Consider the following 126,739-nt stretch of genomic DNA (forward strand, 5'->3'; position numbering starts at 1 on the left):
GCAGCGTTCCAGCAATTAAAATCCTACCTTGGATCTCCACCTCTCTTATTGAAACCCGAGCCGGGAGAAGCCCTACTGTTGTATCTTGCGGTGTCCGAGGCAACAGTTAGCTCGGCACTGATACGGGAGCTCAAAGGGAAACAACTGCCGGTTTACTATGTCAGCAAAGCACTACTACTAGCAGAGATGAGATACCCACTCCTGAAAAAAGTGGCCCTAGTGTTGATTATCTCCTTACGATGACTTCGGCTATATTTTTAAGCTCACACAATTATCGTCATGACTGATCTCCCACTACGTCAGGTCCTACAGAAACCAGAAGCTTCAGCCTGACTCATGAAGTGGGTGATTGAACTCAGTGAATTCGACATCCAATTCAAGCCGAGAGTAGCAGTTAAGGGACAAGCCGTGGCCGACTTCATTGCTGAAGTGACACCACGAACAGATTCGATAACTTGGAATACCGAGTCCACTGAATAATTGACGACCGCTTCTCCCGAGTCAACCCCCGACCCAATCCCCTAGAAGCTGTATGTCGATGACTCCTCTAACTCAAAGGCAAGTGGGGAAGGAGTAGTGCTAGAAACCCCTGATTAAACTTATATGCAGTATACCTTAAGACTTAGATTTCAAGCCTTGAACAATACAACAGAATATAAAGCTTTATTGCTTGGCCTCCGATTCGCGGCCAGTTTGGGCGTTACGCATCTCAATGTTTTCAGGGATTTACAATTGGTTGTTAATCAAGTCACTGGTGTGTATCAAACACGTAAAGAGTAATTGCAAGAATACGTGGAGAAAGCCAAAGAGTTAATCGATGGGTTTTAACAGTATGTGGTTACTCGGATTCCTCGGACAGAAAATGCTGAAGTCGATCTGTTAGTAAGACTTGCCTCAGTCAACGAGGACGACATACCTAGGACCATTCCAATCGAGTATGTCGCCAAGCCGAGTATCGGTGAACCAGTTAATTCGACCATGCATACAATTGATTCGGAATCCACTTGGCTCGACCCGATTATCCGATATTTCAATAATGGAGAGTTGCCCGAAGATCACGTCGAGGCTTGACGATTAAAGATCTGAGCTTCTCGCTATACTATACTCAACGAGGTACTGTACAAGAAAGGTTATTATGCTCCATTACTACGATGCCTAAACCTCAGTGAAGCTGACTACGTACTGCGAGAAATACATGAAGAAATATGTGGAAATCATTCAGGAGGATGATCACTCGCGCATAAGGTTCTACGTCAGGGGTACTACTGGCCAACCATCTAGCACGACACTCGTAAGCTCGTCCACAGATGCGACAAATGCCAATGGTTCGCAGCCATTCCGAGGCAACCCCCGGAGGAGCTGACTCCAATGACCGGTCTTTGGCCTTTCGCGTAATGGGGAATCGATATTATCGGACCACTACCCATGGAAAAAGGACAGACCAAATTTACTGTCGTAGCAGTAGACTACTTCACAAAGTGGGCCGAGGCTGAGCCACTGGCAAAAATAATTGAGCAGAAGATCACATACTTCGTATGGAAGAACATTGTCTGCCAGTTCGGGATACCCTGGACCATTATTACCGACAATGAGAAGCGGTTTGACAATAGGAGCTTTCGTGAGATGTGCGATAATTTTGAAATCAGAAATGTATACGCATCATCCCATCATCCTCAGACGAACGGACAAGTTGAGGCGGTCAACAAGATCATCAAATAACGTCTCTGAACTAAGCTTGACCGAGCTAAAGAAGCATGGGCCGAAGAACTCCCAAAGATACTGTGGGCATACCGAACCACGGTTGGAAACGCTAAAGGAGAAACCCCTTTCTCCCTCGCTTATGGCTCTGAAGCCATTAACCCGGTCGAGATCGGGCTGCCCTCAGCCCGAATCAGTTCGTTTAACGAAGAGGATAATGAAGAACTCTTGGCCCTCGGACTTGACCTTATGGACGAACAAAGAGAAAGAGCTCAGTTACAAACTATGGCTCGACAGCAACAAGTAGCTCGGTTTTATAATGCCCGAGTCAAGGTTAGGCGATTTCGAGTCGGGGACATGGTTCTTTGAAAAATGTTCCTCAACACTAAGGAAGTTGGTGCGGGCACACTGGGACCAACTGGGAAGGACCTTATGTCATCTCAAGCACTATCTGACCGGGAACGTATCGATTGGAAGACTTAACTGGACAGTTGCTACCCTATCCATGGAATGCCGAGCATATAAAAATCTACTATGCCTAGGTCAACCCAGCGAAGCGTTCAGAAAGATTCAAAACTAACAAGCATGTAAACTGAATCAAGATGAATAAGAGAAAACTGAGTATATTCATTTATCAGTATGTTTGCTACATTGAGTTACATCTTGTTGTGGCATTACATTGATAAAGTAAAAGGCTTAAAAGCAAAAGGAAAGGTCGGCCGTAACACGCAAGCATCTTCCTTGGCCGTGGATACTCTCGAGCCTGCCCTGGAGCTTAGTCTGTTTGGAGAGTTGGTGTGAGTGCAAAAAATGGAGCTGATAATAGTACTAAAAGAAGTAGTTCAGACTCAACTACCACCACTGGAAGCAACCTCAAGAGTTGCCTCGGCCTCGACCTCGACACCAGCCGTAACATCATCAAACTCGGCGACCTCGGCCTCCATGCCTTCAGGACCGGAGACATCATCATCGAATCCTGACAGATCAAGGTTGGGAAAAGATTGCTTCATCAGTTGGATGCCAGCTGTATATCTACTTTGATACAAGCGATGCCTTTCTTCCTCAAACTCTTCGGATTGAAGGCCCAATTCTTGGCCTCCTTGGCCTTCGTAGTCTCGTCGATGGCCTTCCGAATGGCTACCTCAGCCTCACCTTTGGTTCGAGCCAACTTATCCGTGCAAGAGGCATGAGCTTGACGGATTCCCCGACTCTCTTCTTGAGCCTCCGTCAGTAGCGAAGTCACGCGAGCACACTCGGCTTTGGCGTCAGCAGTGGCCTTCCTAGCTAGTCCCAACTCGCCTGACAGAATTTCAGCTCGAGCCAAGGAAGCTTCGACTTTTGCTCCTGCCTCAGCTGCCTGCTTTTGAGCGGCAATCAGATCCGAGCAGGCCTTAACCAAACAAGGGGCCAGCTGCAGAAGGAAAATGTGAGGCTGGACTAAGTCACCAATAGAAGAAATCACAAACACAAAAAAAAAGAAGAGAGAAAAATTACCGACGTTACCTCAAGAAGTATCTTCGCCGCATGACCAAGAGTTTGCAGCGAAAAGGCGTTGTAAAGACTAGCGAAGTCTCTCTCGCTCCTATGAGCAATGGCCCAAGGGATCATCCCCAAAACCATCTGCTGGAAAGGCGAAGGCTCCCATTGAGTCATCCCCCCTCCTGAAGTCTCCCCTCTCTGCTCCTCTCTTAGTTCCGAGACTCGCTCTGTAACGGGTCCTAGCTCAGAAGCCGCTTGAGACTCGGGAGGAGCCGCTCCTGCCTCTTCCGTACTCTCTTCGGGGTCAGAAAGCACGACGACGGTCGGGACGACTGGAATAGAGGCGACTGGGGTGGATGGCTCCTTAGCCTTCAGAGCCATCTTCGCCTTCTTTGAAGGCCGAGGCTCTGACAGAAGCACTGACCTCGGAGGAGCATTCACTTTTTACGCCGGTTTAAGAAAGGGTCAAGCTTCAGCCATATCTGTATCAGATAAGGAAAAGAGTTAAGGAAAATTCAATAGAAATGCGTCAGAATAAATAGAGGATACCTGTCATGGCAGAGTCTAGGCTCGAGAGAAGGGCTACTTGAATCAATTCTCTTAAATCTCAAAAGAAGAGTATAGTTTACTCTATTTAGAATCAAACTAGAAATATCTGATATTAAAGGAATTGAACAAAAGATATATAAATTAAATTATAAATACCGTTCAATAGCTTGCTAATAACTTAAGCTTCTCTCTCTCTTACAAAAGGATTTTGATAATTAACTTGTGTAATTCGGAATAAGAGAGGAACTCAATTTATAGGCAAAGAAATTAAATCTTCGGCTAGCCCGAGCGGACCGGATTCAGTTTAACGGACTTCGGATCGTGCGGGATAATATTTATCCAAAATTCGGCTGGCCCGAGGTCACCTTCAGTTGGCCGAACACCCCAGTTTGGTTAGCCGAATTTGACATTTGGCTGGTCAAATTCGTCCGAATTCCAAAGAATGAGGTTATTGAAATTTGACTCGAAGATTCTCAGGCTAGCCGAATTTCAAGCTCCAGCTAGCCGAACCAAAACTCGGGCTCGCCGAATTTGCAACAAAAATTATTTTTACTTTGGGTTTAAACTCGGGTTGGCCGAGAAATCTTGGGCTAGCCGAACAAAAAGTTAGGTTGGCCGAATTCCGAGCAAAATAAGTGTAAAAACCCAATTTTAAACATTTTTGAAAGCACCCAGTCCTAAGGTCTTTCTAGGGTTTTATACTACCTGAGATATATCAAAAATCTATACTTCTTTGATTAGAACGAACTCTCGGATTTCATCTTGACTTTGAGCTTGATTTTTTCTTAAACTTGCGGTTGATCTTCTCTTGATCTTGAGCTTGATCTTTTCTTGATTCTTATGATCTTGAACTTGATCTTCTCTTGATTGAGCTATTGTTAAGTTGTTTTGGCTATATGAAATTTGATAAGTAAAGTGTGCTTAAACAATTTAACACTTACAATTTATATATTCCATCCTTCCACAATTTCAACACTTTAACTTGCCTTTGCCTTTCGATTTAGATGTAGATCGTAACTTCCCATTCTCTCGCTCAGATAGTTTTTCTCGAGCAAATAATGCATCTGTAGAAGTACCTTCGCCTTCGCTCTTACTTCTCAACTGCTTTGACTGAAGGGCTGAGATAACAATATCGGCATTTAAGGTATCCCCACCATAACATAGAGTATCAGCCGGATACTTGTAAGGATATGAGAGAGACGCCAACAAAATTAGGGATTTGTCTTCTTCATCGATATTCACCTTCACGCTTGTTAGTTTAGAAATCAGTTTGTTGAAAATATTAATGTGCTCGGAGAGATCCTACCCTTCCGCCACCTCAAAGTACAGAACCATCTTTTCAGATACAGATGATTGGAGAGTAATTTCATCATATAAATGCTCTCCAACTTCGCCTATAATCTTCCGGTAGTTATCTCATTAATGACATTATACATGACTTTATTGGCCAAGCACAATTGAATTGTGCTAATCACCATCTGATCAAGTTCATCCCAATCATCTTCCCTCATAAAGTTCGGACATTTCACTTTCCCAAGGAGTGCGTGTTGCAGCTCTTGCTGAACTAGGAGGGCATTCATCTTCAACTTCTATAGTTTAAAATTGTTTTTACGTATGAACTTATTTGTCCCAAACTTCAATTTCGATCCCATCGATGTCATGTTTCCAGATTCAATTTATAACCCAACGGATGATCTAATACCACTTGTTAGATGTTGAAACCCTTTAATAGGCGCGAAAGTAACCTCATAACAAATCAAATAAGCAATAGAGAATGAAAAGGAAAAAGTAAACATAGAGAACACAATGATTATTACGTGAAAAATCCTTATGTAAAAAAAACCATGGCACAAAGCGACGATCAATCCACTATATCAGAAGAATTATAAAAGATAGAATAACTTACAGATGAAAACCCTAGTTTCCTTCCTTTAAAACTCACATTGTGTGCTAAGCTCATATGAATTATAAATTAGGAGTCATATTTATACACTTCATATAGAATTATAAAAAAAACCTACACTTATACAAACTTGCGTGCACTATTAATTTGACGGTCAATCGAATCGACAGTACTCAACAAACCATCAATCAAATCGACACATCTATCGATCGAATCGATAACATCGAAAACCGTCCATCGAGCAAATATGTATTTTTGGGAATATTTCAATTGAATCAACAACCTATCGATTGATTAAAAAATCCTTTCTTTTGGCATAAGATTAAAGGCACTCGATCAACAATTCATAGGTAGCAATAGCTACTCCCGCAATACGTCAGTCATGATATAATTAACACTCATGCCGATGCACACTTAACTGTATTTGCATATTTGCATTTATCCACTCATTTTCACAAAAGTCGCTGGTAATGGTTCACCAGTATCTTCCTCAAGTCAGATAAGTTCGAGTCAATTAAATCAAGAGGCTAGCCAAAAACTTTTGTTTCTTCCTCAAGTCAGATAGTTCACCAGTATCCTCTAAAACTTTTGTAGAGAAGCTTATTCTACAATGACTGTTTGGATCCCCACTGTGACATGTGCATGACATCCAATTCATTTATCATTTGCATCTCATGTTCTCATTTGAGCTTAAAAGCAGGTCCATCCAAAAACTAGTGGTCCTCTCTCTCTCTCTCTCTCTCTCTCTCTCTCTCTCTCAAACCAGAAACCGGTTTGGACGCAGGCTAGCCAAAAACTCTTTTCAATCACTGGGTCCACTAATGACACACTGATGCATTTCCATGGGGTCCCCGGTTTGAAAATCTGGATTTCTATACTGGTCTAGTGGATCAGGGGCTAGCTAAGTGTGAAACACTCTGCCGGGAGAATACCGTTATAAGACTGAAACCAAAAGAATTGATGGAGACCTGCACAAGTTGTGGAATAAGATCTCTTTTTTAATGCATCTATTTAATTTATAGAGAGCTATTAGAATAGAAAAAGCATTGATACTCTCACAGAAAGTGATGAATGATACACGGCCACTTAAAAAATTGCATATAACATACAATTAGTTCATATTAAACTTTACAAATTGTGGCTTCTATTTAGATGCATCATGAATAAAAAATTACACTTATTTAATTATTTAATTGGATTGGTGAATATTTGTTAGACAGTTAAAAATGAAAAAAAAGCAGAACTCTGATTTCAAAAAAAGAAAAAGAAAAGAAAGAGTCCACAAGTTGCAGGTTAGGATGGTGGGTTTCAAAATTTAGCTAGACTAATCTGGCATATTGCATGACAGGTATATAATTTCTAGGGCTGAAAGTTGGACGGGTTCAACCCAACCGGCCCAACATTGGGTTGGCCATGGGTAGGATGAATCGGGTCCGGTCTTGGGCTTGGGCTATACAAACACCAACCCAATTAAACTTGGGTCGGGCTTGGGTTAAGGTCTCGAGTTGGCTGACCCAACCTGAACCAGATCGATATATAAGTTACTTATAAATTATAATTGTGGATTATCTGTGTTGAAGACACATGAAATTCTAGTGCCGTGGGGTCTCATTGGTCCACGTCATTTCCAACGACTCAAGCTAACAAGATATGCTAGATTTCTCTCTTCCAAATAGATTCCCTGCTACACATCATGACTTTTAAATTAGTTGTTCTATATTTTAACTTGTTTGTTTAGAAAAAAATGAAGTTCTTTACTATAAATAACTATAATATAATTAATAAAATTATAGATAAAAAATTAAGATGTGAATTGAAATATAATAAATTAATGTAATAACGAAAATGTTAGCATGTCTCCACCCGACCAAATCCCGCTTGGGTTGGGCTTGGGTTGGCTTGTGTTATGGCTTGCATTAGAGTTGAGGTATACGAACCTTGGGTTGGACTAAGGTTGAGCATCAACCCGACCCTCCCAACTTTCAGCCCTAATAATTTCTAAGTGCTTTTGTATATTATTTGCTATCTTTAGGGGTCGTTTGGCACCTTGGATTGGAGGGGATTGGAGAGGATTAGAGGGGGTTTCAAATCCCCATGGTTGTTTGGCAGCATAAAGCAACTGGGGATTGCCAATCCAGGGGGTTTCCAATCCCCTCTTTGAGGGGGTTTGTAATCCAAGGTGAGAGCTTGGATTACACCTAAAATCATTTGAATAGTTGCATGTATAAATGTATGTCACTGTACACTATCATTCTACTGGGCACATGGCCCACTAACGATGATCAGCACCGTCCAAACATTGTTCATGTAGATCAACACCGTCCAAATATTGTCCAGCACCGTCCAAACATTGTCCATATCAATCAACGATTAAAAATCGTTGGTTAGTCACTCAGACATGATCTTGTGCTTGCGGTCCATCTAAGACTTGGAATTTCATCACTTTTAGACAAAACATATATTTTAGCGGGCTTATCACAACCATAGTGTCAAAAATTATATATCTCACTAATTGGGGATATTAAAGTTGATTTAGTAATTAAATTCAAACCCCTGTGAATATACCATGTATAGGTATTTTTGAATTAAAGTTGATTCACACTCAAGGGTACCAAACACACCGAGAGGATTGCCAATCCAGGGGGTTTCCAATCCTGGGGGTTGCAAATCCAGGGGGTTCCAAATCCACGCTCCCAAACAGGCCCTTAGTATCCTTTGTCACCGATAAAATAGTGGTTGGGCAAGATTTTATCATGGAAAGCTAAAATCCCTATCATTACACGCTATCGTTTGTGGTGGAAATTAGCAATTTGGTGAGTTTTGGTATTGACGCGTGCATTTAATTCGACTAAGACAGGTTAAGCTGTTCAACTCCATGCAATCGATGGAGACTCGCATCGACTCTGACCCAGGATTTTCTTTTCCCATTGGACGAGCCATTGTGTTGGGGAAGCCGATTGGCTGGTGTACCACACACCACCGACCTGGCTGATGCATTGACATCACCAAGTTCTGTGGGTCCCACCACAAGGTATGTGTTATATCCAAACCGTCCGAACATTGTGTTGTACCTTTTTACCAACCAATCCAATCTTTAAGCCATTCAGCAGGTTCGATATACTTTTTGGATAGTCTAGATCAACTGCTCCACCTGCCACGTGAAACTCATGATGCGATGAACAAGATGAATACTCGTACTGGTTCGTACTGCCACCTATTTGCATATTCGGGAGTGGATTAGGCGAGACACTGGATCCAACGAAGTGGGTGACACCCCTGACTGCGGGGGCTCAAAGTGATGTATGCATCTTAAATCCGCACGGTCCAACCGTTTCGAAATCTCATTTGAGGGCACGTTTCCAAAAATGAAGCTGAACTCAAATCTTAGATGGACCACACTACAGGAAATAGTCATGATTGAATCTCCACCATTAAAAACTTCATGGACTCCACCAACCTGTTGATAAAGTCACAAACACCTAGATGAAAAGACCACACAAATATCATCTTGATCCAAAGCTTTTGTCGCCCACAAGAAGTTTGTAATGGTCAATCACCACTATTTCCTGTACTATGGTCCTTCTGAGATTTGGAACTGCAATTTTTTAGATAATGCCCTAAAATGAGCTTTTAATAAGGATGGACGGCGTGGATGTAGTCACATACATCACAGTGGGCCCCACAGACCACAGTCAGGGATCCCACTGACTGAATCGACCGCCTGCCCTTTTCACGGAAATTGCTTTTGTGCTAGTTCACCATCATCGTTTTTTAGACGTGAGGAAGAATTCAAAGTCAATCAAATAAGATATAGTATCTTCTACGACGTTTGCTACAACGCCGTGTTAGGACCGTCGTAATGTGCCCCTGACATCCAAAATTTCTATCATTTGCACCTCCTTATGTTCTCACTTGAGCCCGAAAATCCAACTGATACAAGACTCAAGGGTTCCACATTGCATGATTTTATAGGTTTCGGTGGAGAATACTATCAGAATTATATAAAATCAGGTGCTATGACCTGAGTTTTGGAATGCAATTATTGTTTTGTTTTGGGTGCCTATTAGTCATGGTGGACCGCATTTTATGATTAGATTGGATGGCACATATAAGACGTAGTCGCCCCAAACACTATCACGTGCTATGACCCACATGTTTCTTGCATGCGGCCGATATTTGGGCTGTAATTTTTGAACGAATTGAAATCTGATGGCTAGTAAGTCAACATGTGGCAGCACTATTGTACAAAAGATCAAGATAAGATCCTCATAGCCAATGAGATTGATAACAAGAAATTGTGAAATGCAAAGAACATTTTTGTCACAAGATTGTCACAAGATTCATGGTAATACAAGAAAAGCCATATACTTCATAGAGGCTTAAAAAAGAAGTCACTCCACTAGCCTTCCAGCTATGAAGTATTGTGGCTAAGTGTTGAACGATTGATTGTCTAAAGAATGATTGACTTGCCTTGACCATGTGGAGTAATGAACTGACCGTCATTCCTAACGAATATCTCACCATGAAACCTCATTGTACAACAAACAAACCGTCGAAGATATGCCTCCCATCAACCATCTGGCTAAGGAACGTGAATCGGCACGATAAACAGACAATTGCCACAACGACTATCCATCCACGAACCCTACTAAGGGATGAGCTGACGTCAATCCCTCCCGCGGACAACGATTGTCTCATATAATGAAACCCGGCCCATGATGAATTGATTGTCGTTCTTTACAACCGCCCAATTATGAAGCCAGCTGTGCAGGCGATCTAGCAACTGTTATCCAATGGCCTTCTTGTAATGAACAGGCAGTTGCTCCCAACGACCGGCTGCCTTTAGTTGTTTTATTCTTATATTATTGAATGGTTTAAAGCCATTGTGCACTTAATTTTAAGTAAAGTCCTTATTTTAAATTAAAAAAACTCATTAGAAGGATGAACCATCCCCTTTACAAATTAATTGATTTTGCACAATTGATGACTCGGTAGTTAAACCGATCTCCTCAGATCTAATCCTAATCTGACTATTTCAGTGCTTGAGGTCACAAGGCGACATTTTAGTACTTCTCTACTTTTTTGCATCACCTTTTTTTTTTTTTTGGTCTCATTGGACTAAAATATCTCTGAAATTCTATTGTCGGATTATCACTAATGTTACCAAGCTTTTTGCCCGCTGTGTTTTTAGGTGCTCAATATGTTGTATGTGTGCCATCCAACAGATGTCTCAGTGAGTCCAACCATCACCATGGAATACAACAAAAATCAAGACTATCAGATGATTATATCAGCCACACCATATAAAACAATTGACAACTACCCAAAAATCTGCAAATTCACCATGGTGGCCCACAAGATGGTTGGATCCGATTGATTTTGGGGCTGTTGTTACAGTGGAGCAAATCGCCGGACAGGTTGGATACCTTACAAAAACCCTGCTGAAAATGAATATATAAAAATATTTCATGTAAATCATTAATTAAATTTAAATTACATAGACAGAGAGAGTTCTTAATGTTATTACTATTTTTCAAGTTAATAGCATGGTAAGAACGATATATATATACAATAATATTGTTTAGTGTGTTTATCCCAATAATATTATGAGATTTTCAAACTCACACTGACATTTATTACAATATGAACATTGGGATATCCCTCATGAGGCCTTTTTCAGGTTTTGCTCGTGTGCTCTACCCTTATGGTTTGACTCTTAGAAAATGAAATGTTAGATTTGAATCACGACTAGCCAGTTATCTCATAATCTCATAGTAGGCTGGATTCTCTGAAATCTTTTAGAAATTCAAGAATTCCCTGCTTCAAAATAATTTCTCTGGGACCTGAGATTCTAAGTGACTTCAATGACAGAGAAGAAAGATGTTTGACAAAACGGATTAGGTTTTACCCTTACCATGTGGGGCCCACCTTGATGAATGTATTGTATATCCACACCGTCCATCAGTTGAAAACAGTGGTGAGTGACCATTAAAATCCGTGGGTTTGGATCAAACAATTCTTTGTATTTTCCCTTAATCCAGGTTTGCTTGACTTCGTCAACATGTTCAATGGCAAATAAACATTACGGTTGACCCTTTAAAGTTTTAATGGTGGGCATTCAATCACAACTGTTTCCTTCGGCGTGGTCCATCCAACGTTTAAATTTGCTTAATTTTTGGGACCACCTCCTAAAATTGTTTAGGAAAACAGATGGGCAGCATGGATATACAGAAAATCATCAAGGTGGGCCCCACCGTAATGGTAACATCCACAGCGTGTTTGTAAAGTGACCCAAAAATCAGATTGATCCGGTCATCATGTGAGCCACACGGCTAAAAGAAATCATTACATTCCGGACATAAAACATGAGAACTGTTGCCGAGACCCACCTAAATTTTGGACCACAAGAAAGCTGGGGCCCAGCTTAGGCTGTATTCTTGCATACCGATGGCATCTGAGATTTGTATCTGCTTCAATTTTGAGACCAGGCCCTAAACTGAGCTGGCAAAACGGATGGTCGGTGTCAATATAAAACACATACATTATGGTGGGCCCTAAGACGCCAAAACATCACACAAACCACTGGGGGCCACCTAATCCACGTCCTGTACCATATGGTCATATGTTTTCAATTGGACAGGTGGGGCCCATCACCCAGACCATCGGTCCGCCCTGCCCCCACCATGGATGAGAAGCGGATTGCCTGATGACCTTCTGCCACCAGGGATATGGCTGGTGGCGGCAAGCACTGTGGAGTCCGCCATTATGTATGTGTTTTATCCATGCCGTCTGTCCATTTTGCCAGCTTAATTTAGGGCATGAGCCCGAAAATGAAACAGATCCAATGCTCAAGAGGACCATGCCACAGGGAACAGTGATGATTAACTGCCCACCATTAAAAACTTTTTGAGGGCCGCAAAAGTTTTGGATCAAGCTGATATTTGTGTTTTCATTTCATCCAGGTCTATGTGACCTCATCAACAGGTTAAACATCATGGCGGGCCCTAACAGGGTTTCAATAGTGGGTGTCATTATTCTACTTTCCAGTGGTGTTGTCCACTTGAGCTTTCAAATCTGCTTCATTTTTAGGATCATGCCCTAAAATGAGCTGGTAAAATGGATGGACAGCATGGATATAAAACATATACATCACAGTGGGTCCCACTATGCCTGCCACCAGGAATGTCTGGAATCTGCTTCCCCGTGGATGGATCATATGTCCCAACAGACAGAACAGCTCCCTTCCTTTCCCTGCAAATGGGCAGGTCAGGTTGTGAACAGAGATACAGTCCAAATTCAATAAGGCAGGAGAATAATGGAATAGGATCTTCCAATCTGCGAGATTTTCACGGCATGGTCCATCAAAGGTAGGGTCCGTCAGGTGACTGACCGGGGGGGCACTGATGCATGAGCCTCTCTCAACTCAATTGGAAATGGAAATGGTCCCCAACCATGCACAGCGGCAGGCAGGTGATCCTATTCCTAGAGCTGAAAATGGGTGAAGGAACTGAAAATAACCAACCTCTCTATTCCTAGAGGTAGTAGGATATTGTTCAACATGATATACACATTGCTCGATTTCTACTTCTTAAGAAATTGCAAATAACTCAAAACTGCAGGAAATTGGCCAAACCACATTCAAAGAATCCAGTAACAACTCCCAAAAGCTTCGGTTTACCAAATCCATGAAACAAGAGACATGTTTCCCGATCTAAATACGGTCGGAACTCGAAATACGGGATCCAAAACTTCAGATCTTTCAGTTACAAAACAAACCCAAATCCCCAATTGGCAGATCTCATCAATGATCAAGGTAATACGACCTCCGCCCGCGCCAGCAGAAAACAGGTAAAGTTCATCCACTGTTTTATTTCCACAGAACGGATGACGTGAAGGGTCTTTGACAATTGGATCAGCTCAAAATGTATAGAGGCACAGGCTTATGCTTTGTGATTCCTTGCCATCTCATTCACATCCAACTCCACTGCCAACACTGGGGAATCTTGATGCATCCCAGAACGACTGATGGATGGAAATAGCATGGAAGCAAATACAAATTTAGAAGATTCTAAACACTTTGAAATCCTTTATAGAACAAATTAGTATATAAAGAAGAGTTTGTGATTGACCTGTTTTGCACGGGACCATGATCCACAGCTGTTTGCAGGCAATATATAACTCTACCGATAATGTCGGTCATAGGAACTGGGCCAAATGTCCGACTGTCCCTTGCTTCCTGCCAGAGAAATATGAAAAGAAACATCAGTAATTGTGGAAAAATAGGTACTTCAGCATTTCCTATGAGGTTTAGGATTACTGGCAAGCAATAAATGGTAGATATGCTCACTTGCCTACCTCTAATAATCTCCACTTTACCTGTGGCAATCAATCAGGGCAATCAGAACAAAACCAGTGATTGGAGAATACTAGCTCTCTCTCTAAGCTTATGGGAAACCATCCATTTGGAATGCAAGCAACTAATGAAATGGTGAAGATAATATGATAGATGGTGACTTTTGGCGTATAGTAGAGCATGTAGTGGCTCACCGGACATGGCTAGAGATCGGCGAGCACCACCTCTAACATTGCTGTCAAGAAAGGCTAGCATACCTTACACCCTAGATGCTTGCAAAACTTGACAAATTGGAGAAAAGCTGTTATTGATTTGTCACTCAACAGGAAGCACATATGTTATGGAACAAACTTTTGATTGGAGTTCACAAATTTAAAGAGGAATCAACCCAGCAAGAAGCGCCATTCTCCAGATCTTCTTTCCAGCTTTTCCAATCCCTCCACCATTCCATACTCGGAAGAAGTCAATAATGGATTTTGGCATAACCCATGGAGTAGAAAACAGTGAGAAGAGGTCCCAGACCCCCTTCGAGAGAGGACAATGCATCAATAAATGCTCTACCAATTCATCATCCTTCCAACAAAGCACGCAAACATTAACAATGCTTAGACCTCTTTTACGAAGGTTGTTGTAAGAATTTTGTTCCATCCCACCAGACAAGTGAAGACTGCCATCTTCTTAAGGGCCCCATAGGACCAAATGACAGACGTGTGAACTGGTAGATCTTCCGAGGGAGGGTCAGCCAGCATCAAGTAGAAAGATTTCACTGTGAAGTAACCTGATTTATCTAAGGTCCAGGACATGGCATCCCCATCCGAGCTGAGCTCTAAACCCGAAAGGTGGTTCATAAGCACTATAAATTCAGCGGCCTCTTCTTCTTCAAGTGCTCTTCTACAAGACAGAATCCATACACCCGATGAGCCCTGATGAGAGAGGCAACAGGCCACAGAAATGCTCAAGTCTGAAGACATGGAAGCTAGCCTCGGGAATGTGTCCTTAAGAGATCGGAAGCTAGCATCGAGTAGAAAGATTTCACTGTGAAGTAACCTGATTTATCTAAGGTCCAGGACGTGGTTCTGAATATCTGTATCCTATCGGCTGATACCGGCGTATTGTATCTGTATTGGTTCGATACAATACGCAATACGGGGCTGTATTGGCCATATCGGAAACGGTTGTGCCATATCAGGGTGTATCGGCCAATACGCCCGAGCCCACAACCGACCCTTTTTTCAATCTCTCTTTTCTTCCTCTTCATTTTCACTTGAAATAATTGCAACTTACGATCTCTAAGTGATTTTCGGCAACATTTCCATCAAAATGGAGGATTAAAACAGCTTGGTTCGAGTGGATTTGAAGAACCAAAGATTTTGGGGCTGATTTTGAAAAAATTGAGAAAAAGGTTTTAAAAAAAAAAAAAAAATCAAAATTTTTATTATTCTTGTTCAATTCCTTTTAGATCATCATTTTATACCTAAAACTACCGAAAAAGAATTGATTTGCAGATCGATTTCACTTGATTTTATGTATTTTTCAGAAATTCCTTTTTTTTTTTCCTTTTGGAATCTGATCACAGATCTTGCATGGGGGCCCATTTCCGATCATATCTACACCAGATCTAATCGGAACAATTTTTATTTTTATTTATTTTTATTTTTTTATTATTTTTTTTTACGCTCGATTTTCTGTATATTTCAGATTTTTTTTTTTTTTTTTTTGAAATCTGATCACAGATCTTGCATGGGGGCCATTTCTGATCAGATCTACACTAGATCTGATTGGAACTTTTTAATTTTTAATTTTTAATTTTTTGGTATTTACGCTCGATTTTCTATAATTTCAGAAATTCCTTTTTTTTTTTTTTTTTTTTTTTGTGGAACCTGATCACAAATCTTGCATGGGGGGCCATTTCCGATAAGATCTACACCAGATCTGACGAAAATTCTGGAATTTCTATATATATATATATATATATATATATATCATGAAATGTGGTGCCCTATTGGTATTTCCGATCAGATCTACATTAGATTTGATTGGGGTTTTTCAGTTTTTTTTTTTTTTTTGGGTCAAAATTTGTGTTGATTTTTTTAGAATTTCAATAAGTATATTTTTTAGAATTTTATTTTTCAAATCAATTGAAATGTAATGCATTCGGGGGTTATTTCCATCAGATTCTACACTAGATCTGATTATAAATTTGGGGTATTGTTGGGAAAATCGAAGTTGGGGAACCGATTTGGGGAAAATCGAAAATTTTGTTGATTTTTAAGTTTTTTAAAATTTTTATTTTATTTTATAATCTTCTTTCAATTGCAACTTGTAATTAGCTAATAATGCATGATTAATTGTTTAAAGCTATAGATCTACAAATTTTGGGCATGAATTGATTAAAAGTTGATACTTTTCATCTTTTTTTTTTGGGGGGGGTCAATTTCTGACATATATCAATACTTTATAAAAATAAATAAACAAATAAATAAATTAAAAATCAATACCAGAACTTACAATAGGTCAACCCGCCAGGACAAAATTCTGACCAAAGAATGGTCTGATAAATACATGGTAAAAAAAAATGATAGATTCAATATTATCTCATTTCTTCCTATTATTATTATTATTATTATTTCATAGTTTACAGGCTGATATGGCCTCGATACCGATACGTGATGCTATATCGTATAATTTTTCTGCCGGCCGTCATTCAAAACCATGGTCCAGGACATGGCATCCCCATCCAAGCTGAGCTCTAAACCCGAAAGTCGGTTCATAAGCTCTACAAATTCAGCCTCCTCTTCTTAAAGTGCTCTTCTACAAGGCAGAATCCATACACCCGATTAGCCCAGATGAGAGAAGCAACAGGACATGGAATTCCTTAGGTCCGAAGAGATGGAAGCTAGCCTTGGGAATGTGCCCTTAAGAGATTGGCTGCCTATCCATACATCATCCTAGAATCTAATGGGCTGTCCGTCACCCACTGAGAAACCTGCCTCGACCTTGAACTTTTCGACCAGTTCCACAATAGCCTTCCACAAACCTGTAGCTTTATACAAAGTTGATTTCTTTAGCCACCAACCCATGTCGTCAGCCGATCTCTCCAAAGACTATCAGTTTCCCCACCAAACCTCCACAACCATTTGCCTAATAGAGTTTTGTTCATGATTTGCTTTTGGGCAGAGAACATCTTTCCAATTCATCAAATGGATTTATTTATTTTTCCGTCAACACCCTTCCAAAGAAAATCCCTTCGGAGTTTTTCTAGCTTTTTTAACACCCCCTTAGGACATTTAAATAGAGAGAAGTAATAAAGCGGCAAATTTGAAGGGCAGCATTGATGAGAAGAAGTCTACCTCCCAAAGATAGATAACATCGTTTCCAAGTGGATAGTTAGCTTTCGAATCGCTCAATCACCCTATCCCATAGGTGTTTTGGAGGCTCCCCCATACATAATGATCACACTTTGCAACAAAAAATTGCAGCTAATTCTTTCACTTCCTTCGAAATACCAATGCCTAGCATCTCACATTTAATTTTATTCACTTTTTAAGCCCGAGACCGCTTCAAAGCAACAAATTATCTTGCTCAAATTTTCTACTTGAATCTTGCAAGCATCGCAGAACAAAAGAGTGCCGTCAACAAACTGGAGGTGCAGGATTTGGAAGTCGTCCCTATCCATTATGAAGCCCAAAATGACGCCCAAAGATGCCCCTTTCTCCAGCATCATACTAAGTGATTCTGCGACCACCACAAAAAGAAGAGGCGATAGGGGGTCACCCTAACTTAAACCTCTAGAGGATTTGAAAAAAACCTTTCGGATAGACATTAACGAGGATCAAGAACTTGACTGAATTTATGCACATGGAGATCCGACGTTTCCATTTCTCCCCAAATCCAAGATGCCCAAGCATATAATCTAGGGAACCCTAGTCTACATGATCATACACTTCTTCCAAGTCTAGTTTGCACGCGATATCGTTGTTGTCTTCCTTGAATCTTGAGTCCAAACACTCTTGAGCAATCAAAGCGCTATCTAGAATGTCTTCCCTCCACAAAGGCCCCTTGGAATTTAGAGATGACCTTCTTGAGAACAAGCTAGCCTCGAAGAAAGTATTTTGGCTAATATTTTATAAGGAGTCCCAATTAGGCTTATTGGCCTAAAAACTTTTAAATTGTCTGCTCCCTCTTTCTTTGGGATCAAATCTATAAAAGTATTTCCGAATTATGCCGCCAACCTCCCACCATCAAAGAATTCCCTTAAGGGCATGTTCGGTTTTCCGAAATACTGGCTTTGGGATGTAAAGAAGTCATCATGACTTCTGACGAGCGTTTGGTTTTTGCCGTAAATACATGCGTCTGAAAATGGTGGTATTTGGAAGGAAAGTAGCCGCCCGATCTGTTAAGTAGTTGTAGGTAATCGAGATGATTTCTATCTGCAGCAGACCTGTCAGCCGGTTGAAGCCATGGTCCGCAGAAGCATTGTATCACGTCCATGCGCAACAGAGACCCTTTAAAAATCGCATGGATTCCCAGTCGTCCTCAACACGGAGGAACCGAACTGAGTTTTCTAGAATTTGCACTCCAACAAGGTAAGACGACGACGATCGGTATCTTCCATTGCTCTCTTACACTTCTTCTCATAGATGACTGCTTATCAGAAATCCCTTCCTTCACGCCGTGTTTCTTCTCTATTTCCATGGTTCACAGTCTACACCTTCGGAGAAGGTTTGGCCGGTGGTCATCGGACATTTCCGCAGCACATCCAATCGAAAATAGGTAGCTTGCAAGGGATGTTTCGCTCCTTCGAGGATTCAAGCCATCTTCTTCACTGATGCTTTTCAAGTTTTCAGAGTTATTGCAATATTTCCGTGGTGCATGTTATTGCAATTTTCAGGCCTTGCATGTTACTGCATTTTTTAGGCCTTGCATGTCTCCAAATATTCAGGCCTTCGATTATTGCAAAACCCTGTATTGCATGCATTGGCAATCTATTACCTGATTTTGTATCCATTTCTTCCTTCCTGCAGCGGATTGGTCAGTCGGGAAATCGTGACATCTTCCACATCTCCTACGCATTCTCCTCCACAGGTATGGATTCATCTTCCTTTGTATGTCTAAACACCGTGAATATGGCTTCATCTGGAGCGCTTATTGAAAAAAGGACAGCTATTCTTAAGCTTATTGTGATGTGGTCGGACATTTGAAACCCAACTGATGACACTGATGTTCAGTGAGACATGTGTGGCCCATCTCATTGATGTTCAATCTAAAATACTTGCATTTTGTTGCCGTGCCAAAAACCCCATGGGACACCCTGTGTGTGTTCGAAATCCAATCCTACTCTCCCCATTCGTACCGCATGTGGGTGCTAGATCTACTTCATTCAACAGGTGGGCGCCACCAGCTGTATACTGGCCAACGAGTATATACACGTTAATAGGTGCTCGGTGTTGGTGAAATCCTTCTATTTGTAGTCTTCTATTTAAGACCATGCAGTACACAGAGCGGGGCCTATCTACTGAACAGGGGTAGAGAAGGAATCGATTCTGCTGAGAGGCCAGTGCCACTTTCGTCCTCCAGTTGGCTTGAATCTCTGATTGGAAATTCCGCAGGGGTTCAACTCCAACTAGGTCCTACCTGTTGTATGGTTGTGTGAATGAATCAAATCATAATGTGGTGAATCAGTTCAGGAGATGGGTGTTTTTGGGCTCTTCATAAAACTGACAGTACAATTGGAAGGACCATCAACATACATCTTATTTCTTACTTGGTGTTTGTTGTGGTGGTGAATATGATAGATGGTTTCACCATTCTCTCAGTTTCTTTATTAACATTTGTTGTTGCTTTTGGTACTATGGCCGTTTTTAGATAAGATATTTATCAATATTTAATAACATGTTTATGATTAAAATGGACCCATTTAACATTTAATTGTAATCACAATTATATGTTTCAGCCCCATATGCAAGTCTCCAGATTCAATTTCTGGAGGCATTTGATTTTACGAATAACATAGCAGGTGTGACTAGCAAATGGGTGACTTAGTCATTATGAAAATTACAATTGAGTGGTATAATTAGCAAAAAGCACAACTCCCTATCTCCTGAATTGATTGACTCTATGGTACTTCCCGTTTCAAAATGAAATATTTGACAACGAAATAGTGTTACAAAGGGGATTTGTAAATTGAACCAAAATTTGACCAAGTAGATATATTTCGAAGAACAATTGAAATGTTACATCCATATTTATGGAACTGGTGCATGATATTGGTATGGTGGACGCCAACTCAGTTTCATTCCCTGTGTTGTACAAGAAAAAATCAGTACATGGAGGGACGGAAGAGGAAATGGCTGCTTTTGCAGCTACACTTGCTGCAGCAACTACAACTATTTCAGCAATCATTTATTTAAATCACCCTCAAGATTTGGGGACATCGAAAGATGGAAGATAATAAATGGGATAATTAGAGCAGGTAACAATGAGTGCATACACAACTCAGAATGAACAAGGCCACCTTCTTCAACCTATGCTCGTATTTCAGGGATAGAAATCTCATTCCAGATGGGAAACATGTATATATGGAGGAACAACTTGTCATGTTCCTTCATACAATGGGGCATAATGTTAGAAACCGTGTCATTGGGCAACGGTTTATAAGGTCTGGAGAAACCGTAAGCCAGTATTTTAGTAAAGACGTGGATGCTACTGTCCGACTATATCCGGAGTTTGTGAAACTCCCAAGTGCAGAAACACCAATCGAGATCCTAGCCAATCCCAATTGAAGCTCGTACTTTCAGGTATGCTCAATTGTAAGCACATCATGCAACATCCAGTCTTGTCATAAGATTATTACATATATTTTTCCTGATAAATCATGTTGAAATTAGGATTGCATTGATGCAATTGATGGGACCCACGTACCCGCCTATGTGCCTGCATTGGAAAGTGCAACCTACCGTAACAGGAAAGGGGTCCTCTCTCAGAACGTTATGGGCGCATGTACATTTGATATGAAGTTCGTATATGTGCTTGCCGGATGGGAGGGATCTACCTCTGACACACGTGTCTTACAGAGTGCATTGACACATTCCACTGATCGCTTTACTATCCTCGAGGGTACTTCGTGTAAATCTATATGATTGAACATCTTGATAATATGATTTCTCATGAAATAAGATTGATAATTACTCGTAATTAATTGTAGGTAAGTACTATATAGTTGACGCTGGTTACGCTCATTCTCCTGGATTTATGGCTCCTTATCGCGGTGTACAGTACCACCTCAATGGATACTGCACGGGCCGCAATCCTTCCAACAAGAAAGAACTTTTCAACCACCGGCATGCTCAATTACAAAACGTTATAGAGCGGATTTTTGGAGTTTGAAAGCTCGCTTTTCAATCCTCAAATCAGCTTCACCATACAACCTTCTAACACAAGTGAAGATAGTGATTGCATGTTGTGTGTTACACAACTTTATCCGTTTATTTGGAGGAGATGGTTTCGTTGAAGATGAAGTTGCATCAACGGATGTAACGGAGAGCATAGATTTATCACCATGTGAGATTAATGTCACACAACCTGAGAAGGACAAATGGGCGACATATCGAGACAATATTGCTTCAAGAATGTGGAATGAATCTCATCCTGTGAGTCGTAATGTTTGAACATTCACAATATAAACTATCATTTTGAAGTAGGTAAATAGCCTTCGGGGATTGTACTCCATATCCTCGCAAGGCATGTGTTTTTACATTACCATTATTTTGAATGTTTGGAAAAAGATAATTCATGTTCCTTCAACTTTAATATCATGTTTGGGGTGTATGTATCTTTGATCAAGTTTAATATCATATATGACTTGCATGCAAGGTTGTATTGTTTATTAAATATGTTCATTTCACTATTTGTAGATAATTAAAGTTAGTGACGGGGAAATGTCACCGAACAAGCGAAACAGCCAATCAACCCTAACGAAACAAACCGGTCAAGACCTTTGTGTTACACCACGAAGGACACCTAGGAAATATAAAGTAAAATCTCCCACTGAAAATGGATCCTTTAGTGGTGTAACGCGTTGGACCGATGAAATGGATGACTGCCTTATTGATACGCTAATGGATGTTGTCGCAAATGGCCGTAAGAGTGCTAATGGATTTAAGGAGACACAAAACGGTCGTGGAGACTGTAAGGTCTGCATTAGGGATATTAGTTCAAGAAAAACATGTTGGGAATTGCCTCCGCACGTTGAAGAGGTTGTACTTCGAGGTTCGAGACACCCTCAACGCCAGTGGGTTTGGTTGGGATGATGACAAGAAGCTAGTGGTCGCTCTGGATGGTGTCTGGGAGGATTACATAAAGGTGAGATTAATATTGACTTAACTCTTTTGTAACTTCAACAAAATATTTCCTTTAATAATTGTACATATCATATTATGTTTTTTTACTAATACCGATTTTACTTTGTTTATATGTCAATAGTTACATCCTTACGCACAACATGTTCGGGGGAAAGCGGTGTGAAGGTACGAAGACCTAACGTACATATTTGGAAATGACCGAGCTACCAGATTGCGTGCTTCAATAGGAAATATGCAGGATACTGTGCGTTCGAGAAGGTCTAGAGATCCTGATATTTCACTAACAACGTCAGTTGATCTGAATGACAATACACTTGTGTTATCGAGAAACGATGTAGGGGACAGTGCACCTAACATCCAGTGGTCGTTTTAGAGTCACGACGGTACTCATATTGCAAACCGTAGTCTGAATGTAAACGGGAACAACTCGGTGAACACAGGCAGCACATCCAATTCAAGGAAGAGAGCAAGAATGAATCGCCCTTGCGACATCATAGGCAGATGAATAAGTGACGTTGCTGAAGCTGTCAAGTCACTAGCTATAACCATACACCAAGGAAAGGACTATGTACGTATGTCACAGATTGTACTGGCCTTGGAGTAGACTGACGGCCTGACAGGTCATAAGATCCTGCGTGCAACAAAGATATTATAAAAAGATGAACAACAATCTGCCTCATTCCTTTCTCTATCAGAGCATAGGAGGTTTGACTTTGTGTTGATGCTGCTTGCACTAGATCAGTCGTCTAACTGATCGTAGTACCCTCCACCTGGTCGATGGGGTTATGTTAGCTTTGGCTAGACAGCCTATGATTTTTTGGACATGACTGTTTATGGTTTGCTATACTGCTAGTTGTGTTAACTAGTAGTTGGAAGATATCTGTTGGTATTTTTGGATGATATCTGTGGGTATTTTTTGGATGATAATTGTATTTTTGGATTCCTATGTTAGCCTGTATGTAATGCTTAATCATTCGTTGCCTTTTAACCCGCATTACCTGTTTTTAATTTAGACGTAAATTTGAGTTAATTTATGACTATGCTACTTATATCTGCATAAGGTATATGATCACTACGCAGGTTTAACACTTATACGGTCACAACATCTGGTATGATGTTGTCTTCATCGTTATATCACCAGTTATCTGCTGTAGTTGGATACGGGTAGTGATTTTTATTTTGGTATGTTCCATTATTCATACAATATTCATGACGTTGTACATAATATTTCCTTATGTGCAGATGGCTAAAAAGATATATGTTATATTCAATGGACGTCGTCCCGGGATCTACTATACTTAGGAGGAATGTCGAGAACAAGTTGAGGGATATTTCATGGCCCGCTTCCACAGAGACAAATCTGCATCAGAGAAATTTTTCCAATGGACAGCTTATTGCGAGAGTAGAGAGCTTACAAATGCACCTGTATGGGAAAAGGAGGATGATTATGACAATCGAGGGTCGACGCATGAACGGCATTGCGTTGCCAATTGCATGAACCCTCTAGCAACTTCCCTTACACCATCCTATTACTGTCCATCCAGTAGTGGCAACTGCAATCAGGAGAAAGGAGATGAAGAAACGCCGCATTCACTTTCGGCCCTGATTACGATAATCTTCGCTTGCCTGGTTTTAATCCTCACCATTCAGATCATGTATTGGCGCTAAGGATTGTTGGATACAATGGTCATTTAAGTAGGTTTTTGATTGTATATGTTTAAAGGACTGTTTTGGACATGATTTTGGACATTGATTTGCGTCGGTAGGTTAGTATGGAAGACTATGGAAACTGCCTGGTTATCCTTGATATTGGTTCTCCATGTTTATCTATGTAGATGGTAGACATATATCATAACTGACATTTAATCATTTTAGATTAAATTCTGTATCTTCCTTCAGGTACACGATACATTTTCTCAATTTTAGGCTTACCTATATTACAACATATACAGGGGGTTGTTGATCCCACATGTGACCTACATCATAGGGTAATATCTCTTTGCAAGGCCCTAAACAACACATTGGACTCTTCTGGTCCAATGCATTATTAGGGAGAACAGGTAAGCTCCTATGTTACCACAAATTATTCGAATGTAGGTGGCCAGATACCTTTCGTTGTCAATTTATCCAGACTACACGTCCGTTTTTCTACGGTCCACCACATAGTGTTGAATCCATAATTGAATCATTTCCAAATATGTTGTGGACCAGACAACATGCCTGAAAGATCATGATGATATTTTCTCGCGTTGATACCAATCCAAGACCCCCACTAATAAGTACATCGTATCAAATGATTAGTACTAATGGATTAATGGCGTCGATGAAATATGTGGAGTAAGAATGGGTCCCACAGTACACCGATGTACTGAGAGGCAGACATTATATAATCAAGTCCGCTGTAAAAATCAAACAGTGCTTTGCAGTTGTTATAGAGCTGATATGGTGGACAACATAATTGCAAAACCGGATTGACATTACTACATCGTCTACCCAAACACACGACTAGTGAATTACCGTCTATTACACCGGAAAATTCCATAAATCAAACATGGGAAAGCAGTTAACCGGTTTTGCTCCAATCATTGCTAATACATGTAAAAAGTAATTGTGACATCTTTACAGCCAACTACCGTGGTAATTGGAAAACCAAACAGGCCCTTATGAATGCCACCACATCAAATTTCACAAGACCCCAAAAAACATGGAAGAATGCAATCAGAAAACCATCAAGTCCCTAGGCTTTGTCTCTACCCAAATCATCCACCGTCACTTTGCTCTTCATCCTAAGCCTGAATTTTAAGAGTTGCCACATCCTCTTCCAATATGGTTTGGAAAGATAGGTTATCCAATCTCAGCCTTAGAACACAATTGTTCGCCAATAGTTACTTGAAAAACTGGACAGCCTCTACCACCTTATCTTTCTCTTCCACCCTAGTGCTATTTACCATCACACTATGAAATCTATTTGTTCGTGTCCTTGCGCTAGCAATGCCGTGGACGAACTTCATATTGTGTCTCCCTCTTTTAACCCTGTAGCCCCCGAACTTTGTCTCCACTTTATTTCATTATCCCTAATGTGGCTTTTGTATTCAATCGAGAGAGTTTCCCTCCTAGCTTGCTCCTCTTCCGTTAGCATTTGGGCTTCCTCCTTTACGTCTAACATTTGTATTTCAAACAAAAATGGTCACTGTTTCCTCTTCCCTCCCACCATGAATTTCCTTCTTCCACACTCAAGTTTTCTTTCCAGTAGCCACAATTTCTGAAAAAAGATAAATCCTAGGTGTCCATCTACCACAAAAGAATTCCACCATTGATTTACCAAGTCCGAGAATCCTTCTACTTCAAGTCAGGCCAGCTCAAATCTAAACGGTCTTGGACCCCAATCTTCCTCCACCATCTCAAGAAAAACCGGATAATGATCGAAAATAGCCTTAGGCAAGCCACTTTGTGACGATAGTGGAAACACCTCTATCCAATTTGCCGAAACAAAGAAGGAATTGGCTTTGTTTGGCCATTATACCAAGTAAATCCGACATTGCCCATTAGAAGATCAACCAGTTCGTTTTTCTGCACCCAGGCCTAAAAATCTGACATGCTACGTGTAATCTTGCCTCTTGTCAATTTTTCATAAGGAAATCAAACTGTATTGAAGTCCCCTCCCATGCATTATGGCACTTGCCACTTGCAGACTGTATTCAGCCCATAGGTCCCTTCACAAATTTGGAATGTTTGGACTGTATACCGGTGAGAAAGCCCATCTGAATCTAGAAGATAAGTCCTTCAGCGAAATGGAAACTGAGTATTCCCCACACCACCAGTCTTTTTTGATCCAGATAGGAATGATGAGAATCCCTCCTGCTGAACCCATCCATCTTTCGATTTACTCGATCATATTTCAGAGACAATTTCTTTGGTCTCGGGTGCTTAATTTTGTCTCTTGTTGTGCTACAATCTGGGCCTTGTATTGTTTACAACAGGCTCGAGTCTGGGCTCTCTTCCATGGGCAGCCCAGCCCCCTGACATTCAAACATAGAACCTTCATTAGGATACTCTGCATCTCCTCCTTTTTCCCCACCAGTAGCAACCTGTGCTGGTTCATAGTTAACTGAACAATTTAATGCTTTCAACTCCCTAATTCCGTTGTTTGATTTAGACAACAAGCTCTGTGGCAGCACCTTCTCTTTTTTGAGGCTCCTACTTTCCATCAGATGAAATAAAGCAATGTAATTTTCTTCGCAATCTTCGAATGAAACCCCAATCATCCGACCCATTCCCCCCAAAGAGTCCCTGATCCATCTCATACCTTTTGCCATTGTCACTTTGAATCTTGTCAGAAGCCATAGTGATGATTTCTGGAATCTTGTGCAAAGACTGGAGAGGGGGGACTACTTCAATAATTGCTTTGCCATTACCTTCGTCGACCGTCATTGCCCACGAGGTTCCTGCGGAATTCACTTCATCGTCAAGTTTCTGCACCGTCTGTTCTTGGTATGCTCTATCTCGAGTCTGATCTTCTTCAATCCCTGTTAGGTCTCAAGAGTGATATCTCCCACTTGAGCTATCTCCATAAGTTGTCACCAAGGCCTAGAGCTCCCAAAGGATGTCCACCCCCTTCATTGTAAAAGAGACGTGCTTTGAAATCATCAGGCGAATGCTTATAAGGATTGCGCACGTGTGATCGCTTATTAAAATCGTCACATGTATCGCGAGCGAGGGGGTTTTCCATTGTCTCAATCTTGCCTCGAGCGAGATCAGGGCCATTCGTATGCATCTCTTCCTCGAAAATCGACGCCACACCCCACAACTACGTGTCAACAAGTGATGATGTTTCGCAACCTGGATTTGTCTTATCTAGCATAAATGCAATGCCGTCCAAAGAACTAGCAACCCTTCTCAAGTTGCAATCTGTCTCATAGAGTAGAGAGACACCACCTCTTGCGTCCTTTTCCTGCATTTCTGTGCAACAGCGATCGACACTTGTCCCTTGCATTAATACCTTTTCCTTTTTCTTTTCTTTTTTTTTTTTCTTTTTTACTGCCATTCCCTACATGTGTCAACACCCGATACCTCCATTCCATCTTCCGTGATCTTGTGGAGAATGCTCACCCTTTATTCCTCTTCTGTAGGCTCATTAGGGTCACCTACCTCCTATGTTTGCTGGCCCTTCCACATGTCGTCACAAAGATCCGATGCTCCATCGGATTTCATCACATGTGCACCTTCATCCACCACGACTGCTACCCTGGCCGCCATCACCATCTTCTTTGAATTCAACGACTCCATGAATTTGGAATTTTCCGGGATTGAGAGATTTTTCTTCTCCCGAAGACTCTTTCTTTATCCCAATTGACAAACGAATATCACCTACAATGAGGTTTATCTTCTTCGGCACTGGGGATAATTGACATCTAATAACTAATATTCATGTCATTCGGAGGTCGACAAGGTCTAGCGTATGCAGGTCTATTGCCACCACCTCCCCCATAAATCCCCCCACCTTCGTCAGAACCTTCCAGTTCCATAGCTCAAGTGAGAGGTCCCACCTGGAATACCACTTCCTCCAGACCAAGCACTGACCACCTTTCCCATCTGCAAAAGCCCCACACCAGCTTATTCTTGAATAAGCCCCCTGAAATCCAAACATTATCAATATCCTTCGGTGCAGGTAGAGATAGAAGCATCTCAGATAGGTTAAGCATCTTCAACATGCCAGGTTCCTTGGTGATGTCACGGTTTTCGTGCAGTCATTCCTCTACTCGAGGGATTGATACGCCTGGCCATGTGAGGACGACAACCGACCTTAAAAAAAGATCTCATACCTCCTGAATTTTCTTTGGGAGGATGCAAACAATTAGCCTTTTGCCTCTTAATCTACCCATTCCTCCTCTTCTGCTTCGTCCTGAATAGACAAGATGCCCTTGCCAGCTTCCTCTCTTCCACCATTCTCGGCCGACCTCTTGGTAGCTTCTTCTCTCTACGTTCCCATATCCTCCCTCCTCTCCTCACCTCTCTCCCCTTTCATTGGCTCCCTTGCAACCACGTCTCTAAAAGAAACCAATTTCCACGACTACGATTCTTTTGGATTTTCGCTCAATCTGTTCCCCACCTTCCCGAGTCTCCTCGATCTTTCTTCCCGTGTTACCCTTCGCCACCCCTATACGTTCTTCGCCTAAAAGTCTCCCTTTTTCCCCCACCTCTTGCAACACTTCCCTCCCTTCACCCTCTTCCGTACCCCTCATAAACCTTGCTTTCTTGTTTGCTACCTTTGGGCCAAACTTTGCAGCTATCATGATCAGTTTCCTTCTTACATACACCTTCCCATTGTATGCATCTATTCCTCAATTGGCTTTGATGAGATTCAACATGCGTATGAATGCAAATCCCCTAATTTGTTTGGATACCTTCTTCCATTTGATAATCATGTCCGACACCATGCCACAATTCTGAAAGGCCCTCTCCAAATGGCATTCCATCTAGTTGTTCGGAAGATTCCCAATATATAATGTCAGCAACTCCATGAGGTTCTTCCAGCCTCTGCTCGTTCCATTAGAATGTCTGATGTGCCTTCTTTTCTCGAACTCAATCCACTCCTCCTCAAGAGCCTTTTTAGATCCAACCCGTTCAACATCTGGAGGGAGGAAGATTTTCTCTCTTATCCTCACACGTCGTGATGCAAGGGCATTTTCACACAGGGCTTGAGTGGGGTTGCTTGTGGGATGTAGGGGCACACTCGGGGTGGGCAGCCCGTGTGAGGTAGTACCCATGTGATTTGGGGCCCACAAGGGGGGTTCGGCCGAGGTCCTAACCCATGAGATGTGGGGCGTGGGCTATGAGATACAGGGATTGATTCGCCATGCTCTAACAGTTCAAGCTTTTAGAGCAAGTGGTTAATTGTTCTGCATCACGTTGTCTGGTGGATCTGCCCCTAGTCTCGATTGTTATCTTCCTTCCTGCTGGCTGATGCCTCGATTGCGACCTCCATCCTTTTCTACTCTAGCAACTTCGAGATTAGAATCCGTTTGTCCAGTAATCTTTTGCTCATGTATAGTCACGTCCAACTTCCATTACCCTTCCCCCTAAAAATTATGACCAAGCGGAATTATGACTTCAGCTTAAAATGTCCATATATTGACGTCGATATGAGGTTGGCCAATTCCCTCAACTTATTACCTATTAGTGTTACTTTTGAATTGCCTTGAATGCATTAATTTCTAATTCTATCCTTGTCTTGCCACTCAATCAATCTTACCATCCTCATTTCACCACGCTTATCCTATGAATATGTTGTTCCTTAAATCGTCTAACATTCTATCTCATAAAGCATGGTTGTTCTTATAGCCATCCTATAAAATTTCCCTTTTAGTTTGAGTGGTACACGACGATCACATAAAACTCCTGATGGACGTCGCTATTTATTCCATTTTTATTTTCCCAAATAAAAAATTTGGGAAAATAATTCATGGCAGATCAATCACACTAGCATTAAATATCAACATTAAGTGAATTGTAGCATCTCATAACACTTCTATGATAGCATCCATATTTGAGATGGATAAGACATGGAAAAGAAACTAGTCAAAATAAGTTTAACTCCGTAAGATAAAACTAAACCTATGATGTTTTGATGTTTCCTTGTATGACCGACATACATCATTCATGCATCTTTTCTGTCAAATACAATGACAGTTGAATCATGCATCTTTTTTCTTTTCTTTCAATTTTTTAAGGGCCTGTTTGAAATCATGGATTCTAGGAGAATAGAAAAGAAAATGCAATGATCATTTCTACCTTCTGAGGAAAATAGTGGATTCCAAAAAGTTGGCCATGTTTGATTTGGAAGAAAAACTCATGTGAAATCCCATTTTGTTAGACAATTGTTACCTCATTTCTTGTTTCAAGAAAAAGGAAATGTGGAAAAACCTAATGATGACTGCAGAATCTATTTTTGTTTGCAAATCAAATAGCAAAAAAAAGTCCAATCAAGGGAAACTATTTTCTTTTCCCATGGAATCCATGGTTTCGAACAGGCCCTAAAGGGATTTGAAAAGACAGCAAATTGAATTGCAAATTTAACTTTTATCAGTTATGAGGGACATTCCATTGTAAAATAAGAAAAAGAAATACAAAATGTCCTTGTGGAAGTCTAATTGTCACATCCTTAAGAAGACTACCTAATGTTGTATAAGAAATACAGCAGCTTTGTAATCCATATGGATTTCTGAACCACATTACATTGAAATTCCATCTCATCACCATTGGATCCATACAACAAAACAAACTTTGAAATTATGAAACTTCATGACATCTAATTTTCTAAGTGAACACTGATTCATATATGTCATTGTCAATACACTTCAAAACCGAATCATGAATCAATATGCGTGGTATTTATTGTTCAATATGTATGTGTGCGTGCGCGCGCGCGCGTGTGTGTATACACACACACACACACACGTGGTATTCAAATGTGTTCAACTTTCAACAAACTGATTCAAGCTACTGATTTTTTTCTTTCATAAACTGAAAAATATCATTGCAAAACTTTAATAGCTGCATTTTCCGAAAGAAGACTTCATCTTGTGTAAGAGAAGGCATGCATCTTTGGCAGGGCTGTCAAAACTACCACACAATTCTCTGTTTGGTAACATAAGTACACTACTGCATTCTATGATGATTGCTTTCCTGGGATATCATCTATATAGAAACAAGGCGATACAGCCAAAAGAAAGGATGTTCTCCTACAAACCATTGCATGGTAACTTGCCATTTTCCATGCATAGCAACTCTGGACATTGGATTTCAATATCTCAAGGGATTTCAAAGTTTCTTTCTCGACTTGTATATCATAGCAAATTATCGTGCAATGTGTTATAACCTTGTCAGCAAACATCCTAGCATACAGACACTGGTTAGAAAAAGGCATCTCAATCCATTTGGGCTAGAATTATAGTATTATACATGCAAAATAAAAAGTCATAATCTGAATAGAATTTTTCTGAAGATAATTCAATGATGGCTACCTTTGGCTTTATAGACTCATTATCTGACAGCACCCAACACTGATCCTTCTCTAGAACAAAAGGCATGTCTTTCACGTCTATAGATACCATCTCATACCCTTCTACGGCAGCCAACCTTCTAACAAGATACTTATTTGAGTTCTCAGGGTCTTTCAACACAACAACATCTCCCACAAAAACATGGCTGAAATGGATACAAATACATCAAAAGACTGCAAAAATTACCAAAAAAGTGACATATATTCTATGATAGTCACAAAGGAAAATAATACATAAAAGCCCTCAAAAAGAACAATCAGACATTTCCAATACCGATGAACTAGATACAATATGATTTATCCAATTGATATTTCAATCGAGAGTCTCCTGTTCGTTAAATGAGCTGGTGGAGACAGTGTAGCATGAGTGATCCAGGTTCAATCCCTGGTAGTGTTACTTTTAAAAAAATTTATTTCAATCAAGAGGCCATCATTTCCAACAAATTTAATTGGATGACGATAAAGGGCCACTGATATACACATTTACTCAAGTTCCAATGTCAGGTTTTGGTTGCACAAACCAAAAAGGGGTGCGAGGAAATTGCAGTTCTAAAAACTATCAGAACCAGGAAATCCTAGCAAGCATCTATATAAAATAGTATTTAAGAAAGTTAAGATGTATTTATATTTGCTGAAAATAGATATTAAATTATCTAAGCCATGTTCCAAAGAAACTCCGATATCCAAAGTAAAAACTCACAAAACTACAGCGCAGAAGTGGCTTTGACGGAATAAAGGAAGTGGTTGGAGGAAGGAGCAAGAGGTGGTTCACCTTTGGCTTTGAAGAAAGCTATTGTAACCATTTTGAGAGCATGCATGTGAAAGGGCACTGAAAACCAACATCGGAATTCCTTTAGGAGAGTTGAAACTTGAAGGATCTATCCCTAAGATAAACTGTTCTTATGGAAGCTGATGCCCAGTAGGACTGAAAGACTAATCTACATATTCTCCCTTTATTTTGGATGGGAAAAAATAATAATCTCAAAACGCAAGTTTGCAATGATTAAATTCCCAAGCTAAAAGTATCAACCAAATCTTTCAGACACAAAATACCCTAAGGCCTGTTTGGTTTTCCAATTACAACAGTAATTGGCTGGAAATGCGCAATGATCACTTACCCTATAACCGTGTGGTGACATTACTAACATTTGACTACAATGATTATGTTATACCATTGTTTGTTTTACAGGGCCATTACTGTAAAAATGGGCCTATAGGTATGTAAAAATGTAATGATTATAATTTCCTTTACCTGTTTACTTTACGTGTATTTGATTCTTGTTTTTTGGGCCATAATTCTCTCTTAAACAAACACCTTGAAAAGATAATTATGGCTCATTTACTTAGTTTTTTTTTTTTTTGAAAGATGATACGCTTTGGGGCCAGCTAGAGGCCCAAAAAAAAAAAAAACAATGAAAGAAAATCACAAAACCAACAAAGCCAAAACAAAAGAAAAGAAAGAAAAAAGTAAAGAAAAGGAAGCGAGGAAAACCTATACAATAGGAGAGTAGAAAAACTACAAAATACAAAGGCTTTGGAAAGCACAGCCCCAAGCCCAAACCCAACACTCAAGAAGCTCACTCATGCAATGACTAGCACCCTATTGATGACATCTCCCAGAGCGCAGCATAGATTTCGGAAGTCGCAGTTGTTCCTTTCCAACCAAAGAGACCAAAGTGAAGCCAACAACTCTAACCTCCACTTTCGAGGAGAGAAACCACCACCTAGGTCCCCATCAAGGTGTTCCGTATCGGTATCGGTTGGCATAACGGTGACCTCCAAAACTGATATGGATACGGGGTCGTAACGGCAATATGGGGGCGTAACGGCCCGTAACGGCGTAAAAAATTTTTTTTGTCAAAAAAATATAAAAAAAAATATATTAAATCCGGAATATTCTAAGCATTCCAAATATGCATTCATTTATAAATTGGAACATGTTTATGGTGGTGTAACGGTCCACTCTTTGGTGAGAAGCTGTATCGGACTGTCTGATTAATTTTTGAACCAGGTAACCTGAATTTGACCACAAAATGTATATATTTAATTTTCTAAATATCTAATTTATATACTTAACAATTTAATATCTTTCTCCCAGTAGTTCTTTAAAAAAATGAAATTAAATTCAGGTAGATGGCATTGCCAATTTCGGGCTGACTTGGAGGACCAATCTATGCCCCAAATTAGCCTCAAATTCATGCAATTTATTGTCATTATCCTACTTATGTATTAGTGGACATTTATTGGATAATGAATCATGAAAAAAATCAAAAGGCCCTATTTTAAAAAATAAGAGTACACCAAATAACAATTAAAACTATTCAAATAATTTGATTTTGGCATTGTGAGTTAGCAATTGCAGTTTATAATTTAATTGGTAAATTTTAAGTTAATATGTCTTTGGTACAATTTTTTAAGGCCCCAAATTAGGCGGGACTCGGATTGTGAAGTGTAGCACACGTGTCAAAGTTTTTTGGGCCCCATGCATGATGAATGTGTTATATCTAAACCGTCCATTCATTTGACGAGATCGTCTTAAGGCTTGACATGAAAAATAATACAGATCTAATTATCAAGTGGACCACACTGCAAAAAGCAGTGGGGGGATTGAACGTCTACCATTGAAAACTTTTTTGGGATCACATAACTTTTAGATCAATATGAAATTTGTTTTTCCTCTTCATTCAGGTCTTTTTGACCTTATGAACAGATTGGATGGAAAATAAATGTTACGGTGGGCCTACGAATTGTTTAACGGTGAAAATCATCATCTCCGCTGCTATTTTTGGTGTGGTCCAGACTATCTTTGGATACGATTCATTTTTAAGGTAATGCTCTAAAATAATATTTAAAAATAGATGAACGGTGTGGATATAATAAATACATCACTGTGGAGCCTATAAAACTTTGATCTCCTTTGAACCGTTCGTACAACTCGGAGCTTGAGGAGTGTCAGCGCTCGTCTCAGCGTGACACGTACTACCGCAGCTTACGCCTGCCCCAAAAAAAAAAAAAAAAAAAAAAGGAGAGGGAAACCGAAAAGAAAAAAGAGGGAAAGAAAAGAAAAAAGAGGGAAAGAGGGAAAGAACAGAGAGAGAGAGAGGGAGAGAGAGAGAGAAGGAGGAGGAGGAGGAGGAGGAGGCCGTAGCCGCAGCCGCAGCCGCAGCAGGGCCGTAGCAGGCCGAGAAGAGGAAGAAGAAGAAGAAGAAGAGGAAAAGAAAGGAAAAAGGTAAGGGTTTTATTTATTTATTTTTTCAAGGCCCGTAACAGCCGTTATGGGTCAGTAACGGCCGTTACGCCCGTAACGGCCGTTACGTGTACAAAAAAGGGACTCGGCCGATATGGCCCCGTATCGCGTAACGGGTACCATCGTTACCGTTACGTATCGGCCGATACGTAACTGTTTTGGGACACCCTGGTCCCCATACTAAGCCTAAAAGAGGGAGTCAATCAAAACCGGCATGACCCAGGAGACTCCCACTGCTTGTCAAATGCCCAACCTAGCAATCCTAGAGGAGCGGTTAATAAAGAGAGGACCCACATACTCCTTTGCATCGAGGCACATGCTACCGGCATTAGGGATCACTATGCCCCTCTTCCGAAGATTATCCATCGTGAGTATCTTCTTTCTCCCTACTAACTAGGTGAACGCAGCCACCTTTGACAGGGCACTCAGGGACTAGACGAGGGAAGAGCAACAGGAATTGCTGCTGGAGTCAAGAGGGGATGGGGCTAGATAAAGAGAATGGACCGGAAATCTTTTAGACTTCTCAAACTTCTAGGCCATCGAATCCTTAACATCTAGCTGAGTCGAAAGACCCTGCAATTGAGACAAGAGGATAAACAAGCTATCAATTTTGGAATTGAGAAGGTTTCTCCAACAAGGAGCCCACACGCCATCGCCATTGACAAAAGAAAAATAATCGACAATGGATATATTGGCCGAGGGGGAAAGGGCTACCAGTTCTGGGAAAATCAACCAGAGCGAAGAAATCTCACACCATATATCCAACCAAAACCTGACCTTAGAACCATCCCCTATAGAAAATTTGATACCATTTCCAACCTTAGGGGTAGTCCGATAAATAGCTTTCCAGATAAACGAGGCATGATAAAATGAGGAGTCTTTCTCCCACCATCCCATTGGGGATGGTCCATATTTGGCCGCAATAATGGAACACCAAAGACTAGACTCCTCGGTGCCAAATTTCCAGACCTATTTACCTAGCAGGGCAAAATTAACCAAGTCAAGCCTTTTAATCCCAACACCCCCTTCCTTAAAAGGACGACAAACATCTTTCTAGTTGAGGAGGTGAAACTTGCCATTGGAGGCTCCTCCTTGCCACATAAAATCTCTTTTGAGTCCATCTATGTGCTCGAGCACAACCTTGGGACATCTAAAAAGGGACATGAAATAAAGCAACATAGAGAATAGGCATGATTTGGTAAGAGTAAGCTTACCCCCCTAACAAGAAAAGCTTACTCTTCCAGGGGCTAAGCTTACACTCCATTCTCTCAACCACTTTATCCCATAGATGTCCTACAAGTTTACCTAGATAAGAAGAAGGAAAGGCCCCAGGTGAGCAACCAAAGATATCAATAAGAGAGAAGAGATCTTCTAGAGAGTGTGGATTCCCAGGACCTCAAACTCGGGTTAATTTCAGCCTAGAGACCAACTCAAACTAGCAGACTGAGACTTAGGTTAGCCACCATAGCGGCATCAACCACGCAGAACGAAATTGTATTGTTTGCAAATTGTAAATGAGAGATGATATGGAAGGTTGGCTTTAGTGAAACCTCTAAACAGGCCTATTGATTGACCACGAGATAGTAACCTACAAAGAGCTTCAGATGTAATAACAAAAAGAAATGGGGAGAAGGGGTCTCCTTGAAGCATTCCAAGGGAAGATTAAAAAAAAAAAACACGAAACAAAAGGAGAACTGTTAATGAGAACCATGTAGGCTGAGGAAATGCAACATCAGATCTAACTTTTCCATTTGGTTCCAAAGCCTATTCTGCTTAATTTATAGTCAAGAAAATCCCAATTGACATGGTCGTAAGCCTTTTCCATGTCCAATTTGTAGACCTCGCCTTTGGTTGGCAAGAGTGAAGCCACTCGTGAGCTATTAAGGCGTTGTCTAAGATCTGTCGACTTGAAATAAAGGCACTCTGAAAGGCCGAAATCACCTTGGGTAAAACTAGCCTTATCCTTTGACTTAAGGTTTTAGACAAAATTTTGTGGGCCCCCTGATCAAAGCTAATAGGCCTAAAATTCTTTAAGGAATCAGCACCCGAACATTTAAGAATTAAGGCCAAAGAGGTGCACACTAATTCAGATGATAAACATGCCAATTCAAGGAATTCAACGACGAAGTTAAATAGATCATTATAAACTAAGTCCCATAAAGATTGGAAGAAACCCAACAAAACATTGTCTAGGTCGGCCTAGGGCTTTGTCCCACCCAAACTCCCACAAAGCCTCTTTGATTTCCTCTAACCAGACAAGAATTTCAAGGCAAAAGACCTCCTCAGGGGAAAGGGAATAAATTCAAGGTTATGGACAAACAACCTAACCTTACCCTCATCAATTAGCAGGTTAGAGAATTAATCGACAATAGCGTTAGAAATAGTCTTCATTGGAAACTCTCTTATCATTGATAAGAGAGAAGAGAAGCAATTGGACCTAGCTTGAGCACTCGCTATGCCATGAAAACAATTGGTATTCCTATCACCTTCCTTGACCTAGAGAGCTCTTGAGTGTTAGAGCCATTTAATATCTAATTCCTTAACTCTAGAAGAGTACTCGATAGATAACTTAGCTCTAGTTAGGCGATCATCCTCCGAAAGGATGCCAGCTTCTTCCTTTATGTTTAAAGCTTGAATCTCCCCAAGAATTGCATCCATCTCTTGCTCTTGAGAGTCGAAAACTTCATGCTTCCAAGAGGATAATTTTGCCTTCAGCAACTCCATTTTCTAAAACAGGACAAAGCTTGCATGACCTACAATATGGAAAGACGTTCACCAGTCGGAGGCTTAAGGACAAAAACCCTTCTACTTAGAGCCAGGCTAACACAAAGCGAAAGGGTTTAGGAACCCCCATTAATCTCATCAACCTCTTTTGGATCCACTAAGGGAAGACAATGAATCTGTCCAAAAGGGACATGGTTGGAGGAGATTGCCCATTTGAATAGGAGAATTGAATACCACCCATTAGAAGATCCAAAAGGCCATGTTGGAGGATCCGATCGTTAAAACCACGCATGCTTTGAGAGATCTTACCACCGCTCGACTTCTCATGAGAGAAGCAGATAACATTGATGTTCCCCCCTATGCACTAGGGAAGCTGCCACCTATCCCACACAAAGGATACATCATCCCAGAAAGAAGGCGCAAAGAAGGTTTGTTGGGGTCATAAACTCCAGAGAAAATCCATCTAAAGCTAGAAGATGGATCACAAAAGACCACATTAACCAAAAAACAACCCACCCAACTATCTTCTTTACTCCAGAGGAAAGGATTCCACATTAAGAGGATACTTCTCGAGGCCCCTAAGGCAACACACTTAACCCCCCGACGACCCCAAACAGACTTGACAACACCCCGATCAGTCGATTAGAGCTTAGACTCTTGGAGCTTAAACTCTTGGAGTGCAATAATACTAGCTTTAAATTTAACGCACAAATTCTTAACAAGGACTCTTTTTGGGGCAACCTAGACTCCTCACATTCCAACATAAAAGCTCCACTGGGACATAAGTCTAACCACTCTCCCTTTTTTGTTGTTTCTTGGAACCAAAACAACATCCCCACCTAGACTGACCCCCAGGTTTACGAGCTCCCTACAACCTTTGTAGGATTTGCGGGAGTGGCTCTGACCAACCTAATACCTCTCTCCTCCATCATTTGCAAAAGAGTTATATAATCAACGTTCCTGTTAGCAAAGACCACACCTAAAATCCTGTCAACATGGCAAAGAGCTTCCCTTACCCATCTCTAACCTTTAACCATGTCCACTAGGATTTGCATTCTCTCTGGAGAGGAGGGAAAGGGATTAGGAGACCCTAAGAGGGGCTGAGCATCCTCGTAACAAAGGGCCGCCCGAAGGGGTGGAATATCCAGAGCTCCCACGTAAGCAAAAGCAGAAGGGGAATCCAGGAAACCTACATCCCCACCCTGGAGAGGGCTAGGGATGGAATCATCCCTGCCCCGAGAACAATGAATAAGGAACGGAAGGGAGGACGCAAGGCAGTGAAGAGAATGGGGATTGAGATGGGATAGGGACAAAAGGGGGATAGAGCGAGAGACCACACGTGGAGGAGGGCTTGTGAGAAGAAAAACATTCACACAGGGTGAAGAGTTGACATGTGATGAACATTCCCACAACTGATCAAATTCACCTGGCACATTATCTGATTAAGGGCCACTGGGGCTAGAGAGGGTGGAAGAGATGGTAGACAGTGATGAACTGATGGTAAAGATAAGGGCTAGAGTCTCTCCCAGGTCACCATTAGGAAATAAAGTAGGCCCGACGCCATTGAAAACATCGCAACAAATATCGGGGGCAAGGAAGCCACGTGGAAGGGGTTCATTGGCATTCGGAGTGATGAGAAGAGCAAAGGCAGCAGGCGCAATAAATTAGGAGAAAGGACGGGCATGCTTCGACGTCGCACCCACCATGTGTCCTCTTCCGACAGACTTCTTCAGAAAAGGGAAATGCAAGCAACCTTTCTATCGAACACGTGTCCACAGCTGGAAACAAAGGAATAATACTTGAGAAGAGTTGTTAAATAGAGGCGACACGTGTGGGTTAGTCCGATGGATCCTCTAAAGATGGGGGTTGGCCTCTGGCGTCCAATTGGTGATATGATCGAATTCGAGATGCTGGCCGGATCAACCATCTATCCCTCCTGGGATGAGTGAAATGTCGATATGATGACATGTAGCTTAACATCTGTCGACATCCAACAATGGAGAATCAACCACCTTGTTCGCCATCTCAACCATAGGATGAGAAGGAGACCCCTCGATCTGACGCTCTAGAAGAGCGGGCCAAGCGTCTGGTACAACTAGAGAGGGAGATGAGGATGGAGTTTCTGGATTATGATGTTCATCTGAGTCTGCAGAGCATCGAAACCAAACAGATGGACATCATTGCCTACACGACGTGGATCCCGCTCTACACAACTAGGGTTGAGATAACACAATACTGCGAGTCCATCATCAACTCTAGGAACTTAGACCGACAACACCACCTGAAGACCGATCGATCCATTGCGGGTTTTGGTCGTCCCACCTTGAAAGCCAGTATGAGACATCCAAGAGCTCTGGGCCCCCGAACTTTGCTCTGGCAACTCGAATGGAAAACTTCACATCACCAACCAATATTGGGAGGGATTCCGAAAGTTATCAAATTACTCCGTCGGACCAAAATTCTAGCCCTTCTCAGATCAGACTACAGGTCAGTGGCCTCATCGGCAATGATCATCTCACCAAGCAAGATCCTATGGCATCCAACACTTCATTGCACTAGAGCTTGAAGGGGGAATCTAGAAGATCGGCCCAAACCTTAGATTTCCCAAACAACGGCCAATCCACACATCTAACCAATGACACAACTGGGCCATTCCGGTAGATCTGACCAGCAAACATGATTTCATCAAAATCCTCCGACGGACGAAGAGATACCTTAAAGATGGACTCCAATAAGGGACAGAGGAAATCATCCACCAACACGTCACATGACTTGATGAGCCAAGAACACAACTTCGGTTCCAAAAAACCACATCTAAGCGTAGCTACTAGGCTCCACTGAATTACACCGGAAATTGGAAAACGAAAAATGCCCTAAGCTACAATTGTAACAAAAGAGACGATAAATCAAATGGTCCTTTTTTTTTTCCCTCTTGTGGAAGTCAAAAAAGTTTATTCCAACAGAAACTAGACAGTTACAGGCCTTATCAGGTGGGGACTGTAATTAATGGAGAGATTGGGTCCCCCATAAACATTACTTGGAATCCGCATAGTTCATTAGACAGTTTGCTTGCTGAAACGTGTCTGCAAATCAATAACAACTACAAATCATTCATCACAGAGATGATTCTTAAGCCAAAATAATACAATAATGCTATTACTAGCAAGCCTTATTAGTTCAAGATGAGACTGATAAAAATAAGTAAATAAATTAGTATGATGAGACAAGGAATGTAAATATGGTGACATGATCCAATAAGAACATGAATTAATTCCATTGATAAATGATTAATACATGAAATTTGAGCACCAACAGTTTTAAATTGAAACCATGTATCAGGATTGCAAAATAATCTTACTGCAGCACACAGTTTCGTCATCTGAGTCTATGACCAATTGAAATTTCATCCCAAAAGGAAATAAAAAAGAATTTTAGATAAATTTAAATGGCTGATAAGTGAAAGTACGTTGGGTCCACAGATGGAAATTTCCGAACAAGAAGAGTCCCGCCCTGCTGCCCTATTGTTGGTGCCATCTCTCCTCCTTTATTCCAATGCAAGATTGTCGTCAACTTGCCTTGAAACACATGTTTCCAGATACTATCACCAACTTCTCTGTCAGTGATTTGACCTATTTGATATCTCTGCATCATGCCAAAAGTTCTGTCAAGGCACTTCTAAAGGAAGGGAAATTGTAGTTTTTCATCCTACATAGCAGTATAAAAAGCAGAATGCATAAGTCTGCGACAAGCTAGAATATTAGTATCCCATCTGTTTGGGTGGATCAATTACTTGCAGACCGTTTGGAGCCTGCAGTGAAATATACCATGGTAAAAACAGCCTCTGACATTGTGCTAGCATTACAGTAGCTGACTTTTTGGGATAATTAATTGGAAACTATTTTGCTCGAAGCTTAACATTTTTACCCTGGTGCACCCATCGCTGTAGTGGTAAGACAGTGATACCAGGGGTGTTTTCTCACAGCATATTTTCCCAGAAGGTTCCTAACGAGTAAATTTACCCCATAATGAGAACAGAACCGCACCAATGACCATTTACAGAGGCAGAGATGTATGGCGTATCCTGCAAAATATGGATGGCACTTGTTGTAATCATATTCTCGTTCCAAGTGGTGGACATGTGGTTCTGCTTGCATTCTTAGGTACACGGAAGTTGGCTTGACTGGACAAGTGTAAAGTAATAGAAACAGGCAAATTTACAGAAATACTATCCTAAATGTGCAAGTTCTAGCAGTCAACACTAAGACAGATGGAGATACTACATGTTAATGACCAAAAACATGCCTAGTTTGTGGCATCTAATGAAGTACCTACAGTTTGAAATTTGACAAATGGTTGAATGTTAGAGGAAAAATAAACAAGTCACCTAGGTAAAATCATAAGATAATAAATATTCAAATAAATAAGGCTTTGACAACTTGTTGTTAACATCCCCACAACAATTTATTTTTTTTGGTATTTCCAATAACCCAAAGAGGGATTACCATCCCCATGCAGGTAACAACCATTGACAAACAGATGAAACCAAAACCAGTGTTTTCAACCAAGGAACCTCAGTTGCAATTCTTACCTAAATGAATAGAAATTGAATAGAAATTGAAGAAGAGATGATGTGAAACAAGAAACCAGAAAGAAAGGAAAAAAAAAAGAAAAGGAAAGAAAATAAAAGAAAAGAAAAAACACACATTCCTATGATTAACAAAGATAAAACATGCATATTCACCCCTATCTCTATTATTAACAAAGAGATCAAGAGCTGATCATCTAATAGTTAATAAACCGGTCATGCCATTAAAGACAACACCACCACCACCACCACCAAAGCAGTATCCTAACTTATTGGGGTTAGCTACATGAATACTGTTACATCATCAACTCTATCCCAGACAAAATCGTCATTTAAACCATAGGTCCTCAGGTTTTTTCTTACTACCTTCACCCACATCCTTTTGGGCCTTTTGGACCTTGTCCTTTTAGAGCCTTTGAACGAATCACTCCTAACCAGTGCAGTTCTTGGTCTCCATAGAACATGGCCAAACCATTGAAGTCTACTTTCATTCATCTTATTACCCTATAGGTACAACTCCTAAGTTTTCCTCGAATGCATTTATTCCTAATTCTAATCCTAGTCTGGCAACTAATCCATTTCAACATCCTCATTTTCATTATGCTCATCCTATGAGCATATTGTTTCTTGACTGCCCAACAATATGTCCCATAAAAAATGGCTGGTCTTATAGTTATCCTATAAAATTTCCCCTTCAGTTCATTGGTATGTGGTGATATTACAGACAAGATCTTCACTGAAATTAAATAGTTAAATGCAATATCTTCTATTGTAACTTGTGCAACCTGTGATGACAATGAAGAAACTTCCCCACATCATTTTATTCAACAACTTTATTAATGTCAACATTCCAAGTTACTTTCTTCTTTTTGGCATTTATGGTGACACCAATTTGGAAAAGGAAAATGAAACTTCCTCGAAGCAAGATTTTTGCCATCCACTCTCTAGGACATTTCTCACGAGTAAATGATGTTATTAATAATCGCTTGTGTCCTACGTTGAGGAAATGTTATCGTAGGCATTGCTCCCAAAATTTAGGGATGGATATGCTACATATGGGGCAATTTTCTCAAGCTTGGATAGGCTTGTTCAGAAATTATTCCCTGAGGTGCATACCCTGACGTAGTTGTGGCACACTTTGGAGTCAAGATGGAATAGTGTCACATTGGACATGGTGAAGTTGTTTTAATGACAGATACAATTGTGCTTGCTTGCATCATGGTTTATTCAAGATGCAATCAAAGCAGCGCCATCAGACACATGTACACAAACTTTCTCAAGGTGATTCCTCTCTTGATGTTGGTGACTCACCGACGTGATCCATTGGTTGTAGAAGCCTCCCATGGCATCCCTGTTTTATTTATTTGTTTACTTATTTGAAATATAACCACCAGACAACAAAGAGCTGATAATGAGTGGCCCTCTTGTCACTCCATCTTTGGCAAGAGAAACGGAAACCTAGTTTTCACCCCTCCAAATAAAGAAAATAAAGTGCAACTATGTCTGCAATGATCCTAGATGTTTGAGATAGAAGCAGCGAGTTGCCAAGGGCCCAACTCCATAGAAGAGGCCCTACAACTTGACCTTTTTAAGGCTCATTTTAGGTCACAAGTCCAAAAAACGAGACCTTTTTAAGGCTCAAGTGGACCACACCACAGGAAGCAGTGGAGATTGAACGCCTACCATTGATAACTTTTCAGTAGGGACAAGTTTTGGATCAAGCCGATATTTATTTTTTTACCTTCATTCAAGTCTATGTGACCTCATGAACATGTTGGATAGCCAAATAAACATCATGAAGGGCCTTACAACGTTTTGAACAAATTGGATGGCAAATAACTCAATCACCACTATTTAATGTGGTGTGGTCCACTTGAGCCGTCAATCTGCCTCTTTTTTAAGATCATGCCCTAAAAGGACCTATTAAAATGTATGGATGGCGTGGATAAAACATATATAATATAGTGAGCCCCATAGAACCCCTGATAGGTTCGTCCATCTCTTGCTAGGTACGGGCGAAGCCCAAGTTAGGTGAGACCCTGGAACCAACGATGTGGGTGGGACCCACGGTAGGGCCCACCTCGATGTATGAATTGTATATCCACACCGTTCATATGCTTTTTCAACTTATTTTAGGCCATGGTCCTATAAATGAATAAGATAAAAGTGTCAGGTGGACCACACTACATGAAACAGTGGTTAATGACCATTGAAAACCTTTTGTGGGCCACAAAAGTTTTACATCAAGGTGATATTTGTTTGTCTTTCATCCAAATCTGTATGACCTTATCAATAGGTTGGATGGTTAATAAACATTACAGTGGACGCCAAGAAGCTTTTAATGGTGGAAGTTCAATGACCACTATGTCCTGTGGTGTGGTCCGCCTGATATATTTGTTGGCTTCATTTTTGGGACCATGTCCTAAAATAATTGAAAAAGTAGATGGACGGTTTTCATATTGTTTATTTGCAATCCAACCTGTTGATAATGTCAATAAGATCTAGATTAAGGGAAATACAAAGATCATCTTAATCCAAAATTTTTGTGGCCCATAAAAAGTTTTTAATGGTCATTCATCACTGTTTCTAGTGGTATGGTCCACCTGACATTTGGATATTCTTAAGGTTTGGGATCATGCCCTAAAATGAGATGGGAAAACAAATATATGGTGTGGATATACAAAAAGTACATTGAGGTGGGCCCCACACGCTAGAGTAAAACTCACTAAGGTGTTATCTGAGGGGTGTGATTGAACGGCCACCATTAAAAACTTTTGTGGGCCCACTTGAAGCAGATTGATAATGTATATTTTCCATCCAACCCGTGATAAGGTCAAACATACCTGAATGCAGGTAATGTACAAAGATCAGCTTGATCTAAAAATTGTGGGGCCCACCATGATGTATGAGACTATCAAATAACTCCCAAGAAAATGGCTACTTGCATAAGACTATCAAATTTTGGTGTCTTATTATATATTGTATGTGTTTTTATCTTGAATTGCTTACCACCTATTGGATGGTGCTCTATGGCCCCACCATGATGTATATGTTTTATCCATGCTATCCATCTATTTCCCGTTAATTTTACGCCATCCATCAATTTTCCACGCCATCCAAAACTGTTGTGGGCCTCAGGAAGTTTCTAATGGTGGAAATCCCTACTGTGTGGTCTACCTGAGATTTAGATAACAAGTTTTAACATGATGTTCTTTTACAGATAAAATATTTCAGGAGGAAGAGGAGGGCGACAACTAGATATAGCGTGGTGATACGGCTGGCCCAGTCCCGATAATCGATTCAAGAGTATATGTAATTTATGGGGCCATGTCTCGAGGAGTGGGGGGTAACTCACTTGAAGGAGCATTTAGCAGGAGAGTATCGCAATGTTGTGGACTGTCCCAAGTGCCCACAAGATGTGCGAGAAGAGATAAGAGCTGTATTGAAAAAATGTGAAGATAAGAGATGAACGACGTACACGAAAGATGGAGATTAGGGAGGAGTTGGGGAGACCTTCATATGTAGGGGAGGAGGATTTAATGGATATCGATGATGATGATGATCCTGATTTTAAATGTGCAGTTCAGGAATCTATACGGGATGATTGTCATAGGGAGTAGGAGAGGAGGTGGCAGGAGAGTAGGCTTAGATTTGAGGGGTCTGCTCATGAGTGGGGAGAGTGGGACAAGGGAGATATAGGGGCATGGGGAGGAGCAGTAGCATGCAGGTGTCAATTTACTGTCGGATCCGAGGTTGTACAAGAAAGCCGGAGGGACTAAAAAAATTAAAGGACATGTTTAGTGGAGAGGATGTAAGGAAAAAGGTTGGGAAGTTTATTGCGAACGATCAAATACTGGTGAATGCAGTAACGAGCCCGCAATTTAAGAATATGATAAGTGAGGTGTAGTGTGAGGGTGAAGGTTTAAAGCCGCCCACATCCTTTGAGATAATGGGCAAGTATTTATGTGAAGAACATGAGGAAATGAAGAAATATGTGGATTCACATAATCATTCATGCGAGATGTACGGTTGCACTGTCATGTGTGACGGTTGGACCGGATCGACGAGGACGTCGGTCATAAATTTTATGGTCTATTGTAGAGGACGAGCCGTGTTCTTTAAGCCTGTAGATGCAAGCGATAAGATTAAAGATGTGAACTATATTTACAAATTAATGTATCGTGTCACCAATGATGTTGGGAGGAAGAATGTTATGTAATTTGTTACAGACAATGGGAGCGCATTTGTCAAGGTAGGGAAGGATATACAAAATAGGTATAATATGTCTTGGACCCCTTGCGCAATGCATTGTATTGATCCCATGCTAGAGGCAATCAGGAATAGGTCATCAGTGAAGACTACTATTACTGACACATGACCCATCATGACCTTCATATACAACCACACGTAGTTATTAGCCACGATGCGTGAGAAGTGTAGTGGGGATATGGTGTGCCCTGGGGCAACGCAGTTTGTCACAAATTATATCGCCCTACATAGCCTCCTTAAACACGAGAAGGGGCTACGAGAGCTTATCACTTCTCACGACTACACGGTTTGGGCTAAGGGAAATAGAGTAACCTTGCGAATAGAAGAACTCGTGTTGCGCCACTCGTTTTGGGATCGTGTACACGGTGTAGTCAGTATTCTGGAGCCCATTTATGTAATGTTGAGGATGGTTAACAATGAAACAAATCCATTGATGGGGTCATTATATCCCTTCATACAATTGATGAAAGAAGCTATCCAGGCTAAAGCCCCCAACGCATATAAGTGGGTGCATGTAATAACAGACAACCAATGGGAGATGACACTTTCTCACCCACTATGTGAGGCTGGTAAGTACTCATATACTTTTTTTTGTTTCTTTGTCTATATGCTCCAGTGCTTTGATATTAATGTTTAAATATTTGGATCATGTTGGTTTTTAGCTTATTTCCTATATCTAAAATACCACTACAGCAAGAATCTCTATGCTGACAATGAACTGAAGAGGGCTATTGATGCAGGACATGAAATTAAATATTACAAGCAAGATTTCAAGCTTTAGATCTTACCAATTTTAAACAATCACAAAATTCAACATCCTACATACGATCAAACATTCAAAAAGGAAAATTTATGGGGGTCCAAGCCTACACAAGTTTAGGGCTGGATCAAATAAAATTATAAACCAAACAAGCCCAAAGGAGTGTAAGATTCATCCATTCTTGCAAAGGATTGTTCTCCAATCCAAGAGATTCACCATGTTTCAATTCGGGGGAAAATCTAGAGTTTGCAAATTTGGGAATAATTGGGATTTGGGATTCTCTAGGGTTAAGGACCTAGATTTAAGGCTAACGAGGAGGGAAATAAAAGAAAGATGGAACTTGAGATGAGCCATGTGCGTGGACAGCAACTGGCCTTTGGCGTATGTGCGTGACCACTCGTCTGCGCGTGTGGGGCCCACAAAGTCGGAAAGTGATTCCTAGGCTAGGATCCGCTAGGTTAGGACCGCTTTCATATCAATTTTTGTGTCGATCCGATTAACGGTTTGTGCATGGTGCTCCGCCAAAGTCTCAGCCTCTTTTTTTTTTTCTTTTCTTTTTTTTTAAGAAGTAACGCAAAAAGTCTCAGGCCCTCTGAAGGGCCAGAATATGAAAATCTGTTGTAGAAGAGAGCTTGGGTACGAGAAAGGGTGAATCTGAAGATAGGCGGGAAGTAGAAGATGATGGATGTGGAATGTATAGAAGTGGGGATGATATGGGATTGTTATGGCTTCGCGTCACAGTAGTTAGCCCTTCGAGGAAGGGAGGGTTTCGCACCCAATTCGATTATTCAACCTAAAGAGATAGAGAAGAAGAAAAATGCAGAATTTTTATTCATAAACTTCATTAAAAAATACCTACATGAGGTTGCTTATTTATAAGAAAACCCTAAACCCCAAAAGCCAATTTTACCCTTGCGCCATGTGCACACACTAATACTTAAAGCTGAAGTAAATAAAATAATAACTGATCTACGCAATCAAAGCCATTCATAATGTTTCTAATAACGAGAATAGTCAAAACTCAAAATCCTAAATCATCTAGGGTAGTGGGCCACAATCATGAGATCCGATGGTAGAATCCATATAATGATCGGGTCCACTCCAATGCTCCAAAGCACAGCCCCTAACTGTGAGGCCCTCCATAGATGTCGTCGTCGATCTAGATCGATAGTGGGGCCCTCCTCCTTGAATATGTGCGTAGGGTGGGGGGCGTGCGCATGATGTCCCCATCAGCTGTACATGAAGTGTACGAGAACTTATTTCCTTACTGCTCGGGGAAAGGCACATTCAGTAATGAGGTAAATATATTCCGCGCCTACATTCTCCATATCTGCAACTTAATGATTCGATACTTACCCTTGACAGCTATATGCCATGAACATATTGTTAAAATTTACAATGCGACTAGAATATTCGGGTGTCAGGTCGCAAAGATGTCGAGGACCACCATGATGACATGTGAGTGGCTACATTTAAAGTTAAATTTCATATTATTTTACACAATTTAAAAGTAATGAAATAACTTTAAAATTCGCAGGCGAATGGTGGGCCATGTACGGAACTGATTGCGAGGTTTTATAGCGGCTGGTTGTCCATGTACTCACGCAGACAGTCTCCTCCTCACCCTATGAAAGAAATTGGAGCACATTCTCCTTCATCCACACAAATAAGCACAACAAATTGGGGTATGACTAACTTCTAGGGTTGAAAGTCAAGCGGGTTCAACCCGACCGACCCGACATTGGGTTGGGCTTGGGCAAGATGTATCGGGTTCAATTTCGGGCTTGGGCTATACACACACCAACCCAATAAAACCTGGGTCGGGCTTGGGTTGAGGTCTTGGGTTGCTTGACCCAACCTGAACCCGATCGATATATAAGTTACTTATAAATTATAATCGAGTGCGGATCATCTGTGTTGAAGGCATAGGAAATTCTAGTGCCGTCGGGTTTCATTGGTCCACGCCATTTCCGATGACTTGAGCTAACAGGATACGCCAGATTTCTCTCTCCCAAATAGATTGTGCGCCACACAACACGACTTTTAAAGTAGCTGTCCTATATTATAGCTTGTTTGTTTAGAAAAAAAATGAAGTTCTTTACGATAAATAATTACATATATAATTAATAAAATCATAGGTAGAAAAAATAAGACGCGTATTGAAAATATAATAAACTAATGTAATAATAAAAATATTAGTATGTATCCACGCGACCAACCTAACCAAGCCCACTTGGATTGGGCTTGGGTTGAGAATCCCCAACCCAAGGTTGGGTTGGGTTGGATTAGGGTTGAGGTATAGGAACATTGGGTTGGGCTAGGGTTGAGCACCAATCCGACCCAACCCGCCCAACTTTCAACCCTACTAGCTTCAGAAGCTAGTATATCGCCGTTACAATATAAAGCTACGAGAGAGGTTGCTTCGATCCGAAAGAAGAAGAAAAGCACATGACCCATTGGATCTGATGGTGGTCGAACAATATTCATTTATTGAGGACGAGGACGAGGACGAGAATCCAATTTACTACAGAAGGGCGACCGGAGCCACATGTTGCGGAGGAGGCAGCAGGACAAGGGATCAAAGCTAATGCACATGTGGAGCGGCAAAGATCTCCTGATGAGGCATTCAACCCATTAACAAGAAGTCCGGTGGGTAGTCTGCGTCAGTCACTATTACGCGGGACAGGTGGCAGGGAGACATTGTCTAACATCGAGATAGAGAGTGATACGGCGGGTGGATCCGGTGATGGTGATAAGTCTGATGACAACGATGGAGGTGATGATGACTTTGCCGACAATAGCGATGCCGGCGATGGGGATTGTGGCGACGAGGGTGTGAGTTAGTCTTAGAGGCCTCTTAGCCCTTTCACTGGGGAGGAGGGTGTCAATCATGCTACAAAGGACCCTGACCATGGTTCTCGTCCAAGAGGACCATGGTCCCATCTTATCTACAATAAGACATACAAGCGACAGAGGTTACAATAGAAAAAATAGACACAAAATTTTCTGATTTTGAGTAGCTACTAGCAAAATGCATGATGGACACAAACGTTTGTGGGAAGTGAGGTGGCTCTAGTTCCGATTCACGAACGAGGTAAGGGAGCTTGAGTTATAGGCCACAACATGGATATAGATCATAGACACAAGAGAGTAGCTCGAGCTCTATGCCACAGTATGGGTATGGATATGGAGCTAGTGGATATGTAGGAAGCGACTTCAGCAGTTATGGATCATCATTTTTTTACTACGGTTAGGACTTCACTTCCACATACATGCAGGTATATGGGCAGCAATATGGATATGGAGGGTAGTATGGATACCCAGTAGCTCCATCTATGCCCATTCCAGATCTGTATCAGCCACAAACTATGACTATTACAAAGTACCCATAAATGGGAGTATTAGTTTAGTTCGGGGATGATGAGTACCAATGTTATGTCAGGGAGTATCTTAATTAGTACAATTCTACTATGACTTGGGCACAATACTATCGATTTGTGGAGGGTCAGTATTCTTTCTAGCCTCATCGAGATGGAGACGATGATTACGAGCCACCATGTAACTCTATGTGGGCCTAGGTCATAGCCAGTCATATCATTGGTAGGTATGTTTTATAATTTCTACTATATCTTTTGCTTTTGAATGCATTTGTTGTGTTTTCATACATATCTTGATACATTTATAAATGTTATACATCATATTTGAATATAGTTGTTTTAGTTCAATTAGACAACACATACCTTAGGACCCTATACAAAGGTGATCCGGGACGATCTCTATGCATCCCTTTATTGTAGGAAAATGCGTTCATTAGTTCCCGAAAGAAAGCATAGCACCAGCCCACTTCCCATGGAAGGAGAAGAAAATATTATCATGCCCACAACTAAGAGATTGCCCACGATTGTGGAGAGAGCAGTTAGTTGTTTCCTTAGAATGGGGAAATACCTACTTGTAGCCCAAGCTTTGGGAATCTATATAGGGAACCCGAGGCTAGAAAGGGAAGTAGAGAGAATTGTATGGCTTCTGTTATTTTCAATTGCTAATGAAAAGAAGGTGCATTAATTTTCTCAAAACTATTGTATTCTCTGGCACAAAAGATTTTTCGTTGATCTTCTAAGCTCAGCATATTCAGGTTGAGATTTTAGGTGGATCAAAAGGAAACCTATTACGTGCACTTCTTTTTTGAGATTTTATGATTTAAAAGTGTGTATTAAGGTCTTTTTAAATAATCCCTGAAGTTTCATTGAAAGATTCAACCATTTTCCCAATGTTTCCCCATGTTTTCCAAAAAGTTTGATAAATTACGCGATACAAACGATATATCTCATGCAATAACTGATACGTATATGTATCCCAAGGGTGCGATACATTGCGCAATACCAATATTGCGCAATACCGATATTTCGAACATTGGGCACTACATTAGTGCACAAGATCCCATCACACGTCAAAGAAAACCAAACAATAAAAAAGCATCAAGACCAATCAAAATCCAATCTGTATTTGCCAAAACAGATTCTAGGCATGTAAACCAGACAAATCACACCATAATTCGTCAAAACAGAAAGACCATACTAGAAAATGGACCAAAAAAATTTCATGCATTCCAACAATACCCAGAAAACAAAACCCATAACAAATTTAAAAAAAGAACATGACATGAAAACAAATTGGGAAAACCCCATTTGTAATTCATCAAAGCAGGAAAGAACAACGAACCCCATATGAGAAAAAAACATAAAAAATTCATCAAATCATACATGAACTAAGAAGTAATATGAAGAAATACGCAGACCCCAACATCAACAGAACAAGGAAGATGAGAAAGAGATTAAAAAAAAAAAAAAAATCAAATCAGAAAACTCAATGAGAAACAAAAACGAAGTCAAGAAAAACCCATCTTTTACTCATCAGATCAGACAAATCAACCATACCCAGACGAAAAAAGAAAGAAAGAAAAATCCTTGCATCATCAGAAAACACAACAGAACTGGCAAGCAAGAAAGGAAAAAGGAAAGACCATTTCGAATCAGCGAAAACCCAGTGGGAAACAAGCACTGAGATGAAGATAAGTCCCATCTTTAACCCATCTGACAAGTAGAGAGAGAGAGAGAGAGAGAGAGAGAGAGAGAGAGAGAGAGAGAACCTTCCAGCTGACAGAGATGGAGTACTCGAGCTTGTGTGCTATGTATCGAAACCACGTCGATAGAGAAACCATCGCAAGCTGTCTTAATGCCGATGCAGTTGTAGCATTCCTCTCGCGTTTAAACCCTCTCTCTCCCCCTCTCTTCCTCTCCCAGCATCAGTTGCGTTGATATACCAGACGTCATTTCATCCGCGCTTGACTTAAAAAATCTTCTTCCCTAAACATGATTTTAGACGATATGCTCCGATCCTAGCCGTCTGATCATAGGCCTTCAACCCGCGAAAATGGTCAAAGAGGAAAACTGATGGAAGTGATCATTCCATCTGTACGGTTTTCAATCCTGGGCTATTCATGGTGGGACCCACTGGTCGGACGGTCTGAAGTTTGCGATCTTCTTGTCCCTAGTTGGATCTGTAACCGCTTTGTGGTAGCTACGGATCCGCTGTAGACGTGGCACATCTGGACATCAATCAAGGTGGTTGGTGGAGCATAGCAAGAAAATGACACTGAACAGATAATCTCAACCATCGATTTGCCTGTTAGTTTACTGATCATTTTTCCTTTCATCCGTGTGATGCCCACCAGTTGGCTCTTGCTATGCCTCGTCTGGGATTCCGTCCATGATTTGGACGGACTGGATTAACATACAGGTGGGCCATGAGATGTGCAGCAGCCCTCATAGCGCTCATGAATAGACAGGTGTCAAATGCACACAAGTCTGCCCGTACAAACCCAAGAATGCCGAAGTGTGGTAATCGGTTTGGATATTGTGGGCCACCATGTGGATGGGCTATAAACCAAAAGGCATAGCAGTTGGATAAGTCCAATCATCCAATGGCCGTGAGTTTCGATTACTGAATCTAGACCGTTCCACTGTTTCTGAGGTGGCCGACACTTACAGCCGTCAATTCCCTTGATCTTGGATATGGACTGATCATTGTCACAGCGATGGGACTACAAATTTATTGGTGACCTTAAAAGTCACCAATGTGGCATATGCGTGCAAGATCTGGACCATTCATTTACTAGTCCGCATCATAAGTGGGTCACAGCCTAATATCCTACTTATCAGATTGCTGAGATTGCTGCTTGCTCTTGGCTTTAAGACATTGATAGGACAGTGAAGATCGTCCAATCGGCTTATCGGCCACCCTTGGAGGGGTACAAATCTTATACCCGTGGTGTTGCATTGAAGGCTACCAAACAGGCTGACTCATTGCAAACACCAGCCATTCCTGTACTCGGTCGAGTCAGCCGAGATGTTCAATTGCTCCATTGAGATTATTTTTTTTTGGGTTCGAGAACACAAAAATCCCCTGCTGAACTCGATTCACTCATTGAGTTGACTCAACGAGTTACTCAAGTGGGATTATATGAAAGTAGTAATTCTTTATTGTTTGCAATTCTCAATAAGGCAGAAGTGGCTTCTTCCTCGAGCTGATCTTTCATTGATTAGGAATTCCAAGTGCTTGGAATAAATAATAAAAAAGAGCATCCTAATTACCACTGAATACTGATTGATCCACTTAGGCAATGGCGCTCCTGATGTCAATCGAATATGGTGGTGGCCTTAGGTGGGTCTCTTGCTTCCTTAGTTGGACCAATCAACATATGGGGTCGGAATGCTTTTCTCAAACACCAAAACAGACAGAAACATGGGCCACATGTATCCTTTAAAAAAGGCATTCTTCTGTGTTCCTCTGCACCATCACCTACCAAATCTCAAAACGGTAAAGGGATTCAATGCCCTTTCCAATTACAATGTCAAAAGAATTGCTTTACAGTGCATGAGTATTTTGTTTTGAAAAGAAATATATCTACTGTACAGTACAATGGATGCAAGAAAGACTATTACAGGGGGAAAAAAATGGAGGAATATTTAGAAGGAATAAATAAATGAAAATGAACAAAAAGATTACAAGCCTGTTTGCGTCAAAACAGCATGATCTTCATCTACTCCGCATACTTTCTCAATCCAAGATTTGGGTTTTCTTTATGGATAAGAAAGGCCACTTTCCGTGTCATCTCTCCAAAAATAGTTCTCTCAACCAAACACTACTTTAGGCATTTGTGCAAACAGCGAAAAGCCAAAATCCATAATCCCATACAAGGCTGGTCATCTTTTGCAGGTTGCTGTCTTCATCAGTGATATTATAATTATAAGTCAGGAAACTATTGTTGGGAAGAGGCAGCTGCATCATCTTCCTCAGCCTGTGCAGCCACACTCATGGGTGATCCGGTTGCAGCAGTGTCTGTCACCGGACAAATGTACTTCTGAAACACCCGTTCTTTGTTTCCCTTCCACCACACTTCCGCCTGCTGATTGACGAACCTCTTCTTACTGCAGATGCATTAGAAACGGATCAACTACATAAGAAAATTATGGGATCTTGGGTGCAGAAAAGTAGAGAAAATAATAGTCCAGTTATTTTGTATTTGGTTTTCCCCCTGCTAAACACCTGGCTAGGTGGCTACTTCAAAACAGAGTCTTCCCACCGAAATATTCAAACAGAAGTTGATTTGGGGAGAACTTCTACACGCTACCTTAACGAGTCAGTGTTTAATGGCTGTGTGATCACTGCTCTATGTACTTGAATGGAACTGATGTAAATACATTACAACAGCAGGTTGTGACATTGTCATATCTGATGCCAATCAGGGGAAGCTTCTACTTCAATGCTCAAAAGCAATTGCTAATATGCAGTCCGCATTTTTATGCTTCTTATTCAACTGTCATTGCATGATATCATTTGCTTGATTCCAGTCTTCTATAAACAAGATTTTCACCTGAATAAACAAGATTTGCGCTAGAACATGCATTTGTGAAAAAATATTGAATTCCTTTTCACCAACATATGGTGGTTCTGCTTAAATGTTAAACAAACCAATCCATTTAGCTTGTAATCTTATGTATTTTAAGCAATTAAGTACTAACATTGTTTCCTATTTCCAGAAAAAAGGGGTTTCTTATCACTTTATTTGGTTTTGGGATCATGAATTTCTGTTACCCAGCTTTGTCAAGCGTCAGGTCTGGGACTCCATAGCTGCAATACATGCAGAGAGGTTTCCATAATAACCAATGGAGTCCCCTGGGTTGAATGGCTTGTGAGAGATACCAGGTTTGGGTAGAGATCCTGGTCAAGAAAGGTGGCTGACAACTGTTGAAGAAACTAGAGGGTATTTACCCTAAGAACACTATCAACTGCATCTGGCCTTGTGTTACATCACATTTTTCAATGTCATTAGAATTTTTTATTTCCAAATTTTCTCTTCAAATATTTAATAAGGAAAAGTGCCTGTAAAAATGAATTCTTAGTTAAATTAACATACAGCCAGTTGTAGGTTATCGGTCCTCTACGGCATAGTACCCAGTAAAGAGTCTGATCTATGATGCATCTGCAAGTTTCCATTAGGATGAATGAGAGAGTTAAGATTAGATATAAATACAATGTTTAAGCTTGATTGAAGAGATGATCAAAAGAATAAAAAAGAAAAGAAAGAAAGAAAAAAAGAAGTCCAAAATATAAGAACATCAGCTGCATTTTGTGTAACATGATTACATGCATCAGAGATGTTTCATGTTGTATCCTTCAGAAACACTAGCAGTTAAATATTTATTCAAATTCTTGTTCATTATGGCAGATAATTGAAAAACCATGCATTTCCTCATGAAAAATGAATAGAAAGCCTTTCAATAAAAAAAATTAAAAATTAAAAATTTAAAAAAAGGAACAGAAATTGCATTCCAATTGAGTGATGCAATCTAACTATTGCAGAAAAACCAATTAGGTGAGAGAATACCTGAATCTGACTCGTTTGAAGACCTTTGTCCCATTGCGAAGTTGGATGAAAGTTACATATACACCTTGTTCGAATTGCTCAGTTTCCTCTTCTTCATTACTATACCTTACTGTTGAAAATCTAACTGATCTCGAGCCACCATCAGCATTCCTTGAAAGGTCTGCAAATCCAGCACCATCCCCAGAATCATCTATCCTTTGGTCAGCCCCTTCATTTATCAAGGTAGCCTTATCAAGTGAATTTCTTTGGTCAGCCTCTGACGAATCAGTTGGCAAGGAAGAAGGAATTTCTGATGTATGGTTCTCATTATCCTTGAGTAAAGCTTCAGCTTGAATATGCATGGCCTTTAAGTTGTCAGCATCATAATCCTCAGGGGATAATTTACCTGCCATATCATTCAGCTGAATGACAAATAAAAACAGTAAAAAGGTCCAATTAGTGAGATTCATCATTTTCTGCAAACACATGAAGCATAAAAGAAACAAATCGGTTTGCAGATATTATCTCTGCAAAGTGCAATATCCATCACATGGCTTATTAAAAATATAACTATGGGCAATCAACTGACGAATGTGTATCAGGTGGCTGCAAGTTAGAGTTTGAGTGTTACATCCATCAAGATGAAGCAAACCAACCCCGTCACAGTCATTATAATTAGGGGAATTTATACATTGTAATTTTTTGAAGAATCTATGGCACTCAAAGCTTTGTTATATCATTAAAGACAGGTGTGCTCTAACAATTTATTATTTTTTTCCCTTCGGATCCAAGCCAAGTTGTTAAGACATTATGGAGTAGGTAACCTTCGTTACAATGTATGCAACAAAAGTGAAAGATGAGAAAAAACTCAGTATACTTAAAATGCCTAGTGAGAATTTAAATCACTAATCCCTATGTTTCAACATGATGTAAGAAACTGCACTGTGCAGACAGGCAAGCCTAATGCATCAACAGATCTGGAAATGAAAGGTAGTGATGCTATCGTGCTGCCTGAACAACGAGAGGACAAAAAAGATAATTATTCATAGGAAAGCCAAACAACACACCTGGTTTCATTTGATCTCTTATTATCCTATACTCGTGTCATTCTATTGAGAGCTTCGCTGAGCCTACACATGCCTCCCCATAACACCCTTGCAAGTGCCACATGCCTACGTGGCAAGTGCAACATCTGAGCCATGCATCAGGAGGGCCCTGTGATCTAGAGGACTTGGCCCAAAAATCAGGCAGGTCAATTCATCAGGGACCACTCATGTACAGAAGCAATCATCATCTTAGCCTTCCAGCAATTTGGATTTTTTTTATCAAATGTTGGATTGCAGAAGTAATATCATTGACGTCACCGGACATCAACCTTCCACTTTAACCCAGGCTCTTGGAAGTTGGAACTGGCCATGGCAGATGTTCACATTGACACCACTCCCATACTGGGGGTCCCACCCAAAATCGATCCCACAGGCCAACTATTATATGCATGCCCCCTCTAGGATGAGCAAGCAAAGTAAGGTACGGAGGGGTAATTGGTAGGCAAACCAAGTGCATGCACCCATATGCATGAAGAGTCATGCTTGAGCATTAGGTTGCACAAAAAAGCAGGGAACCTACTTATACATGATTAACAACACAATTCACAAGCAAACAAGGTCAGGCGCCACACCGTACTTTAGTACAGCTATTGTGTGAACTGCCCATATCTATAGCAAGAGCTGAAAACAGGCTTGCTGAGCATGAAATCACGTGTGAAACTGTTATAGGATATGAGCTATGCTATGGCCCATCTATGTTTAGGACACAATGGGTATTCTTGCTTCTCTCTCTTGTATCAATCTCACAGCATGGTGTTAGAGAGCGAAATTGACTCGGGCATTGATCTCTTCCATCAACTTCCTCGTTCCCTCTCTTTTCCTGCTTCCATTTACTTGAGGTGATTTTTTGAAGTTGTTGGGGGTTGATCTACATGAATTCTCTTTCAACCACCGTTTGGTGGGTCGTGTAATCGTGTATCATAAATGCATGCAGTGTTTAAATTATCGGCGATATTATCGAATTATCACCGATAATTTCGGTATCGCTAGAGTTGCGACACCGAAACTCCCTTTTTTCGTTTCTCTTCCTAAAATCGCCGATTTTTCGGCGATTTTATCGATTTTTTGCAAAAAGTCCAGTTATCACTCAGTGTTCACAATATCGGCCGATATATTGGCCGATAATGTTAGTATCGCAGTCCAACAATACGAAACACGTCGGAAGAAATATTCCGAAAAAATTGGAAAGAGAGAGAGAGAGAGAGAGAGAGAGAGAGAGAGAAACTTTCAATAGGGTGGATTTCCGCACCTGTAGAATAGATTACCCTGATTGGAAGCTGTATTTGGTGGGCCATTTGAATCGAAGCTCGCCATTCGTAGGTTACCGTAAAGAAAATCTCGATTCCCTTTTCTTCTTTCTTCTATTAGATTGTTAACGGAATTGATTTAGGAAGAAAATGAGAAAAGAAATAAAAAAATCCAGAGAAATCCGGAGATTTGGGGAAGAATCCAGGGTCTCTCGGATGGAAAATGGGTTCGGAGCCCTTTTCTATCGGGCGCGGATGTGCTACTGACGGGTTGAGTAGCGAACTCGCTACTGAAGTGACGTCACCAAGTTCTGTGGGTCCCACCATGATTTATGTTTTGTATCCACACCGTCCATCCATTTTGAGGGACCATTTTAGGTCATGAGCCAAAGAATGATTCAGATCCAAATCTCTAGTGGACCCCACCACAGAAAAAGTGGAGAGAGTGACGCTCACCATTAAAAATTTCTAATGGTCATAAAAGTTTTAAATGAAGTTGATATTTGTGTTTTACCTTATTTAATGTTTGTGTTAACTTATGAACAGATTAGATCTCAAATAAACATTACAGTGGACCTTAGGAAGGTTTCAATGGTGGGTGTAACTCACGCCACTGTTTTCCGTGGTGGGGTCCATTATAGTTTTGGATCGGCCTAATTCTTTTGATCATGCCGTAAAATGTTCTCTCCAAATGGATGGACGGTGTGGATACAACACATACATCATGATAGGATCCACATAACTTGGTGACGTCACTTACTTTAGTAGCGAGTCTCGCTACTCAACCTGTCATATAGCTACTCCGCATCCTTTTTCATCGGGCGTGGCTACAGGAGGCACGTCACACGTGTAGTGGGCCTGTAATCTGAACTGTTCATGTGATGTGGCATCCCATGAAACTCCCAGGAACCAAATTTTACCCTGATCTAAAACTCTGGTGGGCCATAACAAAGAATGATGCAAATCAAGGGAGAAATTGTTTTCTTTTATAATGGCCCACTGAAGTCTTAGATGAAAGCAAAAGTTGAACCATAGAAGTTTCATGGAGTGCTGCATCACTTAGACCGTTTAGATTTTGGACTCACATCACATTTGATGAGTTCTAAGTTCTCAGGTAACTCTGCTGCTGGGAAAATCTGCATTGGCGCGGATTAGGAGCCTAGAGATGGATGGTCTGTCAGGGCTTTGGAAGGCCCACAATGATATATTTGTTTTATCTAAACCGTCCATCCATTTTGATATGTTATTCTAGGGAATGAGCCCAAAATGTAGCCAGATATGAGGCTCAAGTGATCCACACCACAGGAAGTTGTGGTGAGAATGATATCCACCGTTGAAGCTTTCTTGGTACCCATCATGATGTTTATTTTCCATCCAATTTGTTATAAGGTCTAATAGACCTGGATGAAGGGAAAACATAAATATTTGCTTGCTCCAAAACTTATGTAGCCCCTGTAATTTTTTAAATGGTTGTCATTCAATGATCACTTTTTCATGTGGTGTGGTCCACTTAAGATTTGGATTCATTTCATTTTTTGGCCCATACCATAAAATGATTTGTCAAAATGAGTTAACAGTGTAGATACCAAATCATTTTAGCTTATTATCCAAAAAATAAGTACATCCAATTATCAAGTGGACCATACCAAAGGAAAAAGTGGTGATTGACAATTAATGGGCCGCGAAAGTTCTGGATCAATCATATATTTGTTTTTTTTCTTTGAGTTCATTTACTTTTACGTGTCTTAATTAATGTATGCCAGCTGCATTTGTAATATATAAACTCATTTTTGTTGCTATTAAAGTGATTTTTTATGGCATCGCATGCTTTTTGGGTACCATTAAATGAAAACTTATTATGTAATGTATTCTTTTCGCAATTTTTTATTCCTAAATATGTAAATATGTGTATTTAGCCATGTCTTGAAGTTTCACTAAAAAATTCCATCATTTTCCCCAAGTTTCCCCTCTTTTCCCTGCATTTCCGGTTATCAGAGATATTATCGGCGATAACGATATTATATCTTTATCTCTAGCCAGCGAAACTTGTAGCGATACCGACAACTCGAACACTGAATGCATGTGAGGTCTACTTTCTTATAACAGAATTGTGATGGATAAAAGTGGGCCATTGTGTGTGTGTGGTCAGATTTGTGCATGTGGCCGGATCTGAGATCTAAAGTTTGTGGGAAAGTTGCATATGGCAAGGATTAGAAAACAAATGTACCTGTGAAGCTTTTGGATCAAGCAGTGCTATCAAGTGATCACGTATGTTGATATGCATGGTTTTCTGGAATTCACGTTGGGTAAGTAAAAATAAAATGTTCTTCCTTTGTGTGTTTGATTTCGCTTACATCAATGGACGTCAAGAATGAAGCCAAGTCTAGTCTTTTGTCTCCAAGTCGAAGAACTTTCAGATTACATCAACTAAACTCGATGGAGCAAACTACTTGCAATGGGCCACATCGATAGAGGTTTTCCTCATGAGAAAAAGGGAAATTAAAGTATTTGAATTGTCCAAAACCTGAAGAAAGTTCAATAGAATAAGAAGAATGGGTGGCAGAGGATGCTCAAATTAAAGCATTGTTATGGAACAATATGGAGCCTCAGATTAATGCGAATGTTATCTTTTTCAAGACAACAAAGCAAGTCTGGGATAACCCGAAAGAGATGTATTTGGGGGAAAAGAATTTAACTCAATCTACAAAATATCTTCGCTCATCGAGGGATAAGAGCATTGGAGAGTACTATTCAGCCTTGTCAGGCATGTAGGAAGAACCAAACATGTACCCGCCCCATCTACCAATTCTGAGACTATAAAAGGATAGAGAGAGGAATTTTGTGTTACCAAATTCTTCTTTAGTCTTCATTCTAAGTTCGAGCCTGCTCAAATTCAAATCCTTAGAGGTAGTCAGATCCCAACCATCACCGAGGTATTCACTTGTGTTCAGCGTGCGGTTAGTATACAAAGTTTGCATCCGTCAGATTGTTCTATATATACATTTGTTTCTACATAAAGGAGATGGGGGAAGTCATGGTAGCAGTTGTGGTCATGGTGGCCGTTTTGGTGGTAGAGATTCAAGAGAAAGTCACTTTGGAGGTAGAAATAAATGGATAGGCCATAGTACAGATTTTAGTGGTAATCGCGGTTGTAGTCGTGGTAATCGGCAGTGCACTCATTGTCGTCTTAGCAACCACACAGTTGATAAGTGTTGGGACCTTATAGGCAACCCAGCTTAGGCAAGCCAGCTTAGGCATATCAGATTCGTTCTTCCGATAATGGCATTGGGGGTTATGTCTCCAAGCCCATCTCCTCTGTTTCTGAGCCCAATACTACAGGTGTTACAGTACTACAAGGATTGTTTCACTCACGCATCATCATCTATAGCTACTCTCGCACAATCAAGTATCATTTGTCTTGCATCGTCTGATATTATTCCTTGGATCATTGATTTGGGAACGTCCAATCATATGACCAATAAGCATAGTGTATTGTCTCAATTAGAACAGTTGTAGTCCATTTCTTCAGTCACATAAGTGGATGTACTTCATCCTGTGTATTTGGGTTGGGTATTGCTTGTCCTACCCCATTGCTTTTATTATCATTAGTACTTTCATCTCTAAATTTCTTTTGAGTTTATTATCTGTGATTAAACTAACCAAATACTTAAAATTGTTCTGTCACATTTCATCATTCTTATTGTGAATTCGAGGAGGATGATTGGTGAAAGGCATTAAGAAAATGGACCTTATTACCTCGATAGTCATATAAATGGAGCTACGTTGCAGATAGATATATCTCCACATCAGCAGTATTCTAGGCTTGGTCATCCCTCCCTAAATAGTTTGAAGAGTCTAGTTTCATTGTTATCGTATGTGTCTATATTAGAGTGTGAGGCTTGTGAGTTGAGTAAGCGCCATAGCGTTTTTTCTTTCTCGTGAGGACGAGAGAATATTTTTATAGATAAATTACTCTTGTATGACATGGCTATATTTGATGAAATATAAGTCGGAAGTAATTTTTTGTTTTAAAGAATTTCATATGGAAGCACAAACTCAATTCAATTCTAAAACTTCGTGTTCTATGTTCAGATAATGCAAGGGAATATTTATCTCATGGCTTTAACTCATATATTTCATCTCCTGACAATTAGTCACCAAATTTCATGTGCACACACATCACAACAAAATGATGTAGCTGAATTAAGAACTGTCATTTAGTTGAGGATACTAGAGCATTGTTGTTGAATATGAGGGTTCCGAAAATAGTCCGGAGTGATCTAATCTTAACCGCATGCCACCTAATAAATCAGATGCCTTCATCAGTCCTAGATGGAAAGTTACCATTCTCTATCTTGTCTCCTCAAATTCCTTTATATTATATTCCTCCAAAGGTGCTCAATTGTGTGTTTTGTGCGTCAACTTTGGAGCGTTGAGTCCCTTGATATACATTGATACACCATCTTCTAATGGCTCGAGCTTTTAGAGAAAGTGGTTGTTAGACATGGTACTAGAGTAAACGGTCAAGTGTTCGAATCCTCAGAGTGGCAAATATGCCTCCCTTGAGTTGTGAGTGTCCCTCCACCCTTGTCCAGTATGTTCTTGTGGGGAGTTCCACCCCGCACATGTGGGGGAGTGTTAAAGTCCCTTGATATACATTGATACGCCATCCTCTAATAGCTCGAGCTTTTAAATAAAGTGGTTGTTTGACATTGTTAAAGTCCCTTGATATACATTAATACACCATCCTCTAACAGCTCGAGCTTTTAGAGAAATTGGTTGTTTAACATGGTATCAGAGTGGAAGTTCAAGTGTACAAATCTCGGAAGTAGCAAATGTGAGACCCTAGTCCTTTGAAATATGGCTCGAGCACACACGTGCCCTAATTTGCATCATCGATTGATTGAACGTAGCACCCTTATGTACCTAGCAACCTCACCCAAGTTATTTATGTCGGATGCCTTCGAAACTCCTGTCATGTCGACCACATCGTCCCTACGATCACAACGGTGAAAACTATGCGTCAATTTGACGCTCCATTAGTGAGATACGACCTATTGAATCCACGACCCAAATTGTGTATCTTGTAACACAAGCAACCTTTATCGTGCTAAGCCTATTGGACTTGGGACCATTTGGGCCTAAAGCCTACTTTTTAGAATATAAGAATTATCACAAGATAGGACAAGCACTACATGACAAATGAAGAGCTAGCACATATGAGATAAAAATAAGTTCTACACCAAAATCCATCATTAGCCCTCTCCCCGTGCCTTAAAAACTAATCATGACCCATGGCCACCTCATCTTACACATGCATCCAATGCCATGTCTTGTTTTGTGCCAAATCACTTCAAACAACCAATTGAAATACTCCACTAGATCATCCACCATGCATTACCTACAGGCCACAATCCTTATCCATCCACCTTGGCAAACGAATGCTTAGCACCATCCACTTCATCCATCCACTACCCACAACATATACCACCGTCTACCTCACTTTTAGAACTAATAAGATCCTCCAAATTTGCCACATCATCTTGCCACCTCAGCCCCCATTCTCTATTTTATAAGGGCTCTCTTACACTTTATACCTTTGCTACATTTAGAAAATTTCTGAAATTTTGAGAGAGGGAGAGAGAGTGGGGCCAAGGTGTTGCCCACCATCAAACCTAGGGGGAGTGGACCACTCATCATCATCCGACCGTCCATCCATTTGAGGTGAGTCTATGCCCCCTCCTTCCCTCCTCTTCCTTCTCTTTCTTTCTTCGTTTTGTGTTTTGTTGATATGTGTGGGGCCCCCTGTGTGCATGTATGGCTAGCCATGGAAGTCATCTAGTTGGACCATGTCGGTATGGTCCACCAGGATGTACGTTATTATTCACACCTTTCACATATAATCCCGTTTTCTTATTTGGACAACAACTTGTAAAAATTGTATAAAATCAGTCGCGTTAAGATCTAAAGTGAAACTTTGTGGTAGTATATACCACACTATGCGCTAACTCTGGACCAAATTTCGTGTCTATCTGGCGGTCCAATCTCCCGTAGCGTCAATTTTACTGGGCTATTGTCCAGCAGCGCACAAATGGTCCCGATTTGCCAAAAACGGACCTATTTTTTGTCCCTTTGATGGACCCAATAGAAACATATGATTCGTTGGGCTCATAGAAAATCGGAGTAGCTTTCCAACAATGTATAATACGCCTCGATCATAGTTCAGAAGACTGCAATCTTGGCCTCATACGAAAATGTATCTAGGGACTTGTTATAGCTACACATTGTGTGGTCCATATCCATGATTCCAACAGTCAGATCTATTTGAGATTTTTCCTTAGTTTACTTAAGTTAGCTAGTTATCATATATACGGTCCGTGTGGTTAGATTCTTTGTTGATAGAATTTAGGAAATTTTGGACCATAAGGATAACTCTTGAATTGTTATGTGTGGTCCAGATGGATCTAACACCATAAATGTCTGGAAACCTATATGTAACTGAAATAATGGATTCCAAAACCATCCGTTCGTTTAGATTTTTCAACAGAGAATCTGATCATAGAGATTTGATCAACACAGTTCATGTGCTACTTGATGTGTATGTGGTATGTATGTTGCACATGCATTCATCCTCTTATTGTGGACCCACCTTGGAGTCGGACCCACTTATGATATATGCGATTATTTAGGCCGTCTAATCTAGACATCCTTGTGGCATGATGTACATGTCTTATCAATGCCTTTCCAAATAATGGGCCCCACATGCCTTTGGAACCATTCTCTTCTTTTGTATTTTTCTGTTTGGTGGAACTTTTCTAAGTACCTAACTGTGTTGCAAGTAGGCCTCTTTGAGACCTCATGGCAGGCCCTATGCTCTGTATCCAAAGGTCCGACCATGGGGGATGTTTATCTCACATGTTAGAGTATTGGTATGTCCCACCACTTCATCAGGAATGGCCCCCAAGTGTTTGAGAAGTGGGCACAAAGTTGGGACAGATCCATTCTTGAAACTGCATATATGATTTTTTAAGTTTTGGACGAACTATGGGCCTCTATGGTGGACCCCATGTACAAGATATGTGTGGGCCACCACTTGGAACTTTTAACCTATACCAATTACTAAAGAAATAATATTTTTCTTGGGCCAAAGTGGACCCCACATGATTGGGGAGAGGATCCCAAAATAGGGCCAGGCACAGTTGTACAGAAAATTCTGTGTAGAAAATTGAAATGCTCGTGTTTGGCCTTGCACAAAAAATTATGTGTGCGCAACCACTGGCTCCCAGCTTGTGGGTTTTGAAGTCCATATATAGGACTAACAAGGGCACCAAGTGGCAGGCCGAAAGGTGGCCCCATCTGATCGTGAGATGCACCCAAAAATGGCCAAAAACCATTTCTGAACATCTCTCCCAAGCACCATTGTTTAGGCCATCACCAAAAATTGTATACATGCAACCAATGAGGTCCGCCTTGTGGGTTTTGAAGTTCCTATATGGATCTACCAAAATCTCATTTTCTTTCTTCAGAAGTAGGCCCCACATGGTCTTAAATCGGACTCAAAGATGGCCAAAAACCAACCTTGCACCAAAACTCTGTTTGATAGGAAATTCATGTGGGGCCACATTAGTGGGGTCCACCACCTTCCCAAGGCATTTAACGCAACATCTAAACCCTGGAAATGAACTCTCAGGTGGTGGTGGACCCAAAACCTTAGGTGGGCCATTTAGTGTGAGCTGTCTTGTATGGGCCTTACCTTGCATAGTGTGGCCCGCCTTGCACGCTATGTAAGCCTATCATCTTCTAATGGTGTTGGAGATGTGATGGACAGTCTTGCTGCCCGTTTGTTTTTCCTAAGCCATATGTGGCCCCGGGCCCATCCAAAGAAGTAAGACTAAGGCCCAAGCGGGCCCAATACTGAGAGAAAAACATGGGAGTAGGAAGCCCACCTTAGGAACCCTTCTTAGGCCCATTAGGCAGGCCAATTGCCTAGTGGGCAGTGTGCCTTGCACACTACAAATAGTCAATTGGGCCACACTTAGTGGGGCCCATTTGTATTGTACAAGCCATAATAGTTGAGATTTCTTGTTTTACTTGTGCATGAGGCTTGTGGCCCAACATGATGTGGAATTTGTACAATGTTGGCATGTGGATCTTATGTTTGAGATTGTGATTTATTTTCTACTTAATGGTGGAATGTGTGGGGCCTACTTGTGTTGCGGGATCCACTTTAGATGCATGAAGTACATGTATGCATTCCGTGGTGTGGGACCATTATTTACTACCAAACCAAACGTAACATTTAGTGGGCCTCACCACAAGAACTTCAACAATTGGAAAACCCATTGAACCATGTTTGTTGTATTGTATGGACACAACTTGAATCATACAGGTTATCTTAAGCAAGTGGGGCTCACTTAGTTGTGGAATTGGATCCACACCATTGAAAGCCTTGGAGTTGGCCCAGTGGTTTGCCAAGTGGGACTCATGCTTGACCTATAGGACTGTATTGCCAATGCATCAATATCGCCAATGTATCACCAATATTTTCATCTATGTAAGTTCTAGGTAATGCTTGTATCATAAGTGTATCATAAGTGTATCAATGATATTTCAATAAATATTGTCAACACATTTTCATGGGCACATGGTTGTATGTAGTGTTCAATTTGTCATTGATAATATTGATAATATCTTGACATTATCGATATCGCAACATGTGTGATATTGAGACCACAATCTTTCATTTCCTTTCCAATTGTTGATGATTTCTTGGTGAAATATTATGTGTTGTTGATATTTTGCAATATCGATGGATGTTTGGATTGAAGGTTGGATGGTTAAATAGGCCAGATGGGATGGTTGGACTGATATCTTACAACAACACATGCTTTTAAGGCCCCATTAAATAGAAACTTGTTATGTATACATTCTTTTTGCAATTTATTTCTTATGTTTATTTTTAATTTCTAAATATGCGAATATATACATTTTAACATCTCCTAAGGTTTCGCTAAAAATTCCATAGTTTTCCCATGTTTCCCCGCATTTCCAGTTATCAGCGATATTGATATTGTTTCTATATCCTTGGCTAGTGAAACTTGTAGCAATACTGATCCTTCGAACACTGGGTGGGACACACCTATTAATGGTTGAGATGATATATGTGTGGTAACATGATGATGATGGTGAGTTGTTGGTTGAAATGATGGATATGATCTAATTAATGGTGATGATGGTATTGTTAATATTGATTACGGTAATGATTTAATGAATGGTGAATTGATGGCATATGCATTGATGATGGATGAGTAATTGTTTATGGTAATTATGACATTGTTTATGTTAATCATGAAGTGGAACTGATCCTCATGCTAATGATGATGATAGTGTGTGTCTATATATATGTGTGTGTGTGGGAAATGGTATTATGAGGTCGACCTCATGTGTGTGTGTGGGAAATGGTATTATGAGGTCGACCTCATGGGAACTTCCCATGAGGTCGAGTTGTGTGGGCCCCACCGTGATGTGTGTCGAACATCTACCCCATAAGTTAGATGCACCATTCCATGGTGGGCCACGGGCTTAAAAATGAAGTCAATTTGTAACTTGGGTGGGCCACACCACATACAACAATTGAGAGGGGTTGTCCTCCCATTAAAACCTTCATAATCATTTCTGGGCCCACTGAGATGTGGTTCACAAATCCAGCCCATCCATTATGTGTGTCCTACTTGGATGAGGGGTCAGACCAAGTTCAGCCACATCCAAAACTCAGGTGGGCCCCACCAAGTGTTTTTATGTGTTTTAGGCTTGTCTTCACATGGTTTTAGATGGTTATGGCCCACATGAGTACCTTATACGGCTGATTTTGGGGATATCCCAGTGTTGATGATCGACACACATCACGGTGAGATCCACACAACTCAACCTTATGGGAACTTCCCATGAGGTTGAGTTGTGTGGGCCTCACCGTGCATTTGATGGGTCCCCTTTAAATTATGGGAGATCCCAAAAATCAGCCGTATAAGGAACTCAGGTGGGCCATACCGTCTAAAATCATGTCAAGGCATGCCTAATACATATAAAAGTACTTGGTGGGCCCCACCTAAAATTTGGATGCATCTGAAACTTGGTGTGACCCCTCATCCAAGTGGATTTGTGAACCACATCTCAGTGGGCCCAACAAATGATTATTAATGTTTTAATGGGAGGATAACCCCTCTCAACTTTTGTATGTGGTGTGGCCCACACAAGTCATGGATTGACTTGATTTTTAAGCCTGAGGCCCACCATGGAATGGTGCATCTGACTAATGGGGTAGATGTTCGAGATGTAGCACGGTGGGCCCACACAGCTCAACCTCATGGGAAGTTCCCATGAGCTCGACCTCATAGAACCATTTCTACATATATATATATATATATATATATATATATATATATATATATATATATATGACAAAATGTGCTAGTTGATCACCATGCTTTACTTAATGATGGTTACATGGATGATGATGTCAATATCCTAGTTGATAATCATGCATGTGTTGATGCTGATGATGATGATGTGTATAATCCCCATGCTTTCCTCTATATTGGTTACATACGAGATAATATTGATATCCAAGTGACAATAATGCACAGGTTGACGGTCACAATGATGACATGTATGTGATAACCATATTTTACTTGATGTATAGACAAAAATAACATAGATGAGGATGAAACACGTAAGGATAATCATATGCATGATGATGAATAGACACCTGATACCTAAGGCATGTGTGATGATGGTGTTGGATGATGGCTATGATAATGATGAGGGATGTGAATTCCAGCATGCCATGCATTCCGTGCACATGCATGTTGAAAAACACATAAGCCTGTGATGATATAATTAATGGTGATGAATTAGATACGAATGAGGGTCATAAAATGATGATGCATGTGAATACTTAAAATTGTGTACCTTGACATTATGTTGGTATTTCTTATGTTGGGCTTAGTGCCTTGGGCTTGTGAAAGCCCACTTGCCCATGGAACTTAGGATGCAAAGTGGTTACAAACAACTGTTGGATGAGAGGCCAAGTGAGCCCACTTCCATGGTCAAGGGTAGGGTGTTTTGATTATTGTTAGTTTGATGGTCTACTTGGCCAATTGGCACTATTGCTAAGTAAAGCCCATGAAGGTATGAGATGTATGATAGATGTGTGATGATATGAGATGTATGGAAAATGGTGAAAGCATGGTAGCATATAATGCATGATAGAAGTATGGTGTGATGTGATGTGTGGTGAAGAATGGTGTGTGATGTGTAACTAACACACAGTGTTAATGATACACGTTGTGTAGCCGATATATGATGGAGATGGTAAGAAATGTGTAGCTTATACACAACGTGGGTCTCATAAAACCAGATTATAAATTGATGATTGAATCTTAGTTGGACCTGAGTTAAGGCCAAATGCTTATGGGTATCGAGGCCATGATCCGACCCGTATCAAGACAAGATTAAGGGTTCAGATGGACATTCCCATGGACAATGGGCTATGACTTGAGGGTCTACTATTAAGTATCCATATGCCATAGCTTGGCAATTTGATCTATCTTGCCTTTGTTTATGTTAGCACTAGCTTGATAGTTTGATATACATAGTTGATTCATGAGCATCCATGATATGCATGCATGAGCACATCAAGAAATTGGGGCCCTCATGTTGGTCTATACACCTAGACGAGATCCAAATGAGTTAGGGGATTATGGATATTGTTTTGATTTGGGCTCTTATGTTGGTCGATAAGATTGGATGAGATCCAGAGATGTACTATGTTTGTGCCATCGTGTTTGTCGTTATAGTGATATGGTTATGACATTATCATTTTGTGATGCATTATATGGTTGGATGTTTGGATGACAGTATTTGGGCCCTTGTGTTGGTCCGTATGCCTAGATGAAATTCAAATGAGTAGGGGTCTGTGAATACGATTATATGGGTATTCATAGTGATGTATTACATGGGTGGATGTTTTATATGACAGCCACGTGATGGCTGGTTGGGCGAGATGGTTTGTGTTAAGGGCATAGAAAAACCAAGTGGTTGATATTTTGAGAAGGGTGCATTATTATCGCCCCGGGCTTAGATCCCAAAATTGGATATGCCTATTCTCCAATGAACCTATTAAGATTGATTAATTGGGGTCCTCTTCCATCGTGTGTCGAGTAGGGGTGAGCACAGTAGGATAGGTTGTTGAAGTGATAAAGTCCATTGATATATATTGATACACCACACTCGAACAGCTTAAACTTTTGGAGTAAATGGTTGTTTGACATGGTATCAGCATGGAAGGTCCTATGTTCGAATCTTGAGAGCAGCAAATATGCCTTGCTAATATATTATTATCCCACAGGGGGTCAGGAAAATCAGGTCCGGCCCAGGGACCGGAAAATCAAGCCCGGCCTATTTATGGTGAGAGTGTCCCTCCACCCTTGTCAGTATGTTCCCGTGTGGAGTTCCCATCCCACACGTGCAGGGGGGTGTTGAAGTGATAAAGTCCCTTGATATACATTGATACACCACACTCTTACAGCTTAAGCTATTGGAGTAAATGGTTGTTTGACATAGGTGATGTAGGACAATTAACCACTTGCTCTAAAAGCTCAAAGCCTCAAACTGTTAGAGCATGGCGAATCAATCCCTTTATCTCATAGCCAAGGCCCCACATCTCATGGGTTAGGACATCAGCCGAACCCCCCTCGTGGGCCCCAAATCACATGGGTACCGCCTCACACGAGCCACCCGCCTCACACAGGTGGGGCCCGTCTCACACGAGCCACCCGCCTCACACGGACCGCCTACCCCGAGTGTGCCCCTGCATCCCACAGGCAACCCCACTTGAGCCCCATGTGAAAATGCCCCTGCATTAATCACCCACGGTGAGGAATCTCGAATACGAAACCTCCCGCTCTGATACCGATTTGATGTAGGACAATTAACCACTTGCTCTAAAAGCTCAAACTGTTAGAGCATGGCGAATCAATCCCTTTATCTCATAGCCCTGGCCCCACATCCCATGGGTTAGGACATCGGCCGAACCTTCCTCGTGGGCACCAAATCACATGGGTACTGCCTCACACGAGCCACCCGCCTCACACGGACCGCTCACCCCGAGTGTGCCCTTGCATCCCATAGGCAATCCCACTCGAGCCCCGTGTGAAAATGCCCCTGCATTAATAGTTGCAAGAGTCCTTCCCACTGTTGGGACCAGGAAGGGAAGAGGTGTAACGAGCCTACCAACCATCGTGTGTCGGGTCGAGGTGGGTGATATTCCGACTGTTGAGGCCAGGTAGGGTGAAATAAATCAGGGTCCTCCATTGTTAAGCCAATGGCTAGATGGGTAGGGGTTGACATGCCCAAGACTTTGCTTTTTGGAAATGTGTCCCACACTTGTATGAAGATGTTGGATTACACTTGTGTGCTATGTTTGTGATTCTTGAGGAGATGTATCATGTGGTGTGGAGGTGTACTAATAGCAAGGAAGGGTGTTCAACATTTTACTCATGTATTCATTCATCCACTATCCACTCGGGTTGGTGGTGCACAACTAAACCATCACGTACCTTCGCAATGGCTATAATTTCGGTTAGGTATGGGACTAACCTGAGATTAAGAGTTTACCACATTGAGTCTAGCTATAAACACCCTTCCTCGCTATTAGTACACCTCCACACCACATGATACATCTCCACTATCCACTCGAGCTGGTGGTGCGCAACGAAACCATCACGTACCTTCGCAATGGCTATGATTTCGGTTAGGTATGGGACTAACCTGAGATTAAGAGTTTACCACATTGAGTCTAGCTATCCAAATTAGGTATGGGATTGATTTGGATAGAAGTCCTTTGTGATGGATCCCACGACTTGCAAAATTGCATACTACCATCCCAACTACACCACATGCCTGCTTTGTCATTCCTTTTCCACAGCATGCCTTATGGTAGAATATAAAATTTAATTATCTTGTACATGATGATTTGCTACTCTAATGATTCATGGTTACTCATTTGAGTAGTATGCTTAACATTGATAACATATTCATCTGATAGGCTATGGTAGTACATTTATTCGTGGAAATAGGTTCATATGTAAACCGACTATCCGTTGAAATATGTTCATCCACAATGAAATTTTCATGATAACCTATCTACCTATGACAACACACGTGATTGATAACATACTTATGAAAACCTGTTGGATTATTGATGGGGACATCATGCGCACGCCCCCCCACCCTACGCACATATTCAAGGAGGGGCCCACTTTCGATCTAGATCGACAACGACATTTTTGGAGGGCCTTACAGTTAGGGGTTGTGCTACGGAGCATTGGAGTGGACCTGATCATTATATAGATTCTACCATCGGATCTCATGATCATGGCCCACTACCTTAGATGATCTAAGATTTTAAGTTTTGACTATTCTCGTTATTAGAAACATCATGAACGGCTTTGATTACGTAGATTAGTTATTATTTTATTTACTTCAGCTTTAAGTATTAGTGTGAGCACATGGCACAAGGGTAAAATTGTCTTTTGGGGTTTAGGGTTTTCTTATAAATAAGCAACCCCATGTAGGTATTTTCAATGAAGTTTATGAATAAAAATTCTGTGTTTTTCTTCTTCTCTATCTCTTTGGGTTGAAGAATCGAATTGGGTGCAAAACCCTCCCTTCCTCGAAGGGAAGCCACAACCATCCCAAATCATCCCCGCTTCGTACACCCACATCCATCATCTTCTACATCCCTCCTATCTCCAGATTCATCCTTTCTTGTACCCAAGTTCTCTTCTACAACAGATTTTCAGATTCTGGCCCATGAGAGGGGCTGAAACTTTGGCGAAGTACTACGCACAAACCGTGCATCGGATCGACACGAAATTTGGCATGGAGGCAGTCTTACCCTGGCTGATCCTAGCTTAAGAGTCACTTTCCGACTTTGTGGGCACCACACATGTGCGGACGAGTGGTCACGCACGTGCGCCCAAGGTCAACTGGTGTCCACGCACGTGGCTCATCTCAGGTTCTATCTTTCGTCTATTTTTCTCCTCTTTAGCCATAAATTCAGGTCCTTAACCCTAAAGAATCCCAAATCCCAATTATCTTCAATTTTGTAAACCCTAGACTTTCCCCTGAATTGAAACATGGTGAATCTCTTGAATTGGAGAATAATCCTTTGCAAGAATGGATGAATCTTACACTCCTTTGAGCTTGTTTGGTTTATAAATTTATTTGATCCAGCCCTAAACTTGTGTAGGCTTGGACCCCATAGATTCCCCTTTTTGAATATTTAATCGTATGTAGGATGTGGAATTTTGTAATTGTTTAAAATTGGTATAATCTAAAGCTTGAACTCTTGCATGTCATATTTAATTTCATGTCCTGCATCAAATTTGGTATCAGAGCTTAGGTTTTTACAGGGGAATGCATTGCATATTTCGGGTTCAGTTTATTGATGTCCATTATGCATCAAGTCTCATCATATAGGGCTGTTTAGGACCCATAATTCACAACATGGGCTGCTAAATTTTCTGTTGTCAAAAAATCCACAAATTTCATGGCTGAATTTTCTGTTAACAAATTATTTGGGCAGTTATATTGCTGGAATTTTAGTAGCATTGTGTATTTTCCTTCATATAGTCCTATGATCATTTAGTCCCATTTAGATGCATATAGTTGCATTAAAGGGTCTTTAAGTTGAGTGAGTGGTTGTATGCCCCACACGTACTGGTCGTGGTTTTGGTTCACACCCTACACTAAACATAGAGCAATTGTAAGAGTCCATGAACAACATAACTCGGCAGTTTGAGTCTTCGGGTAGGTGCTTTGAACAACGTATTGACCAATGCTTGGATTAGCTTAATATGCGTGTTACCTAACTAGAGACCTCCACCCGGGCAAACCCCGCCATTAGGGAAGATGCTCAATCTAAGGCAGGTAGTCAAAAGGATAGACAAGGGAATGGGGGTGGCCAAAGAAACGGTCATGGGCGCGCACCTGTGCACCCATCCTGCCAGGGGCATCATGATCATTATGACCCAGATACGCAACTCCTCGAGGGAGTTAGAGTAGAGGCCCCTACGTTTAATGGCCACTTGGACCCTAAAGCTTTTCTCAATTGGTTAGCAGACATGGACCACTATTTTAAGTGGTACAACATGTCGGATGCTCATCGAGTCCGATTTGCTAAAATGAAGCTTGTGGGTCAAGCACAGAGGTTTCGAGCTACTGTGGAGTGAAAGAAAGAAAGGTTGAGGGAACCCCCAATAGTCCATTGGGGAGAAATGAACGAAATTCTAAAGGAGAAGTACCTCCCTTTCTCTTATCACTTCAGGTTGGTTGGAGATTGGCAATCTCTTCGATAAGGTTCCATGAGTGTGGCTGAATACATTGAGAAGTTTGAAGAGTACTTAACCCAGTGTGAAGTTGAAGAGGATCCCGTACTCACTCTTGCTCGATTTAAGACGGGCCTCCGTTCTGACGTTAGGAGAGTGTTGCTCGCTAAGGACATAGACACTCTTGAATAGATGTATCAAGTAGTGTTGGAGGTCGAGCAATACCTTAAAGCATCTGTAGTAAAGAGGTTTGAGTCTCGTGATTCTGGCGTTAAGGCCAACCCTTGGATATCAATACAAGCCTTCTAGTGGTGCTCAATCTAGGCCCAAGGATGATAATGGTAAAGGAGTTGTCGGGTCTAGCTCGCGCAAAAGCGATGCAACTAGGTGTTTTAGATGTCAGGGGTTTGCTCACTTTACCCACGATGTGGCACGAAAGAGGGCACCAAGGTGTTCCTTATTGATGGGCAAGTAGAAGTAATGCCCTCAGAAAGTTACGGTGAGGAAGAAGAATATGAGCTAGCAGAGATCCCTAGTGAAGAGAAAGAGGGAGCGCAAGAGTCTGCAACCCTTGCAGTTGTGGGTTGCGCCTTTGCCCAAACAAAAAATACCAACGATTGGCGCCGCAACACGATCTTCTATTCCTACGCAAAATGTGGTGATAAGAGTTATAAGATGATCGTGGATAGTGGTAGTTGTGCCAATGTGGCATCAACTAGCACTGTGAGCCGTTTGGGCTTGAAGCTTGAAGCCCATCCTCAACCCTATAGAGTGTCTTGGGTTAATGAGACTTCCATTTCAGTCTCGCACCGTTGTCATGTTCCTATTCAGTTTGGATCATATAAAGACACTCTGGTGTGATGTTGTTCCCATGGATGTTGGCCACATCATTTTAGATAGGCCCTGGCTCTATGACAGGGATGTCATCATATTTTGTCATTCGAATGTGTGTGCATTCTAGTTTGAGGGTAAGAAAGTCAAGCTAAATCCTCTCCCACCCAAGAACACGACTGGAAAGGAGTCCACCACAAAGAGTAGTGTGAGCGGCTCAAAGGAATTAAAGGAATCGAAGTCCAAGTTCAAGCCTCTCCATATTCAAAATGCCAAAGACTTTGAGCGAGAAACTGAGTAGGACTCGATGGTGTACGCCCTTGTGGCTAGGAAGAGTGCACCAGATGCTAGTGCAGAGTTACCCATTGCGGCCATTTCGGTAATGGATGAGTTTCATGATGTCTTTTTTAATGATTTATCGGATGAGCTTTCCCCTATGAGGGATATACAACGCGCTAATGATTTAGTCCCTGGGGTAACTCTACCAAACCTCCCTCATTACAGAATGAACCCAAAGGAGCATGCAGACTTGAAAAGGCAAGTTGATGAGCTCCTAGAAAAGGGTTTCATTCAAGAGAGCATGAGCCCATGTTCTTACACCTAAGAAGGATGACACATGGAGGATGTGTGTTGATAGTAGGGTCATTAACAAAATCACAATCAAGTATCAGTTTCTCATACCGTGTCTTGATGACATGTTGGATATGATGGCCAATGCTACTATCTTCTAGAAAATTGACCTCAAAAGTAGTTATCACCAAATCCGTGTACGCCCTGGCGACGAGTGGAAGACGGTCTTCAAGACGAAAGATGGGCTATACAAGTGGCTAGTCATGCCTTTTGGGCTAACTAATGCCCCAAGTACCTTCATGCGTGTGATGACCCAAGTGTTGAGGCCCTTCATGGGGAAGTTCCTAGTCGTCTACTTTGATGATATCCTGATTTATACCATGACCAAGGAACAACACCTCAACCATTCGAGGCAGGTTTGTGGGATCCTTAGAGCCGAAAATTTGTATGCCAACCTAAAGAAGTGTGCGTTTATGTCTAGTAGTGTTATCTTCTTAGGTTTTGTTGTATCAGTTAAGGGTGTGTCAGCGGATCCCAAGAAGGTCAAAGCCATTATCAATTAGCCTGAACCCCGCAATATTCACGAGGTGCGCAGCTTTCACGGCTTGGACACATTCTACAGGCGGTTCATTCGAGGCTTCAGTTCCATTATGGCTCCCGTCACGGATTGCATTTAAAAAAAAAAAAAAAAAAAAGAGTTTCAATGGACGAAGGCAGCCTCGAAGGCCTTCAACGAGATAAATGCTAAGATGACCGAGGCTCCAATCACACGACTTCCGGATTTTTTGAAAGTTTTTGAGGTCGCATACGACGCATCAGGAGTTGATATAGGAGTACTTAGTCAGGAAGGGCACCCTGTCGCCTTCTTTAGTGAAAAACTGAATGAAGTGAAACAAAAATACTCCATCTATGACAAATAATTCTATGTGGTAGTGTAATCGTTATGCCACTGGCGTCATTATCTATTGCCGCAAGAATTCGTCTTATTCTCGGATCACGATGCCTTGAGATACCTGAACTCTCAAAGAAATTAAACCTTAGGCATACCAAGTGGGTCCAGTTCCTTCAAGAGTATACTTTTGTGCTTAAGCACAAGGCCGGTATAAAGAATAAGCCTGTCGACACGTTGAGTCGTCAAGTCGCGTTACTCAATTCCATGAGTGTTTAAGTCACAGGGCTCAAGCATGTCAAAGAGGATTATTCTAAGTGCCCAGATTTTGGAGTTGTGTATGCATCGTTGTTAGAGAGTCCATCAGGAACTAGCAATGAGTATTTGATATGGGACGGATATTTATTTTGAGACTGACTGGTTGTGCATACCTTAGACCTCCCTCTGCGATTTTCTTGTCTGAGAGTTACATTCAGGAAGGCTCGTGGGTCATTTTGGCCAAGACAAGACCATTGTCCTAGTGGAGGATAGATTCTATTGGCCAATCCTCAAGCGAGACATGGCCAAAATTATAAGGCAATGTCGTACTTGTCAACTGGCAAAGCAGAAAAAGCAGAATACGGGTCTATACACGCCTTTGCCAGTTCCATTCACTCCTTGCAGGACATCAGTATGGACTTCGTGCTTGGACTCCCCAAGACTATTCGGAAACACGATTCCATATTTGTTGTCGTGGACCATTTTTCTAAAATGGCCCACTTCATCCCTTGTTTGAAGACCTCTAACGCATCTCACATTGCCAAGTTGTTCTTAAGTGAGGTTGTCAAACTTCATAGGTTACCCGAAACCAATGTCTGACCGTAACGTGCGATTCATAAGTTATTTTTGGAAGACACTATGGCATATGATGAGTACTAGGCTCCAATTTTCTTCTGCCTACCATCCTCAGACCGATGGTCAGACTGAGGTGGTCAATAAGAGCCTAGGAAATTTGCTCAGGTGTTTAGTGGGGGAGCATACCAGGACACAGGACACTGCACTACCTATCGCCGAGTTTGCATACAATAGTTCTGTCAATAAATCCACAGGTTTCAAGTCCTTTTGAAGTCGTTACTGGTTATAAACCGAGAAAGCCTATTGATCTTGTCCTATGTCCTTGTCCCATAGGCCATCAAAGTCTGCAGAGTCCTTTGCACATCAATTCATTCATTGCATCAAGAAATAAAGTGAAAGATCAATACTACTAATGAACATTACAAAATTTCTGCAAACCAACATAAACGATTCAAGGAATTCAATGTAGGGGACTCTGTGATGGTTCGCATCAGGCTAGAGCGGTACTCTCGGGGAGCCATTCGGAAATTACACGCACGTAGCGCTAGACCATTCAAAATTATAAAACAAAACGGTCCCAATGCGTACGTGGTAGATCTTCCACCTTCCATGGAAATTAGTTCCAAATTCAATGTAGAGGATCTAGTTGCATTTCAAGGGACCACTGATACATTGTCTCCAGACCTTTCCCTTGATCCATGGCCCCTTCCCGACCCATCTTCCCAGCCTCTACCTCCCATACCTACCCTTCCCACACCCAAAGAGGAGATAGAGAATATTCTAGACCATCAGATAGTATCGACGTTGGACGACGGCTTTCAAAAGTTCCTTGTCAAGTGGAAGTCACGCCCAGCTTCAGACAATACGTGACTCACTAAAGAAGAGCTTCAGAGACTGCTTCAGAGACTTGATGCAGACATCTTGGAGCGGTTTAGGAGTTTTGTTTCGCTAATGGCGAAACCTTCGCAACCGAGGAGAGTTGATGGGGACATCATGCGCGTGCCCCCCACCCTACGCACATATTCAAGGAGGAGGAGGGCTCCGCTTTCGATCTGGATCAACGACAACATTTTTTGAGGGCATCACAGTTAGGGGCTGTGCTATGGAGCATTGGAGTGGACCCGATCATCATATAGATTCTACCATCGGATCTCATAATTGTGGCCCACTACCTTAGATGATCTAAGATTTTGAGTTTTGATTATTCTCATTATTAGAAACATCATGAACGGCTTTGATTACGTAGATTAGTTATTATTTTATTTACTTCAACTTTAAGTATTAGTGCACACACATGGCACATGGGTAAAATTGTCTTTTGGGGTTTAGGGTTTTCTTATAAATAAGCAATCCCATGTAGGTATTTTCAATGAAGTTTATGAATAAAAAATCTGCGTTTTTCTTATCTATCTCTTTGGGTTGAAGAATTGAATTGGGTGCGAAACCCTCCCTTCCTCAAAGGGCTAACTACCGTGGTGCGAAGCCACAACCATCCCAAATCATCCCCACTTCTTAACCCACATCCATCATCTTCTATATCCCTCCGACCTTCGAATTGACCCGTTTTGTACCCAAGTTCTCTTCTACAACAGATTTTCAGATTCTGGCCCATGAGAGGGGCTGAAACTTCGGCGGAGCACCACGCACAAACCGTGCATCGGATCGACACGAAATTTGGCATGGAGGCAGTCCTACCCTGGACGATCTTAGCCTAGAGTCGTTTTCCGACTTTGTGGGCCCCACACACGTGCGAACAAGTGGTCACGCACATGCGCCCAGGGCCAGCTGCTGTCCACGCACATGGCTCATCTCGGGTTCTATTTTTCCTCTATTTTCCTCCTCTTTAGCCTTAAATCTAGGTCCTTAATCCTAAAGAATCATAAATCCCAATTATCCCCAATTTTGCAAACCCTAGACTTTATCCCGAATTGAAACATGGTGAATCTCTTGAATTGGGGAATAATCCTTTGCAAGAATGGATGAATCTTACACTCCTTTGGGCTTGTTTGGTTCATAAATTTATTTGATCTAGCTCTAAACTTGTGTAGGCTTGGACTCCCATAGATTCCCCTTTTTTAAATATTTGATCATATGTAGAATGTGGAATTTTGTGATTGTTTAAAATTGATATAATCTAAAACTTGAACTCTTGCATGTCATATTTAATTTCATATCCTGCATCAATTATAATAATGTATTTGTTTATGGTAACCTTCTTATCCATTCAACCCGTGCATCCATGATTGTATGTCTAGCTATAAGAACATGCTTGGTTAATAACATGCCTATAATTGCTTTGGATGTCTTTATGAGAGCACCTTGGTAAGCCATGTTTTACTTCTAGCACGTCATAGACTCATTGAGTTGTAGTTTGCTCGTACAGATAATTTACACCCTTTTCAGGATGTGTTTAGTAGCAGGGTGCATGCAGGAGCTGCTGGAGCTTGCTCTTGTTTCCTTCATTGTTGTTGAGTTGATTGTACTTCTTTATATATGATGGATGATGTATATGGCTATATTGGGTGATTGTCCTTGGAAGGATACATCCTCTCTTGGATGTATGCGTTGATACCATGTATATGATGTGTCACCGCCTAATCAAATCAACCGTTCAAAAAACAAATCCCCTCCACCATGAGCCAGGTTTGGTGTTCGGGAAGTTCACTAACCGTTCACAAAGTCTGGTAAGTGGCGAGGAAGTTGTTGCGACCTGAGTTTGGGACTTGGGAAGTAACAGTGCCCAGATTTTGAAAATGGGGCGTGACAACAAAATATGCCACCGGAATATATTCTCCCATGGGGGGTCATTTATGGTGTGAGTTGAGTGTTCCTCCACCCTTGCCCAATATGTTCACTTTGATACTCCCATACCCAATGGGGACACAAATCTTATAATCATTTGTCCTAGAGATGTTATGTGTCAGTTGATGTCATATTCTTTGAACAAACTCCATATTTCTTTAAGGAAGAAAAATCTTTATGGCTTAAAGAGAGCTTCATATCTACTCTTCCATTATACCTGATATTACAGTTGGAGTTGATCGGATGTTTGTGCAATGCGCAGATCAGCATTTGTAGGTTTACTCCAGACACTTCAAATGTGGAGATGGAGCATATATGAGTGTGGCTTTTACCGATCCTCCTAATCCGTCAAAAGATCATCATTCTTCTGAATCCTTGCCTACACCATTAGATGAAGGTAATTTAGCTATTGCTCTTCGTAAGGGTATCCGTTCATGTACTTAGCATCCTATTTTCAACTTTGTTTTGTTTAGCAGTTTATTTTCTTCATTTGACAATTTGTTGTCTCTATCATCTATCTATTTCTCATTCTTTTCAAGAGGCTCCGAGTTGTGATGGATGGAAACAAGCTATGGAAGAAGAGATTACTGCACCCCATCAAAATCAACCATGGATATTAGTTGAATTACCTACTAGAAAAGATGCACTTGGGTGCAGATGAATCTATATGGCAAAATATAATATTTTTGGTTCAGTGGATTGTTTAAAAGCCTGACTAGTTTCCAGAGGGTGTTCTCAGGCTCTTGAAGTCGACTATTTGAAGACCTTCTTACCAATGGTAAAGCTCCACTCAGTATGTGTGGTTGTTTCCATTGTTGCAAATTTAGATTGGCTATTGAATCAGTTTAATGTGAAGAATGCTTTTCTTCATGGAGATCTGGTTGAAGAAGTTTACATGGAGCAATCACCTGATGTTGTTGCTCAAGAGGAGTCAGATAAGGTATGTCATCTCAAGAAATTAATTTATGGGTTGAAACGGCCTCCAAAAGCTTGGTTCGACAAGTTCATTTGGTGGTATTCAAATTTGCAATCAAGCGTAGCCAAGACGACCACTTTGTTTTCGTAAGGCGAAGTAAGACAGGCACTATTATGTTGGTTGTATATATAGACATCTTATGACAGTGACAGTATAGATATTGACAAGTTAAAAAATTCCTATAACAATATTTCTATACGAAGGACTTGGGTCGTCTTTGGTACTTCTTGGGCATTGAGGTGGCCAAGTCTAAGGTGGGCATCAACTTATCAAATCGAAAATATGTGATGGATTTACTAGATGAGACAAGCCTTCTAGGAACCAAGCCTGTTGAAACTCCCATGAGACAAATTAAAAATCAGGGTAAGTGATTCGATGATCCAGGGAGATTTCATTGACTTGTTGGAAAATTGATTTATCTAACAATTATCTGACCTGATATTATATATCCTATCACATGGTTAGTCAATTTATGTAGGCTCCCTAGGTCTGTCATATGGAGGTTGTGCTTCGCATCCTCAGGTATTTAAAGGGAGCTCTTGGCCGTGGTATCCTTTACAAGCAAAATGGCCATCTTTGAGTGGAAGGATGTTCTGATGCAAATTAGATCAGTTCTCCATCTAACAGGCAATCTGGATCTGGCTATTGTATTTTTGTAGGTGGTAACCTTGTTACTTGGAAGATAACGAAGTAAAGTGTTGTGGCCTATTGAAGTGTTGAGGCAAAATATAGGATAATGAGTAATGACCCATGCAACATGGGAACTCATTTGGCTGAAGACTTTGATGCGTAAACTGGGTTTATAGTTGAGGTTCCCGTGAGATTGTATTGTGATAATCAAGCAATCTCTCATATTGCCAATAACCCAGTCTATCACGAGAGGATGAAGCACATCCAAGTCAACTGCCACTTCATCCAGGAGAGTTGCTAGTGAGGAAATTTGCAATATGTTCATCACGTGCGAAGATCAATTGACAGATATTGTCATGAAAGATCTGGGTCGTACTCAATTAGATCGTCTTTTTGTTAAGCTGGGCATTAATGAAATGTATGCTCCAGCGTGAGGGGGAGTTTTATTGGATACGGGCCGTATATTGCTTAGCTATGTTTAGGACATGATGTGTATTCTTCATTTGCTACTAATGACACTCATGTCATTACGAAAAACCATGTTAATAAACAAGAGGGGGGAGTGCGAACCCTAATCTCTCTTTTTCTCTTACTCCTTTCATTCTTTCTCCTCATTTCTTCTCTCTCTTTTATCAATCTTGCCCAAAAACAATGGACTGTTTCAAAAAAAAGTCGCCCACTGTCCACATTGATTGTACATCTGTTACTCAAATGATGAGCGGACCTGCCTGATATTCATATTTGGGCTAGCTCGTCTACGTGGCAGGGCAAATCAGATGCATGGCTTAGATGCCCCATACACATGTAGAGGTGTGTGACCTTAGAAAAACCATACTAGTCGGTAACAGGTAACTTAGTCAATGCATGTGAAAGATCAAAGGCTGAAATTTGGCAATAAGATAGTAACCGATAATAGCCCAATAAATCTGAGTAAGAATACCTGGCCCGTGAGAGACTTAATGAGCTCCTTTGCAACAGAACACTTAGAAGATTCCTCAGCAGCCGATGAAGCAGCTTGTTGGGCCTTCTTTTCTGATTTCTGCAGCTCCAAATCTTGAACTTCACACTTCTGTCTCAAACTTTTAACCTAGAGGATGCTCCATACAACAAGAATCAAATAATCTATTACCAATGGTACTGAAAGAATTATCCCATGATTCCCATCCTTAAACTATGATTTAATAGTAAGTGTTGACATACATTTAAGAGTAGCAAAAGGAAATGAGTTTTGTGACATACCTGGCTTTGCAACTTCTGGACTTCTTGGTTCAAAACTTCATTTGTTGTCTTGAGGCTGTCAATGACACTTCTAGAGAATACAGGAGTTGCAGAACGTGGAGGGCTTGGCCTCCTTGAGTATGGCGAAGTAGATCGTGAATGGACCGCTTGCTGTGGAGCAGGAGTTGGCACTGACGTAATGATTGGTTTTAGAGTGTGTTGAAGCATATTCAGGGAACTTGGAAAAGAAATATCTTTCAGTTGTAACAATGATGGAACTTGGGTGGCTCGAATTAGGGCAAGAGAGTCAGATTTTGTCCCTTGCTTAACCGACTTGACGTCAAGATACTTGACTGGTTGTATATTGGGAGACAATAGAATCCTCGAAGAGCTTATTTCTCCTCTGTCAAACCTCTCCCTGGTGTCGATTGAGCGACGAGGGGCCACTACATTCTTCCTATTAACAATAAGCGCAGCACTAACTTCTGATGCTTTAAGTTTTGCAAAGCAAGAATCGCATACACGATGTGGTTTGCCTGGAGTTGGAGCCAACGCGGCTCTCAGAACCTTTTTGGAACTGCAAGCATGACAGTGTACCAGTCCACAGTTGTAACAATTGTGCCGTTTTCGAGTAAAACCAAATGCCTGTCGACATCCCGAGCAGAGTGACTGGTCTGCACCAGAAACCCACTTATGAATGCATATGCTTGCTGTGAAATTTGAGCCACATGATATGCTTTTGACATGTCTATCTTTTAAAGATTCAACAAGAGTCGGTATTTTCCGGTCTTCAATGTCACCATGTCCCAATCTTCCATTGGCACCTTTACCCCAAGTAAATACTTCACTTCTTGATGTCAGGACAGCAACATGGTATGCTCCACAAGAAATCTCTTCAACTAATTCACCTACCAGTTTATCTTGTACTAAGCAAGGTATCCTACCATCAGCTAGTGGATTGCCCAGCTGGCCATAGACAGTACTTCCCATTGTAAAAACATGCCCTGACATTGTGAGAGCAACAGTAATAGTATGCCCACAGGCCAGCTGGTGGAAGTTGTAGTCGATAAGTGATGAGACACAAGTGGGCACCAACTGTGCTTTCTTGTTCCCATGACCCAAACGGTTTTTGTCTCCATCACCCCACGTGAACAATTTTCTAGATGAAATGTTCCCACCTTGCTGTCCCATAACCTCTACAATTGCGGCTGTATGCCATACTCCACATGCAACCTTAATAGTCTTTAATCCACTCAAAGACTCGACTTCCCTAGGGTAACCAACGCTTTCTCGATTGCCATGGCCCAAAACACCAAATGTTCCATCACCAAATGTAAACAATTTCCCACAAGAAGTTGCCAATGCTGAGTGCCATGTGCCGCATGCAACAGACAAAACCTGAAGACCCTCCAAAGGACCACAAACTCTTTTAGGCATCCAGTGGCTGACATCAGTGCCATGACCAAGAAGTCCGGCATTGTAAGTACCATCTCCCCAAGAAAATAGATCCCCAGACATAGATACAGCACACATATGATACTCACCACATGAAACAGAGTCCATGTTACAGACTGCCAAAGATTCAACAAGTCGAGGCTGACTAAAATCTGCATCAATTCCATGGCCAAGCCGCCCTCCAGATTCCTCACCCCAAGTAAACACCTCACCTTGCCTGGTAACAAGAGCAGCATGCCTAACCCCACAAGCAATTTGATGAACATCTAAAACCACATGCGACTCTAAGGGCTTAGGAAGTAGCACATCAGTTTTCGAAGTGAAAGAGTTTCCAGATCCATCTGCTAAACTCCCATCACACCAAACCTCTCCCCAGACATAAACATCACCTAAAGATTCACAGTCATCAGGTCCAGATCCGTAACTTGAACAACTAGGGGCACTTGAAACACTGATTCGAAAACCATCTCCAGTGCTTGTTCTTGGTGGTTGCATATTTGCACGGTCTGACGCCACATCTGACCTTACAAAATTCAAAGGAAGTTCACGAGGAAAAGAATCAGTAATTGACTTCGAGCTAAGACTACTTCTAGAACTAGTTGTAGCAAGCTCTAGCGTTGCACTAAAAGAATGACTGTCTTGAATGAAGTCTCCACAATCCTACAAAAAGCAGAAAAATTATGAGAACAAAACCTAGGAGTTTAATGAAATTCTGAAATGATTATCCACAAACATAAGAGATTAGATATAGTATCACACTTTATTATCATTACCAGGGAGAAATACAAAATTGTGCTTAAAAGTGACATGTCGCTTATAAATTGTTGGAAGAGAACATCACTTGGGAGTGATTTACCTTTCCCATGCCATTTAAAAAAATATATAAAAAAAAAAAAATCTTTTCTGTTTTACCTTTGATATAAGATGGCTATACAAGTTCATTTATAAGACTCGCATACATGTGCACAGGGTCCTATTTACACGCCACTACATGTGCCCGTGTGGCATACCAGAGTAACACCCAAGCCATCCATCAAATAGTTAATGACCATCTAGATGAATTGGCCCAATAATCAGGCTGTTCCATTCCTTCAGGTCGCAGTATTAGAAATAGGCTCATTGCCAAGAAAAATTTTGCCAAATTTTTTTCAGCCAGCCATTTGTTACATAAGTTGTGGCCAACCGCCAACCTGACTCACTTGATTTTTTAGCCAAGGCATATTCACAGCAGGACGCAGCTGATTGATGGGACGGATAGGATATTGTACGTGGGTGCAATGATGGTACAAATGGTGGGGTGTGGATGGCTACTTTGTAGACATATGGGCTTAGCAACTGCTTTGGTCGACCGAGCCTCTTCAAATTGAGAAATTATAGATAAGTTGCTAGTATGCATATGTTTTCAATACTGAAAATGGGGCCCACTTCTCATTGATCTGGATGATTCATTTATTGTTTCCCACCATGGATGGAATGAATATGCCAGAAATAATTCATTGATGGGAAAATCTTAACATTTCAATTTCTGGCCTACAGATAGGCGGTCAAGAAGTGAAATATCAAGTGAAATCCTTTGTTGGTTGCTAGGTCCCAAATCTGAGATAGTTTGAGGACATATTCCATCAATGATGGGATTATATAGAACAACGGTCAAGATTATGGAACCATAGCCCGATTGTGAGAATGAGAAATCCATGTGTAATTGTGTATACCATACAAACTAGGAAACCTCTCAATTTTTCTCCCTTGCTAATTGCACTCACTTGAGTGCACTCTGAAAGTGCATGCAAGGAAAACATGTACCATCATTGCGCAATATTGGGGATTGCTCTTCAGATTGAATCTATTCTATGACTGAAAACTCAAAAAATCTTACTGAACTTGACATAGTCAAGTGAACTCGATCAAACTTCATCAAGACTTGAAAAACATGATTTGGTCAGGACTCAGTCAACACTCAATTGACCTAGTCAACTTGTCTCAACAAAACTTGCAGAAAAAAATAGACTCAACTCAACAAGCAATGTTTATAATGTTAAATTACCTAGTCTCGGTGTTCAGGACTCGAAAAAACTCAATCGAGTGGCTCAACTTGATGGATTTTTTAGTCGATTTTTGAGGTTTCAAATGATGAATATAGTAATTAGCTCCAAAGTGCTAAAGACTAACTCTTTGAACAATGAACACATGTAATTTTGATCATTATGAATCCACAGGTGAGTGCACCCATGCTTTGTATTTAATAGTTCTCTTATATGCATAATGTATTCATAGACACATATGCCCAAAATATATGTGCATATGCAGAAACTACCTACTACAATTCAAATTAAAAAAGATAGAAGGAACCATCCAATTTAATGAAAATTATCTCAGAATGAAAAGCATTGTACTACTTGGAAAAATTACATGAGACCCCATAAAGCATGAAGAGTAATAAACTAAGAAAAGAATAAGACACTCTAAAAGGCATGTATGGACTTAAACTCACAAATGAACCATCGATCCTAGAATATCTGCGTTGGCCTGTAGAGATCAATGCCTTAAGGCCTGCTAACCACACCTCCACCTCAGCTTTGTCCTTGCAAATCTACAGAGTACACCAAAGGTAATCATACTTATAAAATTTTCACTTCCAATATTAAAACATGAAGAAGAATAGAAATGCATAAAACTTCACTAACCAGATCAAGAGTGCGTTCCCCATTGTTATAGAGAAGAGAAAATGACAAATAGTCCTTTTCAGGGCGTAAGTATCTCCTGAAAACAGCCTGCAGAGAACCAGCAACCAAGTAACAGAGAACATTTCCCATTATTGTCAAAGAAATTTCAAGTGAACAGGAAACAAAAAGACATTGTCGAGTAAGGAACCGGATGAAATCATATGCAATCAATGAGGTTAAACTCACAGTTCTCTGTCCAGGGATAATCTTTGAGACAGAAGCTAACTTCAGATTCCTTTCTTCTCCGCGTGAATACCAAATCAGTGTTGTGTGATCCTGTGGATAGAATAATAAATTAACAACGGATCTGACGCAAGCTAAGTAGAGACATAGAAACATCCTCTTCTTCTTCTTCTTTTTTTTCCATTTTTGCACAAGTTTTGCTGAATCTTAGGAAGTACAAATATTGTTGGGCACAATTGGTATATTAACCATCAATTTACAAGACCCCTTGAAGCCTGAAGGAGAACTGACATTACCTTCAACTGAATGATGGAAGCATTCCCACATCATTATTTATAGAATAAATAGATTTTTTTTATGGCATAAAACCGAACCATGAAATGCCTGTCAAGAGAACTATATCAAATTGGAACCTGATCATTGAGATTGGTTAACAAATCACACAAGTTGAATACCTAAACGAGGGAGATCCATAGAGCCACTAATAGAGGGAGGGAGGAAGAGATCATTGGGATTGGTTAACAAATCATGCTAATTGAATACCTTGACGAGGGAGATCCACTAATGTAGAGAGAGAGAGAGGGAGGGAGGGAGGGAGGGAGGGAGAGAGAGAGAGAGAGAGAGAGAGAGAGAGAGAGAGAGAGAGAGCATCTCTTACTCAAGGACTCAAGGATAATGATGAGGACATCACATCACGTACACCTTTGCGTACATATCAGAGGAGGAGGCGGCCCGCCCCGATTTCTCTGTGGCTACTGGCTACGCGAGTATCCTTGTTAAAGACCCCATGTGCATATGTGAGCATCTAGAAGACCCCACACTGGGAAGATACACATGGGCTACTTTGGGGAGCAATTTGGACCGTTGGAGTTGAGGGATGTGATGATCGGGCCATTGGATCACATGAATTATATGATCGGGCCATTGATCATGGACCATTCTTGTCATCATAGGACATATTTATGTTTTAGGATTAAGTTTATGATTGATTTATGCTTTGAACACTTTATGAGTGGTTTTATTTGATTTTTCATTAGATAAGGATTATTTTGGTCAAAAGTCATTAAATATGATCTATTTTGTAATTTTGAAAGTTCTTGAGACTATATAAAGAGGGGGGGGGACCTCTCGAGGGTGGATTTTCCCTCTAAAAAAAACAAAGTCTCTCTGTTTCTTTTTCTTCATGCGATGTGAAGACTTATTCCATGCAATTTGGAATGAAGATCTTTATCCTTAATTTCATCTTTTTCTCAAAACTTTCCTAACGCTAGCTTCACCCACACCCAAATTTAGTAAACCTTAGGTAGTATTAGACATTCCTCTTTACATTAGGCCTAACCCTATGCTATTTGGATGTTCCTACATCCATTAGGTCCTAGTTTCTCATGTTTAATGGTGTTGTAGGATGATGATTGGCATCTTAGGCTTAAACTATGCATGATTTCTTCTTAGAATCTTGAAATTTGTGATGATCGTAGCAAGATTTATAGTTTTCTTTAATTAATTTAAATTTGCTGATTGATCTCTCACATTATTTGAGTTCATGCATTGGTCCTACATCAAATAAACGGTAAAAACATTACCCATCTCTTATTCAAGGATTCAAGGATAAACTGTAAAAACATTGATAACACCCACTGCCACATGAATAAAGTCTAACAATAATGCACAAAAATACTAACTACATCACTAGGACTAACATACTCAACGAGAATTTCTCAGGTGACGGATATGAGCGTCCATCTCAAAAAACCAAGAGAGAGAGAGAGAGAGAGAGAGAGAGATGGGAAAAGGAAAATAGAAAGAGATTGAATTAGGCCTAGATGCCCCTCCCTTTTAAGTTAAAAAGCAAATATCTCTCACTAATTTATAATATGACATGTGCATCTTAAGTGTATCTAATAGACTTAAGTAAAGGACATGTGGATTATAAATTGGAAAAATATGGATTAAATCTGGAATATTCTAAACATTCCAAATATGCATTCATTTATAAATTAGAATATGTTTATGGTGGTATAACAGTCCACTCTTTGGTGAGAAGTTGTATCGGACCGTCTAATGATTTTATGAACCAAACAACTTGGAATTAATTGCAAACCTTTTATATTTAGTTTTCTAACTATATAATATCTATATAAATTTATTATAATGAATGTAATACCAAAACATCTTATATTTTCAAGTTTTCCGTTTACTTATAGTACTAGTGCATTGCATACTTCGTGACTCACATGCATTTTATTTCAATATATAGAGTATGGGGACTTTTGTATCTTATTATGTAATTCATATACCTAACAATTTGATATCATTTTTCCCATAAATCTTTTTTAAAAAAATTAAATTAAATTAAGGTAAATAGTGTTGTCGATTTGGGGCTAGTTCGGGGACCATTTGATGCCCCAAACTAACCTCAAATTAATGTAATCTATTGGCACTTATCCCACTAATAGATTGGTGGACATTTATTCGACAATGAAAAATGAAAAAAATTAAATGGTCTTATTTCAAAAAACAATTGGAAAAAAAAAAGGTAAATCCAGATCTCAGGTGGACCACTAGTGGACCAGGCGAGCCACCTCGATGTATTTGTATATCAATGCCATCAATCTGTTTTGCCAACTCATTTTAAGGCACGGTCCAAAAATTCAGGTAGATCTAAATCTTCGATGGACCACCAGTGAGTATTCCTTTAAAAGTGGGGCCCACCTCAATGCATTTGTTGTATATCCATGTGGGCCATCCTTTCTGCCAACTTATTTTAGGGCCTGGTCCAAAAAATGAGGCTGATCCAAATCTTAGGTGAACCACAAAATAAAGATTTAATTCCCCCCGTTAAAAATTTCTTAAGACATTTTTTTTTTTTTTAATCAAGCTACTATTTGTGTTATCCCTTCATCAAGGTCAAAGTTTATGTGACCTTATCAATAGGTTCGATGGAAAATAAACATTATAGTGGACGGCATGGATATACTACAGAAATTAAGGTGGGCCCATGTAATAAAATAGTGCAAGTGCACTGTTCAGCGTGCACCGCAGAACGCATTTAAAAAAAAAAACTAAGTGCGTGGCTATGAAATAGCCACGTAATCCATTCCGTTTTCGATACCGAAATGAAAAAGAAGAGAGAGAGAGAGAGAGAGAGAGAGAGAGAGAGAGAGGGAAACCGAAAAGAAAAGAGGGAAAGGAGAGAGAGACAGAGAGAGAGAGAGAGAGAGAGAGAGAGAGAGAAGAAGAAGAAGAAGAAGAAGAAGAAGAATCGGAGGAGGAGGAGAAGGAGAAGAAGGAGGAGAAGAAAAAAAGAAAAAAAAGGTATGTTTTTTTTTTCCTATTTTCTTTAGGCCCGTAATAGCCGTTACGGGCCTGTAACAACCGTTACGGTCACAGAATCGGGGTTGTGCCCATTTCGACCCCGTATCGCATAACGGTGTCGGCCGTTACCGTTACGTATCAACCGATATGGCCGTATCATAACGGATACGAGACGCCCTGCTCAGGTATCATTGCCAACCACGTCTCATTCTCTCATGTCCTCGATTATTGATTCGGGCGTTGCAAATCACATGACTAGTCAGATTGGCAATTTCCTCTCTTACTACCCTTCATCTCAGCGCATACGCTTTGCCGATGGGTCATTCTCCAATGTCTTTGGGCATGGATCCTATTGCTTATCCTCTATGTTTACATTATCTTTTGTCCTTCACATTCTGACATTTCCAACTAATTTACTTTCGGTTAGTGTGTTAACCAAACAACTATATTGCTCTTCTTTCCTACGCATTGTATTGTACAGGATTTGCGGACACGGTGAAAGATTGGTGATGGACGTGATTGTGATAGATCGTACATGCTTGATGTGAGGCAACAATTTTCTCTTCTAGTTGATGCATCATCAATAAACGAGAGTGAACGTCATCGCCTTTGGCATTCTCATTTAAGTCATATTTTAGTCCATTCTCTTCATTTATTATTTCCTAATAAAATAAGAAGCTTTACGCCTATTTAGTGTAAGGCATGTGCTTTCTCAAAGCGCACTTATACATCTTATCTTTCAAGTGACCATAGGTCATCTTTTCCCTTTCAGTTAATTCATTCAAATGTTTGGGGTTTGGCGATGATCATTTCTTTTTTCTTTCTCTTTTTTTTCGTAGCTAATTTTTCTCGGATCACATGGATATATTTGATAAAAAGTTTACCTGAAGCACTTGCAACAATTCAAATGTTTTATCAATATGTTCAAAATTAGTTCCACACTTAAATAAAAACCTCTCATTCTAACAATGTAAAAGAATATGTGGGTAGTGATGTCCAAACCTTCTTTTCTAAGTTTGGTTCTAAATTTCAAACCTCTTGGCCTTATACACCTCAGCCATGGTATCCCAAATCGGTTACGTATCGGCCGTAACGGCCGATACGTAACGGTAACGGTGGGACCCGTTACGCGATACGGGGTCGAAACGGCCGTTATGGAATTCTGTGACCGTAACGGCCGTTACGGGGCCGTTACGGGCCATAACGGCCGTTACAGACCCGTAACGGCTGTTACGGGCCCTGAAAAAAAAAAAAAAACAAAAAACAAAAAAAAAAACCTTACCTTTTTTTTTCCTTTCTTTTCTTCTTCTTCTTCTCTTTCTTCTTCTTCTTCTTCTTCTTCTTCTCGAGCAGCTGCGGCTGCGGCTGCTTCCTGTTCTTCTTCTTCTTCTTCTTCCTCTCTCTCTCACTCTCTCTCTGTCTCTCTCTCAATCTCTTCTTTCCCGTTTCCCTCTTTTTTTCTTTTCTTTCTTTCCCTCTTTTTTTCTTTTCGTTTCCCTCTCTCTCCGTTTTTTTTTTTTTTTTTTGCCGCAGCTGACTGCGGTACGTGTCACGCAAAGACGAGCGCTGACACTCCTCGAGCTCCGAGTTGTACGAACGGTTCAAAGGAGATCAAAGTTATATGGGCTCCACGGTGATGTATTTATTACATCTACACCGTTCACCTATTTTCAGAGATCATTTTAGAGCACCAGCCAAAAAATGAATTATATCCAGAGATCATCTGGACCACACCAAAAATAGCAGCAGGGATAATGATTTTCACGGTTAAATAATTTGTGCACGTAACGTTTATTTTCCATCCAATCATATCAGACCCGAGTGGGCCTCACCATAATGTATATATTTTATCCATATCATCCATCCATTTTGCAACGACATTTTAAGTCAGGATTCAAAAAATTAATAATATCCAAATCTCAGGTGGACCACACCATAGAAAATAGTGGTTATAGAATGCTCACCATTAAAAATTTCCTAAAGTCCACTGTAATGTTTATTTTCAATCTAACCTGTTAATTGGGTCACATTGACGTGGATGAAGGGAAAACACCCATGTCAGCTTGGTCTAAAACTTTTCTAGCCCTCAATAAATTTTTAATGGTGAACGTTTAATTATTATTCTTTCTTACGGTGTAATCCACCCAAGCTTTGGATGTGCCTCATTTTTGGGCTCATGCCCCAAAATTATTTGGCAAAATGGATGAATGGTGTAGATATAACACATTCATCACGGATGAGGCCCAAAAAACTTTGACACGTGTGCTGCACTTTACATCCGAGTCCCTCCTAATTCAAACCTTAAAAAATTGTACACGAGACATATTAACTTGAAATTTGACAATTAAATTATGGACTGCAATTGCTAACTCACAATGCCAAAATCAAATTATTTGAATAGTTTTAATTGTTAATTTGTGAACTTTTATTTTTTAAAATAGGGCCTTTTGATTTTTTTTTTTTTTTTTTTATGACTCACTATCCAATAAATGTCCACCAATTTATAAGTGGGATAATGACAATAAATGGCATGAATTTGAGGCTGATTTGGAGAATAAATTGGTCCTCCAAGTCAGCCCCAAATTAGCAACGCCATCTACCTGAATTTAATTTTATTTTTTTAAAGAACTATTGGGAGAAATGATATCAAGATGTTAAGTATATAAATTACATATTTAAAAAATTAAATATATGAATTTTGTAGTCAAATTCAAGTTACCTGGTTAAAAAATTAATCAGACAGTCCGATACAACTTCTCACCAAAGAGTGGACCGTTACACCACCATAAACATGTTCCAATTTATAAATGAATGCATATTTGGAATGCTTAGAATATTCTGGATTTAATCCATATTTTTTCATATTTTTTTGGCAAAAAAAAAAAATTGCGCCGTTACGGGCCGTTACGCCCCCGTATCGCTGTTACGCCCCCGTATCCGTATCGGTTTCGGAGGGCACCGTTACGCCAACCGATACCGATACGGGACACCTTGACCTCAGCAAAATGAGGTTGTTGAACGCAAAAACCATCATCTCCTTGACATTACCCTCTGCATTTTGAGTGAAATGATGGTTCCTAAAGCCTATTGGTATGAGGTTGTCATCACTGTAACATACTTGATAAACAGGATGCCATCCATGTCCTCGGCAAAACGTTCTCCATTGCAGTTGTTATGGCCCACTAAGCCAGTATTTCACCTTCCACCAAAAGTCTTTGGATGCCTTTGTTTTGTTCACAATATGGATCCTTCTCGTGATAAGTTAGACCATTGATCGGTTCAGTGTGTTTTTTAGGATATTCCTCCACGTAGAAAGGATGCAAGTATTACTGTCCAACCACTCAATGAAAATATATCTTGAAGGATGTAACCTTCTTTGAGGATACCTCATACTTCTTGTCTCACGGACCCCCTTGAGATGCTCCACCTCTCCCCGTTATTGATGTTGATCCTCCTATGGAGCATATGCAATCTAACACTCACCACCATCTGACTGCTCAAATCTAGATCTATAGGTCCTACTCATGACCTTCCCATTGCCCTCCAAAAGGCCAAACGTGTGGTCGTTCCACCTGCTCAGTATCACTCCACTGTGCATCCCATTGGTAATGTTGTCGCTTATTTTAACGTTTCTCCTACTTTTACATCTTTTCTTTTTTGCATTATCTCCTGTTTCTATTCCTACAAAAGTGGATGAAGCTTTGAAGGATCCTCAATGGAAGGCGGCTATGATTGATGAGATGGACGCCCTTGAGCGTCAAGGAACCTGGGAATTAGTTGATTTGCCTGTAGGTCGTCACATTGTTGGTTGCAAGTAGGTATACACTCTAAAGTACAATCCGAATGGTTCCATTGCTCGCTACAAAGCGTGCCTCATTGCCAAAGGCTTTACTTAGAGATTTGGCATCGATTATATGGATGCCTTCTCACCAGTGGCTAAACTAAACTCTACACGAGTTTTCTTTCAATTGCCACTCATCATCATTGGCCTCTTCATCAGTTAGACATCAAAATTGCATTTCTCCATGGTGCCTTGCAAGAAGAAATATATATGAGCCTTCCTCCTGGGTTTCACCATTTAATGTCTCCAAGCAAAGTGTGTCACTTGAAAAATGCCTTATATGGCTTGAAGCAATCTCCTCAAGCATGGTTTAAGCGCTTTAGTACTACCATTTAGCACGCAGGCTTTACGTAGTGTTCGTCTGATCATTTTGTCTTAGTCAAGTGATCTGACTCCTTGATTACTATATTAGTTGTCTACGTAGATGATATTGTTATTACAGGCAATGATGTCATTGCCCAGCTTAAAGAATTCTTAGTGCGCCATTTTGAATCCAAAGACCTTGGCCTTCTTAGATACTTCCTTAGTATTAAGGTGGCCCGTTCAAAAAGAGGAATCTTCATCTCCCAACAAAGTATGTCCTTGATCTTCTTCAGTCCACAAGGTTGCTTGGATCACAACCTATCGATACACCTATTGAGGAAAATCATCATCTTTTTACTATGGAGTCTCCCTCTCTTGATGATCTGGAATTATATCGACATCTTGTTATAAAACACATTTATTTGTTGATTACTCGACCTAATGTCGCTTATGTCGTGGGTGTCTTAAGTCAGTTTCTGAAGGCCCCCTCTGTCAACATCACCTTACTGATGTCTTTCGCATTCTTTGACATCTCAAAGCTGCACCGAAGCAGGGCATTTTATATTCCGACCACGGCCACCTTCATGTTAACGCCTACTGTGACTCTGACTGGGTCCGGTTGTCTGATGACCACAGAGGTCTACCACTGGCTTTTTGTACGTTTGTTGGTGGAAATTTGGGCATTTTGTATTCCGACCACGGCCAGCTTCATGTTAGTGCCTACTATGACTCTGACTGGGTTGGGTTGTCTGATGACCGTAGAGGTCTACCACTGGCTTTTTGTACGTTTGTTGGTGGAAATTTGGTGAGCTGGAAAAGTAGGAAGCAGTTTGTTGTGGCTCGTTCTTCTGCTGAAGCTAAATATCAATCCATGGGACACGTGACAAGTGAGGTTATTTGGTTGCTCTTCTTCACGAGCTTTGTTCTCCTGACCACTCTCTAACTCCACTCTTTTGTGATAATCAAGCCACCATTCACACTGCCTCTAATCCCATATTCCATGAACGTACCAAACATATTGAGGTTGATTGTCACTTTGTATGAGAAAAGTTGCGAGCCGGTATAATTCACATTTCACACCCCATATCTCTCCTTCAAGAACCAACTGGCTGATGTGTTTACCAAAGCCATTTCCGCAATTTGATTGTCTTTTATTATTTCCAAGCTGGGCATTCATGATATCTATGCACCAGCTTGAAGGGGGAGTGTTAGAGTGGATGGGCGATATCTGTTGAGTGGACCTTAAACTTGCATTGTTTTCTTATTTTCTAAAATATTATAAATAAAGGAAAGGAGAGGAAATCCCTAATTTCCAGTTTTTAACAAAAACAGTTCCAAATTCCAACAAATCACGCATGCAATGAGTGTTTAATGTAATTCTCTAGAGACATTTGAGTTAGTGGTGCTGATACCTGTTAGGTCAGAGATGACACAAATGTGAAGTTAACTTTTATGTACTTTATTTAATTTTCTAAAGATTAAAAGAGTTCATATTCTACACAATATTAACCAACAAGAGTTAACAGATGTATTGCCTATACTTTTTTGCACACACGTACATCTGTCTATATCAGCAATCTCCACATTCTTTGGACCATCATGTCAGAGACCCCATGTGAGGTCAACAGGATTTCATTATCTCAAAAGTGACATGGGCCAAAAAACTGAAAAACGTTACATGATGCATAATAACTAAATTATATTAATTCAAAAGGGAAGGTAATAGCTCACAGTAGAAATTCTGAATGGGCAAAATTTAGGCTTCCCTTTCCGGCTGTACTTGATTAACTGAGTACCTTTCTTCAAAGCAACAAGTGCCTTCAAGAGAATGAAAGAGAAGAAAAAAAAATTAGCAAAAGAAAAGCATCCAAAAAGCATAATAATTAATTTCTAATTAGAGTCTAAAAGAAAACTACCACAATGCAAAAGGAAATATTTTATGCATCAGGAACTCGGTATCATTTTTCATATTTTCTACAAATGGTGAAATAGATTGAGTTGATATTGAATAATGCTAATCAGTTTAGTGTATCAAATACTATATTAAAATACCAAAAGAGCGACTGTGAAGTTGATGTGATGCAGAACAGGGACAACTTTATTTGTGACCTCATTGAAGTATGCCCCTGCCTATAGAAAGGGACAGCTTAGGCAGTATGAATGCTAGACATTTTCCAGAATTTGCTCGATGACATTGGAGGATTTCTGTAGATGGCAATGAGCCCACTGATAAGAGGACGCATGTGTTTTTACCATTTCCTTTCTATCTGTGTGTATATTTTTTAGTCTCAAGGGCACTTGTACTTTGTCTGATGCAGGACATGGAAAATTAAATATGATATGCAAGATTGCAGGCTTAGATCACACCAATTCAGAAACAATCACACAACTTCCACATCCCACATGAAAATCCAAACATTCAATTAAAGGGGAATCTATGCTGGTCCAAGCCGACACAGGCTAGGACTGGACCAATAAAATTATAAACCAAACAATGTCAAAGGGAAATAAAATCAACTACTCATGCATAAAAATCAGTCCCTAATCCAAGGGATTCCCTAATTTCAATTCAAGGAACCCTAAGGTGATAAAAAGGGGCAAATCAATTAGGGATCATGTAATATATGGTTAGGATTCATGAAAAAACGGCTATGAGAGGATAAAAGAAGATAAAAACCTGAACCAAAAGATGATCCCGCGTGTGGACAGCAACAATGGTCCAGATGGACGTGTGTGTGATCCCGGCCGCACGTGTGTGGGGCCCACTATTCAGAAAAAGGCCACCTTGGCCCTGGTCGGCCAGGAATGGACTCCAAAACCTCCAAATTTCAGCTCGATCCGATGTACGGTTTGTGCGTGGTGCTCCGCCGAAGTTTCAGCCCTCCTGTAAGTCTGGAAACCTGCTTCAATGAAGAAATCTGATGCAACAAAAGGACAAATTCGAAGTATGGATGGTGGGGGAAGATAAAAAAAAATGATGGAAGATGGGGGTGAATTGGGATCGATGTGGCTTCGCACCACGGTAGTTAGCCCTTCGAAAAGGGAGGGCTTCACACCCACTTTTGAATTCTTCCACAACTCACGAAGAGAGCAGAAAAATAAAGCAGGAATTTTTTTATTAACTTCAATCAATGAAAAGAACTACAAGGGGTGTCTATTTATAGGGAGAACCCTATACCCAAAAACTCGCACCATGTGCGACACCTATTACTTGACGATGAAGTAAACTAAAATAAAAACTAAACGAGGAAATCTAAAGCGTTCACGATGTTCTAAATAATAACAATAAGCAAAACCTAAAATATAAAACCAATCTGACGAGTGGGCCACGATCATGAGATCCCATGGTGGGCTTTTCTTGACTATCGGGCCACTTTTCTGAACCAAAACTTGACTTCTAGGTAGGAGGCTCTCCCTGGACGTTGTCATCGAGGCAGATCGATGGTGGGGTCCTCCATCTACGTACGTACGTGCGTAAGGGGGGCGGCGTCAGTGCGCGTGTGCGCGTGATGTCCCCATCAATTCTCCCCGGCTGCAAAGATTTCGCCACTGGAGAAATAAAACTCCTGAAACGCTTCAGGATGTCAGGATCAAGTCTCTGAAGCTCCTCCTCAGTGAGCCACGTGCTGCCTGAAGCTGGGTGTAACTTCCATTTAACCACGTACTTCTGAAACCCGCCGTCCGATGTTGAAACTATCTGATAGTCCTGGATATCCTCTATTTCCTTTTTGGGTGTGTGAAGGTTAGGTATGGGAGATAGAGGCTGGGAAAATGAGTCGGGAATGATAGGTATGAGAGGTAGAGGCTGAGAAGATGGGTCGGGATGGGTAAGTATGGGAGGTAGAGGCTGGGAACATAGGTTGGGACGGGTAAGTATGGGACGTAGAGGCTGGAAAAATGGGTTGGGAAGGATAGATATGGGAGGTAGAGGCTGGGAAAATGGGTTGGGACGGGTAGGTATGGGACGTAGAGGCTGGAAAAATAGGTCGAGAATGGTAGGTATGGGAGGTAGAGGCTGGGAAGAAAGGTTAGGAAAAGTAGATATGGGAGGTAGAGGTTGGGAAAATGGGTTGGGAATGGGCCATGGTTTAAGGGATAAATATGAGGAATCAGGATGGGTGGGCGAAGGGCCGGATAAAGTATCAGTGGTCCTCTGAAAAGTAACTAAATCCTCCACATCGGATGTGAAACTAATTCCCATGGAAGGTGGAAGATCTATCTCATACACATTGAGACCGTTTCGTTTTATAATTTTGACGGGTCCAGCGCTACACGCGTGTAACTTACGAACGGCCCTCGAAGGATACCGCTCGGGCCTGATGCAGACCATCACAGAGTCCCCAATATTGAATCCTTTGAAACATTTATACTGGTCTGTATAAAATGTGCAATGTTCATTATTAGTCATGATCTTCTGCCTGATTTCTTGATGCCATGAATGAATGTGATGCGCAAAGACTCTGCAGACTTTGACGGCTATGGGATCGTGACATAGGGACAAGATCAATAAGTTTCCTAGGTTTATAATCAGTAACGACTTCACAAGGACTTAGACCTGTGGACCTATCGACAAACTTATTCAACGTGAACTCGGTTGTAGGTATTATGATGTCCCATATTCTGGTGTGCTCTATATCCTTCCTAGGGGACTCATCCGGTAGATCATCAAGAAAGATATCACGTAACTCATCCATTACCGGAATGGCCTCAGTGGGTAACTCTACACTAGCCGCTGGTGCACTCTCTCCAGCCACAAGGCTACACGTGTTGTACCCCTCAAAATAGTGGTCTTTATATCTCTCATGGGGTGGGTGTCTGGGTGCACACCCATAATTGATTCCTTGACCAACTCCATTCATTGGTGTATCCTCCAGGCCACCTGCTTGAGATTGGACATCTACTCCAATGGTGGGGTTTGTCTTAGCGATGGTCTTTAGTCGGGTAATGCGTACATCAAGCTGTTCACAGCATTGGTCCATTTCCAAGCGCTTAATCATAGACTCCAACGTCTGAGATATCTTGTTTAGTGACTCTTGCAATTGTTCCATGTTTAGTGTAGGGTGCAAACCGAAACCGCGACCCGTACGTGTGGGCATACACTGACTTGCTCAACCTAAAGACCTTCTATGACAACTATATGCGTCTAAAAACTAAATGACCCTACGAGACTCTATATGAAGGAGACTACACACTGTTACTAAAATTCAGCTATATATGATGGACTGAATGCATGAAGGACTCAAACAAACTAAACCCTAAATATGTGGTGAATTCCCCTATAAGAACCCTAGGCTCTAATACCAAATTTGATGCAGGACATGGAAAATTAAATATGATATGCAAGATTGCAGGCTTAGATCACACCAATTCAGAAACAATCACACAACTTCCACATCCCACATGAAAATCCAAACATTCAATTAAAGGGGAATCTATGCTGGTCCAAGCCGACACAGGCTAGGACTGGACCAATAAAATTATAAACCAAACAATGTCAAAGGGAAATAAAATCAACTACTCATGCATAAAAATCAGTCCCTAATCCAAGGGATTCCCTAATTTCAATTCAAGGAACCCTAAGGTGATAAAAAGGGGCAAATCAATTAGGGATCATGTAATATAGGGTTATGATTCATGAAAAAACGGCTATGAGAGGATAAAAGAAGATAAAAACCTGAGCCAAAAGATGATCCCGCGTGTGGACAACAACAATAGCTAGACGGACGTGCGTGTGATCTCGGCCGCACGTGTGTGGGGCCCACTATTCAGAAAAAGGCCACCTTGGCCCTGGTCGGCCAGGAATGGACTCCAAAACCTCCAAATTTCAGCTCGATCCGATGTACGGTTTGTGCGTGGTGCTCCGCCGAAGTTTCAGCTCGCCTGCGGGCCGAAATCTGGAAACCTGCTTCAATGAAGAAATCTGATGCAACAAAAGGACAAATTCGAAGTATGGATGGTGGGGGAAGATAAAAAAAAATGATGGAAGATGGGGGTGAATTGGGATCGATGTGGCTTCGCACCACGGTAGTTAGCCCTTCGAAAAGGGAGGGCTTCACACCCACTTTTGAATTCTTCCACAACTCACGAAGAGAGCAGAAAAATAAAGCAGGAATTTTTTTATTAACTTCAATCAATGAAAAGAACTACAAGGGGTGTCTATTTATAGGGAGAACCCTATACCCAAAAACTCGCACCATGTGCGACACCTATTACTTGACGATGAAGTAAACTAAAATAAAAACTAAACGAGGAAATCTAAAGCGTTCACGATGTTCTAAATAATAACAATAAGCAAAACCTAAAATATAAAACCAATCTGACGAGTGGGCCACGATCATGAGATCCCATGGTGGGCTTTTCTTGACTATCGGGCCACTTTTCTGAACCAAAACTTGACTTCTAGGTAGGAGGCTCTCCCTGGACGTTGTCATCGAGGCAGATCGATGGTGGGGTCCTCCATCTACGTACGTACGTGCGTAAGGGGGGCGGCGTCAGTGCGCGTGTGCGCGTGATGTCCCCATCATTGTCTCAGGATTCAAGTTAATGCAAACAACCCACTCTCATCAGTTGTGAGTATATCCAATGTTTTAAATATTGATAATATCGGACGATATATCCCACGATATATCTTGTATCCCACCCGTGCGATACGAAATGCACAGGTAGTGCCGATATATCCCACGCATTTGTTCCAGTAAGCATTTTCAATTTCCGATCTCTTTTTTCTTTTTCTTTTTTGAAATTATGTCAAATCAGCGTCAAATGGTTACAAATCCATTGGTTCTTCATGTTCTCCATTTTTTTTCCAAAATTTTCCTTCAACTAACTATCAATTGAGACTAATTTTGAAGTATTTAGGAGTATTTTATGAAATGATCGTCACATACACTCCAATTTCGAAATTTGAGTGTAGGTGGCCTGATTTTGGGAAATTTTTGGAAAATTCGAAATTTCTGTAATTTCTCCCAAATTGCTTGCAATTTGCATTCCAAACATGAAATCAAGCATATATGAGGATTGATCTACTGATTTGTTAAGTCCTTGTCAATTTTCGGAAAATAAAAAACTTTTTTAATTAAAATTATTAAAATATTAATTTTTTTTTCTTTGAAATTTCCCTTCAACAAGCTGTCAATTGAGACTAATTTCGAAGTATTTAGAAGTGTTTGATGAATTATCATTACATACACTCTAAATGTTATGCATTCAATTTGAATATAGTTGCATTAGTTCAATCAGACAATGCATAGCTTAGGACCCTATACAAAAGAAATGTATTACGTGCACTTCTTTTTTGAGATGTTATTATTTAAAAGTGTGTATTAAGGTCTTTTTAACAATCCATGAAGTTTCATTGAAAAATTCAAACATTTTCCCCATGTTTCCTAAAAAGTGTAATAAATTACCTGATACAAACGATATATCCCATGCGATAACCGATACATATCTGTATCCCAAGGATGCGATACGTAACACGATACCGATATTTTGAACACTGAGTATATCAAACTTCTAATGGTATTTGATTTGCCATTCTTCTAAACCAGTTAAGTGTTCATTCCTTCGGTACACAATCAACAATCTTCTCAATCTTCCCCTCATTCATTATTTATTATCGTCTTAATATTCTAATGTTCTAATTTTTCTTTCCACAAAAAAAAAATGGTCTTTTGAAAATCGTACTTTCAATCTTCTCCTCTTCCTTTTACTCTTAAAAGTTAATAATTAAAACTCCTAATACTTTTTTTCGTCTGTTTCTCGTTCTCTTACAAATTAATCTTCAACAATCAAAATGAGTTTTCTCCTCTCCTTTCTTCTCTTCTCCATGAAATTTGGTGCATGTTGGCCACAAGGGCATGTTAGCAACTCCCCTTGATATCCTCCATCTTAAAAATAGATGCACGTTAGCCATAGGTGGAGGATTTTTAATGGACTTCCAATGTCTTGTCACTTCTAATTGTAGTTTTGTTGAAATATTAGACAAAGAAGCGATCCTTGGATGGTATTGAGGGGGTTATTCTTCCTCACCTGGTTCTCCACTAGCTCTATTTATCTAGTTTTCCATGGCTTTTAATAAATATTGAATTACCATTCAAAGAAAGAAAAAAGATGCATGTTTTTGTCCATGTTACTAAACATTTTTTCAAACATTCTTGTTTTGTACATATCTCATTCTCCATATCCATCATAACTACTAATAAATCATCATCATCATCTATGCCCCATCCTGACTAATTGGGGTCGGCTACATGAATCCTTTTCCGCCATTCCACTCTATCAACGGCCATAACTTCAGTTAGACCATAGGCTATCAAGTCTTTTCTTACTACCTCCACCCACGTCCTTTTGAGTCTCCCCCTTGCCCTTTTAGAGCCTTCAACTTGTACATGACCAAATATCTAATAAGTCCAACTAGCATAGTTCTTGGTCTTTGTTGAACATGACCAAATATCTAATAAGTCCACTTTCACTCATCTTGTTACCAATTGATGCTACTCCTAAATTCCCTTAAATCCATTCACTTCTACTTCTTTCCTTGTCTTGCCATTTATCCATCTCAACATCCTCATTCAGCTACACTCATCCATGGACATATTGTTCCTTAATTGCCCAAAATCCCATCCCATAAAGCATGGTTGGTCTCATAGCCATCCTATAGAATTTCTAATGCAAGACGCATGGATGTGGCTAGATGATGAAGTGAGATCAATCAGCAAATTAAATTAAATAATTAAAATCACAAATCAAGCCAAAATCATCACATATCTCAAGAATCCAACATAAAACTATGAATAGTCTAGGCCACAATCAACAAACTACACCATGCATCATCATTAAATACTAAAAATTAGGATCTAATGGATGTAAGAACACCCAAATAACATGAGAATAAGTCTATTTCAAAAGGGAATGACTATTACTACCTAGGGTTTGCTCGATGAGAATGTAGACTAACCTAGGATTTGAGGAATTTGGGGGAAAATGTAAAATTAGGGTTTAGACGGTTCAATTGGCTAAGAGATTTTGAGGCATGGGTATTACTTGATGAGAATTAGGGCCTATTTGATTTTCTGGCTCAACTGTAATTACCTTGTAAATAAGTAATCACTATTTACCAAGGTAATTACTGCATCTTTCCCAATGCTGACTAACCCCAGTTACTTTTTAAACACGTAAGCAATTTGCAAAATAAATATGGGGGCCACCATAATGTGTGTGGCTTATCCACACTGCCCATTCATTATGCCAACTAAATTTAGGGCATGAGCCCAAAAATTAGGCAGATCCAAAGTCAAGTGGACCACACCAAACGAAATTGAGAATCGAATGCCTACCATAAAAAACTTCTTGAGGCCCTTAGAAGTTTTAGATCAAGCTTATATTTATGTTTTTCACTTATCCATGTCTATGTGACCCTATGAACGGGTTAGATGGTGAATAAACCTTAGTGTGGGCCCAGTAAAAGAACCAACTTTCAACGGTGGACAAATAAAGTCCATTGTTTCCTTTCATGTGGGCCAATTGAGCATTGGATCTGCCTCATTTTTCGACTCATTCCGTAAGATATTCTAATAAAATAGATGGACGACACGGAAATATCATATACATTACGGTGGGGCCCACGAATTTAAGTCAATATTTTTGGACTGATTTTCTAGGTGGAATTACTTACCCATTTTCAAACAAGTGAAAAGGTAATAATTACTTATTTACCAGGTAAATACCTACATCATGGAAAATCAAACAGGCCCCTTAGGGATTTAAGTTGTTGGAGGTTTGAGGTTTTAGGTTAACTAGGGAAATTGGGATTCTAAGGTTTGGAGATTTTGGAATTAGGGTTTTTAGAAATTGAGAAAATTAGGAAATTGAGGATTTAAGGTTTAAGGTAGGGTTAGGGATGGGGAATCAAGTGGTTTTGATAGGGGAAGCAATGGGAAATCAAGGAATTGAGAGACTATTCATATGGTCAACTTAAGAGCTTGCACGTGTGGTCATACAGTCACATGTGTGGGTCAATGGCTAGGGTTTTGGGGGTCTTCAATGGTTAGGTTTGGTTAAGGTTGAAGTTGGATGATGAAAAGTTTTTATTTAAAATAAAAATAAAAATAAAAATAAAAATAAAAGAAGAAGAAGAAGAAGAAGAAGATGATGATGATTTGGATGGTTTTGGATGGGAATGGAAGAGGAAAGATGAAGTTTTGAGAAAATACCTCTTTTAGATAGAAGGGAAGGGAGGAGGAGGATGACATAGGGGAAGCCTTGCACTTCCGTTGAATGGGGAATGGAATCACACCACACCCAAGCTCCAAATCGCATGAAGAAGGAAAAACACAAATTTCTTTTTTCAAAATAATGGCATTAGGGCTCCACCCCAAAATAAATAAATAAAAAGAAAAATATAAAATAGTAAAAAATAATAATGATAAAATAAATGACAAAAACTAATCAAAACAAATAAATCCAACCTCTGCTTCCAACCTCCCTCTCCTAGCAATATCCTCTGGAGAAGCCTCACCCCCTTCCTCCTTGATGTCAATCGAGTGAAGTTGTTTAAGAATTCCAACAACCATTGGCTCTCTAGCCGCAAATACCTCCTTATTCCACTCCTTTAGTTTCCCTTTGAGGAGCTTCAACTTCTTGTGCAACTTGAAACCTACTGAGCTGTCCACATGGAAAGAATTCCACCAACCCAAAACCAAATCCTTAAACCCTCAACCTCTAGCCACATCAATTCAAACCAAAAAGGTTTAGGACCTCAACTCTCATTCATAGCCTGTAGAACAATAGGTCTGTGATCTGACGTGGTCCTAGGCAAGCCCTAAATTTGAGTCATCAGAAACTTTGACATTCAATCTGAAGACATGAAAAATCTATTGAAATAGGACATCGTTAGAGGATTACACCCATTTAACCAAGTGAACTTAGCCATGACATGGGAATCTCGACCAGCTCATAACACTGAATCCATAAAAAAGAAATTCCACATACTTATAGAAATGCGCATGCCATGGGACTTCTCAAAGCTAAAGCAAACAACATTGAAATTGCCCCCAATGCACCAAGGGCTTGACCACCTTGCAGAGATGGATTTCAATTCCTCCCAAAAAGTGCCTTCTATTCGCTCTACAGGGACCATACACATTGAAAAAAGTCCATTTGAAGCCAGAAGAAATTTCAACTGAAACAATTGAGACTGAAAACTCACCACATCAGCAATCTTCCTCCAGAAACACGAATTCCAAACCACCACAATACCCCCTAATGAACCAATTGCATCCAAAGAAACAAATTCTTTCGATTTCTGCCCCCACACAGAGTCCAGATCCGATTAACTAAAGGAAAAAATTTTGGTTTCTTGAAGACTGATAATCTAGGTTTCGATTTCTTGCACATGGCTTTAATCTGGAATTTTTTCCCACGATCCCCCAATCCCCTCAGGTTCCAACTAAGAATTTTCTTTAAGACACCGACCTTGCCCTTCTCCCACTAACCAGCCCAACTGGTTTACTACCCATATCGTAATTAACCAAGCTTTCAAGTCTCATAAGCTCCCGCTACCCTCTAGGAGTGTGTCTTGAAGCTTGGATGGGAGTTGTGTTGCCCCTCTATTCAATGAATTGGAATAAGGCCACCGCATCATCATCACTAGCTTGAAAAGATATCCCAAGCTTCTTCCCTACTTTATTAATGTTGTCCTTAGTCCAATCCAAATCCTCTACCGACAAGGAGTTATCATTCGAGATACCTGCAAAAGACATATCGTCATGAACTGCCTGAGGTTCCTAAAACGGGAGGCCTCCTATGCGTCCTCTCGTTGCTTGAAGAGGAGTGACATCAAGCGTCTCATCCATCTCATCCCCCTCCACCACTTTCCCCCCTAATACAAGAAATAGCATTAAAGAACCAGAATCCGTTTCATATCTTGTACTAGGGAAAGCTTTGGCGCCAATTGGGGTTGATTCCAAAAGGAGATTTTGAAGATCAGATCTCTTTGTTTGCACCTGTACCTCCTCCTACTGTAAGAGAAGATGATTGCCTCCACCATTGCTAGCACCGACAGATATAACACATACCTCGTGATCAAACCCGAGTGAGCCCCACCACGATGTATATATTTTATCCATGTTGTCCCTCCATTTTGCCACGTTATTTTAGGTTAGATCCAAAAAATTAGTAATATCCAAATCTCAAGTGGACCACACCATACGAAACAGTAGTTATAGAATGCTCACCATTAAAAATTTCTTAGGGTCCACTGTAATGTTTATTTCCATTCTAACATATTAATTGGGTCACACTAACGTGGACGAAGGGAAAACACACATGTCAGCTTGATCTAAAACTTTCGTAGCCCCCAATAAAATTTTAATGGTGCACGTTTAATTATTATTGTTTCTTATGGTGCAGTCAACCTGAGCTTTGGATGTGCCTCATTTTTGGGCTCACGCCCTAAAATTATTTGGCAAAATGGATGGACGGTGTGGATATAACACATTCATCACGGGTGGGGCCCAAAAAACTTTGACATGTGTGCTACACTTCACAATCTGAATCCCACCTAATTCGGGCCCTTAAAAAATTGTACACGAGACATATTTAACTTAAAATCTACCAATTAAATTATGGACTACAATTGCTAACTCACAATGCCAAAATCAAATTGTTTGAATAGTTTTAATTGTTAATTTGTGGACTTTTATTTTTTTAAATAGGGCCTTTTGATTTTTTTCATGATTCACTATCCAATAAATGTCCACCAATTCATAAGTGGGATAATGGCAATAAATTGCATGAATTTGAGGCTAATTTGGGGCATAGATTGGTCCTCCAAGTCAGCCCCAAATTGGCAACGCCATCTACCTGAATTTAATTTCATTTTTTTAAAGAACTATTGGGAGAAATGAATCAAATTGTTAAGTATATAAATTAGATATTTAGAAAATTAAATATATGATCTTATAGTCAAATTCAGGTTACCTGGTTCAATAATTAATCAGACAGTCCGATACAACTTCTCACCAAAGAGTGGACCGTTACACTACCATAAACATGTTCCAATTTATAAATGAATGCATATTTGAAATGCTTAAAATAATCCGGATTTAATCCATATTTTTTCATTTTTTTTGGCAAAAAAAAAAAAATTTTGCACCGTTACGAGCCATTACGCCCCCGTATCGCCGTTACACCCCCGTATCCGTATTAGTATCGGAGGGCACCATTACGCCAACCGATACCGATACGGGATACCTTGGACAGAAGGGAAGGGAAAAGGAGGATGAAATAGGGGAAGCTTTGCTCTTTCGTTGAATGGGGAATGGAATCACACCACGCCCAAGCTCCAAATCACATGAAGAAGGAAAAACACAAATTTCTTTTTTCAAAATAATGGCATTAGGGCTCCACCCCAAAATAAATAAATAAATAAATAAAAAGCAAAATATAAAATAGTAAAAAATAATAATGATAAAATAAATGACAAAAACTAATCAAAACAAATAAATCCAACCTCTGCTTCCAACCTCCCTCTCCTAGCAATATCCTCTGGAGAAGCCTCACCCCCTTCCTCCTTGATGTCAATCGAGTGAAGTTGTTTAAGAATTCCAACAACCATTGGCTCTCTAGCCGCAAATACCTCCTTATTTCACTCCTTTAGTTTCCCTTTGAGGAGCTTCAACTTCTTGTGCAACTTGAAACCTACTGAGCTGTCCACATGGAAAGAATTCCACCAACCCAAAACCAAATCCTTAAACCCTCAACCTCTAGCCACATCAATTCAAACCAAAAAGGTTTAGGACCTCAACTCTCATTTGTAGCCTGTAGAACAATAGGTCTATGATCTGACGTGGTCCTGGGCAGGCCCTAAATCTGAGTCATCAGAAACTTTGACATTCAATCTGAAGACATGAAAAATCTATTGAAATAGGACATCGTTGGAGGATTACACCCGTTTAACCAAGTGAACTTAGCCATGACATGGGACTATCGACCAGCTCATAACATTGAATCCATAAAAAAGAAATTCCACATACTTATAGAAATGCGCATGCCATGGGACTTCTCAAAGCTAAAGCAAACAACACTGAAATCGCCCCCAATGCACCAAGGGCTTGACCACCTTGCAGAGATGGATTTCAATTCCTCCCAAAAAGTACCTTCTATTCGCTCTACAGGGACCATACACATTGAAAAAAGTCCATTTGAAGCTAAAAGAAATTTCAACTGAAACAATTGAGACTGAAAACTCACCGCATCAGCAATCTTCCTCCAGAAACACGAATTCCAAACCACCACAATACCCCCTGATGAACCAATTGCATCCAAAGAAACAAATTCTTTCGATTTCTGCCCCCACACAGAGTCCAGATCCGATTAACTGAAGGAAAAAATTTTGGTTTCTTGAAGACTGATAATCTAGGTTTCGATTTCTTGCACATGGCTTTAATCTAGAATTTTTTCCCATGATCCCCCAATCCCCTCAGGTTCCAACTAAGAATTTTCTTTAAGACACCGACCTTGCCCTTCTCCCACTAACCAGCCCAACTAGTTTACTACCCATATCGTAATTAACCAAGCTTTCAAGTCTCATAAGCTCCCGCTGCCCTCTAGGAGTGTGTCTTGAAGCTTGGATGGGAGTTGTGTTGCCCCTCTATTCAATGAATTGGAATAAGGCCACCGCATCATCATCACTAGCTTGAAAAGATATCCCAAGCTTCTTCCCTACTTTGTTAATGTTGTCCTTAGTCCAATCGAAATCCTTTGCCGACAAGGAGTTATCATTCGAGATACCTTCAAAAGACATATCGTCATGAACTGCCTGAGGTTCCTAAAACGGGAGGCCTCCTATGCGTCCTCTCGTTGCTTGAAGAGGAGTGACATCAAGCGTCTTATCCATCTCATCCCCCTCCACCACTTTCCCCCCTAATACAAGAAATAGCATTAAAGAACCGGAATCCGTTTCATATCTTGAACTAGGGAAAGCTTTGGCGCCAATTGGGGTTGATTCCAAAAGGAGATTTTGAGGATCAGATCTCTTTGTTTGCACCTGTACCTCCTCCTACTGTAAGAGAAGATGATTGCCTCCACCATTGCTAGCACCGACATCTGAAGAAGGAAGGATTGAATCCCTTTGAAGGAGAATAGCCCTCGGGTCCCCTCTAGGATAAGGGCAAAGTTTTTCTAACTTGAGGTAAGGAGTCCAGATCAGAGTCCAAGTCACGTGCGAGGTAGGAGGCACAAGGAAAAGAAACAGGATGCACCAACACGATTGTGTTAAGTGGCAGACGAGTGGGTCGCAAAGACCTAACAATTGCATCTGCCGAAGGATGACAACATGTGGTCATGTGGTCAAGGAAAATCATCTCTAGAACCGCCACGTGTTGAAACAGCCTCAAAAGCGAGAGACGCCAGTCCACCTATAGCTAAGAGGGTTGATTCATATTTGGCTCGAATATGATCCAACGCTCAACCGCCTCTAAAGTGATCAACATGGACGAAGCAAGAGGAGGATCCCTGGGCTCAAACCAGACCAAGATAAGTGTATGCATCTCCGCTGAAGTCTCGAGCAAAGGACCCACACGCAAAGATGAAGAATTATGTGAGGCCTCTCCGACATCCACGGAGGGGGAAGGCGGAACATCGGTCCTCCCAAATACTCACGTAGGATACCTGACTGAAAAAAGTGGACAAGAGAGTGTCACGTTGCCACTTACCTCATATAGCGACTCTAGGTGCGAACATCACATCCTCGAAACAACCGATGCTCCTCCGAACTTTCTAAGCTTGAGCTCCATCTTCGTGAATCATAGCCCCTCGAAGGATATGTTGCATTGCCGCTCCTCGATGCTTCCAAGCTTCGCCCCATCTACATGAAACTCCCCATTCGACCTCTTTTTCCACTTTAACTAAAAGGAGAATCTTTCCCACCGAGAGAGGAATCAATTCTAACACCAAAGTAGCTCATCGTCTTCTGATAGACAGGTGGGCAACACTTATGTTCTCTCCCACCTCTGACGCTTTGTCAATGGCTAGAATTTCCCCGACGCACTCCCCCCAAGCCATGAACATCTTGTACCACAACTCGAGAGGAATACCCTATAACAGATGCTAGGCAATTTCACTCCCAAAAATGGAAACATCCTCCCATTTCCGAATAGAGAGAATGGGGTCATCATTAAACATCACCCAGTCATGACTAGTTGATTGATGCCTGTTCCCAGTTTCACTATGATCCAGACCTCTGAGGCTAAGATGGGTTTGAGCCTATAGTCACAGTCCTCCAACCTGCAGCATGCTCTCAGCCAAACCCTCATCTAAGATAGTAAAGCCCCTTCCTTGGTCATAGTAACAACCGACCATTGAAATGAAAAATGCATGCTCTCCACCATTGCCAAGTCTACGCAGACCTCTGGTCCAACCACCGATTGCTTCCTCCAAACCTTATTGTCCTGAGCAAAGGTAGCAGCAGCATACTTGCCGCTTTCCGTCCCCTCCTGCACCCGGTGGATGGGGTCCTTCCCCGATAGAACCTCCTTGAAGGATCGAGGCCTCTCCCTCACTTCTCCCCCCATTGAAGACCCCTTGGCGGCCAGATTCCTTCCCCGTGCCACTATCTTCGTTTCCACCCTTGCCCCCCTCCTCTACCCTGGCTTTCCCAAAGCCTCCCTTCCTATCCATCTTAGCTCTCCTCCATGTTAACTGTCTCAGGGCTGAACCTAGCTTTTTTCATGGGCATCCTTTTCCCTACAAAACTATCACCGTTGAGAACCTTAATTGCTTCTTCCAGCTCCTCCTCAGATCTCATCCTAATGAATGCAAACCCTCTAAGGAGCCCCTGAATCACGGAATCTAGGAATGACCACCTCCAATACCTCACCAACTCTCCCAAAAACCTTTAAAATTTTGATTGAAAGAAGCTTGCAGGATACCCTGATACGAAAAGTGTTGGAGCTACTTGGAGAGGACTCTTCTTCTCCACCTATTTGGGCCTCCTTTCCCCCCATTTCTTGTCTACCCGAATCCACTCGCCTTGTTTCGCTTGGTTAGCATCCATAACTACGATTCCAATGACCCCTTTGCCTTTATCCCTATCTCTCGACAGTCGGATCTCACCTTCTTCCTCACACCCAAGTTCTGAGCTCTCCAAGCTCGGGGAAACTCGCATCCCAGCACTGGAACTTTTCCAACCAAGCAACCCATCACCCCTCGACACGGACCATCCTCTACAATCACCGACCTAGCGTCCCGTCGGTCTACTCTTCAACGACCGACACATATGGCATTCATTGACTAGTTCCCATCCAAGCTCTTGATGGATCAAGTTGTGATTTGTTTTTTCGTTGAAATGAGTGGTGGTGATGAAAGAATACCTATGAAGACAACTTCTACATAAGACAAACATTTTTCAATGGTGAGTCTCTTGAGAAATAATCATATCACATCCCTGTTGATTTCTCTCAGTACTCCTACACCAACACCACCATCTCTCTCCAGTAGCATTTTTTGAGGGACTAGAATACAACAGGTATTTACCACAATTCATTGAGTTGTGGAAACTCAACCATACTAGGCATTGCATACATGCACGACAACCCAGACCATCCAAATCATGGGCCCTATTGTAGATGGAGAACAAACAAACAAACAAACAAACAAACAAACAAACAAAAAAATAAATAAAGGAAATAAATAAATACATACTTGTAGTTATTGGATTATATTACGTATCTGATCTCTCACTGAATTTGCACACCTGATAATATTCTTTTTAACTGCCTACTTGGTGGCTATCAATTGGATGGTTAGGATTGCCTAACTGGTGAGATCTTTAGTCTATGATCCATTCACATGCGGCCAATGATTGAGTGTGCATATCTGCAATGTGTAACGTGGATGAGTGGCAACAACTTATTGAATAATGGAAAACAAACATCCTAGTCTAGCTGTTTTACAAGCATCTTAGGGGAGAAAACACGAGCCACTAACCCAATTTCGCTGTCCATATGAATTTCCATGACCTTTCTTTTTTCTATCATCCAATGCATTAACGAATGAGCAAATTCCACGAGTGACAACAAGTGAGAGAATTCACTTTGGCATACATTCTACTTTCGATTTCAAACCATGCTCTAAGGCAAATGTAACATCATCCATGTAAAAAGAATGTGCTCCACTACCGCATCTGCTCACTAGAATTCAGTAAGTTGTAGTGACTCACGCACGGTACATGTGGCATGCAGGCAAACCAATCTAGACCGTCCTAACCGCGCACCCCATTAAGCATAGCCCCAAAATCACACTGATTGTCTGACTTCAACCATCTCATTCATCTGTTAATTTTGGACACCAAGAATTTTCTTTTCAACACTGTTCCATGCCCATAAAATCAACAGTTGGGATGTGAGTTTCAGGATATGGACCACGCACAATGAGACACAGTTTGGACAAGCTGGACGATTATGTATGCCTTCCGCCACATGCACATATTGTCATCCAGCCCACAAAAGGATTCAATCCATAAAGAATGATTATTCAGATTATTCCAATGGCATGAGAAGAAACAGAGACTGAAATAAAAACCAAACAAAATGAATGAATTCAACAGATGGATTGTGAAACAGGCGTACCAGCTCGACTTCACGGTCAGGATTCCCATAACTAGAAAGATCTGCCATTCCATCTCTTAGGGAACTGCCGGAGAAACTGCATTAGGCTTCTCAAGGACTTCCCCTTCTTCATAGATGACACTCTTCTCTATCGTGGCCTATCATCAATCAATTCCCGGTTGACCAATCTCCTTTGAACCCAAAATGAAAATTTAGAAAATTGAAAGAAAACCATAGGTGGCAGATCTTCTTCCGCTCCAATGAAACCTTGATAAACCGGCATAATCTACGATAATGTGCTACCCGACCGCCGAACGGAACAAATCCATGAACACCTTCTAGAATAAAAGATCAATTTATCGTCAGAGCAATCGAACGGATAGGATTCGAACTCCGATTCGGATCCTCGCAGGAAATCGCCTCCTTTAATGCGCTGAAGAATGCGGGATGGAATCCAGAGAGAATGCGGGAATCCATAAGGAGAGAATTATCTGATTCTGCTGCGTTTGGAATGAAATCGCGAACGAGAATTATCTGATTTTTCGGGAATGGAATCGATCTCGGAACCCTAAAAAAACTGATTCGGCGTTGCTCTCTCCTCCCATTGCTGAAACGTTGGAAAGAAGAAGACGCAGGAAAGAAAAAGGAGGAAATGAAGGGAATGTTTCTCATCCAGTACATTTGGAAGCATGATAGGACCGTACGTCCATCTAATTTTCACATGTCTGGCATTAATAGACAAGATCACAACCGTTCATTAGTAGATATAACCAATTGAATTATGTATTGACCTTCTACAGGAGGAAAATATTGGACAGTAAATACATAAGTAATCAACGGTTTACATTCAATAGAAAAAGTTCAGTTATTCTATGGATGGGATATGTCAATAAAAAGATATATTTACTAATGGAGAAATCAATGGTGGAGCCCATGGGATGTATGGTATCGATCATTATGCAAGTGCAAAGTGTACTTTGTACGTACTATGGAGGCATGAACATTCGGTGCATCTTAAGGCACTAGATCTACATGGCTTTCGTTTTCAGAGGAATTGGGATTGTTTTATTTTATTTTATTTTAATTTTTTCAGGAGAAAATTGGTGCTGTGTTTTAACACGTGGGCCATGTGTTTCCGAACAACTCGTGCGACTTCAAAGAGCAGAATACGTTTTGTTTTTTTTAAAAAAAATTAATTAACGTCTGTCGGGTGCTGACCCGACCCGGGAGCTGATGGAATCGGACTGGCAACTCCCCCTGCCATCAGCCAATGGCTGGTGGTCGGTGCTCGGTGGGCCCCACCGTGATGTATGTGTTTCATCCATGCGGTTCATCTATTTTTATAGATCATTTTATGATATGAGACCAAAAATTAGGTATATCCTAATCTTAAGTGGACCACATTACTTGAATTAGTGTTGAATGAACGTCAACCATTAAAAAAAAATTGGGGACCATAAAAGCTATGAATCAAGCTGATTTTTGTTTTTTCCCTTCATCCTAGTCTGTATGACCTAGTCAACATATTTGATGTCAAATAAACAGTAGTGGGCCTTGGGAGGATTTTAATGGTGGATATCCAATCACTATTGTTTTCATGTGGTGTGATCCACCTGAGACTTAGATCCCTCTCATTTTTTGCATCAAGGCCTAAAATAATTTTTAAAAATGGATGAACGGAATGGATGAAACGTATACATCATGGTGGGGCCCACATAGCACCGACCACCGGGCTGGTGGCAGGAGAGTAGCCAATCCGTCTCCGGAGCCGATTAGGTGCGGCCTTTACCCTGGGCCCACATTGATGCATGCATTCTACATCCACTCCGTCCATCCGTTTTTTCATATCATTTTAAGCATATGAGCACCAAAAATGCAGAAGATTCTTTTCTCAAGTGGACCATGCTATAGGAAACGGTGGTGACTGAACGCCCTGCCATTAAAAACTTCTTATATAATACTATAATATTTATTTTCCACCTAACCTATTCATAAAAAGTCACTGAACGAGGGAGCAAAACAATATCAGCTTCATTCAAAACTTCGGTAAATAATGGTTAATCACTACTACTTTCCATGGTATGGTCCAACTGAGAATTGGATCTACTTTTTTTTAGGCTTATCGTCTAAAATGATATGAAAAAACGGATAGACGGCGTGGATATCAAATACATGCACCAAGGTGGGCCTCACGGTAAGGGCCGCACCATCTTGTGTAAGGCCGGGCCGCACGGCCCGCTCTACATCCGCTCCGGAGCCAGTGCCCCCGGTGTAACAGAGATGTTTTCTGTGCCTCCTCTACATGTGGCATACCTGAAGGAGATCGGAACCGTTCATCCCGTCGGCTCCACCACAGATGAGCTAGAAAACAATAATTACCTTGATCAAGCAATCCTAACCATCTAACCAAAGGGTATTTTCTCTCAGCGTCCATCGACATGATGAAGTGTATTATTTGTTTACGGCCCACTCATTGCTGGCCGTGTTTGATTTACCATCTAGGCGTCGTTGACGGATGCCACGTGTACGGTAAACAATGCGGCGGCCCTGACATCTGCGCTGCTAACAATCCCCTCCATGTCTTCAGTGTCGCTTAAAACACAGGTGACGAGATCTAGACCGTCTATCACGTCCCTAAATCAAAAGCTATACTAATCCGCAGCTCCCAAGTCCGGTCGGCGTCCAATGGACACTAATAAAAGAGAAATCGTCTCCATAGTCGAATGGATGAGATCACCATTGAAAACCTCCTCGGGCCCACTCTAATGGTTATTTGACATCTAACCGGTTGATTAGGTCATACATACGAACGGGATATATATATATATATATATATATATATATATATATATATATATATATATATATATATATATATAGGGAAAAGGTACTATGCGCTCGACCTCACAAGTCCTTCCCATGAGGTCGAGCTGTGTGGGCCCCACCGTGATGTGTTTCAAACATTTACCCCATCAATCAGATGCATCATTCCATCGTGGGCCTAGGTCTCAAAAATCAAATCAATCCGTGACATTTGTAGGCCACACCACATACAGAAGTGGGGAGGGGCGGTGCACCATTAAAAAATTCATAACCATTTTTTGGGCCCACCGAGATGTGGTTTGCAAATCCAGCCCATCCATTATGTGTGTCCCACTTGGATGAGGGTTCAGACCAAGTTTCAGCAACATTCAAAACTCATTGGGCCTCACCAAGTGCTTTTATATGTTTTAACGGTGTCTTCACATGATTTTAGATGGTATGGCCCACGTGAGTTCCGTATACGTCTGATTTTTGGGATATCCCATAATTTAGAGGGGACCCATCAAATTCACGGTGTTGATGGTTGACACGCATCACGGTAGGGTCCACACAGCTCGACCTCGTGGGAGCTTATCGTGAGGTCGAGCGCATAGTGCCTTTTCAAATATGTTATCCGACGGCTGACGGGGAGACACGACTCGACCTCACAATAGCCTTGCATACGCTGGACCGTAAAGTACCATTTCCCGTATGTATATATATATATATAAAAGCTTGATCCAAAACTTTTGTGCCCCCAAGAAATTTTTAACGGTGGGCGTTCAATCAACACCGTGTGGTTGAGATTTGGATCAACCTCATTTTTGGGCTCCTACCATAAAATGATAGGGAAGAATGGGTGGACGGCATGGATGAAACACATACATCATGGTGGGGCCCACAGAGCACCGACCACTAGCCATTGGCTAGTGGCAGGGTCAGTGGCCAATCCGTCTCCCTGATCAATTCGCATCTGCTTGTTAAAAATTTGTACAATCGACCTTTTACCATTTTAACCGTCTATTTAACGGCCCCGGCACCCAATCACAATTGAAAAGCTGTGGCCTCGGCCTTTGCTCGATGCAGCATACCACACAGGTTTCGGTGATCCAAACCATTCGTATGGTTGGCCCACCTTCGATGGGTGATTTTGCCAAAGATAAAAAAAAGACCGAAAGAAAGAAATCCTGTCAGACAATCCTAACCATTTGTTAGCTTGAAATCAGCAATTAAAACTGATGATGTCTAGCAGTTCATGCGTCAAGCGAAACTGTCTATGGATTGGATGGAGAAGATTGCCCAATGGACCCAGAGCCTCTAGGCGGCCCAGCAGATGAATGGATCGGATTGATGAAAGGTAACTCCGCCCAAGTGGGCAGCTTTGCCAAACAATAGCCGCGCTAATTCACGGAGCAAGCTTAGCAGCCATAAGACGATACCATTAGCACCGCGAATGCAATCCGGTCTACTCATCAGGTGAGCCATGGGCATACTATGACTATAGACCGTCGATCATTTGTTTTTAACCATCCAATTTTGCATACGGGTGGCCGATGAATGGAATTGCGGGATCTTTTGATGTAGGATGAGGTAAGGATACATTCCTCACATGGCGGGATGAAAAGAATGCCAAATGAAAGCCGAAGTAGTCCGTCAAATCTAGGCCCAGGCTTACTTAAGGTTTGATGCGCCCATATTGAAAAAATTCATTTCAGATACGAAGAAATTATCATCTGAAGTGTGAACCGTAAATCAGCCAAAACTTTTGATTCGAGTATATCGATACAGAAAAATTATCATCTGAAGTGTGAACCGTAAATCAGCCAAAACTTTTGATTCAAGTATATCATTATAGGATGCACAACCTATCAATCTTTACTGTAATGGGTCATTCAAGGTCAACCAATACATAGTGGGTCATGTCCATCTATTTCACAAGTAAGCTAGGGAATCGATACCAAGACCTCTGTGTTGAAACAAGGTATCTTTCTGTCTACCACTTGAGTTATGGATTTGGGTGTCTGTCAGTTGGTGTACTAACAAGCTAACAAAAAAAAAAAAAACATACACCTTCAATTAAAAATAAGATTATAGTGAAAATTTCCTATTTTTTGTAATTCCAATTTTTACTGTATTTTCTTATTTTTAAAGTTTTAGATTTATGTCTTTTAGATATTAATTGTATTCATGTCGGGAATCTTCTGATAAGGTTAATTTAAAACTTTTTATTTTTTGGCAAAAATTAATATTTTTGGTAAGTTCTAATCTAATTGAATTAGGATTCCTATTAAGGTTAGAATTTTACTATTTTTGGTTATTAGGAGAAAAATATAACAAGTCCTTGAGTCAGCCCGAGGGTCAGAAGAGTTAGTGAAGCAATGGCTCAGACTCGTCGGACACCGAGTCTGAATAAAGCCCAAAGTTCATAAGAACGCTGGATCGAGAGACGTAGCTTGGATCGTGAGGTACCTGGCTCGGCCGTAGCCTGAGCGTCCTAAGCCATAAAGCAAAGCTTCTAAGGGAGGAAGTACACCTCAAGGCTCAATCAAAAGCCTCATCGAGGAAAGCCCAAGCTGACCTAAAATCAGTTAGCCCTAGAGCCGCCCAAGCTTTAGTCCAACTCATCTTTGAGTCGGCCAATAAAGTAAACAAAGATTAGCTGTAAAACTTGTCTTAGCACAACCGTATAAAAGTCGGCCGAGCTATATCATTCTATATCTGGAAGTTACCTAGTAAAACTTTGAATTTCTTGTAAGACTCGTGTCCTAGCTCGTATCGTTCCGTAGGCTTCCGTGGTCCTTCCGGTCGAATTCCGGCGACCCGCGATCTTTTATCAGCAGTTGTGTGCGACCTCGAGTCGTATCTTGTATTCCAGAGTCGGCTCGACCCGAGACTTGTACCAGTGCGACCGCGCCGTCATCGCGGTTCCGACGTCGCATCTCGCGCGTCGATGCGATACCAAGGCCAGGAGATGTGAGCCCACGTTCGGTTCGAAGAAACGCCGCACGTTGCAATTCCGAGAGAATCTTTACAAAATATCACATCAATCCATCAATCAATCAAAGTACTCCCATCACCTCACACCCCATCCCCAAGTACAACCACCCCTCCCCTAAAGTCAACACTCTCTTACAACCAAGTACACCTACCCATCACTCACCATCCCTCTCTCCCATCACTCCTCTCTCATCATCTCACTCTCTCTCTCTCTCATTCTCTCTCTCATTCTCCCAAGCAACCCCAAGAGAAGAATCGTCTATAGCTTCCATGGAGAAGCCATGTGTGGCCCACCTTCCTATCACCCAATCCCAACCTCTAAAATCGATCTCAACCATTGAATCTTGTTCCCTTGAAGCTCTACAACACGTTGGTGGAAGAATGAAGAAGAAGATCCTACGGTGGGTGATTTTATGATTTTCTACCATTGATTTTGTGATTTGAGGGCCCACATGTGGTGGGACCCATCTTGATGTACGATTTGTATCAAAGAGGGACCCATAGTGGCGGGGTCCCTCCGCTACACCGTTCTCTCTCTCTCTTGATGTGGGCCCCATCTGCTGTATGCATTCCTTCCACCGTCCAAGCAGAGGGGACGCTGTGGACCATCTATCCAGCAACAGCAAGAACACCACGGTGATGTAGTGTTTTATCCATGCTGGCGTGGACCCCACTAGGATGTATGTTCCATCTAACCGTCCATCACCTGGACAGAGGAAAACACAAGTGTTAGCATGATTGGATGGTGGGCCACGCACATGTGGACCCACCTGACGGATGCACCTCATCCACCGTCCACTGTTTGGGACGGTGGGACCCACCGTATATGTGTTGTGTGCACAGCGTCCTTGATTTGATTGGCTAGTGTACCTCACGCAGCTGGTAGCTGCTGTTTACGTCAGTAAGCTGCGTCAGACCACCATGATTTATGTAATTTGATCCACACCGTCCAATGCTTTGGACGATGCTGGACACCGTGAGAAGGTGCAGGGGTAGCCCACCATGTTGTATTATTTTCATCCACACCGTCCAGATCATCTGGACGGTGCTGGACCCGTTGGATGGTGCAGGGGTATTCCATCGCGATGTACATGTTATATCGAGACCGTCCAACTTGATGGACGTCTGCTGATCAATTAGGGGCCCTGAGGTATGTATTTTAACCTCACCTGCCACGTATGTGGGACCCACACGCATGTGGCAACCACCGTGATGTATCTGTATTCCGCGCTGCCCATCTGCAGGTCCCACCCTGCACGTGTGAAATTCCCACATCGTCCATCTGTAGGACGTTAACAAGATCCGTGGGTCCCACACGTGATGCTTATATATCCACAGCAATCCGTCCATCTGGACAGAACCGTGGGCCCTGATGTGTGTTTCCCATCAACGCCGTCCATCAGGTGGGACGTGCGGACCCCACCTTGATGTGTGTCTCGTGTCCAGGCCGTCAAGGGCCTGGACTATGTATATATATTATATATTATATAATATATTATATGTAATATATGGTAGGATATTATATATTATATATATTATATATAATACAATATAATATATATATTATATATTATATCTGGTGGGCCCCGCGTGGGACCCACCTTTAATACATGTATCTTACATAAGCACTGTCCATCTGGACGGTGCCATGTAGGCACGTTGTTGCGTGTGTGGGCCACATGTGTGGGACCCACATGAGGTATATGTTATATCCCTACCGTCCATCCATTAGACGTGGACCCCACCATGGCAGCGTGTGGGGCCCACCTTGTAATGATGCATTCCATCCGCACCGTCCAATCCATGGGACGGTAGGATGTGGGTTGGCTGGGTACCGCACACCTGGCTACTCAGCAAGTTGTGGGGCCTACCTTGATGGCACATGTGGGTCCCACTATGATGTTTATGTTGTATCTCCACGGTGGACACCACCATGATGAATTTCATCCACACCGTCCAGATTGTGTTCGACGGTGCTGGACGATGTTTGGGCAGTGTTGATTTACATGAGCGATGTTTGGATGGTGACGTGGGCTCCACCGTAATGTATGTTGTATATGTTGTACCCACGCTACCCACCTAGTGAGGCCCACCTGCTGTGTAAGCGCATGGCCCACTTGCTGGCCATGCAGGGTCCACCTACTCAGTGGCCTAATGTGATGTATACGGGGCTCGATATGCGGCCCACTTCATGTGTATCAGTCCCATGAGATGCGGCCCATTGCGATGTGTATGGTGATGTATTTGAGGCCCATGTGCAGGGCTCATATGTGATGTATATTAGGCCCATGTGTAGGGCTCACCTATTGTGTATTTGGAGCCCATGGGTTGAGGCCCATTGTGATGTATTCGAAGCCCATGGGCAAGGCCTGATGTAATGTGATTGTGACACATATAATGAGGCCCATTGAGATGTATTTCCGGCCCATGTGATGCGGCCTACTTGATGCATGAGACCCTTGTGTGAGGCCATGGGCCCATTATACGTTTAGCTCTATGTGGACCACTACTTGAGAGCAATGTTGGTTAAATGGTCACATTGATGGACAATGATGGTTTAACGTCCACATTGTGACCTTCCCTTAGGCCTTGTCAGGCCCATTCTCGCCATCCTCTAGTGGGTTAATGTAAATGATTAAGCCCCATTAATATTACTTGATTCATCGGTCGTTCATCCAGGGACCCCGCCTTGCGTGGGGACCGATTTCGATTATCGAGGCGATTATCGATCGAGGCTAATTATAGTGGCCGATTGTCGATTCTGATTGTCGTGGCCAATTGACCGATTAGCGATCGAGGCCGATTATCGTGACTAATTTGTCGATTCTGATTATTGATTGATCCCGATTGTCGTGACTGATTGTCGATTCCTATTGACGCAACCGATTTGTCGATTCGGATTATCGATCGATTCTGATTGACGTGATTGATTGCTGATTTTGATTGACGTGACTGAATTACCGATTCTGATTATCGATCGATTGCGATTGTCATGACCGATTGCTGATTCCGATTGACGTGACCGATTGCTGATTCTGATTATCGATCGATCCTGATTGTCGTGGCCGTTTGTCAAGACCGATTCCGATTTGTCGAGGCCCATTGTATATGCCGATTCTGATTGTCGAGGCCGAGTTCGATTCCGATTTGTTGAGGTCGATTGTATAGGTTGATTCCGATTGTTGAGGCCGATTTCGATGGCCGAGGCCGATTGTCGAGACCTATATGAGGCCCATCGTGATGTGTATTAGGCCCTTGTGTGAGGCCATGTGTCCACTATATGTTAGGCTCTATGTGGGTCATTCATTGGGGGCAATGTTAGTTAAATGTCCACATTGTAAAGTCGATTATCGATGCCGGTTATTGATACCGATTATGAGTATTTGATAGCATAGCATCCTGATACATGCCCATACACATCATCTGCATGTTTGTTATGAGATATGGTTGACAATTGCATATGTCATTGGGCAGGTTGTTATGAGACTCCCTGATAGGCAGAGATTGTCTTACCTGAGTGCATGGTATGCGCAAGATTGATGCATAATTGGACTGTGTGACTCATGCATTTCGCATTTATGTGACATGACCACCGTACGCCCTAGCGACATCAGGGCTGTAGCCTCCACAGGTATTTCGTGGATGGCCAGATGGGACACCGAAAATCTGTTCTACATGGGGTGCTATAGATATCCCTGGGTGAAAGTCCCTAAACCCTCTTGGTTCCAGAGGTTGCTCCAACGTCTAAACCGAGTGGATGCATAAGCGCATGAGGGCTATATACCGTTAAGCCGCGTCTCCCACTATGTCGTGGTCAGTTGGAAAGGCGTACGGCCTTACCTGCCTGAGAGGAGGGGGCAATGCTAGGCTGAGTCTGACCAGCTCGAGGAATGAGTCCGCTATCGACGAGCTGAGCCCGATATTGGCAAGCAGATAGTGAGGTCTCTTCCACTCGCCTTGTTGCGCGCGATGGGGCGGCAATCTAGTTTGGAGTGTAATAGACCCCGGTGATTTTTCAGAGAATAACCGTACTGATATGTGGACTTATTGAGCAGGAATTGCATATTCATTCATTCATTCTTTCACTATCCACTCGGGTTGGTGGTGCATAACTATTTGTTACGTGTACCTTCGCATGGCCAGGATTTCGGTTGGGCGCGCGACTAACCTGAGATTAGGAGTTTATCACATTGGGTCTGACTATCCAAATTTAGGTATGTGACTGGTTTGGATAGAAGTCCCTTGTGGTGGACCCCGTAGTCTGCGATACTACGTACTATTATCCCGACTTCACACTCCAGCATGGTCATTACATTCGCACCGTATATTACATTGCATCCGCAGTACTTGGCATTTTGAGTTACTATGTTTCTGCACTTATATGGTCTAGACGGACTCAATAAGATTTAAATATTTCATTGTACCCCGATATCTGATATTTGGCTCTCCTTGACTCCTCATTTATATGGCTGATCTAAATTGCGTACTCTGATATGACTCATGGACTTACCAGTAAAATTTTGCTTACTCTGATATCGTATCTTGTCAGTATTTCTATTTATTCCATTGTCTGATTTATGGCATTGTATTGCATACTTGGCATTTACCTTGTACACACACTTTCACCACCCTCTAAGCTTTCTATAAGCTTATGCACGATAGATGCATGCAGGTGGCATTATGTTGCAGCAGTGTTGAGCTTGAAGCATGCAGCTATCTTCTGGAGCTTTGATTTCGATATATGTATTTCCCTTCCAACATTGTATTCAAATGATTATATTAGTAGATATGTGATGATGATGTTGCCTCTATGATTTGGGTATACTTGTGGTTATGCTTCTTATGAGACAAATATACGTTGGAAAATCCTCCTTGTAGAATTCCAAGATCGGAACATGGCGTACAGACGCTGGGAGCCGAGAATGGGGTACTATGGAGGCTGTCAACACCAGGTTCGGTGATCGTGATTCATGTGAATCCAATTTTCGAGTTTGGGGCGTGACATTTCTACTCGAGATTTTCGGAAGATAATGCTATAAAATATCCAAAAATCCAGGAATATCAGGGATTACGGATTCCAAAAGATTGAGATCAACTCTAATTATGGGAACCCTATGGAGCACGACACCATTATAAATATAGAGACCTTCATGGTAAAAGGTATGCAAAAACTCTTGCCTTAAAACCTTTATTCAAAGACCTAGGTTCTGACTTAAGCATCGAAAGGTCCCCTGGTAAAGCCAGGGTCGCCTTTCTCCTTCTTCTTGTGCAGGTCCAAGGGGGGTGAACCGAAAACAGCTTTTTATTAATTGTGTAATGATAAATCATAAAAATTAGTCATTATTCAATAAAATATTTGTTTTTTCTCTTATTATTTCTTGTAGATTGATCTTTTTCATGATCTCTTCATACTCTTCCTTGCATCAGTTGGTATTAAAGCTTTTCCTTGGCTCAATGTCATGTAATTAAGGTTCAAGCAATAATCCCATGAACAGTGTTCCAAAGAATTATTCTTTGACAGAAGTGGCATTTGATGTGGCGTAGCAGGAGAATTTGCAAGCCATGTAATGACTAGGAATAACGATCGATCGCATGATAGAAGCCGTAGGATGGACTTGTCTTTGTAATGATGAGCAACATGAGATCGTCGATGGAGCTTGCGATCATCATGTTCGTAATATGGCACTAGTGATGAATTGCAAGCCACCACCTGATAATGGTGAATTGCAGGCTACTACTCGGATCATGAGAAAACTATTGTAAACGCCAAATGAGCAGATAGATCTACAATAGCACAATATCTTTCGAATGAGGTGCACCGTAAACCAAATAGTCTATGATATTATCATAGATGGCTATCATAAATGGCAGGAGCAATAAAAATCTCATGCTGAAGACTATGATGGAAAAGCCGCAACTGAAGACAAAAAGGCACCGCTCTCCATACACGATTAGATGGATCAAGAAGATTAGCAAAACAAATGTAATTGAATAATATCATATCTCCTTATCCATTGGTAAATATTATAAGGATAAAGTAATGTGTGATGTGGTTGATATGGAGGCTTGTCGCATGCTATTTGGTCAACCATGGCAGTATCATGCTGATGTTACACATAAAGATTGGGATAATATATTTATATTTGTTAAAGATGGTAGAAAGATAATTTTTGCCCCTATGAGAACAGAGAATAGAGAACCAAGACTTCTAATGTGGACGGAGAGTCTCTCGTGACCGTAGGAAAATTTTGTCAAAAAATCTAAGAAGAAGAGGAAAATTAATGCATAAGTTGAAGACCAAAAAGAAATAGAACCCATGAATATCCTAGAGAGTTCAATGGGATCATACCCAATAAACTCCCCAGCGAGTTGTTCCCCATGCGAAATATTGCTCTTATTGTGGCATAGTTCATCTTCAACAACATGCAGAATCGATTCACCGATAAGTCCTCATTCGAAATTATATATGGTTGTGTTTCCAAACATACACTCGACCTGGTCTATTTGCCTAAGTTATCGGTTAGGAATGTTGCAGCAAAAAACATGGTGGACCGGATCATAACAGTGCAAGCTAATGTCTAGAAAAAAAAAAAACAACAAAAACAAAAAAAGTTAAAAAAGTTTAATGTCAAATACAAGGAAGAGGTTGATATACATCGACACCATAAGGTGTTTAAAGTGAATGATAACGCACTAGTTCACTTGAGCAAGAATAAATTTCCAACCGGAATGTATAACAAAGTGACAAATAAGAAGATAGACCCATTTCAATGCTCAAGAAAATCAATAATAACTTCTATATTGTTAATCTTCTCCAAGGCATAGAGATCTCACAAACTTTCAATCTTGTAGACTAGTATGAGTTTCATGAGCCGAGTCCATTGGATAACTTGTGGACGAATTCTTTCCAAGTGGAGGGGGACTGATATAAGACAAGGGACAGATACATTCCTAGCATGACTAGACCACAAGAAGGCCAAATGTAAGCGAAAGTAGTCCGTTAAATGCAAGCCCAGTACGGCATGACGTAACTAGGCCCCAAGAACATCCGGATTAAAAAAAAAAAGACATTTCAAATAGGGGAGAAATTGTCATTTAAAGTGTAAACAG

At 41.0% G+C, this 126,739-nt stretch overlaps 2 protein-coding genes across 4 annotated transcripts; both read right to left on the reverse strand.

The window, feature by feature from the left end:
• Nucleotides 1–13,232: 13,232 nt before the first annotated feature.
• Nucleotides 13,233–52,407, reverse strand: LOC131245883 (mitochondrial ATP-independent inner membrane protease subunit 2-like). Its single transcript, XM_058245632.1, has 5 exons — nucleotides 52,135–52,407; nucleotides 40,841–41,016; nucleotides 31,366–31,549; nucleotides 13,759–13,865; nucleotides 13,233–13,651 (listed from the first exon to the last, which is right to left on the reverse strand). The coding sequence occupies exons 1-5, from the start codon at nucleotides 52,204–52,206 to the stop codon at nucleotides 13,570–13,572; spliced, it is 621 nt and encodes a 206-aa protein (XP_058101615.1). The 5' UTR covers nucleotides 52,207–52,407; the 3' UTR covers nucleotides 13,233–13,569.
• A 1,452-nt stretch (nucleotides 52,408–53,859) lies between these two features.
• LOC131245884 (PH, RCC1 and FYVE domains-containing protein 1-like) lies at nucleotides 53,860–115,186 on the reverse strand. 3 transcript variants are annotated; one of them, XM_058245633.1, is made up of 9 exons: nucleotides 113,852–114,622; nucleotides 96,957–97,043; nucleotides 87,770–87,859; nucleotides 87,545–87,631; nucleotides 87,352–87,450; nucleotides 83,427–85,520; nucleotides 83,128–83,274; nucleotides 55,936–56,336; nucleotides 53,860–54,475 (listed from the first exon to the last, which is right to left on the reverse strand). In XM_058245633.1, exons 1-9 carry the CDS (start codon nucleotides 113,897–113,899, stop codon nucleotides 54,307–54,309), a joined length of 3,222 nt encoding a protein of 1,073 aa, XP_058101616.1. In that variant the 5' UTR covers nucleotides 113,900–114,622; the 3' UTR covers nucleotides 53,860–54,306. The 3 variants fall into 3 exon arrangements, with proteins under 3 accessions (XP_058101616.1, XP_058101617.1, XP_058101618.1); XM_058245634.1 differs by lacking the exon at nucleotides 113,852–114,622 and adding an exon at nucleotides 105,437–105,712; XM_058245635.1 differs by lacking the exon at nucleotides 53,860–54,475 and adding an exon at nucleotides 54,497–55,530 and having other exon boundaries at nucleotides 113,852–115,186.
• Nucleotides 115,187–126,739: the final 11,553 nt, after the last annotated feature.

Source organism: Magnolia sinica, chromosome 5, assembly GCF_029962835.1.
Source record: "Magnolia sinica isolate HGM2019 chromosome 5, MsV1, whole genome shotgun sequence".
NCBI lineage: Eukaryota > Viridiplantae > Streptophyta > Magnoliopsida > Magnoliales > Magnoliaceae > Magnolia > Magnolia sinica.

Coding starts and splice junctions, on each gene's coding strand:
- LOC131245883 (XM_058245632.1), bottom strand. CDS start 52,206: ATGGTTTCTCTATCGACGTGGTTTCGATACATAGCACACAAGCTCGAG. Junction 41,017..52,134: donor CCATCTCTGTCAGCTGGAAG/GTTCTCTCTCTC, acceptor GGCATGATGCAG/AGATATCAAATAGGTCAAAT. Junction 31,550..40,840: donor TTTCCATCTGTGGACCCAAC/GTACTTTCACTT, acceptor TATCCATTTCAG/CCATGTTTTTGTGGGAGATG.
- LOC131245884 (XM_058245633.1), bottom strand. CDS start 113,899: ATGGCAGATCTTTCTAGTTATGGGAATCCTGACCGTGAAGTCGAGCTG. Junction 97,044..113,851: donor CTGACCGTGAAGTCGAGCTG/GTACGCCTGTTT, acceptor ATTCTCTTGAAG/GCACTTGTTGCTTTGAAGAA. Junction 83,275..83,426: donor TCCAGAAGTTGCAAAGCCAG/GTATGTCACAAA, acceptor AGCATCCTCTAG/GTTAAAAGTTTGAGACAGAA.